The following is a 129,192-nucleotide window of genomic DNA, read 5'->3' on the forward strand; positions in this document are numbered from 1 at the left end:
TCTCTCTCTCACTCACACGTTCTCCCATCATTCGATTATTACCCTCCTCCTCCTCCTGTCTCTATCTGTCTCGCCCCCCCCCTCCACCACCACCTCCCCCTCCACCACCTCCTCCCCTCTCCCTCCACCTCCTCCCTCCACCGACAGGCTCCTCGTCGGTCATCAGCAACGACGACGACTCGGCCAGCCCTCTCCATCACGTCTCCAACGGCAACAACACGCCGTCGTCCTCGGAGATGGGCCCGGACGCGGTGGTCATCGGCATGACAAAGATCCCCGTCATCGAGAACCCGCAGTACTTCCGCAACTCGGGCGGCATGCTGAAATCCGACACGTGTAAGTTACCGCCGCGTGCTCCCACCCCCCGTCTCCGGGCGGCGCAGCGTCTTTGGGGCCCGGCATGGCGTGGGGGGGGGGGGCGGGGGTCATCCCAAGAGAGAGAGAGAGAGAGACAGAGGGAGGGAGAGGAGCTGGTAACCTGGTCTCTTTACGGATACAAATCCATGCAGGGAAGCAGAATCACAGTCAACAATAATCCCAGCTTACACCGCCGCTGGTTAACATGCTGCTGCATCCGGGTGGTGGTTGTGGTGGAGGAGACGGTGGCGTTGATGCTGGGGTTGGTAGTGGTGGTGATTGTTGTGGCGGTGTTTCTTTGGTAGTGTTGGTGATGGTGCCGGTGGAGGTGGAGGAAGCGGAGGTGGTGGGGTCGGTAGGGGTGGTGTTTGTGCTGGCGATTTTTGGTTGTGTTGGCGATGGTGGAGGAGATGGTGGCGGTGGAGGGGGTGGTGGTGGTGGTGGAGGTGGGGTTGGGGGTGATGGTGGTGTTGTTGGTGGTGGTGATGGTGGTGGTGGAGGGAGTAGTGGAGCAGGTGGTGGCGGTGGAGGTGGCGGCAGTGGAGGTGATGGTGAAGGAGGTGGTGGTGGAGGTGATGGTGGTGGTGGTTGGTGTGGTGGTGGTGGTGGAGGAGGTGGTGGTGGTGGTGGTTGAGGAGGTTGCCATTGTGGTGGAAGTGGAGGTGGTGGAGGTGAAGGTGGAGGTGGTGGTGGTGGTGTTGGTGGTGGTTGCGTTGGTGGGGTTGTGTGCTGTGTAATGCAATTGCCGATGACTTTGGCTTGACTTTCGATCCTGCGTTGCACCGTGACTGGTTATGTAGCGTGAGAGAGAGAGCGAGAGGGAGAGAGGGAGAGAGAGAGAGAGAGAGGGAGAGAGAGAGAGAGAGAGAGAGGGAGAGAGAGAGAGAGTGAGAGAGAGAGAGAGAGGGAGAGAGAGAGAGAGAGAGAGAGAGGGAGAGAGAGAGTGTGTGGTGTGATCTGTGTAGCAAACTCACGAGCAGAACCCCAATCTCAATATGTAGCCAATCTCTTCATATGCGAGCCGGGGCACCCGCCAAGCCATGCACACTCACAACCGAGCATGCCTTGAAACCCAGAGAGACAGCATGCATCACCGTGAACCGTCCTAACGGGATCTCTCTCTCTCTCTCTCTCTCTCTCTCTCTCTCTCTCTCTCTCTCTGTCTCTGTCTCTCTTCCAGTCGTCCAGCACATCAAGAGGCACAACATTGTGCTGAAGAGAGAGCTGGGGGAGGGGGCCTTCGGGAAGGTCTTCCTGGCTGAGTGCTACAACCTGACCACAGAGCAGGAGAAGATCCTGGTGGCGGTGAAGGTATGCACACACACACACACCGCAAGACAACATCCTCCCTCGCCGCCCGCTCCGCCCGCCCTCCTCGTCTTTCCGTTTCATCACCTCACCCTCACGGCCGCACGTCGTAAAGCCGCGCGCCGTAGAGTAGTAGCAGCAGAACAACGTTGACTCAGGTTTTTTTTGCTGTTTTTTTCCCACCTTTGACTTTCCGTACGTTTAAATCAGGGCTCTAAAACAATTCTCTCCATGCTGGTGTATATCTGCTTTTATTTGCTCTTTTAAACGCTGGTCTTTTATTGCCTTTTTAATAATTCATTAAAAACCACGGTGAACGGCTTGGTTGTGTTTTAATGGAGCTATGTGAATAAACCTGCCTGGTGTCGTCATAAACCCACGCTCTGTCCGTCCGTCCGTCCGTCCAGACGCTGAAGGAGGCCAGCGAGAGCGGCCGGGCCGACTTCTACCGGGAGGCGGAGCTTCTGACCAACCTGCAGCACGAGCACATCGTGACGTTCTACGGCGTGTGCGTGGAGAGCGACCCGCTCATCATGGTGTTTGAGTACATGAAGCACGGCGACCTCAACAAGTTCCTACGGTAGGAGAGCACCGACCGGAGACTGTTTGTCTCACTGTCTCGCTCTGTCTATCTATCTGTCTGTCTGACTCTCACTCTGTCTTTCCCTCAGTCTGTCTGTCAGTCTGTCTCTGTTAGTGTGTCTGTCTCTCTCTCTCTCTCTCTCTCTCTCTCTCTCTCTCTCTCTCTCTCTCTCTGTGTCAGTCTGTCTGTCTATCTATACCTCTGTCAGTCTATCTGTCTGTGTCTCTCTTGGGCATGCCAAAATAGTCCAAATTACCTATGATAATAGCTTACAACAATTCTGTTAACAATTTATTGAATAACAAATATGTGTGTGTCCATGTATGTCTGTGTGCTATTGTGAATGTGTGTGTGTGTGTGTGTGTGTGTGTGTGTGCACATGTGGGTATGTCTGTACATGTGTGTATGTATATTGGCATATGCGTGTGCATGTGCGTATGTGTGCGTGCGTGCATGAGCGTATGTGTGCGTGTGTTCGTGTGTGTGTGTGTGTGTGTGTGTGTGTGTGTGTGTGTGTGTGTGTGTGTGTGTGTGTGTGTGTGCAGGGCTCACGGCCCCGACGCCGTGCTGATGGCCGACGGCCAGCACAGCCTCATGGTGGAGCTCACCCAGTCCCAGATGCTCCACATCGCCCAGCAGATCGCCGCGGGCATGGGTCTACCTGGCCTCCCAGCATTTTGTGCACAGAGACCTGGCCACCAGGAACTGCCTGGTGGGGGAGAACCTGCTGGTGAAGATAGGGGACTTCGGCATGTCCCGGGACGTCTACAGCACAGACTATTACAGAGTAAGGCCGGCTTGGATTTTATTTTTTTGTTTTTTTTTTCGTTCTCCATTTTAATTGAGTTGAGAGTTCTCGCTCTCGTCTCCCTCGTCTCTCTCTCTCTCTCTCTCTCTCTCTCTCTCTCGCTCTCTCTCTCTCTCTCCTAGTTAGCGGCCAATTGCACTCACAGTACCATTTCACTCGGACTGAATATTTTTTTGTATTCAATGTTTTCTGTTTTCTTAAGGTCAATATCACAACTTCCAGCAATCAACAATGGTATTTCATTATATAAGTTAGCAGGTGTAATATCATAAAAAATTGCTTTGAGTGTATAATTATGAGCAAAAATCATGCCCATTGAGGTGTGTACAGCAGAATAGGATGATAGCACATGGCTAATATGTTGCGTCGCGAACTCTTGCTTGGGTCAACGGGTTGTTCCTGAATCATGGTCACATGGCGCCCTCTGCTGTCAGGACTTTGTAACAGCAGCACATAAAAAACGGAATCGGAAGCAACCAAGACACCGGTATCAAATCTGTTTAGAGCGGAAGCTTTTCTCTTACATGGTATCAGATGTTTCCATTAGATGGAAAACCCTACACATTAAAGCTGCACTGAGCATGAACACTCTCCATAGACACTGGTATCTCTTTCCTCAGACGGAAGAAAACAAACCAATAAATATATAGAGCAAACGTTTATGTTTAATTGACTATTTACCGTCTCTCTCGCTTTCTCTCTCCCTGTCTTTCTCTCTCTTTCTTTTTCTCTCTCTCCCTCTGTATGTGTGTGTGTGTCTCTCTCTCTCTCTATTTCTCTCTCTCTCCCCCTGGCTATGTCTCTTTCTCTCGCTCTCTCTATTTCTCTCTCTCTCTCCCCCTGGCTATGTCTCTCTCTCTCTCTCTCTCTCTCTCTCTCTCTCTCTCTCTCTCTCTCTCCCTCCCTCCCTCCCCCCCCCCCTCTCTCTCTCTCTCTCCCTCCCTCCCTCTCTCTCTCTGTCTCTGTCTCTCTCTCACTCTCCCTCCCTCCCCCCCTCCCTCCCTCTCCCTCTCTCTCTCTCTGTGTCTACATCTCTCTCCCCTGGTCACTGGTCCAGGTGGGCGGTCACACCATGCTGCCCATCCGCTGGATGCCCCCGGAGAGCATCATGTACCGGCGGTTCACCACCGAGAGTGACGTGTGGAGCCTGGGGGTGGTGCTCTGGGAGATCTTCACCTACGGCAAGCAGCCCTGGTACCAGCTCTCCAACAACGAGGTCAGTGCTGCTGGTTGGTGGGGGAAAAAAAAAATGCACGCTTTCCACACATGTCACCTCCCGGTGCAGCCTTGTTGCAATGGGCGGAGCCAAAGCGCAAATGGTCGTTTGGAGTGTGCTTGGCTCGATGCAGACTTTTGAATGGAACAGGACTGGGACTGATGACGTCTCACAAGTCCACAAGAACACCAGTACAGACACAGCGATCCCTCGTAACACTAACGATGGGTCTGCTTCTCTCGAGGTACCAGGGATAAAGGCAGGTGACTTAACCAGTGAACAAGTCTACCACCCCTGCCCTGGTAACCCAAAGGAGCAGACCTGTAATTAGTGTAATTAGCTGCGTTTGGGAGTCTACTATAAGCAGCGTCTTCTCACTATCAGTGATGTCACCCTCAAGCCGCGACGCATTTCCCTGTTGGATAGTAGTAGCTCTGGGAAATGTACACATGTATTAGGCTATAACATTATAACTACAGACTACTGTTTGTGGTCTCCGTTTACGGCCGCTAATACAAGCATGCGTACACTTTACATTTGTACACATAATTCTTAGTTTGTTGCGCATGAGCCTCACATTGAACCATCGGGACGCGGCGACGATGGCGCCGGTCACAGCAAGACGACAAACTGCTCTTCTTGGGTCCGTGAGGTTCAACGACAGGTCCAGATCATTTACTGTTTAATTAATATGTAATTCTTCAGAAGAGCGACTCCCGGTGAATTCAGATCACATGTACATCAGGTGGGGCTTGGGCGTCTTCCTCCGGGACTCCTATAGGCTAGAGCGGGGACTACAGGAACCACTCACAACCACTCCCCCATCGGCCGGGGCCCAACCCCCATCGCCACCGCTCTGATCAGATCAGAGTCAGCGACAGAACCGGCAGCCAACCCCCCCCCCCCCAGGCGACGACGGTACCCTACCCCAACCTGACTAACACAACCCTCTCCCTCCCCCCCCCCGCCCCCCCACTGCCTGGCTCCCAGGTGATCGAGTGCATCACCCAGGGCCGGGTGCTACAGCGGCCCCGCACCTGTCCCAAGGAGGTCTACGACCTGATGCTGGGCTGCTGGCAGCGGGAACCCTACATGAGGCTCAACATCAAGGAGATCCACAGCCTGCTGCAGAGCCTGGCCAAGGCCTCGCCCGTCTACCTGGACATCCTGGGCTGAGCGGCTGGGGGGGCTGGGGGGCTGGGGGGGCTGGGGGGGCTGGGGGGGCTGGGGGGGCTGGGGGGGCTGGAGCCTGGTGTGTGCTGTGAGAATGGGGCCAGGCGGTCTGGTTGGTTAGTTGGTGTGTTGGATGGCGTGACGGTGGGTTGGTGGGTAGGTTATGTGTTTGAGGTGATGGTGGTCTGAGATTGGAGTGGGTCTCTCTGTGCACGCCTGGTTTAGATGGCGATGACGTGAAAGTGTGTGTGTGTGTGAGAGAGAGAGAGAGAGAGAGAGAGAGAGAGAGAGAGAGAGAGAGAGAGAGAGAGAGCGCAAGAGAGAGAGTGTGTGTGTCTGTGTTTGTGTACATTATCAGAGTGTAAATGTTATTGTAAATGTTTGTTCGTTCATTTCTTCATCACGACAAAATCGACAAAAGCCTTAAAATTTGATTATTTTCTTTTTTTCCCCATTTCTTTTGAGTTTGTTCCTCCTATTCTACTCGTGGTGGGCGTGTTTCACAAACCTAAAACCAAAAGATTGAGACAGATCTATGATCCATGGTATCTGCAGTCATTTGTAGTCCTAAAAACGTGTTGAAATCAACACAAGCTCTAGATGTCACGTGAAACGAGAATAGGTCCAGACCACCAAGCGATTCTGTCCCACGTATGGCTTTGTGAATTTTTCTTTTACTTCCTAGATGTAAAACGTGATGCATTAAAACGATCAACGCTTTGGTAAACATGTATTTGCTGGGGATGAACAAAGGGAAAAACTTGATGTCTCGCTATTACGGACATTTTGCTGTTCAGTAACAGCTATATCTTCTCATTCAAGAGAAACGGCCCAAAGGCAATGCAGTCTGTGGAGACATTGAGAGAATTGTTTTTAAATTTGTTTATGGCGCGGGCCGTTATTTTTATTTGTTTTTTTGTCTCACCAAAATGTTTTTAATATTTTAGGAAATTTCTAATTGTCAACCAGGGGCTATTGACTTTTGTTTTCATATAAAGTTGATATCTATCATTTACATTATGGCTTTATGGGGTGGGTTTTCTGTCAAATATCGAAGGATCTCTCCTAATTATCTCAGTATTAGCTCTGTTCATCAGCTTGGGCTTTCATACGTAAAGATACATGCATATTATACACACACACATATAGAGTATATCAATGATTGAGGAAACTAAACCCAACGCAGTATATCCCACACACATTTCCAATATCGTGTTTATCCATATAACTAACTTCTGGTCGGAGTAAGTTGAGTGTTTTTAATGATATGGGTCTTTGTATGGCATATAATGCTCCCTATGCAGTTTTCTCCATTGTTTATATAGCGGTCAGCATCTGTGGATGTTTGTAGATATCTGGTTATATTTTCCTATAGTCTCTTATTCTCGACTAAGAAAACAGTGGTGTTTTAAGTATGCTTTGAGTGCACTATACATCTCCTTACATTTATTTTTATGTATCAAAAGCACAGTTAATGAGGGTTTCAAGCTGTGCACGTCTATAAAAAAAGATGAGCACAATGCTTTTTATTTTTGTGTTTCTTTTTTTTTAATCTAAGTTTTTGATTTTGGTTTTGTTTTATTTTGTAAATTCACCAGCAATGTCCCTGGCCATGTTGTTCACATTAGGTGGCCCATATATGTAAACTGTGGTTTGTATGTACACTAAGAGAAATATTTTAAATGTTTCCCAGTTGTTCATTAGAACAAGATTCCACATTCTGTTGTTAAAAAACGTTGAAAAACCCCTTTCAACTCATTGCAACGAAAGGGAAGGACAATGGCCAACAGGTGGCTGTTTCTGGTGGACATTTTGCGTTTAGGTTTTGTTAAACCTTTGGTTGACTTGTGAAAATACTTTGTTTCTTTTTCGTTTGTGAAAATCAATCCACTGCTGCCGCTTTTTTTTTTGCCATGAGCCGACCAACAGCAGAGTTACAGTATCCAGAGTTTGATGGCCACGAGGTGTTTTGAGTGTGTAGAGTTTGCCTCTCTGGACCGGTTCACCCGGGCATGTGATGACTGATACTTCTAACGCTGGACACGTTTATGCTTAGGGAAGGGGGGAGTCAGTCCTGTCCCCCCTGGACAAAAAAAAAGATGTGACCTTGCTTTTTTAATCTTTCTCAGTAGTTTTTCTCGAGACGTATCAAAATATAACTGCGACACAACTGGGACGGAAAAAAACAAACCCTGGGGTGTCTTCAGTCCACTACTGACCTTTCCAAAAAGATAAACGCTAAAAATGTTATTCCTGCTCCTACCAAAACATCTACAAATATATATATATATCTATATATATACATATATATATATGTTTATATATATATATGGATATAAAACATAGCGATCATTGAAACATAGGCAATGTTAAATGCACTTTGTACTTATCCAGACACACAAATGCACAACCTTCACCCCAACTCAGACCAATGCTTTACAAGGGAAGTTGTTCCAAACTACAACACTTATGACAGACTACAGGCAAAATGTCTCTTTGATTATACTATCTCAAATATATATATATATATATATATATATATATATATATATATACCTAACCCTAACCCTGTTCCATTCTGTACAGTTCTTATATTTGTCTATGAATATTAGGCTATCTTTAATAGTATATTCTGTTTGAAACAGGTATCATGTTAAAAACTGTGACATCAACTGAAGAAAATGTGTTATGGGCCACCGGCAATACATACTATATGTAAATACAGTTTTATTTGTGCGATATTGTATAATTTATTTGTGCTTGTTCATAACAACAGTGACAATACAATCCGTTTTCTTTCACAAAGGACTTTCTTTGAATCCTTTCTTCTTTCAGTTTTTTTTTCTCTACGAAAATAATTCGAGTTTTCCTCTCTTTTCTCCCGAACGTAACGAGGAGTTTATATGAAGATTTATTTTTGGACATACAGTCTATCTGCGTAAAAAAAAAAAATGACCCTAGGCTCCGGATCAATTTTGAAAAACAAAAAACGTCAGGATCTTCTCCTCTCGCCCTGACTGACGTCTCGAGAGACATGTGGTCACTGTCTGGAAGGTCAGGGGTCAGCCACCTCTGGCCTTTGTAGCCTAGCGTGATCCTCTTCAAGATGAATAACTGTGACTTTGCATCATGAATGGTAATATTATTTTGAATGTAATCTAGCAGGGTTGGGACCTTTTTTGAATGTAATTTATCTTTAAGGGGGCGGTTGGGGGACGATCACTTATTTCTTTGTAAATATTCAGAATAAGTTTTAATTTCTGTGCAGATTAAAGTTTTAATTACTATGTGAATAACAAAAAAAAAAAATCTACAATGTACGAATGGTTGCGAGTGTGTATGTATGTGTGTGCGTGTGTGCACACAAGTGCGCAAAAGTGTGTGTCTGTGTGTGCACTCTACTGGCAGATCTAACACTTCTGCTTTAATATCAACAAATTCTATCAATCAATTCTATGCTTTGTGCAACATGTGAGTAGCTTATCCGCAATTAATGGAAATGTTCCTTGTAATACTGTGCATTTAATAAAGGTGGTATGTCTTACAAAACGCTGTGCGCATCTACAATCACTTTACCTTATTACGTCCCCGTAATATTCTTCCATAGTGGATCGCCCGCAGGAACACTAAGTGCGGAAAGTGAGACAGCTGATCTAATAGATTGGGGCCTCTATGGAAACGGTCATAATCTGCACAAAAGAAGCCCTTACTAGGGTAGATAATTAAATGCTGTTGGAAAGTATCCGAGTATAGCCCTGATAACGGGCCTTTACGGATAATGAAACCATGCAAAACACTGAGGTGGTCTGAGAAGTCTGCAGTATCTTTTTAGAAGTCAAGCTAATGCTAGTGGTTGACGTAGGCCTATAGATGGCCCTCAACCTGGTCTGGTGGTCCGGTGTTGTGGTCGGAGAGGTGTGTGTTGACGTTTAAAAGGACTCCATTATATTTCAGGTCCACTGTTGATTGGCCATTAATCCAAAAGCACAACGATTTGGAACTTATTATTTGTAGCATGACCAAAAAAAAGAAACAGATCAGTCATATTTTAACGGAGTCGGAATGTAGCAGAGCAGCATTTTTCCACTCGTTTCACATAATCTATAACATTTAGTATTTTTCCCCACACAGCAGCTGTGCTTTGGGCTATATAAAGCAGTTCAACATTTACCGTAGTGACATCAAAAGTGCGAGAATCCTCTCGGATGTATGATGAATGGATCATCTACCTACCAGTTGGTACAGTCCACTTAATAGGCTGATATATCCATAGACATATATGGATATATCCGTCATACATGTATGGTTGGACGATCCCACTTATAACGTCACTACAAGATAATCACCAACACGCCTGGTTCAATGCTTCATATTTGGTACGGTTTAATGTCTAACAGCCAAACGCAACACAAACCAGTCAAATAAATAATAAAGGGGCAAAAACATAACGGGTTAATGTTTTCCTCAAAGGCTTTGTTTTCGGTTTTTATTGTATTCTAAATTTACAAGTTAGAAAAGTCCCCTCCCCTCCCTCCCTCCCCCATCTTAGAACTGTTATGAAAGTTAATGCACAGATGTATTATACAACTTAGTGTACTTGATTTTTTTGTCTTTTTTTCCATTTGAGGGTAATCGTATAGGCATGGAGGTGGCGTGGCTCGGGTCAAGGCTTCAACAGATTGAGACGACAAACTGAATAAATAGAAAGTGCCATCCTTAGCAAGTGGGAGTCAAACCTCTCCGTTCTACAAGTTAATAAAAAAAAATCGAATAAAAAACAAACAAAAAATTATCCTAAATATATGTGGATGGGGAAGGGGTGAGTGTGCGTGTGTGTGTGCGCGCGCACACCGTGCAGTGCCGCCGTGGAAGAGTGCATCGGAGCAAACGGACCGGAGATTGTGCGCTTGCTTTAGCGACGATACAAACCGCACGCGGACGTGTCCCGCCGTTTGTCTTTGAACCGTCAACACACAAAGAGTCACCGCTGAGAAGCGTCGCACACACACAGATACCAGAGGTCACCGCGGATGATCCACATTGTTGCGTTTCGTCGTGGATGATACAAAAATAACACCCCACACATGTTTCTCCACGAGTGCACTTTTCAGCTTGCGCATTTAGTAACAGCGTCTTATCCATAGCCATGGATAAAAACAGAAAAAGAGAACAAAAAAAGAAAAACAGTTGAAAGCTTCCGGTAATTTTTCCATTTCGATGACATCTAATGTCACCTGTAAGCTACGAATAACTGCATGCGGTGAAAAGGTAGACCCTCCGAGCACTTAGTAATTAGGAGTGATAAATACATAGAGCAGCTTCCGCCGAGGGAACCGTTCCCCTCCTCGCGTCGGGGATGCGCGAGCATTCCTGTTTTGCATTGTCACAGGAAGCGTAGGTCTGACAAGTCACCTGGCCTCCAAAATAAAAGCCCTGTGGCGATTGATTATCGTCTCCATTAGATTCGTACATTGGCCCAATTCTCCCCCCGCCCCCCAATTACACCCACTCTTTCACACGTTTCCTCTTTAAAAACTAAAAGTTTCTCGTTCTCACCGTCAAAAAACAACGCACCCCAACGCCCCCTCCTGGAGAAAGAAATAAATACAGAAAAACCTTCCAAGAAAAAAAAACAACCAACAACACAGAACCAAACGCAAACCCAACCGAAATAAAAAAATACAACAACAACCAAAACAGATAAAAACCAAAACTCAAACAATCTGCCACTTGCTCCTCACACTCCTCCTCCTCCCGTCACTGGCAGTGGCAACAGAGGGGACACAGTCTGCCCGCCACCGCACGGGCGTCATCAAAGAGGCCGTGGCGGAGGCTCCGCCCCCACGGAGGCGGAGCGCAGGCCGCGCTCCCGCAGCTCCAGGCGCTCCAGCGCCACGTCCAGCGGCATGACGTCCACACAGCCCATGGCGCCGAAGCCGGCAAAGTCTCTGCGGCCCCCGCCCCCCTCCTCCTCCCCCGAGGAGGAGGAGGCGGAGGAGGAGGAGGAGGAGGAGCCGTCGTGCATCAGCGTGGACAGCAGCAGCTCCTGGACGAAGAGGCTATGGTCGGCGCGCTCCGCCTCCACGCGCTGGCGCTCCGCCTCGCACTGCTTGGGCTCGCATAACCTGGAGGACGGGAGGCGCCCGCGTTACAGCCGCCGACGTGGCGTGTGTGTGTGTGTGTGTGTGTGTGCGCCAAGTGTGTGTGTGTGTGTGTGTGTGTGTGCTCAGTATGGGTGTGTGTGTGCTCAGTATGTGTGCTCAGTATGGGTGTGTGTGTGCTCAGTATGTGTGTGTGCCAAGTGTGTGTGTGTGTGTGTGTGTGTGCCAAGGTGTGTGTGCGCTTAGTGCGCTTATGCTGCTTTTCCACCGACAGTACCAGCTCGACTCGCCCTGCCTTTTTTTGCGTTTCCATTGGTAAAAAAAGTACCTGGTACCTGGTACTTTTTTTAGTACCACCTCAGTCGAGGTTCCAAGCGAGCGGAGTAGGTACTTTTGTGTGACGTAAACAGGCTGCTGGCCACTGATTGGCCAGCGGCTGCAAACGGGAATAATCACTCAAAGTTAAGTTGTGTCCGGCATGGCTGGAGTCCACGGACCCGCTCCCGAGGGGGACATGGGGATCGGCGTTTTGCCGTGTGTGTCGCTCCTTTCCGGGGCTAGAGTTAGGCTGCGCGTGGTTGTGTGTGTCCGGTGTGGTTGTGTGTGTCCGGCGTGGCTGGAGTCCACGGACCCGATCCCGAGGGAGACACGGATCAGCGTTTCACTGATTTGTTTTTGTGTTGTTCCTTTCCCAGGGCTCGAGTTTCGCCTCGATCAACGTTACCGTATGACAACAATAGACGCACAGTCATTGCACTTTTTATTTTATTTTATTTTATTTCCCATCATAACCTTTCCCGGGAATCAGGAAATAGTCTTGATCAGATTCAGATTTCCCGGGAATCCCGTCTCCCGGGATTAAAACCTAATGGCGACCCGCCCATGTTGGAGAGGTTCTTTTCTACGACCCGCCCACATTGAAGAGGTACTTTTTTAGATGGAAACGCATCGTGCCTGGAACCAAACCGAGTCGTGCCGCGCTAAGTTGTGGCGAGTTGAGCTGGTACTGTCGGTGGAAAAGCGGCATTAGTGCGCTTAGTGCGCGCGTGCGTGCGTGCCTTGGGAGGCGCCCCAACTCACCGTGCTAACAAGAACTGGGAGGCGCCGTGGCAGTTGGCGTTGTGATTGCCCTCGCTGGCGGCGTGGTCGTGGGTGAGGATGGCGGCGGCGGCGGTGGCGGCGGCCGGGTGGGGCGGGTTGGGCAGGGCGGTGGCGGCGGCAGAGCCGATGTTGCCCGGGTTGTGGTGGTGGCCGCCGCCGCCGTGGTGGTTGTTGTTGTTGTTGCCTCGGCGCGCGGCGTGGCGCCCGCCCGTCTCCAGCTGCTGCCGGGCCGCCTGCGCCTGCTGCCGCTCCAGCTGCAGCTGCATCTGGAGCTGCTGCAGCTGGGAGGCCGAGGGCCCCGCCGAGTTGATCTGGCCGCCGGCCGCCCGCCGCACCCCCGACAGCTGGGACAGCAGCTCTGTGGCGAGGGAGCGAGAGCGAGAGAGAGAGACTCGGATGTTCATTCAGGGGCCGCGAGGGGGAGCACGGTGACACAGGCCTCTGCATTGTCTGTGTTACGGAGCCCTCGTCACAAAACACAGACCGGTCCGCATACACAGGCAAACGCAACGGAGGGAATATTAAAAAGGATCCATCGCGGCCGACCGGACTGACGGGAGGTGACAGAGTCTCCGAGTGGGCTGGCGCCAACGCGACAAGTACACCGCCGGGATTAAATAGTATAAGTAGCTTTTTAGCTTATCTATCCATCCATCAAAAACACATAATGAAGCCTTGCTTATTAGAAATTATTCTCTGACTCTTTCATTTAGAGGCGGCCCCTATTTAGAGGCCATTTATGGGACTATATAATATATTTACTACTAGGGCTGTGTAATGGGACTATATAGACTGCATTTACTACTAATAGCACTGTGTAATAGACTATACTTATTGGGCAACTTAATAGGACTTTGTAAACTATATTAACAACTAATAAGGCTTTGTAATGACACTGTTTTAACTACTCACAAGGCTGTGTAACGACACTGTTTTAACTAATAACAGGGCTGTGTAATAACACTGTTTTAACTAATAACAGGGCTGTGTAACAACACTGTTTTAACTAATAACAGGGCTGTGTAATAACACTGTTTTAACTATGAACAGGGCTGTGTAATGACACTGTTTTAACTTCTAATAGAGCTGTGTAATAACACTGTTTTAACTAATAACTGTGCAGTGTAATGATGATGTTTTAACTGCCAAGTATGGACTGCATGAATAGTACCTGCGATGGGGTCCATGGCCTCCCTGTTGCTGGGGGTGTAGGTGGAGCTCTGTGAGGAGGTGGAGGAGGAGGAAAGGCCCCCCGTGGAGCCGCTGGTAAAGTGCATGTTGGTGCGGCGCGCCCGGGGCCCGCCCAGCCCGCGGCCTGGGTGGAACATCCTGCGCACGTGCCGCACGCTACTGGACTCGTCGTGGGAGGCGGTCGTTAAGGACTCAAGTCACAGACACCACGTCAACGATCAGCTGATTTAAAAGCCGATCCAAGTACGAGTTTGTTGTGTACAGAATGGCAGACGCACACACATTCGGTTTGCGTTTCACGTCTCGGGTTGTGATCGATAGAAAATGAATAATTTAGTTTTTATTGGCTGCTTGCTGGGCATGGCGAGCTAAATGAGCTCACTTTGGCTTGTGGTGCAATCGTTTATGCGATTTTGTAGACTAAAACATTAATCAAATAAATAATTGATGTATTAATGACTTGAATTGCTGCCCTAATACAGTGGCTGGCTATCGGAAAGAAAACTAAGTAAATGTATCCAGTGGGCTTGAGGCACATCAGCAGGCAGCACACAGAAAGGATATAACATCTCTGGGCGCCCTGTGTTCCAGCGTGAGATGGGCCGTGAAGTCATCGGTCACATGGTTGGGGTCTCCTCCTGGCAACGCTGCACATATGGGGCAGATCTAAAGAGAGAGAGAGAGAGAGAGAGAGAGAGAGAGAGAGAGAGAGAGAGAGAGAGAGAGAGAGAGAGAGAGAGAGAGAGAGAGAGAGAGAGAGAGAGTTAGTGTGGGAGAAAATGTTCCTTCAGATGCGGTGAGGCATGCTGAGGAGTTGATATGACGGACCAGGGAGGATCAGTGGGGTTGAGGAATCTAGGTCTGAGGCAAAAGGCGTATTTAATGTTGAAATATAGACTGGGCTCAGTTTATATGCACACAGAGTGTGTACTTAGAATAGAAGTGTAGAATAAGAAGTATTTTAAAATATGCTCACAGTTTAGCATATGTCAATTCACAGCCACAAGCCGTGCCACAAGCCATAAAACACAATTAACTAAATAATCCAAAAAGGAAACTAGGTACAAGGTACAAAATGAATCCAAACAGGGTGTATTTAAATATGGAGAACAATTTCATTGGGAGGAAAAAAGGGATTCAACGCATTGTGGTGTGAGAGTATGACAGTCCCGTGTCAGAGTCCTCACCACTTCGGTGGAGGTTTCTGCGTGCTCGGAGGAGACGTGCTCCTGCAGGGAGGTCTCGGTGTAGCCCATCCTCCCGCAGTAGGGGCAGGTGAACGACTGGGGCTGCTCCACCGAGAAGTTGTCCCCTCCGTAATACAGGTCTGGGACGGGAGAGGGACACAACCGCTTGGGTTTATCACCCCAGTCCAATTGGAAATATAGATGTATGTGAGACATCGGATGTTGGCACCCCATGGCAGAGATGTGGCACACATGGTCGTTGTTATTAGTTATATCTGTCGTGGTTTGGCACTTTGTGTGCGTGGCTTGGCAGAAGGTTAAACTGTCATTATTACGTTCTTGGGTGGAGAATTGGTTTTAGTCTTTTTCTTTCATTACCAAAATGCAAGAGTTAAGCCAAAATACACAGAGGACAAGTTCCATTCTTTTAATATTGTAGTTGATAAGACTATTTTAGTCTTTTATTGTCTTTTCTAATATTTATATGCTGTTGAAATTGTGCACATGTAATTAAATGTATGTGTAGAGTATGTAGTGTTTCTATGAAAGGCGTACAGCCGAATTGGGCTAAAATGCATCAAGGCAATGGCTAAGATATTGCAGAGGAAGAGCAGGGAAACGACTCAATGACATCAGTGACCATGTCAAATCCTGACCTGAGCCTTTTTAGTTTTATACAAAAAGTAAAGTTGAGCAAAACACTTACTGAAGCTTAAGGCATATCCAATAGTATGAGCACTCAGGGCTCCTATTTTACCACAGGATTGAGGTTGGTTAGCAATTACAAGCCATTTTAAAAATCAACTCTATAGTGACATCCCAAGTGGCCGTGTCCACCCAGTTGTTGGAGGACACTGCCACTTCTGATGTCACTCAGGGTGGCAGTTAAGGCCAGCAGCAGCCACAGTAAGAGAGTGTGGCCACTGCTGGTCCTGTGCTACTGCTAGCCAGGCTCTTACCGTAGTCTACCCTGGTTAGTATGCACTGCATGGGGTGCTCGGCGGTGTGCCTTGTGGTCGTAGCACCGCCCTCGTAGCAGGAAGCACACAGGTCGTAGTCGTAGCAGATCAGACACTTGAAGCGTCTCCCTCGGAAGTTCCCTTTCAAACACGCATCGCAGCTCACACCTGCGGAAGGACAGGCGACAAGGACATGTTCAGTGATCTAACACGAGGCTATACAAAACGTTGGCTGGTTAGTGTGTGCTGATACACAGCTATATGCTGTGTTTGAGAACATTTAAGAAGTGGCAGGGAATACAACTAAAGAGTGGGAGTTGGGTGTGTTGTTCAAGCTTGCGTATTGGACATTAATCAAGACTAGTAGAACTTTTAACAAACTATTTTAGCATTCACCTCGATTCTACTGAAAGTCTATCTATTGGTCCATCCAGCACTTAAACACAGCTATGGCGATCCAAGGAACACTGACAAGTTGTCCTATTAATCATTTGTTTATGCCTAATTGTTAACTAGCAATGCTTTTAGTGTGAACAGTATGGACTCATTTAGCTCAAATATGAAGTAATGGAAAACCTTCCTTGCCCCTGGTGTTAAATTGTTCACTGGTAGTTACCCTGTAAAGGCCTTGCACTTTGTGTCTTGAGGACAATCATTCTCTTACATATAGTAGTCATATAGGTAATGTACAAGTCTACCACACAAGAAAGGACCTAAGGACCTTGAACTAGGGGCATTAATAACTAATAATAATTAACTAACTAAGAATAACTAATAATTAACTGTCCTGGTACACGTCAGAGCCTACTGTCCTGGTAATGTAACACATCAGAACCTACTGTCAGTGTCATGTAATATTACACATCAGAGGGAGCCTACTGTCCTGGTACACATCAGAGCCTACTGTCCTGGTGCACATCAGAGCCTACTGTCCTGGTGCACATCAGAGCCTACTGTCCTGGTACACATCAGAGCCTACTGTCCTGGTGCACATCAGAGCCTACTGTCCTGGTACACATCAGAGCCTACTGTCCTGGTGCACATCAGAGCCTACTGTCCTGGTGCACATCAGAGCCTACTGTCCTGGTACACATCAGAGCCTACTGTCCTGGTAAGGTTACAGATCAGACCCTCCTGTCCTGGTACACATCAGAGCCTACTGTCCTGGTAAGGTTACAGATCAGACCCTCCTGTCCTGGTGCACATCAGAGCCTACTGTCCTGGTACACATCAGAGCCTACTGTCCTGGTGCACATCAGAGCCTACTGTCCTGGTGCACATCAGAGCCTACTGTCCTGGTAAGGTTACAGATCAGACCCTCCTGTCCTGGTACACATCAGAGCCTACTGTCCTGGTAAGCTTACAGATCAGACCCTCCTGTCCTGGTACACATCAGAGCCTACTGTCCTGGTACACATCAGAGCCTACCGTCCTGGTACACATCAGAACTTACTGTCCTGGCACACATCAGAGCCTACCGTCCTGGTACACATCAGAACTTACTGTCCTGGTAACGTTACAGATCAGAGCCTACTGTCCTGGTAACGTTACACATCAGAGCCTACTGTCTATGGAGAAATCAGTCCCTACAGTCCTGGTTCACATCAGAACCTAGTGACCTGGTATACAAGAGCCGAGCAGTCACTTTTAACTGCGGAACTACAGCGGACTTATTTGCGTTGTCATACGTTAGCTTGCCCGCTAGCCTCGGAAAGGTTCTTGGTGGTGGCTCAGGCTAAGTGCTAGAACCACCGTTAGCTCAAGCTAAGTGCTAACACCGTTTGCTTGGGCTAAAGTGCTAACACCGTTTGCTCGGGCTAAGTGCTAACAACGTTAGCGCAGGCTAAGTGCTAGCTCTGTTAGCTAATGATCCCGTAGAGAAGCTGGATGGAGTAGAGACTAGAGACTAGAGACACCGACCGGGGACAGCACCAGTTTCTAATGACCATGATCATGGTAACGACAACGACTTTGTAAATCATCATGATAAAGATAATGTCCACGGTAATAACACTTCTATCTGTTGCCAGACGGTTCGTTTTAGAACCAGCCTCGTATGACCGGTGGTCACAACTACGAGTCATGGACTAACGTTACAGCTAGTGAGTGCCGAGCAGCCACGTTACCAGGTTACATTCACCCCAGAGGTAGCATTTCACACTCACCCTCATGTCGGGACATCCTACAGCCGGAGACTCGGCGCCCCTCGGCTCCCCAGGATGAGAATGAGGAATACGAAGCTTTTTAGAGGTACAACTCAAAGGCGGGCTACCTCGCCTCCTGTCTAGCAAGATGGATCCCTTCGCTTCCCCTTGCCGTCTGTCATCTAAAGTACTGCGAAGCGACACTAGGGGGCGATGTTTACAGGACGCTGCTCAAGACCGAGTGTATTATGTCATTATTCTAACGTACTGCTATAGGTACAGCTGGGCTGATGTACACACACGCACGCACGCGCACGCACACGCACGCACACACACACACACACACACACACACACACACACACACACACACACACACACACACACACACACACACACACACACACACACACACACACACACACACAGGAGGACCCTTAGCAAAGACAATTAGGGCTATACACAATACTCGCAAAGAAACAAATAAACCAACAGACACAACTACATGCAGGAGATAGATACAAGGGAGTAGAATAACCAGAGTGAAAAGGAATGCTGGAAAGAGGGAAATAAATGAAAAAAAAGCAGACAAATGGTCCTCGATAACAACCCTTAATAACCCATAAATGCCCACGTTTTCCCAAATCGTAAAAATCACAACATACATAGTCATAAAAAAATCTTTATTTTTTTCTGCATCAGACTCAGTTCAGTTTTTTCATGCTGATGAGAAAGCATGACAAACCAGTGCATTACAATGATAACTTCACAGCAGTGTAGAGCATTGGGAATCTCAACAATAACATTGGGCTTCATTCTTAACCTGCTCTTCCTCAGCAAGACCTTTGCCTTGAGGCATCCTAGCCCAGTTTGGCCATACACCATTCCTAGAAACGCTACATATTCTACACGTACATTTAATAACATGTGCTTGATTTCAACAGTGGAAAGTTAAACTTGACTTGTCTTATAAAATTCAGTATTAAAATAATGGCCGTCTCCTTGCATTTTAGTTTTAACTGTTGAATATCGGTATTGAAGAATAAAACAAGAGAAGGGTTTAAAACCGAATCACCACCAAAGATCGTAAAAGGACTTCAAAGTTTCACTAACTGCAAAGCTGTGCAAACAAACAGACTGAGGGTTGTGTGCCAAATATATGGTGATTTGTGTCATTAAAATGCAAATCTCTGCTACGAGAAGATGTGGTTCATAAAACAACAGCTGGTGAACAGTGATAGATAATTATCAGAATGTACCTTACACATAATACAAATGTTTATATCCACCTTTATAGGTATAGGAATATTCTTTGGTAATTCATAACACAAATATGTTTTGCTCTTTTTGTTTCGGTCAATCAGACTTGGACATGATATTCATTGAAATTAACAAACGTCGCACATAACATACCGTAAATAATATAAGATGATGGGAAATAGTGGAATCACACCCTCTTTTTTCATTTATCTTTGACTACAGAATTAACAGAATCAGAATTTTTTATCTAAAATAAGAACGATATTTACATAGTTTTGTAGCACGTTAAATGCTTACATCTGCCTAGCAAGTCAAATAAAATATTCTTAATCATTCTCTTATCATTGTATCACCTGAGCAATATCTGTCCATTTTCAGGACCAAGTAAGTCGGTGAATATGTTGTAAAAAAAACCATTTTTGTCTTAAATAATGAGAGTTGTGGCAAACACACTTTGTACATTTAAAGCTTTACATATTTGAGCATCCATTTGCATTTACAGTACAATCAAAGATATATATATATATATATATTTTCAAAGGTGCAGTCTGTTGGCTATCTATATCCCAAGTAACCAAAACGATAATTACAGACAAAGTTAATACAAGATTATTAATATTTTATCCTGCTTTACAAATCAACTTAGTTAAAATGGTAGAAAAAATATAAGCATACATTCTGCACCTTTACTTTGTGAAAATAAAACGTTGTGAAAATCAGTGTAGAAAGCCAACATTAGGAATAAGAGGATGAGGGATTTTTCATATTTAAAATAGCTAAACTAAAGGAACAAAATATGTAACAGACTGAAATGAACAGTGTTTCAATTAAAATAACCAAGCAAACCTAATACCGGATTCTAGACAACCTCTGTTTAGTTTAGGACATTGGTATTCCTCATGTATAATGTCTAACTAGCCTTTACAAATCACCAAACAAATGTTTGATCCATTAAACCAACTTAGTTTACAGAATATTTTTTCAGAATAATCTCTTTGCTGTTCTTAAGATAGCAACATAATATACATATATAAATCATTTTGAAACAGGTTTTGAAGGTGGATGATCTAAAAACCTGAGTATATATTTTATTTCAATAGCAGTTTAGCTAATTAAATGTGTATGCAACTATTGGTGACATTAGTGCAACAGCTATATCTTTACGAGCGATTTGGTTTGTCAAAGTGGTTCTTGACACCTACCAACTACATCTCATCTCCCCCTGTATACTGTACCATTCTAATGTCTCGAACTGACCAGAGGTTGACAGTGAGAGTAAATGCTGACTAAGGTTCAAAAGCATCTTCAAATAATAGGACCGAAAAAACATGTATTTAGCCCGGTGACGTGAATCTGCGGGACACTACGACAAACATGAAATTGAACAATCAAGAAGATATTTCTTTCTTAATCTTACCTGACTATTGGGATTGTCTTTATATGGCTATTGTTGGAGGGACACCACTCCTTTGCCCATGCCGTGAAAGAGTGGAAGTAGTCAATCGCCTGTACAGTCTGTGTCTGTCTAAACACCAATGAGGCAGATGTGTGACTTAAAGCATGTTACGCAGTCCGTTCAGCTGCTGATTTTGCAGGCCTGCTTCCATTGTCTGTGTGGCCCCGGTAACATTGGCCCACCGAGCTGCCACCAGTGCTGGTGCTTAGTGCCGGCCTCTGGTCACCGCTCAGTCCATCATGTCCTTCCTGTCCTCCAGAGTTTTCCTCTTGAAGAAGTTCATCTGGAAAAAGCAGAAAAACCCAGGTATAGAACCATAGCCACAATATATTCTCATTGCATGTGATCAAGTATCCTTTCCAAGGTCTGGTTTCTAAAGTACTATCAGTATATTCTCATTTTAGTATTTCAATACTAAATTAAGAAGGATTATAGGTTTGTTGAAAATATCCTGGCATGCACTTTAACTTGTGTAGCTCAATTGGCAGACCATGCCATTGTCGGGGCTCAGAATATATGCACTCATGGTACTGAAAGGGGTATATATATATACACATTTATATTTACCTTCCAGAGTGCGAAGATGACCAGTGCTAGGATAAGCAGTCCTATCAGGATGCTGATCAGAATGATCCACCAAGGGATTCCTCCTACGGCCTCCTTGGACACCTGGATTTTCACCTGGAAACCAAGGTGAGCAGACACGCGAGAACACACACATTACACACACAAACAGTAATATATAATTATTTATTTATTCAAAAATCAATACTTATTTTTGAGATAACAAAGATAAAAAAAAGTTAAAAAAACATTACTTACATTCCGGGCATTGTGGTCACTGGTCAGCAAAAACAGAGGGTCCCGGGCTTTTAGGGTACCATTCACCATCATGTATAAGCTGGAAAACTCAGCCTTTGTAGCAAAATGTAAAAATTCCGACATCAATAACGCTTGACAACTCACTACAACATAATAAACAAAAAACAAGTAATATATGATAGCTATATATAAACTGTATATACATTTCCCATTGAAGATTTAAATAAATACGTGTATACATCTGCTTACCTTGATAAAAGTGGGTTTCCACACTCTAAACGTGACATTGACTTCACTGGTAATGGCCTCAGAGATCATGCAGTCAAAGGACCTACAAGGGATGGTCCCACAGCTCTGCAACAGCCAGGCACGTTGGTCAAAACAACATCACTAAGATGTGTACCTCATTCATATAACCGAACAAAGGACTCACCACGAGGTAAACGCTCAGTGATTCCTTTGCCGTTTTGGGCGTATGGGTCAACCCAGAGTCAAACCTTTCTGGGTTGATCTGATCGGCCGCATTACATGTGATCTGTGAGAGACAGAGACAGAGACAGAGAGAGAGAGAGAGAGAATGAGACAGAAAGAGAGGTAGAGAGAGAGGGCGAGACAGAGAGAGAGTGAGGGAGAGAAACAGAGAGAGAGAGGGCAAGACAGAAAGGGCGAGACACAGAGAGAAAGAGAGAGAGAGAGAGAGAGAGTGAGAGAGAGAGAGAGAGAAGAAAAAAGAGAGAGGCAAAGAGGGGGAGAGAGGGGGAGAAAGGGAGGGAAAGCCCTGATCAACACCCAAAACTGTTGACATGCGTATCATCATCATGTCAACAGAGACGTGTCGTGAGCACGGTGTATTACACGTGTGCGTGCGCATGCTACATACGTGGGGGCTGTGGGTGACGTGGGTGAGGTAGAGGAGGATGTTGTTCATGGGGGACCGGTAGGGGTAGGTGATGGTCAGCTTCAGGGGAGGCGTGGCCACCTTCAGCGCCTTCTCCACCTGTTGGAGACAGAGGAGGGATGCAGAAAACGTGGGAGATGAGAGGACAGACATGAGTGGACACAACGAGAGATATTGCAGATGTACAAATAGGTCACGTTCTCATTAGGATTCTCTGTCCACTGAACGATTACCTATTCATTAATTACCAATGGCTACTATTTACATCCAAATTGACAGGCCCTGTCCACACTAACCCGGGTAAATATAAAAACGCACATTCGCATTGAAAACGATCTCCGTCCACACTATCGTTTTCATATTGTTTACCGAATGTTTTGCATCCACATTCCACACTGAAATGATTTTGATAAACAGTTGTTGTCGTCATGGTAACGCGACTTCCGCCACGCCTCTCTGTTTAGATTACAGGCTCGCCATCAGCTGATAGTTGCAGTTGATCAGCTGGCTTATCATTTTCACTCACAAGCAAAAATATGTCTCAAACCAAAAGCATATTTTTATTTTTAGAAACACCGCTCCAAGTACGGTTTGAACTGGCGTCTTTGCCTTTTTTTCCCATCGCTTAAGCACAGCAAGTACAGCGCTCGCCTTCGGTGTTGGAGTAACGAATATGTATGAGACAGTATGCCCAGTTGTAACTGAAGATTCATAAGTACATTGCACAGAGAAATCATAATTTCCATTTCACCTGCCATTTTTGTTTAGATGAGCGTCTCTGTCTCGAGTGCAAGTGTGTGGCAGCATCATGGCAACCGAACATCATCGTCTCTGAAAGCCTTCGTCTACCCTGACCACACTACAACGCAAACCCAGAGTTTTCACATTTCTCCACCTGAGCGATCGTTTTTGAAAAGCATAGTTTTCAGTGTCGGAATTCGCCGTTCTAATGTGGACGGAAGGGCTAATCGGATAAATATTAATGCCTTTGTAGATTTACCCGGGTTAGTGTGGACAGGGCCTTAGAGGGATTTTCTTTAGGTATGTGACTGTGGAGTGTGTGTGGATGACGGCTGGTTTAAGCAGCCTCACCTGGCCCGAGTCAGACTCATGGGACTCTGGGGCTGGGTGGGGCTGCACACCTGTTGCACATGAAACAAACAATGTTGCAATCAATTGAGCAATGATTGTGCACTGGTTGAACCAGCCATCACCACACACACACGCAGGGAGCGATCTCCTGTATCTGAGCATGGAGCACCAGCGTCATGTGTTATCGTCTGCAAACCTTTCAATAAACCGTCTTTAGACACCACCACCCTGCGTACTTGTCTGGAGGAGCCCAGTAAAAGTCACCTCGGTGGCGTGCAGCATGGACATAGTTACAATGACATTTAGGAGGACATAGGGGTTCAGCATCACCTACAGGTAGACTGTGGGGCAACCTTTCGGCTGGGCCAGCGAGATCATAGTGAGTCTTAAAGGGGGGATATTATGCCACCAGGAGAGAGTGTGATCCACCTAGATGTATGATGGATAGATAAGAAACATTTGCTACAGTCCACTGGGTAGGCTGGTAGACTGATCTATCCAGCATACATCTAGGTACATCTGGTGCCACCAGACTCACTCCTGGGGGCATAATAATGTGTCGAGAGGGGGATCATCCTACCGTGTATGTGATGGTGAGCTCCTTCCCTATGGCGCTGGTGTGGTTGAAGACGGCCGGGTACTGCTCGCCCTCCTTCACTACGATGTGATCGTCCTTTGGCCTCCTAAACAACATTCAGAGGACTGGTGTTACCGTTTGGAAACAGTGTTTGTCGTCGCCGGTGTTACCCAGAACGAGTGGGACCGGGAATTCAGAAGTGATAGAGTTAGTTGTGAGGGTGCCAACAGATTAGGCTGTGGACAGCAGAATGGATTGTGTTTATTTTTCTCTGCTACTCACACTGAGAATATGAGGCCGGCTTCATACTTGACAGGGATTTTGATTTTCACCATGTTGTCGCCCAAGGTCGAAGGTGATTCGTCACTATCGCTGTGATGGGGGAAATTTGTAGTAGTAAAGTTTATACTAGTTTATACTACCTGTTATGTTTATCACATACTATGAATATTTTATACGATAAGACAAAAATAATTGTGTTTGCGCTTCATTGTTTTATTCAGTTATATTCCTGTATGATGTACAGAAAATTGAAAGCTCTCACCTTGTAGCCGTTACATTTATTTGAATCTCTGCTCCAATGTGCTCAGGGGTGACTTCAAACTTCAGTTTAAAATGCTCCTGTGAGATGTGGAAAAATACAAAGTTCTGTAAACAGAGTGCATTCTGGGTGGCGGTGGATGTAGTGCAGAAGGAGACTGCCAGACCTCTGCGTTGCTGGCCAGGAAGGGATATCCCACAGCACACTCTAACCGAGTGTGGTTCAGATTGCACTCCTTGATGTCAGGCTGACAAAACACAAAGTGAAACGCATCATGACATCATGATTTCAAAGAACATGCTTAAAGGCAGCTTATTTCAACCACCAGCTGACACTATAATTAACTACTGTATAATTACACTATAATTAGCGCAACGTGGGAGCTTTCAACTTGCTGGTAGAGGGAGGTTGATCTGGCCATAATATATATTTGCATGGACACTCTCATTTGTTAATTCACAAAGGGCCATATTTCAACGGGTTTCCAATTGGAAAATTGGAAACCCGTTGTAGAAATAGGAGGCCCTTTAAAACCATTTCTGCTTTAGAGATGATGCAGACAAGACAAATGAAGTCCTCACCTCTACTTTGACATAATTGATGTTCTGGCTGAAGTGCACTATAACCTTGGTGTTGTATGCATTGTCTTTGCTGTTTTTAACATCAACGGACACAGTAATCTTCTCCTTGTAAGCTTTAATCACCATTCTGCGAAGAAGCAAGAATGTTATATCGTCAAATTTTAAGTCATTATAATTCACACGTGATTCATATTTCCTCCACAAGGGGGCAGCCGTGAGCTATTTAAGTCAAGTAAGGCTCTCGATAATAAATAATTACCGTACTATAACAATGATCACGCATAGTTTTACATGTCCCTCATGTCTCGTAATTCAATAAGACTTTATATATCAATTTCATGACGATACAAATACCATTTAAAGACTATAAACCGTAACATTGAATTATGGCCCAGCCCTACATATCGGCAACTTTTTTTCATTATGTGGGAAAATCCATAGAGATAACACTCACTGATTGACACTTGGCTCTGCTTTAAGAGACAGGTCCGCAATGCACTTCCCATCTACTCCACAGTCCACTACAGGAATCTGAAACACATCAGTCAAGCAATATTTCCTATTTTAACAGAGTAAAAAAAATGTGTTGGTTGTTAACTGAATTTTTTTCACATAAAGGGTGCACCATTAGTCATAAATATGAACTATAAAACAATATATATTCATGATATACATATATTATATATTTCTTTCTCTCTCTGGGTGTGCGTACCGCTTTTTGTGCCCCTTCCAAAAGCTGTGGCGGTGCCGTTTAGTGGATCACATATAACTAACTCTTCACAACAATTATCTGGCAACACTTAATTTTCTTGTTGTCAAGGCTCACTATGCGTGTGGGAGTTTCCTCGTGTGGGAATGGAGCTGTAATGGTTAGACTCAGCACTGCAGGATGGCAACCAGCTGCTGTGGATTTCGGAACTCTAGGGGAAGTGTTTAGTGTGTTGGAATATTCCCATATTCCCAGCGTAGTTAAGATGCTTGGAACAAGAACTTTATGTTTGCACTCATGGGTTTGAAGAACAGTACATTAGCAGTTTGGGGAGGATGGTTGGATTGCTGTTTGTTTTGGAGTCAAATCGAGTGAGAGAGAGTGAGAGAGAGAGAGAGAGAGAGAGAGAGAGAGGGCCAGTGGGAGAGAGAGAGCGAGAGAGAGAGGGCCAGTGGGAGAGAGAGAGAGAGAGAGAGGGCCAGAGAGAGAGAGAGAGAGAGAGAGAGAGAGAGAGAGGGCCAGTGGGAGAGAGAGCGAGAGAGAGAGGGAGGGACCCAGAGAGAGACAGAGAGAGAGAGGGAGAGGGCCAGAGAGAGAGGGAGAGGGCCAGAGAGAGAGAGAGAGAAAGCTAGATAAAGGGCAGAGAGAGAGACCCAGAGAGAGAGAGAGAGAGAGAGAGAGAGAGAGAGAGAGAGAGAGAGAGAGAGAGAGGGGCCAGAGAGACAGCGAGAGAGAGAGAGAGAGCGCGATAGTTGTCTTACAGTCTTGTTGATGGAGGTAGGCAGGTTTGCATCCAGAACTGGGCCCTGGTCCTCATTGGCTAAGCCAAACACAAGGGACACCATGATAGGGTCCCGGAAGTCCGGCCTGGCCTATCAGTGAGAATGGAAGAGAAAGTGAAGCAGGAGGGGGTGGATAAAACAAAACATTTAAAAACAATGTTGTGTATACCTCTAAAATGTGCACTATATGTGACATTTTGATGTTAGTAATAGTATCCCATAAACACTTTTGAAAATACACCAGCCTTAAAGCAGTTCTTGAAGTGAAATAACGTGTTGTGTTGCCAATGTATAGACATGACACATCCTCTTGTGAAGGTGGTGCCGGGTGAGGGCAAAGACACTTGCCGACATTCTGAAGTGCTCCGTGACACACATCCTGTCCGTCATGGAGGCGTTCCTGGAGATCCTCCTCTTATCCTCCGTGCCCTGGAACGCCGCTCTGGCTTTGGCCCGCAGAGCGTCCACGGTCAGGTCGTAGCGTATGTCTACCATACACATGACAAATATCATAATTCATTCAAAGTCACTCAGGGTGACACAATATACCACCGGGTGTGAGTGTGATTAGCCGTTACAAGCCGTTTGGAAAATCGGCCTCTTCTGACATCACAAGTGGGCGTGTCCGCCCAGATGTATGACGGAGAGATGAGCAACGTTTGCTACAGTCCACTGGGTAGGCTGGTAGACTGATCTTCCCAGGGCACATCTAGCTGGACACGCCCACTTGTGATGTCAGAAGAGGCTGATTTTCAAAACGGCTTGTAACGGCTAATCACACTCACACCCGGTGGTATAATATGTCACCTTTAAACACTTTTTATTTTTCAACAACAGCTAGCTGAACTACAAAAATGGCGTCATGCCTACCTGTGGGCTCCTGGCTGGCGGACGCCCCTTTGTCGGACTTGATGCTGTAGGTGAAACACAGCTCCGTCTTGACGCACACACTCATGCGGCCCTGGTACTCACAGTTGGTCTGTTGGAGGTTGATCTTTGAGGGGTCAAAGGTCATGGTGGCACGGAGCTCCCCGACATCTCTTGACCTGTAGAGATGATGATGGCGATAACGATGATGAGGATGATGGCAAAATGATTATAATTAACCCTTAATACCAATGCTAAACCTACTTATAAACTACTGAATTGTATCTATAACCATTATCTTAATTAGCATTACTTTTAGACGATATGAAGAAGTACTTAATTAATCCCAGACGTGAGTGCAGCAGAAAGCACAGGACAGTAATAACAAGAATTTTAAATAGTGTATCAATCGTTGCTTAACAGGAATGTATTTAAATCATGACAGTCGGTTCACAGTTCAGCAGTTCAAATCCTATTTAAATCCTAAGCCTCCTGGGGGATGTAGTTTTTCACACAGCTCTGCTGAACCCCTGCCGGCAGGGCAGCCTGAGAACTTCTGTTACTGTTGACGGAGTTCGAAATGCGGCTTCAAGTAGGGCCAACGAGGGCACTGAAGTGGGCCGGTGTCCAACTTGTTAAAAGGCCTACAGCCCTGGGGGTTTTTTTAGGCGGAGAGTTCGTTAGAAGGGTTGCCGGTTTCAATCCCAGAGGAACCCGTGAGAGACACACAGCTGTATAAACGGCACCGAGACAGTGACAGATGAAATAGCGTAGTTGTGTGAGAAATCTGGGGGATGCGAAAAACCACTGCTACTAAGTTGTTTTATAGACATGTCGGTGTGAATGTCTCTCCCACCGAGAGAGAGAGAGAGAGAGAGCGAGAGAGAGAGAGAGAGAGAGAGGGGGGGGGGCCAGAGAGAGAGAGAGTTAGACCCAGAGAAAGAGGGCCAGAGAGAGAGAGAGAGAGAGAGAGAGAGAGAGAGAGAGAGAGAGAGAGAGAGATCAAGGGTTAAACAAAGAGAGATTGAGCGGGTGTAAGAGTTGGAGAGAAGAAGAGAGTTGGCGTGGGAGAGAGAGAGAGACAGTGATCGATGGAGAGAGACAGTGATCGACGGAGAGAGACAGTGAATAGAGAGACAGGGAAGGCATCCAGCGGCCGGCCGCACCAGAACAGCGAGGCGCCTCCCAGCCCTCCGATGGTGACGTCCGTGATCCCGTCTCCGTTCAGGTCCATGACCCCGTGGATGGACTGACCGAAGAACTTCACCTTCACACCGTCTCCTCCGGCCGGGATCCTCTGCAGACAGACAGACAGACAGACAGACAGACACATCAACACCCCTCAAAACACCCGACCACCTCCACACACTTATTTCGACGACTACAGTTATGGTTCCACGTCGACGCTGCAACGCAGTCGAAGGAACCTGTTTTGGTCCTGCGTCGGGTTTTAGCGAGCGGAACCAATCACAGCCCTCGCTGCGTCGCCTCGACGCAAAGGTTACAGTCAGGCCCCTTGCGGCGGACGCGAGGAGGGTCCGCGAGGACGTAACGGGGTCCGTTACGACCCCCTTCGCGTTGCGTCGACGTGGAACCATAACCGAGCCTTCACCCGCGCTCGTCGCCCTCACCTGCACGAAGGCCTCTTTCAGGGACTTCTCCGCCCCGTGGTAGACGTACACGGCCCCCCGGTGGTCGTTCTCCAGCGGCGCGCCGATGGCCACGTCGTTGAAGCCGTCCAGGTTGAGGTCGGACACGGCGGCGATGGCCGTGCCGAAGCGGGCGCCGCACGGCTCGTTCTTGTTGGTGCAGCTGGCGGTGCGGGCGTTGCAGCAGGACTGATTGACGGGCTTCAGGGTGAACTGGTGCTCAAACAGGCCCGCCTCCTGAGGGGAGGAGAGGGGAGGAGGTTTAGTATGGAAGCTATGAGACGTAAAGCAGCACATGCACACACACACACACACACACACACGACACATATATGAAGGCACACTCTCTCACACACACACACACACACACACACACACACACACACACACACACATATGAAGGCACACTCTCACACACACACACACACACACACACACACACACACGACACATATATGAAGGCACACACACACACACACACACACACACACTAAGGCACACACACAAACACCCTCACATAGTCACAAAAATGTACATATAATACACAACCACACACACACACACACGCACACAAACAAAGGCACACGCTCACAAACACACACACACACACACACACACACACTAAGGCACACACACAAACACCCTCACATACAGTCACAAAAATGCACATATAATACACAACCACACACACACACACACACAAACAAAGGCACAGTCACACACACCCACACACACACACACACACACCCACACACACACACACACACACACACACACACAATACTGTTTAATTATACAGCACCCTTTGACCATTCAGAGTACTTTACATAAGCAGGCCTCCTATTTTAAAAGCATTTAAAATTCATCATCATCATTAAAAGACAATGAAAGTCTTTTAATTCTTAATGCTCCATTGGGTTTCCACACACACACACACACACACACACACACGCCGGCACAGCGCCTGCACCTGGTTGTACTTGTAGACGTAGACCTGTCCCTGTTCGTCCCGCTCCTTGCCCATGTACATGGGGGAGCCCACCAGCAGCAGGTCGGTGTAGGAGTCCATGTCCACGTCCACCGTCTGCAGCACACTCCCAAAGTAGGAGCCGATCTGGGGGAGAACCCAAGACAGACGACCAGAGAACCACATCACAGGCAGCACTGAAGACAGATGGACGTTGGATTGTGCATCAGACTTCCGACGCGCGCGTCGCCATGTGAGCCGAATTAAGCGCAATAAAGACGGGCGCCTTCGACGCGCTCCAGATGTGCATCGCATTGCATGCCGTCATTCGGTCACGCGTTTGGATCTACTGAAACACTACCGACACGACATTCAGACGCCTGACACATCCCAGCGGCGCGAGTCCCGAAACAATGACGTTCCTACAGTTCCAGCTTTTGCTCACCTGCTCCCCCTTCAGTATCTGGGTGACCACTACTTTGTCCTTCTCGTCCAGGCGGTAGAGGACCACCCGGCCGGTATGGTTGTACCGGGGGGCTCCTGCGATGTACAGCGTCCCGTCGGGCGTGGACGCCGACTGGACGTCGTAACCTGCAGGGCGACGCACGAGTCGTGTCTTGTGTTAGCCGTTTGAGTCTTGTTGTTGTAGCCGCCGAAACGGTTTGTGCAGATGTTTTTTAGAGACGGATGAAATGCATGCAAATGCACATTAACTACAATATCAATGGGATGTGTCAGGAACAGGTGCACACACACACACAGACAGACAGACAGACAGTCACATCTACGCATAAGCACAGACACACAGAGGGGTGAGAGAGGTTGGAGAAAGAGAGAAAGAGAAAGGGAGAGCTAGAATAATCAATTCATCCCACTGTCTGGGAATCCCTCTTAGTCATCCTCCCATTAAGACATTAACACACAAACTCACGCACACACACGCACACAAACACACACGCACACCAGCACACAATCTTAAATGCACGCAAGCATTCACTCACGCACGTACACTCTCACACACACACACACACACACACACACACACACACACACACACATACACACACTCACACACACAAACGCATAAACGCAAGCACACACACACACACACGCGCACACCAGTGTATCTTGTGACGTTGGGAGATGGAACATGGAGCTTGTTATGGTGATGTTGGGTGAGGGAACACAGAGGTTGTCATGGTGATGTCGGTGGATGGAACAGCGAGGGTTACACCCTAACCCACCGAGGTAGCCGGCCAGCCCCTCGTACCCAGCCTCCGTCTCGGGGTCGAAGAACTGCAGGTTGTCGGGGGCCACGGAGCGTCCGGCAAAGTGCATCTCCACCGTCCCGTTCCAGTCGTACGCGCCCACGGCGCCTAGCAACACACCGCCCTGTCAGAAGGAGAGGCGTGGCCGGGGGGGGGACGCAGAAACAGAAGTGAGGTGAGAAAGAGAAGTTCAGCTGAAGATGGAAAAAAGAGAATTACAGAACCACCCGATGGCTCTATAAGGAACTGAGTCTAACGCCTAACAACAGAGGTCTGTATATGTGCCGGGTTTATATACAGTACACTGTGAAGAACACAATTTTGCTGCCTACGAAAGAGCGAAAAGAACACAGAAGGAAATAAATCATAGTGATTTGTCACAACGGACTCGAGCCAAGTCAAGCGTTTCTTCATTTAGCCGGGTGAGACAGTCCAGACATTTTGGGTCATGTTTAGTTTGGTTCACTTGACTGAGCCAATACAGTCACACATCACTTTGCCTGTGTTTATGGAAGCGCAGGCAAATAAGGAGGTGTTGAACAGAAAGTCAGCAGCAGCAGCACGATAGGCAAACAGGAGCTCACTCTGCATATTTCACCAAAGGCCAAAGGCACGCAGGATCTACCCAAAGACACAGTCACCCATATTTGTAAAAACTATTTGAAGTGTGCGTAGGGAGAGTCGTTGCGTAGCCTAATATGTATTAAAGGGAGTGTGCGATCAGGCTGGGATAAGCAACTAGAGGACTACCAGATATCCTGTGTTCCCTTTTAGTCCGGTCTGACTCACTGTAGAAGCATTGTGAATGCATCGTCGTCACTATTTACTTTATTCACTGGTTTCATTGTGTCATTGAGTTTTAAGTACACACACACGCATGGGGAACAACACATAAAGTTGACCGCCTGCAGATACATTTATTAGCTAATATTCGGCAGTTGATCTACTCATGGGTTGTTCTTTAGGACAATTATTTGTACAACGCATGAGAAACATTACAAAATATATTATATTTATAGATCACAAATATCACATTTGCATATTTCATTGCGATAATAAAGGTGCCACGTGTTATATTTGGCCAACTGTTGAATTAGTCCTCCACAAAATAGGGGGCGTCATATTACCCGAACATTTGCCCAATCACACGCAGCATAGCAAGCTAGGAGGACACCTATTGTACTCCAACCCCACCTAGATGTCAGTCCTCGCATGCTTCCCTCCTTGAAGGCTTTCGGGGGGTTTGTATCCCCCGAGGGGTTCTGGGTAGAGTATCCTCGGGCTGTTACGTGGGTTAGGTTACGGGCTGCTGTCACTCTCCATCTGAGCGTGGGCCGGATGAGGCCCCTACAGACCGTAACTGGGATAACGCTGTAAACACGCGGGGTTACTCACTTTATATGTGTGTGCGCTGAAGCCTGCCTGGGACATCTCCCTGGCAAACGACGAGGTGTGGTTGCCAGATGTTGCTGGGGATTGAGAAGTTGATCAGTAAATATGTTTAATACAAAATTGCACTCACCCAACACTCAACTAGCACTCACTTGCTATTAAAATGTGCTATATAAATAAAGATGATGATGATGAAGATGGTTATGATGAATATTATTATAGATGTATAAATACGTTTCATTAATTAAGTATAATATCCTATAAAATCCGGTTATATGAGTGGTAGAAGTGTTAAAGTTTAGGTAGGCCACTGTCCAAGGCAATGAGTTTCCATGTAGTGTTAAAGTATAGGTAGGCTCCTGTCCAAGGCAATGAGTTTCCATGTGAGTGTAGTGTTAAAGTATAGGTAGGCCACTGTTCTAGGCAATGAGTTTCCATGTGAGTGTAGTGTTAAACCAAATGTACCCTCCAAGGCGAAGATGCGGCTCCCCAGAGCATCTACGATGGTGAGCAGGGCCACCTCGTCGGACACGTTGAAGAAGTGATCTCCCAGTGGTTCGCTGGAAATGGATTTAATCTCGTTGATAAACTTATGGACTTCGGCAGCACTTTTGTTCTGACGGTTGTAGTCTCCCAAAACCTGGAAACACACAAATACAAAGATTAAGTACAGAGGCCGGTGTAGGGGAACCAGTGCATACAGAAACCAGTGTGTACAGAAACCATTACAGCAATCAGGGTGTACAGCAACCAGTGTGCACAGAAACCAGTATAGCAAACAGGGTGTACAGAAACCAGTGTTTACAGAAACCAGTACAGCAACCAGTGTGTACAGCAAACAGTACAGCAACCAGTGCGTACAGAAACCAGTACAGCAACCAGGGTGTACAAAAACCAGTATAGCAACCAGTGTGTACAGAAACCAGGGTGTACTGCAACCAGTACAGCAACCAGTGGGTACAAAAACCAGTACAGCAACCATGGTGTACAGCAACCAGTGTGTACAGAAACCAGCACATAAACCAGTGTGTACAGAAACCAGTACAGCAACCAGTGTGTACGGTAACCAGCGTGTACTCACGGCGATTCCGAAGCGCTCAATGCCGTCGTCTTGACACTCCTTGATGACTCTGTCCAGCTCATGGGAGTCATGTGACTCTCCGTCCGTCACGATCACCATCACCTTCTTCACCCCCGGCCGCGCCCCTCGCTCCTCCATGAAGGCCTCTTTCCTGATTGGTCAGAATGTGTTTATTATCGTTTATCATTTCTTCATGCATTTTACCCCTTTAAGTTCACACTGCCCCAACAAACACCAACACCCAACTCCGGGAAAGTTGGCTGAAGTGATTGGACAACAACAACACTTAATCTGACTTAGCAGCCAACAACCATAAACATACATGGCAAAATGTGTGTCGGGGTTCAAGGGTGTTTGTTGGGGCAGTGTGCAAAGGCAGTGAAGAGGCCTACTAGAACACGGAAAAAAACACTACATAGCATTACAAAAAAAAAGATCAACCTAACACAGATGGAGAATAAAGAGCACAATAATAAACAAACACAACACAAACCTAGAGGGGGTTTATAGCGAAGCATTCCCTGGAGGAGCGGTTTATTGCTTGGTTTATTCTTGAGAAACTTTCTAGCGCCGATTTTTTTCAATGGAGTACATAGCTGCAGTTAAAAGTTGAACGTTACATAGTGCAGGTTTGAACCAACTAAGTGCAGCCGACATGAGGAAAACAACTCTCCAATAACTGTCAACCTGGGATCTTGTGACTACTTCACCTCCTTAAGGCACGGGGTCAAGTGTGAGTTCATCTTCCTTGAGGTTAATGTAGCACGGCCTAACCCTAGCCCGCTCACAGACATGGAACCCGTAGGCCTACCAGCCCCTCAACAATGGGCGTTGTTGTGCTTGCGAATTACACTCCATCTTCACCAAGCAAACACAAGACATTACTCACTTAGGTCAAACACGCAGGAAATTTCAGAATTTATCTTCCTCACTTCGCTTTTGAATGGGATTGACGTTAGTTGATTTTAAATCTATTTAACGGAGGATTTCAATAGACTCCAACCTCCAGACCTGTGATCAATTCAGCCTTGCTTGTCTAGACATGCAGCATAAATCCTCCATCTACTTACACACACTGCCCACATCTGATGCTCTCAGTAGTAATGCTTGGGGTCTAACCCCGCCCTGGTGTGACAGAGTCCAATCAGAAGCGACGGGTTCTGGTCCAGTACCTGGCGGTCTCGATGCCCGAGGCGGTCATGGTCTTGATGCCCGTGTCCTGGGGTAAGTCCCGGACTTTCCTGAGCAGCGACTCCCTGTTGTCAAACTGACTCAGGTTGACGCGATGAGTCACATTCTCTCCGTACGATACGATGCCCACCTGGGATTTGAATCGACATACACACACACACACGCACGCACACAGACAAACACGCATATTTACGCACACTTGCAAATACACACATACGCAAACAGCGTTTGTGTTGTTCGTTGTTCCAAAAATGCTCTCGTGGAATCCTCTTGGCAAACATGTAGAATTCCTATATTTCCATAATGAAATCATTCTTTGTACGTATTAGAATATTATCACATATAACTGATTTATGATCCCTACAGCTATATCCTACACCCATCTGTTGGTCGGCCAATGAACTGCTGGAGAGGCTCCAATATTGACCGTATTGTGTTTGATTGTCCTTGGTCCCACTAATAACAAGTCATTTATGAAAGGGCCTGCAACGAATTGACTCCATATTAAATCATGAGCCTTAATATTTCCATCTTCTTCCTGTCTCTGTGATAGAATTGGTCTGCTGCTAGAGACGGGAGTCTGGTGAGGATGTGGTTTGGTTCTGGTGGTGCTGCTCCTATGACTCAACGCTCAGAATTCAGCGCAAACCAAAGACTTTAGCAGCCATGGAAGATGTGACTTACAAGCCATCGGGCTCCAGCGGGTACAAGAATAAAAGTCTCTTTCCAGTGTGTCTCTCTGGAAAACTGCACTAGCTCACCAACTAGAGTCACATTTAGAACCAAAAAACTATGAATAAAAATAACTAGGGGCCACCCAGGTTAAAATGGTAATAATTGTTCATTCCAGATTGTTTTGTGGAGAATAAACATTCAGACACAATAGCAACAGAGCTTGGGTGGGGGTGTTTGTTGGGGCAGTGTGCCTTTTAATGGTGTAAAACACATAAAGAAACGATAAATGATAAGAAACACGTTCTGACCATATATATAATAAATACACTCATCCGGTGCTTCTCCTAACCTGTGAGAGCTGAGGTCCTATCTCAATGTCGGCGAGGAACTTAAGCAGGAAGTCCAGGATGCTAGACCAGGGGTAGATACTGTTGGAGCCGTCCAGGACGATCACAATGTCCAACTCCTTGGCACAATCTGGAGAGCGGACAAACAAATGAAAATGGGTCAAAGAAAAGAAAACAACACCACGCAAACAAGCTTCCATTATTTTTTATCGATTTTTTATTTCAGTGTGTGATGATTTAAAGAAGAGAAAGAAGGATGTTGTGAAAAGAGAGCCAAAGTGAGGCTTCAATTGTGTCCTCTTCTTCAAAGCCATTGATATCATTGTACTCTATTGTAGCTCCAATGAGCTGGTGGATTGTCTCAGTGGAAGGGTGTTCAAGAAGAGAGTGATATACATATACTGTACTATACTATACCTTGTACTGCCGGTGCTATGGAGTTCAGGACCTCAAAGGAGGAGCTGACGTTGGCACAGACACCGGAGATGAACTGCTGCTGACCACACATATACCCATACTGAGGACCACAGGCCTGTATGGACGGACACACACACACACACACACACACGTAACAATGGTAAATGGAATGGTAAATGGACTGCATTTATATAGCGCTTTTTTGTAACCAGTGACCACCCAGAGCGCTTTACAATATTGCCTGACAATCACCCATTCATGCACACATTCACACACCGACGGCGGCGTCAGCCATGCAAGGCGACAGCCAGCTCGTCGGGAGCAGTGAGGGTGAGGTGCCTTGCTCAGGGACACCTCGACACTCAGCTAGGAGGAGCCGGGAGTCAATCAACCTTGCAGTTACCAGCCGACCCGCTCTACCTCCTGAGCTACTGCCGCCCAACAATGCTGATGACAACAGTCCTCTATGGACACCCCCCCACACACACACACACACACACACACACACACACACACACGTAACCATAATGATGACCACAGGCCTGTATTGACACACACGAACATGCATGCATACACACGCACGGATACAAGCACAGGATATCCTGATTCAGATGCAAGATGCGGCGATCCTAATCAATTCACTTTTAAGTGCATTGAGTGCATTGTGCGCATAGTTTATCAAGTCATATGTTAATGCGTGGATTTATCGACCATGTATGTATGTACATTCTTACTATGACAGCATCTAGGACACTTCCTCATTCAGAAGGCATCTCTTCGTGCCACAGAACACATTGGAATACTCTAGTGGCCCGGTGCTGAACGCAACGCACCCATGTGTAACCTCATAATCCACCGCGACAAATTGTGTTTCATGCCTGGAATACATGGCTGCCATTTTCATCCATCAACAGAGAACATCTTATATGACATATTACATTACATGTAATGTGTTATGTATGCTAAGATCATATTATCCAACACACATTAACGGCATACAAACAGCAGTGAACAGGTTATTGCCTGTTCACTGCCTGTTCATTGCCTACATAATAACATAGCACACAAACAGCAAACTAAGAACATATTAGCATTAGTTGAATAGTATGTTAACAGTGTAATAACAGTTATCGACATTATTAACACCTCTAACATATTGTCAGCCAGTTAACATAGTGACATAGCAATATCTCGTTAACAGCATGGCAACAGCATATTAACAGCCAATAAAAGGCAGAATGAAAGCATATTTATTAAAGAGGACTGGTTGGAGGCCTCTTGTGCTTCTGCAGGGAGCTCCTCTGAAGGAACAACGTACACAACAGTGTTGCAGTATTTATTGTTTCCTTACCAGAAACCCTCCGCTGGGATTGGTCACCAGCGTGGTTCCCATGGTCATGTTCTCCTTGACTTCACGCAAGTTGGGAACCGTTGTGTTTTCTGAGGAAAATATGGATGAACAAACAATGTGTGTGTGAGAGAGATAGAGTGAGGATGAGAGAGAGAGAGAGAGAGAGAGAGAGAGAGAGAGAGAGAGAGAGAGAGAGAGAGAGAAAGAAAGACAAAAAAGAGAGAGAGAGAGAGAGAGAGAGAGAGAGAGAGAGAGAGAGAGAGAGAGAGAGAAAGAAAGACAGAGAGCGAGAGGGAAAAGAGAGAGAGAGAGAGAGAGAGAGAGAGAGAGAGAGAGAGAGAGAGAGAGAGAGAGGGAGGCCATTTCTTCCTATGTGAACTTTTCAAACGGCTGGTGCTTCTCTTCTCTCTCTCCACGTCCCTCTTTCATGACTACTGACATGTAGCTATTTATAGAACTTTAAATTACTTTACCATACTTTCTATGACTGCTCAGACACAAGCATATAAGACACGTAGAGTGAAGAGAAGAGACAACCACTTGTGTTAATATCAAATATTAGGACAAGACAAGACAAATTATTGTATTTCATATATAGTGGTGAACTGTTCTTGACCTCAGATACTGGGAGCATGTGGATCTTCTCTGCCTTTCTGTAGCAGATGTTCACCAATTACTGGAATCAGCCAATCACCTTCTATTTTTCATTTAAGTTAATTGGATGGCATTTTATTCTCCAGAGTAATTAAGTGTCAACAGTTTATCATGGTGATAAGTGGTTAAGTGGGTAAGTATGGAGAAATCTGCTCTTGTCAAGCTCCATTTCATAAGAGCCCACTATTATGAAATCTCATACAAGGTCTCACTCATAACGAGGGGCGTTTGCTCAGTAGGCGATGATTTGAAGGAAATTATTGCGTATATTTTTGCATTGATTTCACACTTCAACTCATATTGCATATAACCTCAGTTCATGCTCTTTTGAGCAATGACTGTAATGGCCTGCACTCATTGTCGGTGTAAGGAGCATGGACTCACAGCTCAAAAACAGCAACACATGTTCATCTGAATGACACAAGGCTAGGTTTCACTGTTACCCAAGTGGAGGGGGCCCCATGGTCTAGGATATTAGCTTTTGTTGATGGAAGGATTAAAAGTCAAACCCATGTTTATTTGTCGTCTTCCCCTCTAATGAGTGTCTGTTCCTTCCAATTAGAACCAGATCTGACTTGACTTGAATACTTCCAACGTCTATAAACAATAATATTCATTCTTTGTTATCTCACACACACACACGCACGCACGCACACACACACACTCACCCTCACACACACGCACACAGATACGCACACAAGAACGCACACACACACACACACACACACACACACACACACACACACACACACATACACACGCAAGAACGCACGCACACACACACACACACACGCACACAGAGACACACACACACACACACACTCCTTACGGGGCAACTCCAGCTTGATACAGGTGTTGTCTCCTCTTCCCACAGGGCACTTGTAGACGTCTCCTGTCCTCTTCGATGGTTGGCCAGCATGTGGTGATCCAATGAGAACCCTGCAAAACACAGACAACAGCGTCACACATCACATATTCTAAAACTTTAAATGTATCTATTTTTTTTAATATTCGAAATATAGTTAAACATATACATGAATTATTGTTGTAACATGTTGACACATAGTTTGGTCCACAGAAAGACCAAAGACCAGCCATACAGATCACCAGACGGACAGATAAACAGATAGAAACAGTGCGTCATTCGGTGTGAGTAAATGGATGCTAAATCAGTCCCAGTTATCTGCCTTCGTCTAAACACCGTGGCCAACATTCCTTCGCTCTAATGGGGTCTAAGGAACACAAGGGTCTGGGACAGCACATGCTCCTCCTCACTACAAAACACACTTTACTCCCTTCACTCACCACCCACTGTCTGGACTGGACTATGGTGATCAATGGTGAGGCTATTTGTGGTAAAGCCTAACCATTGGTATCACATTGAAACATTGAAGAGTGTTTGACAATGGAGAGCTATCCTAGGTTGTACTGTTGTTGTTTTTTGGAAGCATGGTTTCACTTTCATTTTGAGAGGCTCCTAAATAAATGTAAAAATAAAAAAAATGTAAATGCGTATTTGCAATCAACCAAAAAGGTTAATAGTAACCCTATTAATCCCTGTAACGTGGTTAACACTACCGATAAGTATCTTGAAAACAAACACGGAGGTTCTGTGAGTAACAAAGTTATGAAGACCAGTCCCCTATGACCTGTAACTAACTTTGACAGCAGCATTCTCCCCTTTCACCAGGTCTGCTTCCCGCTGTGTTTCTCCTGATGCAGCCGCTCAGCTGCAGTTACAGCAGCTGAGACATTGTGTGGGGCGGACATCTGTGGCTCATAAGTCACTTCATGGTTGTGGCAAATTTGACATAGCCAATCCCCCCACCCTTTTTTCACTATTTTATTCACGCTCTAGTTTCTATTGTTGGGTCTTCATTTATTTTTCTGTGCTCTTCTATTTGCTTTTATCGTTTTTGGTCTTGCCTGTTGCCGCTTATCTCATGTTGGCTAGTTGTTAACTCAAATACTAGTTACACAAATACAAAATACTAGTTAGAGGCCTCTGGGCAGTATCTTTCACTTTCTTTCACTATCTCTCTTTCACTCTCTCTTTTAAAGTAAAAAATAAGCATAAGAGAGACCTAAGTCAGAAAGATAGAGAGCATGAGAGAGAGAGAAAGCGAGAGAGAGAGCGAGAGAGACCAGATTCCGAAAGAGGAAGAGAGAGAGAGGTTACAGCAACAGAGCGAGACAGTTTCTGTCACATCTGGTTCGACTGACTCCCAGTGAGTGAGTGACTGTAACCGATCTCATAGGAGCTTAATAAGACCATTTCCACACAGTAAGATAGCAAAACGTCTGTTTGGCAAAGAGAGAGCAAGAGGCACCTATAGTGTTGAAACAACCCAGGGAAGAGAGGTGAGGCACAGATTGAATCCTACCGAGTCATATTAAGTAAAGCACCAGAATGATGGATATCAAGCAAGAATGTTCAGCTCCGATAGTAGATAATGCATTGCGGATTAGCGTGTAAATGATGAAATGAATGCATACCCAGATTATCATAGGTGGAGAGACATAGAGGGGGCAGGGGGGGCGGGACTGAAACTTAAAACCCACACTGTAATATAATTTAAGAAGAGCTTTAAAAATGTGTTTCCAGCCAGCTTAGCACCACAGAGCCACACATACTTCTTCTTGAGTGAGTTTACAGGCGGGTCTGGTAGTGGTACTGGTGGGTACTCAACGATTCACAGCAGGAGGTTGGGGGGCGTACCCGGAGGGATCCTGTTCCATCATCAGTAAGCATGTGGCCAACATTACACTGTTTCACAGGGTCACTGTCCTGGCTGTTCGGTTGCTACTTGAGTGGTTGTGTTGCTATTGAGTTGACTTACTGTCTCTGTTTGACCTGTCTGTTTAACAACGGGTATTCATTTCAAAGCACATATTCAGTGTTTGAAAGTGATGATAAATGGTGGGAATCTTCATTTTTTTATATTGAGGTAGTTTTGATCCTTTGTGTTTTCATTGAATAGATTTGGAATAAAAATGTGAAACAAGGGTACAGGTTAGTATTGCTAACATTCGTCATAACAGTTAGAGGCATAATCAAATGAGATGCAATGAAACGCTCAGGTTACATACTTATGCCAAAAACAGGCTCAAGGAGACTTGATCACTAAGAAGAATTATCGATAAATGATATCAAATTAAAATGTTCTATTGTGTAAAATGTGATGTTTGGGGTGGGGGGGGGGTCAAGGTCAAACTGTATATCTGTACTGTTTTTATACAGATAAGCTCACACAATATATTACACAGATGCACTTCCTTGATAGCAGTACAGCGTAAGAGACACTCACCATTTCCCTTCAGCATTGACAAACTGCTGGACGGAGTAGCCAAACATGTCCTCCAGGGGCCCGCTGAAGGACAGGCCAGTCTTCTGGTCCACATTAAAGGACAACAAGCAGGGCAGCAACACTGTAATGGAAAGGAAAGGAGGAAAACCAGACAAATGGCCAATTGATGTTTTACCAAATGAACACATTGAAACAATGACTGTTTGGCTCTTGTCTGTGATGTATCGCTATAATACATGGACGAGTGGCCGATGTAACAGTGTAGACAAAACCAAATACAGTATAGCAATACATACTAGTATAATGAATAATATAAATATTATAAAAATACAGTGTATTTGAAGAAGAAGAAGAAGGCATGGGCTAGAATGGTCATGCAATACCCAGATAAAGGATATCATACATCATAGCCAAACACCCCTCCTACACACACCCACACACTAAAACGTACATGATAACACACACACACACACACACACACACAGAAAAATGTACACAATATCACACATGCACACGCACACACACACAGACACACACACGCTCTCCCACACAGAGAAACACACCAAATAACACACACATGTACACACACAAACACGCCCTCACACATGCACACACAACCGTGCAAACACACACAAAGTCATTTTGGAAGAAACCAGAGGAATTTGGAACATCAATGTGAAGGAGGTGGGTAAGTCGGAGGACTTGACCCGGGGACAATGGCTGATTCTCAGCGCCAGTGCCTACATGCGGTTCAGTCTGCCACGGAGCTGACTAAATCACAGAAGCTCTATATATATCTATCTGTGTCTCACTGTGCCCACTGTCACAATGAAGCCCTTTATATCTTACAGAGCATGGAAATTCCTCCCAGTGTAACAATTTCATTACTACGTCTGTGATACAGTGGAAAGAGAGCAGCAGACCTAATTAATAGACTGAAGGGGCGAAAAAGAGAGAAGAGACGTTGAGACACATGCATGTACGACATGCATGTACGACATTGGACGAGGGTGCTTGGCTTGGTTTATTCATGGTGATGGAGATAAGACAGGGTGGGTGTGTGTGTGGTGGGAAATGTAGTTCCTCTAGTTCACAGGTCACATGGGTCACTCACACGTACATAAAACATCCTTTCTACTGTGAGGTCCCCTGTGAATGTCGGTACAGTTTGTGTAATAATAAGCAAAACAGAAGGACACTTTGTGTGTATGTGTGTGTGTGTTTGTGTGTTTCCTTGAATTACGATTTTCCCTAAGATCTTCAGGGACTAGTAATTCATGGTGTTGAATTACTTTCACCACTAAACGGTTGGTGCTCTTTTCATACCACTTTCTATCACATTGATATGTTGTATTTGTACTGCATGTGTACACATAAGCCATGGCATGATTTAGTTATTTGAGAGAGAAGGAGCAGAAAAAAAGAGAGAGGGGTTGAGGGAGACAGGAGAGAAAGAGAGAGAGGGAAAGAGATTGAGATGGGTGCCAGAGAGAAAGAGATTGAGAGAGAGAGAGAGAGAGAGAGAGAGAGAGAGAGAAAGACTGAGCGAGAGTCAGAGAGAGAGAGAGAGAGAGAGAGTGAGAGAGAAAGCCAGAGAGAGGGAAAGAGATTGAGAGAGAGAGCCAGAGAGAGAGAGAAAGCACGCTCATTCCTCTCCATCTCTTGGGGAAGTTCCACTTCCTCTGCCTATTAACGTGATTACACACATTCCCTCTACCAAGGAATACACACACACACACACACACACACACACACACACACACATGCACACATACAGGCATACAGGCACGTACACACCCGTACACAAACATACCAACATGCACGCACACACAGAAACACACACCCTCTTCTCAAGCCCTGTTTATTTCACAGGGAGGGCAAATATTTGTTTGTGTAGTCTATGCTGTTTGTCACAACACAATAATAAGAATCTGAATATATACTAAGGCTGGCCGGAATAACGGAAAAAAATAAAGTTTACGATGAAATTACAACGGCTTCCATAGTATGAGAGTAGTCCTACTTCCCAATATCTCAATATCTGGTTTAAACATTGTGCAAAGGGGAATTCAATTGCACGGCAGGACTAACGCCACTCACCCGTAGAGAATTCACACAGGTGCTATTGTGGGTAATGGAGCACCATAGTAGTAGGTAGAGCTGTTCAGTTTATATTGGCTTTGTTTAAATATTGTTGTAAATGCTTAATATGTTCAATATGAAAAACATTTAAAAACCATTAACTCCCCCCCCCCCCCCCCCCACACACACACACACACACACACACACACACAAACCCCCATCTAGCCGCAACCTCTTCTCTTATTTCTATGGCCGCAACTGACCAATGGGATCGCCACAGTGGAAAACAAAATCCTGGGGAGAAGATTTAATAAATATTATCATTATTACAATTTACAACGTCACAACGTCATTTTAACGTTGCCGAACGTCTTGCCGATTTTAACACTGGACGGCAGGTGTGCTCAACATGCTACCGAAGTATTCAAATAATCTTATAATATCTGAATATAAAACTAAAGAAAAAGATTTTGTTCGACCCATGTTGGTCCATTCTGATGGTGGCTGTCGGTACCTCAATGAAACATGCCTCTCGCCAGTTAACCTCCACCCCCCCATCGTGAAGACTCCATTGAAAAGAATATTGCTACTAAGTTGCTTAATATTTCTCTCATAGTTTAAACTGAATATTTGTTAAGCTCCATCAAACGTTGAGTGTTTGTGAGTGTGTTTTATAACATTTACCACATTAAGTCATGTTTTGGCTCAGGATCCAGCATGTTTACGACATATCCCCACAATCTATCAGCTAACAATAATTAAACCCCTACTTAACCACCGGTCACCGGTACAAAAATGCACAAATAATCCAAAATAGCATGTACACAATAAATGCCCTATACTCCAAACCAATAACAACAACAATGTCAAACCAGCCAGCCATAAATGTCCACGCCTAAGCACTGAAGCCTTTAAGACACGACAACCAAAACCCACAAACACCCACACCTGGCAACCGCCAAACCATTCACCAACGACAACCTGCTATAAGTCTCAACACCTGCGAACAACCAAGTCATTAAAGTAAGCCTGCAGATTTTGCCACTGTGGTTAACGCTAAACACATGTCAGTTGTAAAGCTAACCCAAGCTATGTTGTTCATTATGCCTTTGCAGGGGTGGTAAAGTTAGAAAAACGCTGCGCTACGTTACTGCAAATTAACTAAATGCTTTGGAGATTCAAGGATCAAGTTTGACCTCATTTGGGACAATGGCCTGAAATTAGCTTTTTTAGCACTTTCCGATCCAACTCATTCTGTAATGTGTTGGCATTGTGGAACAATGGGTGCACCTAGTCTATCAAATGAAAGAATCCTTGATATTGTGTCCCAGTACAATGATGGATGATATATAACATAATGGATCATGTTCTTAACAATGGTTTTATTTTTGTATTACGATTGTTTCATCCACTCATTGACGTTTCTGCTCTGCATCCTTGGCATAGGATCTCTGTTCTGTCTCACATTGTAGATAAGACATTTTCAGAAGGGTATAACCAGTTTTAACTCAAAGTATCATTGATTTTGTATTGTTCTGGTTTGTGTAGGCAAAAGGGAGTGTGGGTGAGACAAGTTAATACAATATATTAGACATTTATGAGCGCAATGTCCTTCAAGGAACTAGAAACAAGAAACCAAAGGACAGCAGAAGGAAAAAATAATTTGAAGTTGTATTGTGGTCCATCCAAATTTCCTTTAGGTATAAAATGGATATGTGGCAGTTTGTCTATATGAAGTTATTTAATGGGCACATTTATCCTGACCTCGAACTTGACATTTTACCCTTATTCCAGAGTTAAGTTGTTTCGCTTTGTGTGCGCTACAAAAGAATGGGCCTTTTGCGTTGGGTTGATGACAAGGCAAAAGGTCATAAATGCTGTTTTATCTAACTTTGTGCATTAAATAAAAAATTTCCCCAGTGCAATTACTTTTTTTTTTACAGCATACGAATAGTTGCATTGGAAAAAATAATTATCCTACCCACTATCCGGGCATATCCAAACATTGGCTTTAGGAACTCCCCTATAAGATACACTGCTAAGTGAAAAATTTCTATGTAATAACAGCTTCAACAAAGCAGTGTAAGTCCACTTGAGCTCTCCACAGGCCAGTGAAACAAAGCCAGGACCCGTAAGTGAAGTTATGGCTTTAGGCCTTGGCTTGAGCTTGAGGTTAACTCAATCAAGCCCATTTATTGAAAAGAAAACAAAAGAGCTGACCCAGGATACGTATCCACATGATAAAGCAGGTCATAAATTCATTAAAAAAATTAACTTGGATCAAAAATAGAGTAACGCCCTATTGCCTTTGCACGGCAGAATAGAGCCATCGCATGCCATGAGCTACATCAACACAGACACAGCTTGATTAACAAACCTCCTATTTCCCCTGCCCTCCACACCCTGTCTCCTGCAATTCAACCTCTCCCCTCATCCTCGTCCACCCATTCATCAAGTCCTTCCTTCGTCTCTCCATCAACTCTGCATTGTCTTCCTTCCTCCATCCATCCATCTCCTTCTCTGGCTCTCTCTCCAGCCACCCCTCCCCCATCACTCCACCGCTGTCCCATCAGTGTACGCGTGAGGAGGGGTTCCGGTTCCCATGCCTCCTCATCACCGACTGGACTGTACGGACGTGAGGTCCGCTGTGCCGTGGTATCGGGTTCCACTATCTGGAAGTTCCAGATGTACTCTCATGAGAGCGGTCTTTTTCATTGGCTAAGAAAAAAAACCCTTAAAAGCCATGTAGATCGGGCCACGCAATGACATCACCCTTCCCCCCCGACGCTTGTCAAAACCTTCATCGCAGTTAGCTGGCCCTAATGAAAACCCTGTCATGTATGTTCAGCAGATAAACACACACCTACACACAGGGACACACCTACACACTCATACACACGCACAAGGTCGAAACTTACCAAACAGTTTATAGCACTGGACGGCTAGAGATTCTGCGCTAGATCAAGACTTCTCTGGAGAGGCTAAATATATACACACACACACCCAAAGGTTGAAGGGTAATCACCTTCATTACCTATGAGCACATAGAGTGTATGATTACTATTGTTTTTAGTAGGGTAGAGAAATTACTATAATGATGAGCTTGATCTTGAGCCCTAAATTGCAAGGAACACGGCACAATGGGGAACAGCTTTGAAAATAAGCTTAGGCCACAGCAGTGACGATCCGAGACACCACAAGACCTATGAATCAATCTGGTCCACACCAAGATGAGCTCTGGTAGGATTGGACCCACCGATACATCAAGACATGACCAATAAAAAAATAACTGTCAACACCAAGAAGAGACCCATAAATAATCCAGTCAACAGCGAGAAGAGACCCATAAATTACCCAGTCAACACCGAGACTCTAACCCATACCGAATCCCTCAAGACATGACCAATTAATAGCCCATTCAAGAGCAAGACAACCCTCACCAAATCCATCAAGACCTGACCAATAACTCACCCAACACAACACAACAATTCGGATGATCATAATCATTTGTTTCTCTAGATGCAGAGATCGATTTTATATATTTTTGTTCAATGGGGATTATGTGCCTTTATGGACATGACAGGACAGCAGGCTGCATAAGAGACTGAGTAACATGTATAATGTTGTATAGCATAAGACCACAGGTCAGGACAGCGGGTTGAAGAAGAGAGGTAATGAGGTGTAGCATAGAACCACAGGTCAGGAAGAGGGTGGAAGAAGAGAGGTAATGAGGTGTAGCATAAGATCGCAGGTCAGGACAGTGGGTTGAAGAGGAGAGGTAATGACCTGTAGCATAAGACCACAAGTCAGGACAGTGGGTGGAAGAGGAGAGGTAATGACGTGTAGCATAAGACCACAGGTCAGGGCAGTGGGTTGAACAAGAGAGGTAATGACCTGTAGCATAAGACCAGAGATCAGGACAGTGGGTTGAACAAGAAATCAGTACCAATAAACCCAGCCCTATATAGTATAAAGACCATGATAAAAATGTGACAAATGACAAAGGGACGAGACAAATTCAAGATCAAGAGATATTGGTCTGAAGACCAACTTTGAAACAACGTTCTTGATTGCTTTTCTCTTTTATTTAAATCTTTATTTGTTTATTTTTCATTTAAAAATTAGCAAAGTCAAAGCCATGTCAACAGAAACATAATTCCTAAATCTAATATGATTTGGTTCTTATTATTCTTTATAAACATTTCCCACACAAATGGTGATGTGTCAGCTGTTTCTCACAGATAAAAAATAACAAAATCTCCCATGTCAGTTTTACCCCTTGTCCAGGAAACCACGATTTCCCTTTGGCATCATTCCCCTCTCCTTCTTGATTCTGCTGTTGAACTTCGAGCCCGTCTGTCTGTCCGTTTGAGAGTCATTCTGGCTGTCTTCCACCACAGAGGACATTATCCAGCAGCCTTTCCCCTTCCTCCCCTCCCCCTAGATCCGCCGAGAACAAAAACGTATATTCTTCGGAGAGTTACGGTCCATGTTGTCAATTGAGAACAAGCCTGGGGGACTACAGCAGCATCTGAGATGATGCGTGACAGGCAGCACAGTGACATTTCCATCGACCGTAACATAAGGGCGGCACTCAAGACGATCAAGTGAAAATTACATTTCACTTGACGGCCACTTAAAGCTTCACACGTGAAGATGCATTCCCCGGCCAGAACATAAAGCATGGCATGAGTGCGACAACGGGTGCAGTATCAAAACGGTTTCAAGGTCTGCAGAGATCAGACACACAGAGCGATACAGAGAGAAGACGATGGACAGAGAAAACACAGAGACAGCAATCATGTGCTGCCAGGCCAGCTGCTGCACAGACGTGGCATCCTTTGTCCATATTGGCAATCGTTCGATATGAATATATAGATATTATACATGGATATGTTTATAATATATAGTTATATATTATAAAATATAATTGTTTTCCCACTGCAACCTATGCAACCCATGCACATCCAGGCAATAGCCAATGACGGTCAAAATATGTCACGAGACATTCTTTAAGTCACTCTCTGACCTTGTCGGAACAGAAATGCGGCTTGACCAATCAGAGATATGCGATGCTGAAACTTCCCATGCAAAACCGCGTAGCATTGCCCTCACTGCAGGATCTCATGTATGTTATGCAAGCAGTACTGTATACATACAAGGTCCAACACATACTTTTATGTACTGACAATGATGATACACATATACGCCTGAGATGCCTCCTAATGGGGGATAACTGCGGAGGAAAAACAAGGGTTGGAAGAGGAAGGGTCGTGTTCTTCTCTGCAGTTCCACCAGTCAGCCTTGAAAGCCCTGATAGGAGGGAGGGGCTGGTGGTGTTGGCCGGGGCATGGTTGGGCTGAGGTCTGGTGCCCAGATGTAGCGTATCTATGGAAACGACATGATGGATACACATGTCTACACACAGAAGTATGTGTCGGATACACGATTATCTGTTCTGAAGGGGCCAATAATGAGAGACCATTGTTCGTATGTTGGTGCGTGGAGGGCAGTGTGTGTGTGTGTGTGTGTGTGTGTGTGTGTGTACACGTACGCATGTGTGTATGTATAAGTGTGTTTGTAACTGTGGGTGCGTGCTCGTGTGTGTGTGTTAACTGGCAAAGATAAACAAGTAATTAGTACCTAACAAGCAATTCATTAAACACACACAACATGGTCAAAAATATACATAATATAGAGATTTCAGACACTGCCCAGCCACCTGACACATAACCCTATCCAAATACCATAACAATAACGCTGTCTATTGGTCGAAACTATGAAACAGAAGACACTGTGTGGGTGGCGGGCCTCTGGCCTCTTGTTATTATCCTTGCCGTGTCTTCTCCATGCTGTCATGTTAAACTGCTGATAAGCCTCTCTCCTCCCCCAGCATTCTCCTGCACCAGAGTAAACTCCCTCCTGGAAGCCAGCACCAGCTCTGTCCTCTCACACCTCCTAGACTACAGCTCTGTCCTCTCTAACCTAGACTACAGCCCTGTCCTCTCTAACCTAGACTACAGCTCTGTCCTCTCTAACCTAGACTACAGCTCTGTCCTCTCTAACCTAGACTACAGCTCTGTCTTCTCTAACCTCCTAGACTACAGCTCTGTCCTCTCTAACCTAGACTACAGCTCTGTCCTCTCTAACCTAGACTACAGCTCTGTCCTCTCTAACCTAGACTACAGCTCTGTCTTCTCTAACCTCCTAGACTACAGCTCTGTCCTCTCTAACCTAGACTACAGCTCTGTCCTCTCTAACCTAGACTACAGCTCTGTCTTCTCTAACCTCCTAGACTACAGCTATGGCCTCTCTAACCTAGACTTCAGCTCTGTCCTCTCTAACCTAGACTACAGCTCTGTCCTCTCTAACCTCCTAGACTACAGCTATGGCCTCTCTAACCTCCTAGACTACAGCTATGTCCTCTCACACCTCCTAGACTACAGTGCTGTCCTCTATAATCTAGACCACAGCTCTGTCCACTCAAACCTTCTAGACTACAGCTCTGTCCACTCAAACCTCCTAGACTACAGCTATGTCCTCTCTAACCTAGACTACAGCTCTGTCCACTCAAACCTCCTAGACTACAGCTATGTCCTCTCTAACCTAGACTACAGCTCTGTCCTCTCTAACCTAGACTACAGCTATGTCCTCTCACACCTACTAGACTACAGTTATGGCCTCTCTAACCTCCTAGACTACAGCTATGTCCTCTCACACCTCCTAGACTACAGCTATGGCCTCTCTAACCTCCTAGACTACAGCTATGTCCTCTCACACCTCCTAGACTACAGCGCTGTCCTCTATAATCTAGACCACAGCTCTGTCCACTCAAACCTTCTAGACTACAGCTCTGTCCACTCAAACCTCCTAGACTACAGCTATGTCCTCTCTAACCTCCTAGACTACAGCAATGTCCTCTCAATCAGTCCCCTGGACTAGCCTCAAAACAACTCTGAAATGCCAGAGGTTGCAGGACTGAGGAATACACATACATACACATATGCGCACAGACCCACACACACACACACACACACACACACACACACACACACACACACACATGCACACGTGCAAAACACATACACAGACACATTATGCCCACATGCAATCACACACACTCACAGACACATGCACACCGCCCCCCCACACACACACATGCAAGGGCACACACACACTCACACTCACACACACTCACACACTCACACACACACACACACACACACACAAAACACATATGCACTCACACTCGTCTGTAGATGGGATAGACTTTGTAGATGGGAGACTTTTCCCTCTTCTTTCCTTAAGTCAAGAATAGAGTGTGCTTCTTAAGCATGACAACTAGCGTGGCCCACAGGGGTTCTGAAGAATGCTTCTGGAAGCAAAACAAAGCTAAGACAAACAAAGAAAGGAAACGCGCAACACGTGCAAAGTGCACTTTGCTAAGCTTGGGTGTGTGCCTGTGTGTGTCTGACATTAACTAGCTACTTTCAATTTGTATTGGTAGTAATAGATTCAGTTTCAAAATGCATTATATTCTTATTTCTAGGACTAAGTCTAAGATCATTTGTTTTTAATAAGCCCATGAGATCTCAAATTGTAAGGGCACACCTGTTTACCAACAATGAGATGCAGTTCCATGTATTGTAATCAGATGATATTACATGGTAAATTAACCAATTGTGTATGGGCGCTTTTATAGTGTTTACCTTATTTTAGAAGGAAGGGGGATTTAAGGAAGTTTAGGTATGGACTAAGGGAATTAAGGGAGGGGTCTTCCAATTCACACTGATTTGAAATCATTGTTGACCCAGATGGTTTACATCAAAGAGAGCACTTAAGACACATCCCGTGGGAAATGGTAAACAGTTCACCTGTTTGCAAAGACAATGTATAGCCCATGTAAGTCAAATGAAAGGGATCTTTTTATTTTAAGTTTCAACCGTCAATCCATTTGTTTGATATATAGTTGGTAACAACCTGAATACTTTAAAAACAGAAATACTCATTGACCTTTTACAAAAAAACGGCCACTGGACCAAATTATGATCTGAAGTCAGTGTTGGGGAGGGGGAGGAGAACTGTGAGAATGTGAAAGTCATGTCCGAGACCATGACTTCATCTCAAAATGTGTCTGATGCTGAAGACGAGGCCGAAACGAATACAAGATCAAGAGATAATGGTCCCAAGAAATGTTATCTTTCGGTGAAGTTAAACAACATTCTCAAGTCATAAGTGATCAAATGGAAACTCCTGCCTTTGATAAAACAGGAAGCATGAGCAGTGGCCAATGCCGCAGAGAAAAACTAAACAAAAAAAAAACCCTCCTCCTTAGAAACCTTGCTTCCATTCCCAAAACATCCAGGTACTGGAGGGGATGTCATTTCCACTACCAGACGGGGGTTGCTACTCTGTTCAACGGGGTTTGGTGATGAACTTCCGACCCTATGGGGGTTCCCAGCCCTCCTTCAGATGGTGCTGAAATGTGGGGGTGGGGAGAACCGACTTGGATGTGGATGTATGGAGGTATCCTTGCAGGTCTGACATAAGAAACTCAAACATGGGAATTAAAGAGTTATTTTGAAAGCTGGCCAGAGGAAGGGTTTTAAGGGTGTTGGGGCATTTGGGACAGCTCAGGAAGATCACGCGAGTTTGGAGTTTAGGGGTTGGATGCCATTGGCTCCTGCAGGGGATAAGGCCTGTGGACCCCAGGGATTAGATGCAGAGCATAAAGCCAGACTACCATCTTCTGGTTCAGGAACCAGAGAAACAGTTGGGGAAAAAGTGAGACAATTGAGAGCAGAATAGATCAAAAACCGTATTGGAAGGGCATGCGGTGGCCATATGCAACGCTTTGTTCGTTCCAAAGGTTTGAGGAACGGTTAACCCCATCCAGGTTTGAATATTGTTTTAATTACTTCGTATAAAACTAAAGACAGATACAAAGAAGAAAGAAAGAGGGTATGAACAACGGGGATATGACAGTGCAGGAAGTACAAAACAGGATAACACACACCAGTACACTTGTAAATGGCTATGAGAAGGAATCCACTAGAAAGGTATGATTAAAAGGTGCATGTAAACGGTAAACAGTGCATGTGGTCAAAAACCTCATTTCTTCTCTCTGATAGACTGTGGCTATAGTACAATTGCAAAATACTCAAATGTTTTTAAATAATGTGCATACATTGCAAAATATCACATCAACAGTGTGATGACTTGTTCCCTGCATACATATCCGGTTATCATCTGTAGTGACATTATGTTTAGTAGTTAGACATAGATGTAGTATCGCAAAATTCAGCAATACCATTTTTCTCCCCATAGTCACTATCTACCATTTGGACATTTGACCATACACATGGTCTTTAAATGCATTTGCTGCACATCTAAGAAGACAAACGACTTGTCTAGTTAGTGGTTAGTAAAGGATTCCATTTCCGTCATGGTCATACGAGTAAATGTATCCCAGAACAACAAGGACAGAAATAACACCTATGGTTCCCCAGAGAATAAAGGAAAAAAAACATGAGAAAGACTTGCTAAAAACATTACAAAACTAAAGTCTACCAAGTGGTAGTGGTTTTCAGGAAGAAGAGTTAAAACAAGTGTGTAGTGTGTCTGTGTCTGTGTCTGTGTGTGTGCGTGTGTGTGTGTGTGTGTGTTCGTTTATATGTGTGGCATTCCACCACTGAACCTTCCTCTAGTCATAAGGTCTCTAGACACTTCCTCTAACCAGCACAGCAAGAGGCCCTTCCAGGAAACGTATATCTGTTTGTCTCAATGTCATCATCTCACCTAGTCTTCAATCATCACACCAACACTACCACCTCACCTCACCCCCCCCCCCCTCCTTCAGATTGCTTCCTGATAAATCTGCCGATAGCATGCATGCCGATAGCATGCAAGTACAAAAAAGATATGTACTGAATGCAGTCTTATCAGGGGTCGGATTACTAGGCAATGATGTTGGGTAATGAATGGTACCAACACTCAGCTGCTTTTTGCAAAATATATGCTTGTTTCAATATATATCAATATATCAAATAATGTGTATTTAAAACTAAATGTGATATCTCAAGTTTCATTTTCCAGACTAAACAAAAACAAATCTTGATCAAGTCGTAATAGGAATTGGAAAGAGACGATATGGTGTTAATAAGTCGTGTTTCTGTTTGTTAAGGCTATGGTGACAAGACAACAGGGAAAAGTTAGAGCCACTAAAACATTTTCTTGTTTACAGACTCGATGGACCTAGCTACCCTGACCAAATCAGATATGCTCCTCACTGTAAACCCCTAATTTAGACGTTTAAAGAAAAATGTCCCGAATAACATCTTGTGATGGCGATAACGCTCAGATGAGGGGAAAGTAGTCGAGCGTAAGCTTCACTTAAAAAGCTTTGAAGCATTTCAAGTAAATGTCACAACTTGTTTGACCTAAATGCTATTTTTCTCTGGCATCTATCTTTGCATAAACAAAGTGACACATTTCCCAAGCTTTCACATTTTTCAAGTAGCGTAGAGTTAAGTAGCTAAACTATGCATTTCCAACATGAGTAATGTTTATAATATGTGCTATGTTCTAAAAGGTCATAGGCCTAATAGCAGCATATCGCTGGGTCGTATGCATTATCCTAGATTTGTTGTTTGTTGATCATATTCCCCAATATGATTTGTCAATCTGTCTGATTACAACTGAAAAAATGTGAGACATCAAACCACACTACAAAACACTAATACAAACCAGAGCACATCACACTTCTCTACACAACACCGCCCTACACTACATTAGATCAAAATCAAATCCTGTATTGCTAATTTGTCAGGTCAATTCATAGGCATGCTAACCTTGAGGGTCTGGTAAGTGTTAGCCTCCTAGTTCCACATTGTGCCTGCAGCCTGTGCACTGGGCCGACTGTATTTCTTTCTACGAACGTTTACATACAGTGCACAGAAGAATTACAAGACAAACCTTTGATGGAATGCCTTTCTAAAGTCTCCAAAAAAGGAGGGAGCAAAGGAGGAGAGGAGAAACAGATCGGAGAAGAAAGATCAGAAGCATATGCTTTCTGGATTTATGAGGCAAAGTTTGAATATGGTGGGTGTGTGTGTGTGTGTGTGTGTGTGTGTGTGTGTGTGTGTGTGTGTGTGTGTGTGTGTGTGTGTGTACATATTCATGTGTGTGCATGTGTGCGTGACACATGTGTATATGTATAAGAAGAGGCAGAAAAATAATCTTCAGATCTTCCTCAAAAGATTAACGATTCATTGACTGTAAAATAGTGCAGAATTACATTCAATGCTTTCACACTATAAATATAGGCTGTATAGATGCTGACAATAAATAAAGAATGGACACTTGCAACCGAATATAATAAAGAACCTGTTAAACTGAAGGGTGTTTTGTGTGTTTGAAAGTGTGTTATCAAATCAGTGTTGATTCATTTTAATGGCGTAACCTAGGAGTGAGCATCTGAAAAAAAGAAAGGGGAGACATAAGACATTGTGAAATAACAACAAGTCATAATAAGTAATAATTCATTGCAACATTTTCTAAGGAACATCCTCCACAAATGTGAGTCAATGAATGAGTAAAATGTTTGCTCTGCTTAGGATTCAATGGGGAGACAGACACCCATTCAGTCTGCTGTCAGATGCTACAATGAAAGAAACTGGACCTCAAAAACGTAACACTGCAAGGGTTGATGGTACAACTACCTAACGACAAACATCATGTTTCCTTTTCAATTTGAGGAGGTATAAACTTTAAAACGTAACTAAAGCCTGAGTATCAAACCTAACCTAACTGGCCCATAATGTGACTGGTTTCCGATCACTGTTTGGTAATACATGTGTGTGTGTGTGTGTGTGTGTGTGTGTGTGTGTGTGTGTGTGTGTGTGTGTGTGTGTGTGTGTGTGTGTGTGTGTTTGTGTGTGTAGGGTGTGGATGAAAAAAGACACCTAGTGAATGGAGAGAGACCGTTACATGGTGTTCATGTGTCCAGTCACAGAGTCCGTTTTTTGTGACCCAAGTCTGATTCAATCCAGATGGCTGCCTACACTCTGCAGGAAGCAAAACCAAAACCACCTGTGCACCTCTCCCTCTTTCTCTCAGTGAGGAATTCTACAGAGCTCAAACACCGCCACCGCAATATCCACCCGCAATGTGAGCCTCAGAGCCAATAGCACCACACAAAATCACTTAGTTTGGTCCTAACACCAAACGTGTTACACACGTACATAGAACAGGGGTTCCCCTTAACGCACTTATATAGACCAGAGGTTCACCTTTACACACTTATATAGACCAGGGGTTCACCTTTACACAATTATATAGACCAGGGGTTCACCTTTACACACTTATATAGACCAGGGGTTCACCTTTACACACTTATATAGACCAGGGGTTCACCTTTACACACTTATAGACCAGGGGTTCACCTTTACACACTTATATAGACCAGGGGTTCACCTTTACACACTTATATAGACCAGGGGTTCACCTTTACACACTTATAGACCAGGGGTTCACCTTTACACACTTATAGACCAGGGGTTCACCTTACAAACATATATAAAACAGGGGTTCACCTTTACACATGTATATAAAACAGGGGTTCACCTTTACACATGTATATAAAACAGGGGTTCACCTTTACACATGTATATAAAACAGGGGTTCACCTTTACGCATGTATATAAAACAGGGGTCCACCTTACACACGTATATAAAACAGGGGTCCACCTTACACACGTATATAAAATAGGGGTCCACCTTACACACGTATAAAGAATAGGGGTTCATGTTTACAGACGTATATAGAACAGGGGTTAATGTTTGCACATTTATATAGAACCAGGGTTCACATAGAAACACTTATGAATAACAGAGTTCCAAAATGTCTTCATGCTTGAACCCCCTGGCGGAGGTAATTTTAGCCAGTGAAATATTGTACAGTAGAATCTGCCATTCATTCTCATAACCCTGTCCAGAAGGGGTTCCATACCATACTAATGAAATACAAATGACAAATAGACAAGGCAGACAATACTTGTCCCTTGTGACCCAGCGTTCGATAGCCACTGATATAGATTGTAGCACGAGAAAAGCATCGTTGTCCAAATTGACAGGACACAAATAACAGGACGTGAGCAGAGTGAGTAGAGAGAGCATTAAGCAATTCAGTAAAATAACATCAACCGGCCTGATTGAAAAAACAAAAAGCTTGCAGGCAGATGAGTAACCACGAGATGTGCACAGCTAAGTTCATTACTTATAGAACCAGTGAGTAGCAAGGGAACATTGACCTGTGATGTGATGTGTGGCTGTGGATGAGGGATCTTTTGCACCTCAAGGTTGCTTTCAGACTATGAGCTGGGTGAAGAAGGTAATGGACAATTGCTTAATTAATATGATTGAGCCTCATAAAAAATTCACTGGTGAATTTTGGTGTACTGGGAGCCAATGTGAGTGAGACGAGATATACTTAATTTGGATCTGAAGCTTTGTGAACCTGTATTGATTCTCTATCCCATCTTCTTGTTGTCCTATGTAATGAAAAACATGCGCACACACATGCCTACTACTCACGCGTGCTCTCACACATACACACACACACACACACACACACACACAAACACACATGGATACTGCTCACACACTCACACAGATGCTACATACTTTTGGTCACACTCACACACATGCTCACAGACATGCTACCACAGACATACACACACACACACACACACACACACACACACACACACACACACACACATGCTTTGGCACACACACACACACACACACACACACACACACACACACACACACACACACACACACACACACACACACACACACACACACGTATTGGCACACACACACACACACACACACACACACACACACACACACACACACACACACGTATTGGCACACACACGCACGCGCGCGCACACACACACACACACACACACACACACACACACACACACACACACACACACACACACACACACAATTTATCACCAGATGCTTCTTATCTGTAACCCAATTCTCTAAAGTCGGTCACAAGCCCGCATCACATGGAGGCATCGGAGTCTCAAAGGTACAGAAAGACACACACTGCTGACTTTGGTCGGTCTTGCACGAATGCTCTGGCTTTGGGAGCCGTCCAGATATAGATTAATCGGTAGGCCTATTTCCCCTCGAGATATAAACTCCATGAACCCTGAACCCACAATCAAGGAGTCAGCGAGGCTATCATCAGCCTTCACCATGATTATTTATTACCAACACTTAATTCATCCGTCTGTACTACTGAAAGCCTACTATGTGTTACGGTAATGCATCATTCCAATCATTTAAATAGTATTTTATTGTCTCTCCAACGCAGCTGGGAAGTTATGTTATCAGACTGTGTCTCCACGACAGTCGGCCCACTTCTTTATTGTTTCATAGCATCATACAATATATTTCTAACATAACCTCGGTCTGGCCGCTGAGACTGAAATAAATGCATTAGTAGTCCTATCGTCTACCGTCGTCGTTTTAAATCAAATGGGGCGCCTGGGTTGGCACTGACACTAGCGTCCTGAATGAACCTCTGGGTGCCAGACGAGCCTCTCTCAGGAGTTGCCAAAAACTTTTGATGGCCATTGAGACACGATAGCAAAGCCACTCAACTAATGGATACCCCTTAGCTGCTTCGTCGTGCTTGACATGAATAATGTAGGCCTTATGTGTAGTGTACATCATCCATAATGCAGACTCTGTGTACACATCACATCATGTGTATCATCATCCGTGATGCCGAGCGCGCGCGGTCCGCACACAGATGCGCTCGAGACACACGAGCAGTCGGTCACTACAAGTGGCGCGAAATGTCAGCGACTTAAAACGCTCAAAAAGGAGTAACGAACGTCATTCAAACAAAGCAAGTTCTTACCTGCTGTTGCTATTGTTGTCAAAACGAAATGTCCATTGCGCTGGTCCATCTTTGACACGACACCACGGGTCTCCGGCGACCGAGGGGGGCTTCGACTCTCCGTATGACGCAGGGTGTTCGACACCAGATGTAAGTCGAACGAGCTGAATGCGAGCGGTGTTGGACACTAGATTGAAGCCTTGTCGAGCCGAATGAGAGGGTGTTCAACACCAGACGCACGTCTTAAGTTAGCTGAATGAGAGGGTGTTCAACCCCAGACGCACGTCTTAACTTAGTTAGCTGAATGACAGGGTCTATTATAACGTCAGATACAAGCCGTCACGTCTGAATGATGACAGGACGAGCTCGAGGGCATTTCCTTCCCCTCTTCTTAGTGAGCGCCGACCGAGCCGTGAACGGTGTTAAATCCCTTTTTCCAAAGTCGAAGCTTGTGTGGTGTGCCTTATTCCATATGCCCGTTTAAATCCTGCGTGTAGGCTGCGGTGTGCTGTCCAGAGAGAGTTAGCCTACAGTGCGGACCAGAGGAGGATGGCCAGTGAGAGAGTCATGATGAGGAGCACTCTACTACTACAGAAGGGAGTGGAGGGCTTGGTCTCTGCCAACCCATGGGAAAATCTTACCAGTCACAAAAAAGCAGGGTGGACATATCTGGAAAGTCGAAAGTCACATATATGGAGGGGGGAATAAAACGTGGGCATGTGGTGTTTTATGAATAACCAGTCTCTGTCAGTTTTTCCTTAAAGAGAGCAATCAGCTCTTTGCCATCCAAAAATAACTTAGATCCACTGTAATGTCAAACATGTGCCTAATGTATTGTGTTATAGTGGCTCAGGCAGCAAGGCACAACTTTTCTCCCTGTAGAAATGTTTTACAAAGTCCTTCTTTTAGTAAATAGTAATAACAATCTGTCTAAAAGCTTTGTTCCATCTTGGCTGTCAGTATTTCTATTTTTGCTTTTTTATTGTCCTACTGTACCAACTGTACACACACGCACACACATCATTTACTTAAATGAGGTTGACAGATTCTGCCATACAACATTCTCTCTATGCCTCTCCATTTTTCTCTCTCTCTCTCTCTCTCCCTCACTCTCTTTTTCTCTCTGATTACAGGATGTGAATGTGTACACACACAGAGGACAATTTGGATGCCGCAAAGATGACTGGGTTGTGGCTATAAGGGCAATCAATCCCCAGTATGTTCTAATGTACTTAGTTACTGTAGTATGTGAGACAAGTTGTAGTTTTCTTATGGAGTACACCATACATAGCCTGGACCAAGCCAAGAGAGTAATCACCCATTGAGTCCTCTCTCCTCAGGCAACACGCAGCTTCTAAGGAATCTCTAATGTATACAAACTGAGTGCGTTTGTGCATGAACGTATGTTAGCTTACAGCTTTCAGTAAACAACTAGTATACCTGTCCAAAACAGAGTTTTCCTACCTTTTATTGAAAGAGTAACACACACTGTCTACACAGCCCATTTAAACATTGGTACTTTAAATTATTTTATCCTTTTAGTTTTTATATAATTGATAAATATGTCAACCAAATAAAATTGATGCTGTTCCCTTTTCCCTTGAAACAAATCAGTTCATATTTGAAGAATAACTGACTGTATAATCTTTATTTAGGTTTACATTTTGGACATAATTATAGTTAATCTTAGTCATATAGACAAAAAAGTATTTTGACAGTTCTAGTGATTGTTACAGTGAAGTTATTTTAAATTAATGTAATGTTTATACAGAGATATAACGTTAAAATTATATCTCAGTAAACAATCTACTTTTACGGAAGAGAAGTGCATCTTTTTTGACCCATAGAAAGCTGTGTTGCTTGCCATATAAGGACATGTTTACCATTGGCTTACAACTTCCTTCATGCATCCTTGTATCCTGAAACTGAAGTTGTGGACAAAATATATAGACTTCCCTTCACGTAAAAAACGGTACCGTAGCATCATGTGCTAAAGCCTTACAGTTGTGTGCCGTAGAATTGACCTTGTGTTGCCACTACACACTTCTGCTGCATTTGAGCTCTGCTGTCAAGTCTGAGGTAAAACAGATCCATCCCTGCTTATTCCTGTTTGAAGAGACCAGCTCCCGATTGGGGCCCACGCTCTAACATTAACCAGACTCTTAGGAAATATTCGGATCAAAAGTAAATAGCTAAGCCTTCTTTACTGTCTTGTTCTCTTTTATCTTTTTCGATCATCAGATCCACTTTTTGTAATCTAAAAATGGATACCATACCCTCAGCACAGAAGGGGTGAGAACACTTAGTTCTAGAGTTTCATCCATATAGCTGTCAATCTAAATAAGCCCTGAATCCTAACAACCACAACTAAAATCTCCATCAGCCCTTTGCTTTTCATATGTATATTCTGAACCAAATAAGTGGTCACGTGTTATAATATATCTTATTATACATATCAAGACCATTATAACAGTTTGAATAATGACCTGTAGGTTCGTAAATAGTAGACGGTTGTTTGACTCCGGCCTTTTAATTTATGGGGCTAGGCTCACATGCTAGAGTATTTACCAATTCACTTAATGCGAGACACATACACCAACACACACACACACACACATACGCACACATCAGTGTGTCCCCCCCCCCCCCTCCCCCACACTCTAATTCCAAATAAGGCAGCAGCGTTAGCATTTAGCTTGGCAGAGCCTGTTTTCAATATAACTCACATGCACATCCCCAAGACAGGGCAGCTAATCCGAAACATGGAGGACAATTAGAGACCTCTTTAGTGTCTTCAGCTCTGAAGCTTGACCTCACCACCATCACCACCACCACCACCAACATCCCCATCTCCAGTCTCCTGAGGTCTACCACAGAGGTCATGACCCCTGACTCTGTCAACACAGCCCCTCATGATGTTGGGGTTTGAACCCCCGACGACTGAGTTCTCCGTGTCCCCTAAAGGCAAGCTGGGGGGCCACCTCTGATGCCCTTTCTTTTTTTCTGCAAAAGTATGTGGGGGAAGAATCCTTAATACTGATGCAGTCATGTGGTCATGTCATTCCCATTCACCATAACAAGGGCCTGGGTTGATTTGTTTGGTTTCTCCCCTGTCATGCACGGTGATACACTTATGATCTCATGGTGTGTGTGTTAGGTTTATTTGATTTATTTGCTTTTGTTACAAAAAAAGTGCAATGGTGATTGGTGTATATCACACGCACCAGAGACAGTATGTTAAGGCAAGAGAATAGTGGGGATGTTCAAATATATGTTTATCTATTTCTGTCTCTCTGTTGTCCCCCAACTGTTGGCAAAATCCATAAAATACATGTATATCTTTCATTCAGTTTGGACAATTTGAGCTCTCCTGGAAAACTCCCATTTGCCTCCATTGATGATTATTTAGTATGGACAGTTTGAGTTCTAACTTCTCTAACCTGAAATGCTCAAAATTTACTCCCACTGATGATTACTAAGTATGGGGCATGGGCCATGATTGTACAACAACTTTATCAAATAACAGCAAAAAATATATATCTGCATAAAAAAATATGTATTCTGTACAATACATGAAATTATGTACACTACATTCTATTATGGTATAGTTCTCCTTTCGGGGCATTCACACAGCACAGTGGGACCATAAATACATAAGTGCATAAAAGCAAGCCTAAAAGGGAGCATTAAGGCGTGTGTGTGTGTGTGTGTGTGTGTGTGTGTGTGTGTGTGTGTGTGTGTGTGTGTGTGTGTGTGTGTGTGTGAATATGTGCGTTTACCGCCTTTCTTCATTCTGGAGAACATGGCGTGTCGATCAATGGCCATGACTTTGACCTCTTCTGACCCGAATCCAATGTTTCCAGTTAGCTTCGGTTAGCACCCCTGCTAGCCCCACCCACGCTGGTAAAGAAAATACACCACAACCAGAGGTCAATGCCCGGTGATCTGCTTGATCCTCACTGGCTTGGTGTTCAGAGACATTGCTGACCTCTCCGCTCAATTTGTTAATACGACTTCTGGTGGAGCAGTGAAAGAATCAGCGTGGGTCTCTACGACCCGTATAATATCGAGGTATGTTTTGTTTAGTTATTTTAGTCACTGAACTTTTGTCTTATCTTTATATATGTTGATATACTAGTGTACCATATGATTATTCATGATCCCTGTCCGACAATGTCTCTAAGACCAATCATTTGCTCTGAGGAATGTCCTTCATACCTTATTGACTGATCCCACAGTGGAACGTAGTGTTAGATTTTAAACATTGCACTTAACTTTTTTTTTGTGCTATGTGTGCGTGTCAGCTTGAACTTCAGAAGACTCTGGGGTTTTGGCTATGTGTGTGTGTGTGTGCGTGTGCGTGTGCGTGTGTGCGTGTGTGTGTGTGTGTGTGTGTGTGTGGTGAAGGGGTCTCATTGTTAAAAGCTTCCTGCAGCTATGGGCTGGGGGACAGAAGAGGAAAGGGAGGCTCTCTGTTTATATTCTTGTTTGCTTGAAAGTTACCATAAATTACAGTAAGTTTCAATAAGTTACCATAAATTACCAAAAGTAACAAAATGTTACAATAAGTTACAATATGCATTCTACATAACTACCCTAGCAAGTCAGGATTACTTGGAATGCTTAGAGTAATTGTTATGATATATCATTTGCTAAACATTTTTACTACTATTTTTACTACTTTTACTACATTTTACTACTTAAACATGCTCAGAGAGAAGCATTACCACTTTCAATTAGTATGAAACAGAACATGAAACAAGTGTAGAAATGAAAGACACATGTCATTCAAACGAATGCATTTTATGCACGTCTAACATTCATCTTGACAGGTTGTGACTTGTGGACAATGTGCCCTACACACAGTAGAGGGCGTTCAGTAAGTTTTCCCTACGTTCTCTCCATAATGTGTACGGTTCTATTACAGCCATGTGTGACCTCATTTTCTTTGGATATCATTTAGGCCACCATAGTGTGGGGGACAATGAAGTGGTACTTCCTCTGATTGTACAGCAGTAGAACAGTCTTGACATCACAGTCATTCTTTCATTCTTTCTTCACTCTTCAGCCAGGACACTTTTATCCAAAGTCTCTTACAGTTAATTCTCCAATATTCCGTTAAGGAGTTAGGTAAGAGGTTATGGCATCTTGGTCATGGATGCCTACAGGTTAGGAATGGATGCAGCAGGGAACGAACGAACAATCTTTAGATGGGAGAGAAATTGAACAGCAAAATCCTTTGTTTCAATGTTGCAATGCAGGAGCTCTATCCCCGAGTGTGTGTGGAGATGGCTGGTTTAACCTGTGCAACAGGTGTGCAGCCTCCCTCAGCCCCAGAGCCCAATTTGACCAGGTGAGGCTGCTTAAACCAGCCATTATCCACACATACTCCTCAGACAATATTGTTGACACACACACACACACACACACACACACACACACACACACACACACACACACACACACACACACACACACACACACACACACACACACTCCAAAACGTAGGTATTCATATTCAAGGTAAAGGACATGAAATGGATATCCTAATGCTCTCTCTTATCCTCAAATTCCAGAACCACACCATCTTTGCTTCCATGTCAACCGCTGAGTTCAGCTTCCATAACAGCTCTCTGAGGGGGCCGGATAGCCTGCAGAACACCCCAGATGTGGCCACTTATCTCCCTCATCATCACCATCCAACTCAGGCCCCCTTCCTTAGATTTCAGAGTTTAGACTTAATTTCCTTTCATTATTGGGAAAAGAAGCTGCTAAAACTGGGTCAGATACCGTGAATACGAATAAACCTGGAAATAAATTCAAACTACCAATTATTTTTTTCTGTAATCCTCCTGGAAAGACACAGGCTAAGGTAAATCACCGAAAGGATAGTTCCCATAACAAAAAGCTCTTTGAGTACATTTCTGTGTACATTTTGTGCTACCCCTGTGTGTGTTTATGTATATGTGTGTGTGTGTATGTTTCTGCATGTGTGTGTGTGCACGTACGTGTGTGTGTGTGTGTGTGTGCATGAGTGTGCGTGCGTGTGTGTGCTGAGGGTGTGCGTGCGTGCGTCTGTGTGTGTGTGTGTGTGTGTGTGTGTGTGTGAGTGCATGCGTGTGCATGTGTGTGCTTGTGTGTGCGTGTGTGTGTGTGAATGTGTGTGTGTGCGTGTGTTCCAGTCCTGAACATTTCCACCGGCAGAGGAGGACAGGCACTACGGGTCACCCCCGTGTCCACTCCAGAGACAGGAAATGGCTCCAACGTGGCTGTGAGTGAGGCCTTATTGAATCCCCCGGGGCTGATTCAGGCCTCCTCTCAGCGCTGGAACACCAGGTTCATTGAGCAGAAATGAAGTTAAGTGAAACACACCGACGAAGATGTATGGCTCTGGAGGGACTGTAGGAAGAGCCTGCGAGATCGCACAGATGTTGGAGTCTATTATTAGCGTCGCTAAATAATGCACTGACAGACTGTGTCAATATTTGATTTAGTCTGAGGTTTTTATTTTTTGGGCAACAGAAAGTAGCTTACTTATTGTTTTAGTTTTGGTAAACAATATGAACGTCATTCCGAGCGAAAGCCAAACAAACAGCATCGAAGGTGGAGGAAATCCATTGCACTAATCAAAATAAATAGGCTCACAGATTTGTCATTTTTACATCAGATTTTTCCACACAAAGGAATTGTAATCAACAAAAATATTAATATAATAAATCTTATATAACATATAAAATCAACAATTGCACTACAATTTTCCAAACATGTAGCCTAACTTCACAAAATCCAAACACAGAAGTCAGTAGGAAGATATTCGCTCATGGATTGTTTCCAGAGTCGTTTTGGAGGCACCTTGTGTATCTTGTCTCTCTCTTGGATGGCTTGCAAATATTCTACGTACAAGGTCTTAAAGTTGGTTTGTACCACTTGGCTCTGAGAGAGAGAGAGAGAGAGAGAGAGAGAGAGAGAGAGAGAGAGAGAGAGAGAGAGAGAGAGAGAGAGAGAGAGAGAGAGAGAGAGGGGGGGGGGGGTGGCCTTATTGAGGAAATTAAAGAGGAAATTAGCCAGAAGGAAGGTTAAATCGTGCAAATCGAGAAGCATCACCCATGTTTAAGGGGTAAAGGGCTTAAAGGCAAAGCATGCATGGATTTCCTGTCGCTCGCTCCCTATTTGCTAAAAACAAGGAAAGAAAGAAAGAAATTGGCAAAAGGCCATTTGTATCTTTGCCAAAATAATTTCCTGATCGAGCAAAGTTGCTGATGGAAACACCCTTGGTGAGACAGTAAAAAAACAATTAATGATAAGAGTCCATTGTAGCGCAAATGTAGGTTGAATGAGTTGCAGTCAAAGCAACAAAGCATGACTATATTGACCAAAATATGATGTTCATTCTTCACACATGGCCAAGAATGGTGTACATAGCTAAAAATCTGCACAGAAAACGGAATGGTACAATACCAGTCGGGTTTGTCAAGTCAATCAAACTCAAATAAACCTTAAGTTTAAACAGAATGTTACTTGCATAAAATTATGATTTTGAACCATCATTTCAAATATTTGGGGTTAACCCCAGCCTGACTTTTCAGAGCCATCCAAGCGCGTCATGGAAAGTGCAGGCGTGCATCTATCCCAGGACACAATATATATATTTTACTGATCTTCCAAACAGGACAGAATTAATGGACTCCTGTCCAACTACTGCTGTCATGCTCGGAATGAAACAGGACAATATGGCGTTGAAGAGTGATGTTCCTGCAGTGTAAACTAGATTAGGCCTATATCTTGTTGCCGAACCACTCTCTTTCTTTCTTTCTTTCTTCCTTTCTAACATGTCCCAACACTGTCTCTCTACCAGGCCCCTACGTCTGATATGTAATTAAATTAGATTAGATTAGATTGTTGATGTTGTTGTTATTGAAAACCCAATATTTCTTTAATTTGTTACCACATTATCGTCTTCAGCACTGTTATTTTCTGTATCATGAGCCATTTCATCAAACAATCTGTAGTCCTTGTCTCTCGCTTTAACCTTTAGCCCACATTCTTGAGAGGCTTTGTGAGACCATCCAGTGTTCGCTGCAATGAATGGTATCTGTAATCCTTATAACTATAATAATAATACTATGATCTGCAGAGAGAAACCGAACATGAACTCGAGATCGGGATGGTCTCATGATGACATTCGTATCGTGAGGAATATGGTTGGTGACGTTACTTAAGAGGGAACGGTCTTCTGTCGTCAGACTGCCACCGTGTGGTAAATAGTTAGAATTGCGTTTTCACGTCCCTGTTGTTATTATTTTTTACTGCATTTTTGCAGAATTTAATTATATTATTCGCAAACGGAATAGGAATAAAGTAATGATACAAACATAATATATGCATTAGGCCTTGTTATAATAGTAACGAGGAAACGGTATGGATAATTAACTTAAATGAGTCAAATGAAAAATACGGGCGTCCAAAAAATAATTGTGTGGAAATGCGAAATCAAAACGAGGAATGATAAGTGGACGATGCTGTAGAACACGATGGACGATATAGATGACGACGTGGTTTGACGTAGAACAAACAACTATTTTACGTCATCCGCTGCCTCCATGTTGTTCAGGAAGTGAAAAGGGATACTGTACAGAACTCTGACAGTAATCTCGCTGGCGCTTATCATAATTAAGCAGCTCTATCTCCGACCGATCTCACTCATTTCAACGTTTTTGTGACACAACACAACCAGCAGCCGGTTCCACTGCTTGCCGATTTCGTGGGGGGCTACTGATCGTTTGGGATCACAAGTTATGACTTCCCTCACAAAGAGAACTTCAGGCCTGGTGCAGCGGAAGACCGAGGCGCATCGTAATGCCGAGAAGGAGCGAGGGTCCGACGAAGAGGAGGACGAAGCTCGACGCGTGGACGACGAAGACGACGACAAGGGGGACGCGAAAGACACCCGACTCACACTAATGGAAGAAGTATTGCTCCTGGGCCTCAAAGACCGAGAGGTAGCTGTTCGTTTCCCACAGGTTATCGTAGCGTCCCTGCTGCAAGGTAGAAGGAGCTCCGCCAAAGTAAAACACATTGGCCGGGGGATTTCTTAAAAAGTTGTTTCGGTTTTTGTGGTGCATGATGTTATTCTACAGTCGATGACCAGGAATAATGCAGGGTGCGCTTACGTGAAGCGGATACTCTTGTCAACACGTCAGCTAACAATGTTGATTTTCCTCTCCCAAGGGTTACACGTCCTTCTGGAATGACTGCATCTCTTCGGGTCTGCGGGGCTGCATGCTGATAGAGCTGGCCTTGAGGGGACGACTGCAGCTAGAAGCGTGTGGAATGAGGAGAAAGAGTCTGCTTGCACGGAAGGCGAGTTATTTTGTTGTACACGGTTGTCATTAACATCGCTGCGTCCAAGAATCCTGGGGATTTATTTCCCCTGAATGTGACCAGAGCTGGTTATGGTGACCAGAGCTGGTTAGGGTCCTAATCCCGCCACTACTAGCACAGCACTTTGCCTGAGTTCCATGTAAGATGAGGAATATCCCGTTGCTGTCCTAAACATGCACTCACCACCAATCTAAATAAAACACTGTGCTGCATATGAAAATATCCCAAAATTTTAGTAAAAATGTAATCTGGCAGTTTTATTTCCAGGGAAGTAACTGGACTAAAAAACTGTTTCAGTTGAGTCAGTTGATGCATTTTTAATATCAAATTTAAACTTTGTGAGCAAGTTATGTCTACCTTTTCCAAAAAAAAAGATACGTCATTAAAATTGCCCGGGCTGAGGGTGAATGTGTGTGTTGAACTCCGTGGGTTGTCGTTTTTTGAGCAGGTAATCTGTAAATCCGACGCCCCGACCGGAGACATGTTACTGGATGAAGCCCTAAAACACATTAAAGACACGCAGCCTCCAGAGACTGTACAGAGCTGGATAGAGCTACTGAGTGGTAAGAGATATAAGCCTGAACACACAGCCATAAAGCCACATCTTATGTTATCTTATGTTGAACATCATGAGTAAACAATATTAAAGTTCTCTTTGTCATCCGATCTGAGTCAACTTCCCGTTGAAGTGACAAATATCAAAACAAATGTCTGTCCTGCTGCCGTAGGAGAGACATGGAATCCTCTGAAGCTGCACTACCAGCTGAGGAACGTGAGAGAACGGCTGGCCAAGAACCTGGTGGAGAAAGGGGTTCTCACCACTGAGAAACAGAACTTCCTGCTGTTCGACATGACGACGCATCCGCTCACAAATAACACACTCAAGCAGGTGAGACTGGAGAAGCACGTTGAGGTGTCATTCAAAAAGATGTGTGTTATAATGATGCCAAGGTATATTTCTATAGCACCTTTTTAAAACTAAGTGTACAAAGTGCACTTAACATGCTTAATTGTTTTAAAAGACAAATATTAACAGCTATCGATCAATGGAGAAGGGTACATGTAAACAAGAGCACTAGCGGGTCAAGGGAGGAGGGCAGCGATCAATTAATCAATGAACCTGATTGCCTGCATTTGCAGAAAATCGATTGACAAAAAAGTATTCTGTTCTGTGTTTCGCCCGCCTGGACTTTCCGTTCCGAAGCGACTGGTGAAGAAGGTTCAGGAATCGGTTCTGGAGAAGTGGGTGAACGACCCGCAGCGCATGGACCGAAGGGTGCTGGCCCTGATCCTCCTGGCCCACTCCTCGGACGTGCTGGAGAACGCCTTCGCCCCGCTGCCGGACGAGCAGTTTGACCTGGGCATGACGCGAGTGCGTGGCCTCCTGGAGCTGGAGCCCGAGACGGAAAGCGCCAAGCCCAACGCCAACGAGTTGATGTGGGCCGTGGTGGCGGCGTTTACAAAATGAAAAAAAAAACACCGTTTTTTTTTTCGAGATCGATCGCAGGATCTTGTGTATAATAATAATAACGATGATGATAATAATGTTGATAATACTATTCTATCGGTGGGCAGAGTTCACTAACTTGAGGACGATCGGTTGGGTTGGTTGGGCTGCTGTTTTGTAGAAGCCGTTGGCGATGCTAGAGACCTACTGTAGGATCTTTTGTTTGTTTCTTTTGGTGGCGGGAAAAACCGTGAGTGTTTTGGGGGCGGGGGGAGGGCGAGGAGGTGGCTGCTTCAGCACTGTGGGGTCTGAGGTCTGTGTTGGAGGACATTGGACATAATGAATGAATGAATGAATTCCGACATGTGTCTCTGAGCCCCACAGTAAGCTGGCTATGACCGTAGGAAGGGGGGGGGGGGATCGCAAACCACACACACACACATGAAGATTTTACAGAGAGGAAACGCCATATAATTTATATTTATATATAATTACAAAGTCCATAGTCCCTTTCATCATCTCTCTCTCTACTTGTATATTTTGTTATGATATACTTAAACGATGGTTATGGGTAACCTCACTTGGGAATTTTCACACGGAAGCCATCCTCAACTTGAGAATATGATATAGCTATATATGTGTAATTTGATAAGGGTACATCCTCTTTTCTACAAATTATGGGGAGTCTTCCATTTTTTTTGTTACTTTTGTTAAAATTGAGTCCCTTACCATTTATTTCCAGTCAGTAGCCACAAGGTTCGACACATTGAGCGCTTTGAACATTGTGTTGTATGGTCAGTTTTAGAAAATCACATCTAGACAAATGTAGATTGTGATTTTTGCCTGCATAATTGTCCTTGTAATTACTGTTAAGATGATACTCAAGATTCCCATGGAAATAAATTCAGCAAAAATAAGAAGACATGACGTATCCCAAAAAAGGAATCTCAAACAAGCATCCCGTTGATATCTTGGAGTATGGATCACAATAACTTTGATCACACAAGTGTATTGATAGTGGTTGTTAATCAATCAGACTGTTTCTTTGTTTTTCTTCAGTCTGGTTTTATGCTTTTTTTGTTTTTTTCCATATTGGGATGTTGGGATATTGGGTCTCTTTCCATATTGGGATTTTTTTGTTTTCATCTTTGATGCAGATTCGCCCATGTATTGATAATCACCGTAGTGTGCGGTTTTTCTTGCACATAACAAGAGGTCCAAAGAACGCCTGGTCATTGACTAAATATATATATATAAGTAAATATAAGTACAAAAGATCATGCATGCTCTTGGTGGACCTATTAGGGATCTGATTGTGGATGTAGCAACAGTGGAGGGAAGACTTGTATGAAGTAATTGTATGTGTACAACAAAATGACATTTAATGAAGAAATCGATGTTCTCTCCTATTCTGTCCTAATTTCTATGCTTTTCTACCACAGAGAATAAAATATGGATCCTTTAAGTGCCTGACTTTATAAACCGCTTGCTGTTGTCATTCTCTATCATGACTTGATGTTAGTAATCGGTTATTATATTGGTTAATATTTATGTACCTTCTTAACTACAGCTCACACTTTTGTTCAGACTAACTGCTGCCATCAGTTTTATTCAAAAGTATGTGAAATTAACAGTGATTCAAAATGTAAAAGATTGCAGAAGTGAAAATACCAAAAGCTATTGATTAAACATTTATTAGCAGCTAAAAGTGTAGAGTTGACAACAAATCAGCTTGCTCTTTAGTTTCATATAGATGAAAAGCAATTGTTCTGTTATGTCCAATTTCCAAGAAGAAATATTCTTGACAAAGCGTCCAATATCTTCTGCTTGGAAGATGTGTTTGTGTGACTTCAAACAACAGTCTTCATGTTGTTTTTCTTCTCCCTTCCACATGCTGGTACTTTCCACCAGGGACTCGTGGGTCTGAACTATCATCTCACACCTTAAGCCTTCCACTTCCCAGCCATTGCCTGTCGTGAGAGGGGGATCTAAACAAGGTGATGGAATCCAAATTCCCATTCTCCAAAGACATGGGGGGAGGGGTGTGTCCAGTTAATGGGGAACCCCCGCCTCTTCTTCCTCTTCTTCTAGAAAGAGCGATTATCATAACCGCATATTGCATCACTGACACTGACAAGTCGATGCTGGCATCTTCATTAGTATTTGGTGATGTTCTTGTAATGTAACAGCATTTCCAGCAGTTTGTATCTCCAATGAAGACGGTCGCCGAAATTACGTAGCTTGTACGCACATTCAACAACATGAGCGCTGTATTCTGGGAAAACAGAGAATGACGCAACATAAGTGACTATAATATATACATACATTCAGAAGATTAATAAGTAAACCATTCAAGAAAGACGGAGAAATATCAGAAGATACATACCTGGGCGTGCCATTGTCACTGCTTGCTTATCCGTCAAGTAGTAGTAGTGAAGTAGTGTGCTTTGAGGGCGACGAGTCGGTTTTCTATCCGCTGAGTTTGACAAGAAGGAACAGGTATAAACTATTGTTGGCCGGTGGAGATTATATAGACGAGAGACGTCACGTCAGACGCACGGGGAGGGTACCCCCGTGCGCTCGGGCCAAGTTCCTCCTACTTTACTTGACTTTTTATGTGAGCTGCAGTCACATGCTTTCTTGGTAGTTGGTATACGAGGTCAAAGCTCCTTGTGCAAGTTGTTTCACTTTAATGATACAACACGTTCAACTTCAGACATGCCGGTGTGATAGATTACGTAGTGTTAGTGTAGACATACTCCACTGTCTGTCACACAAACACATTGGTACATGCTGACTCGCATGCTTATTTGTCTTATACTGCAAACCCATGAAACAATTGATTCATGGGTCAATAATCAATATATTGTGAATATATTTAGTACGGTTTCATCCCAAGAAGGAAGACGTCATCTTTTAGACACACACACACACACACACACACACACACACACACACACACACACACACACACACACACACACACACACACACACACACACACACACACACACACACACACACACACACACACACACATCTTTTTTTATCTTCTCATTTATTACATGACATTGTTTTAAAGTCTAAAGTTTAAAGTTGTGATTGGTACGTTTGGTACGTTTTTTTTAAAAGAAATATCAGATCATTTATGGCTCAAGTTATTTTGATTTGATGTATCGAATTTTTGTTATTTGTTATGACATTTTCCGTGTCCTACTTTGGAGCAATAACATATTGACACGGCCCCATCACAAATAAGATGCACTGACACCCAGTAAAAGCTAATTATTGATGAGTATAGATAATTGTGGTTTTATGACTGCATGTTGTTCTTCCATACAATACAGAGCTTATCTGGCTCTGTGTTGCCATTGTATAGTTATAAAACGCCCAAACATAACAACATATTAGTTTTCTAAGCAACATGAATCCCAACATGGATATGTACAGAGATGTAACATTCACTTGTTATATTCACTTGATTTGTTATATTCATGTATGTTTACAACAGCTAAATATGTTTTTAGAAGGACTATCTTGTTACATGAAAGCATGATGTATTAAGTGTATTATTATGTATTGTATTAAATGGCATAAGACATGTTTGCCACAACTCAATGAAGCTATTTACCAACAATTAGGTGAAACATTTATTTTAAACCACAGTCAACCAGAACTTTACATTCTAGAATTGTATTATGACATCAAATAAAAACAAATTCCAAAATAAACTAGTTCAATAAATACTGTTTTTTTTCTTTATCTTTTTGACACAATTTGAACAGAAAATGTCCTATTCCTATTCATATCTGGGTTATAAAATCATCGTATCTCTGTCTAAGTTAATCAATTATCTCTCATATGATGTTGAGAATGTTTTCAATTCAACTTGTTATTACTCTGCTTCTGTAACATTCTGTTCTCTAAAAGCAATTATCTTATTGTCTTGATCTAACAGTCCTCTGTACGAAATCAAAGGTAATAAATCCTCCGTGTGTTTGTTATTGTGTTGTGTGGCGTGAATAGGATAGACAGGACAGATAAAAATAAAGGAAACAATAAAATAACAATAAACTGATAAACTAATAAAAACCAGCAGAGGGCAGCAAATCACCCACAACTCACAATGACCAGATTACACCGATGGCCAAAGTCTCATCATAGGATGTAAAACGGAGGGTGTGCCAACTGACAGGCTCAGTTGCCACAGGCGAGGAACATGGCATATACGCACTTTAAGGACAACTTTTGGGTATGTTTAATGTATTTATGTTTTGGCAGTAGGCCTAGTTGTCGCATCCTATATGAAATCACTGTGGCTATGCTGCTTTCTTATAGGCACAGGCTATAACTTTATACAAGTAATTTGCCAACAAGAATGTTGCTGAGAAGTTACCGATTTTTTTGTATTTCATTTTTTTTATTATAGTAGGTACTAGTCCAGATTGCAAGCTTATACAATTTAGCATATTCATTGAAACGATTTATGGCAACAACAAAATAAACAACAAAAATAGCACCAGTCAACGACGGTTGGTTTAAGTATTGGAGACTTGGACAATTTGGGGTTAACACCCTCAGCAGAGTAAAATTACAGGGATTTTGTCTTCAAAATAGCAATTTACCTTATTTTGTCGCTCTACCTGTGTTAGAGTTGCCTTGAGCGAGTAGGTAAAGTCTCCGACTATTCCCAAGGTAGTATGCGCTTCATATTATGACGATAGCATTTGATTATGACTTTAATTAGGTAACCTTTATGATTATATATGACCATCCTTTGCAACTGTTACAATGAACAATAATACCCAAACCCTAGACTAACAATATGTATCCACAATATGTATCCACTGTGATTAGCTAAAAAATTACATATAGGTTAAGAGATGGTGAATGTCAATCAAATTCCTAGAACTCGGACCCCACGGGCACAGTAGGTTATGACGTCATCATACAGCATCTTAATGACGGAAGGCGCACATGCAAGGAGGTGGAGGAGTTCTTGAAGGCGAGGTGGGTGACTCTATAATTGTCTATAATATGACCACCAGCACTGTCATTGGACCACATATTAGGTTTATTTAGAATTGTACACAGCATTCAACACACACATAGGCCTTTTATTAAATGCATGTTGTACAAGCATGTCATTTTTTTTTTTAATGTAATCCTAATTTCTAACTATCTGTCTCCTTTGCAAGCACGCACAGGCACACACACACAAAAGCTCCATTCATTACAGCAGATTATCTATCATGTCAAGTAAAGGTTTGCATGTCTCCTTCTTACCAACTGACGATGGTTCTTTGCATATCTGTTTGCTAGCGGAAAAGTTCCAGAGTTAATCTTCTCATCAAGCTGTCATTCATTGAGCTGAAAAGCCTTTTTGTTAAATCTCCATTAATATCAACAGTGATGTTGAGAGAGGGAACATGACAGAACTAGAGATGGGTTTGCAGGTTTCTTAAAAGGGGTAGTTGATTTAAAACCCTGCATAATGTGGTAATGTGCCCAATACAATAGGTACAATTGTTCATAACCATTTGCATTCCCGTGCAGTCAGTTTGTCCACTTCATTTCAGCAGCGCCACCAGGGTATTTATATAATGCAAAGCCGGGGTTATTTTAGTCTTGAGTTCAGGCAATATGTGTTCCTCAACAATAAGGTCTAATCTTTATAGACGATATAGCATATAGGACCTTAGGTTATTCAATGTTTGTAGTGCCATCCCCAGACACAGGTCTGCTTCCGACTATGTTGCACCTGCTTTATGGCTGTGGTTGTCTTTCAGGGCATCCATTGAAGATAAGTATGCTAAAGATCTTCTAGGTCTGTCCAGGAAGGTGTTCGGGCACAACGAAATGAAGTAAGGTTTTAAAGCACAGCACAACACAGACACAGAAATGTAATATTCTTAATGAAATAAAGTATAAACTATATAAAGTGTCTTCTGTATCTTGCTGTCTAAATACACGTTTACCAATACATGTCAAATGATTTATTGATCAAGTGGTTCATCATCAGTGGTTATATTTTATGGTTATATGTGTGAATATAAGTTGAAGTGACTCAGAATAACTACTGTTCACGTGATTAACCACATGGGAGTAGAAAGGGGAAGGACGATGTAGAGATGGCCATTGTTAGTGGCCACATTAAGACCATTTTATTGTGCGTTACCAGTACCACACTCTTATTAAACTGTAAATTAAAAACAGAGAACGAGAAAATATGCTAAAACGACTGTTATCAAATCATTAGCACTTAGGATTTGCGGGTATCTAACTTCTATCTTGTCACACTTGTGTTTGTGTGTGAATTTATATTGCATGCAACTTTTCATTTGCTTTACTGTATTTTTTCTAGCACATTGAAGAGATCCCTGGACATGTTCAAATTACGTAAGATCCTTCAGATAAAGTGCATTTGTTTGAATGAGAAGCCATCTTTCCTTGTGGTGACAACGATAACCCTGTCCTACAATGCAGAGATTGAACACGTTGGACAAACTCATCTGCAGTTGGCGCAGATTATGAGAGATGAGGCCAAAAAACTAGAAGACTTCAGAGAAAGACAAAAAGACACGAAGAAGAAGGTGAGCCAGCTTTGTGAACCAGAAGGAACATTCAGCCTTGTGGTGACCATGAGTTAGCTATTATAGCCCAAAGCACACAGAGTGGGAATTTTGGTTCATATTTGTATCGTGACCCAAACAGGCTGTTATATGATCATTTTAACACTCATATAAGACTCAAAGCTATTTTGGAAAAAATTGACAAAATTCAACATCATTATAAAGAGTCTGTCCAACAAAAAAATTGAATCAGGTCACGTGACAAAGCACAATGCTTTTAATTGCAGGTCGAATTCCAGATGGATTCTCTCCACAAACAGAAAGTCTTGCAATTCAGGAGAACCTTGGAGGTAGGAGTTGTTATTATGTTTCAACTATGTTACCTATACTTATTATTAAATGTTGCATCTATTCTCGTATACCAGCGTCACAGTATCAACATGGCCATCAATAATCTATTCAAAGCAGGGAAATTGGAAACTATTTGCATCATTCTCAATTCGTATCAAATTACCTGTTAGTGAAATCACAACTGCACAAATACACTATGTCGAAGTCTGTGACTAATGATGCCATAGAATACATCCAAGTTCTTTCAGTATTGTTGATAAAAAGTCATTCAAACGTTCTGTATTCCACTTGTGTCCTTCCTCTTTAAAGAGGGAAGTCCTGTCTAGTTGTTTAGATTTATTTAACAGTAGGGCCTACGTGCCACCAGTGTAACACAAATAGGAACTTCATATAGGACGTTTTTTAAAACAAACACCAGGCCATTTCTTCACAAAGGGCAAGTCAAGGGCTTTCCCCCACAACCGCATCATACAGCAGTGTGCATTACTCGAGTTTCTGCAGCAGGTTTCTGTTTGCACTGTTTTCACAGTCGGGGTTACATAAGTGGAATGACGTAATGAGGCAATACAACATGTTGATAAACTCAAACTCTGCTTATGTCCCCAGTCAAAAAAGGCCTATGAGCAAAAGTGTCGAGACAAAGAAGAGGCCGACCAGAATGTCAACCGAAACGCCAACAACACAAGGAACATCGAGAAGGTATACCGGTAAACCGGTAAACTTGGTGTTCCATTAGAGCCGAATGGAAGGTGCTAACTTGGTGTTATCTTTATTTAAATGATCTTTTCTTGCGTACTTGCAGCTGCACTCAAAGGCCCTGCAAGCAAAACAAAACGCAGAAGACGCAGGTGGGTTGTCAGCCACACGCAATTTCTTCATCTTATGGAGTACTAATGTCTGTTTGCCATCGAGTTTACCCACAACTGCTGGTTTCTTTTTTGTGACAAATAGAGAACAGGTTATCTACCCCTTTTTGTATGTGATAGTCAAGTCATGTGTATAATTATAGCCCTTTAAGACAGTTACAGTCTGAAGTTTGTAACTTTGTTGCCTGACTACTCAACTGTGTTCTATTTTACATTTTACTGGGTGTGTTTCTTTGTTTTTTTTCGGCAGACAGGGTATATTTGCAGAACGTGACGTCGCTGGCAAAGATAAGAAATGAGTGGCTGAATGAACACACCAACGCCTGTGAGGTGAGCTAAAGTCTAACTCCTACCTGATCCAATCTACAACCATGACAAGGAAGGCCATCATTTACAGTAGGCTAGCTAAAGGAGTGTTCTCTGCAGGTGTTTGAGACCCAGGCCAAGGAGAGGATCAACACTCTACGCAACACTGTCTGGACCCACGTCAACCAGCTGTCTCAGCAGTGTGTGACCAGCGACGAGGTATTCAACCAACACCACCTCCAGGCTCATCACCCTTCCACCCCTGCCTTACCCTTACTACTGTGTGTGTGTGTGTGTGTGTGTGTGTGTGTGTGCGTGCGCAGCTGTACGAGGAGGTGAGGAAGTCCTTGGAGCAGTGTGACATAAAAGAGGACATTGAATATTTTATACATCTCAGACGGACCGGAGATAAACCACCAGGTAGAGAGCGACACACCGCTGGCAAGGTGACATCATACGATTAACGTCATTATTCATTGCATCAATAAACGCATTCACGTTTTGCATGGTTCATGTCTTTTACTTTATCCAGCACCCGTTTTGTATGAGAACTTCTACAGCAGTGACAGAAATCCAAATGCTGCTCTTCCAATCAACAGGTGAGAAAAAAAACACACAGATATTTGAATCCATTCACTCATCCGTTCTGAAGCACTTACTTTTGATATACTCTGTTTGTTTTCGGAGATCCAGGCGGAGCACTTCACCTGATCCGGGAACAGGTATGTATTTTATACATTTAGATACTTATACTGATCTCTGGCAAACTAGAACATATCTAATTTTGTATAAACAGGTTCCTATTTAACTATCAGGTGTGATGTTGATGTAAGAAAGATCCACTTAAACCACAGATGGACTCTCTCACTTGTGATTATGCTGTGGGGAAGATTCTGAATTGGCTTATAATGGCTCATCAACATCACACCTGGTGGTAAATCTTAAATTTTCAACATTTGATTTCAATGTATTAACTTAAAATGGCAGATAATGACCAGTTTATATGGCATAACATTTGAATATTAGTTTTAAATTGAATATTCATTTTAAATTGGTTAATCATTACTAATTTGTTTGGATTGCAGAAGATGTGATCTACTCAACGTTGCAGGAACCGGGATACAGTTTTATCCAGTTCTAAGAAATTGCTTTTGTTAAGGTTGTGCTGTGTGGTGATCTAGAAGCCGCTATATAAAAAGCACAGAGATAGCTAAAATGCAGTGATATAATAGGTCTAGACTGAGCATATAGATACAAGTTGGTTGAAAGTTATTTAAATGTAATTTAAAACATGTTACTGAGAAACACATTGATTTATGTACATTGAGGAAAATCTTAAAAGGTCATCGATTGACATGCATGTGATCTAAATACATGTTTTTCTAACTGCATGTCTGTCTGCAATAAATCATATCAATAGAGGTCTTTTATAGTATATTTTGTATGCATACTAGACAAGCATACTTTCATATTTTGTATTGACTATATGTCCAATTATCTGTCCATTGTACAATATTAACCTTACACAATGAGCAAACTAGTCACATCCTGTTTTTATTTCCTTACGTACACATTTTGATAAACATTTATCAGCAGTAGCATGAGGTTGAGGCAAGAACTACTTTTCGTTTGTGACCCATGCACACGCACGCCAACACACACACACCGACCCACACTTTAGTTCAAGTCGTTTAAACAACCTATGTTTATGTTGTTTGTTTTGTTATTTCAACCTTTAGTTAGGTACATACTGACAGGAGAAGCCAGGGTTTGGTTCTTGAGTGAATTAAAAAGAGGAATATAGACTGAAACCCAGTAACTCGGCATGCCATTCTCACCAGGAGGAAAGGGAGAACTTCTTCATGTCATTCATTGTTTCTATTTTTAAAAAGTACTGTAAAACAATGGACTTCTTAAACCCCAAAAAATACTTCAAATGTTTTTTTAATTAATTGAGAATGGTTTTACAAACTTTTTCCTCAGTTACTAATGCTTTGAACCATGTGGCGACTCCCAGATCACTGGAAAAATAAGTCTTTAGAGAAAGGACAGTTCTGAAACCACACATTACAATAAAAATACATGGAAGTAGAAATTAAAATCAAACACAAAAAGGCCTTTTTTTTTTTTAAAACTAAAAACATATATTTACTCCTTTACATACTGTAAGAAATAAATCTCGCCATACGTTTGTTTATTTTTCCTCTGGAATTTATCAGGGACATTCCATATACAGTCTTGCTTAAGAAGCCTCACCTGCATCATACAAATCTATCCAAATTCATTTTTGGATAGATTACTTTTAATAATGTGATCCAAACACGAGGCAGAGGCAAGTTGTAGTGTTCATGAAGTATACATCACCGTTCATGGATTAATATTGCATGTTCTCCATCCTAATAACCTTCATGGATTAATTTTACATGTGCACCATCATAATAACTCCTGGATTTATATCACATGTTCTCCATCCTAATAAAGTTCATGGATTAACATTGTTCTCCGTCTTTATCAACTCTAAAATCAACTGGATCGTCTTCTCGTCTAAAAGAGAAAAAAAGAGGACAGGAACAAGTAATGAAATATATATCGTACCTCACAGAAAGACATAGTATGTTATGTTTGTTGTATATTTTGTAAAATTGTGTGTACCAGGGTTAGCCATACAAGTAAAAATAACAACTAGGATCAGATAATTAAAGTGAAGTTACATAAATTAAACTCCAACTGTAAGTGAAACCGTTGAGAAATGACTCCAAACAGGGCGAGGCGACAAAATCAAACCCTCGCTTTTAACGTCATTGTTGGATCTTGCATGACTTTCGCTGGGACCTGGGTGGGTCTCGGTGTCTCTATGATGTAAAACGTGTGTGCAACGCGCAGAGGACCTGGGAGATATAGGGCACGTGAAGAGGCTTACCTTCCAGGTTCATCTTGGGGTTGGCTAGCTTCTTTTCCAACAGCGAGTCCATCAGCTTCCTCAGGTGTTTGAAGATGACCCCGATCCTCACCGGAGCCTGGACACATGACGTTAGAGGAAATAGATACAAAACAAACCAGGGTTGGTATTAAACCTATGGTAAGATCAAGGTCTGGGGTGTGCAATGTGAAGGCAGAGCTTGCCGACAAACAATCTTGGTTGTTGCCTCACGATCCTTATCAGCTCGTACAGACTACGAAAACGGTCTATGGGAAGGTATCACTTCTGTTTTCATTTGGTTCAAGGGGTTTCACATCATTGTGTGTGCACACACACACACACACACAAACCACAGCCGTTAACGGTTGACCCGTTTGACAACGGATCAAAGCAGCACAGCAATGACCTCTGACCTGGAAGAGAATCCACCCGTCCACGGTGATGAGGCGTTCTCGGTGCTGGACGTCTATGTCCCCTCCGAACAGCAGCAGGGGGAAGGGCGAGATCAGGGTGGTGTCCCGCAGGTAGATCTTGGTGTACTTCACCTGGAGTCAGACACCCACACAGCACGTCAGTCCCACAGACTTTAACCACACAAACCGCATGAAGTAATGCGATAGTATAGTGTTAAGAAAAATAAAGAAGAGGAACAATATCTTGCAAATGCAAAACACACACACACACACTCGGCATGCCATTCTCACCAGGAGGAAACTTCTTCATGTCATTCATTGTGTTACTATTCTAAAAAAGTACTGTAAAACAATGGACTTCCTAAACCCCTCTTTAGTTCAAGTCATTTAAACAACCCATGTTTACGTCATTTCAACCTTTAGTCAGGTACATACTGACAGGAGAAGCCAGGGTTTGGTTCTTGAGTGAATTAAAAAGAGGAATATAGACTGAAACCCAGTAACTCGGCATGCCATTCTCACCAGGATGGTGAGAATGGATTCTTCATGTCATTCATTGTGTTTCCACACACACACACACACACACACACACACACACACACACACACACACACACACACACACACACACACACACACACACACACACACACACACACACACACACACACACACACACACACACACTAACTACAACAAAACTACGACCACATCCACACCACCACATTTCAGTTGTAAAAGTCCACGCGGATGGCGCCCCCACCTTCTCCTGGTAGAGCAGCCAGCCGTGGGTCTGCAGGTTGCGGTTGACAGAGGACGGGTGCACCTGGGCCTTGCCCTGGGGGGTCTCGGCCGTGCAGGCCACCCGCTCCAGCACGTCTACCGAGAGGGTGCAGAGGACGCGGGACACGTTGTCGTAGAGACCGGCCGTGAGCACCGCCTTCATCACCGAGATGGTGTGCTTGGACAGGGCCGCCGGGGGGCCTCTGGAGGAGGAGGAGGAGGAGCGCGGGGACCAGAACCCCGCCTGCTCCATCATCCTCATCAGCTCCTGTTTCACGTCCTGGGGAGAGGCGTTTTGGGGGAGGGATGTTAAATGGCATGAGAGAGAGAGGACCCTACAAGCATGGTGGTCGACCTGCTTTATCTTTTTTGTAAGACTCGGGACATTCATAGGGAAGGCTTGCGTGGCTACAGGAAGTGATGGCTAGGGCTGTTCGTGATGGAAAGAATATTTATTTTTTGGTTTATTTATGGGTTTTTTTCTCTATTTTTTTCTTTCCTGTGAGGAAATTAAATGAAGCCGTTTATGCTGATTTATGTACTTCTCTTTTTAACCAGTGTCGGCATTTGTAATTCAAAGCTGGCATGGAGTGAAAAATAGACACAAAAGGGAGTGTGAGAGTGTGTGTGTGTGTGTGTTACCTCTATAGTGATGAGGGCGGTTCGGTTCAGAAAGTTGTTCCGACAGAAGGACATTTCGTTCCGTGTTCCATCCATCCGTGAGTTCTTCCAACTACCAAATCCAATAATAAAAATATGTTACTTAATAATGCAGCTTTAAATGTGCATTCCTATATTTAAGACTATCCTCTAGATCAGGGGTTCCCAAATGTCCCAGCCTTAGGACCCTCATGTGTCACTAGTACTACAAAACAATACAAATTTAGAAAGTCAGCCATTGAAACACTCATGGGCTTCATTCCCATTACGGTTTGGCATTCTTCCTGCGACCCACGCAGAATGCCCTTACCGCCCACCCGTTGAGAATCACTGCTAGAGAAACTGTAGCCTTTACTGTTCATGTTGAGTCAGGTAAAGTGTAAACCGCATGAAAGGTGCAAAAATTAAATCCAACCGATGAATAGAACTGAAACGCTCACAGTCGGTACCCTGGTTAGTGTTGTATATGGTCAGGTGATCAGAGTCTCTCACTACAACGGTCCCTACCCCTGGTAAGCGTTGTATATGGTCAGGTGATCAGAGTTTCCGAACGCGAGGGCGGCTTTGGCCACGTTGGCTTCGTCCTTCCTGTGCATCGGCGTAGAGAAGGGAGACTTCTCCGTGATGGCTGCCACGATGGTGGCCTGCAACACACACACACACACACACACACACACACACACACACACACACACACACACACACACACACACACACACACACACACACACACACACACACACACACACACACACACACACACACACACACACAAAATGGTTAGAATGGTATTAAACAATATGGTTCAATTCAATATTAGCTGAATCCGGATGTATCCCCAGGCCCTGTTCGCAACAGAAACCTTTGCGATGGGGATCACAAAGCAAAAATAAAAAATACAAAACAGCAAAAAGAAAACGGGGCTGCATCCCCGGGTTACGTACGATGGGGTCCAGGCAGCCTAGGATGGCGCCGTAGATCAGCATCTTGCCGATCTTGACGTTGACGGGCAGGCCGGCCAGGTGGTGGCCCAGCGGCGTGAGGGTGTGGTCGGTGGCGTGGCAGGCCCCCATCTTCCTCAGCAGGCTGACGGCGTTGCTGACCGACTGCGGCTGCGGGGCGTCCAGCGAGCGCTTCAGGAAGTCCTCCGGCGAACCGTAGTCGCACTTCTGCGGGGGGGGGGGGGGGGTGGGGGGTGGGGGGGATTGTGGGTGAAATGTTTGCGATAGATGTTCTTTTACATTAAGTGGTGGACTGGAAATACATTTACATTAGGTGGTGTGTGTGTGTGTGTGTGTGTGTGTGTGTGTGTGTGTGTGTGTGTGTGTGTGTGTGTGTGTGTGTGTGTGTGTGTGTGTGTGTGTGTGTGTGTGTGTGTGTGTGTGTGTGTGCGTGCGTACCATAATATGGAGGCAGAGCTCTTCCAGAGGAACCCGTAGTATCTCTGGGACCGCGTAATCCATGAAGGCATCAAACCTGCGAGAACGGGAACATTGAGAACGCAAACGTTTATCTCCTCCTTCTGCCTAACGCTGGTTGTCGTTTTCTCAGCCCTTCCCCGGTGGCGCGTCATACCTGAACTTCGGGTAGAGTCTGAAGCAGAAGCCGTTCCGGACTCGCCCCGCCCGGCCCTGCCGCTGGAGCGCGCTGGCCTTGGAAACAAACGTCTCCACCAGGGAGCTCATTTGACTGCTTTCATGGTACCTGAACACAGAGATGAGAGAGATTCTGACGTGTTTGCGGATCACTGACTACTATTAAACAGTGAACACACAATTTGACATGGGCTGAATAATGATGTGGCGTTGGATAAGGTCAGCTCAACCTTCATGATTCAATCCGTTTCATTTATTCATTTAAAAAATGACAATTTATTAATATTACTGTATTCATTTTAGGAATGAATCTTAACCAATATCTTTTCTCACTTGTTTTCTTTGGTCTTCCCACTGTCGATGACAAACACCACATCGGGGATGGTCACACCCGTCTCTGCGATGTTAGTGGACAACACAATCTGAAATCAGGAGGCAGAGCAGGTTATGATTAACCGCTACGGTAATCCAAATAAACATGAAGGGGAGTGTAGTGTACAGTTTGGTGCTCCTTCCTCTTCTGCTATTTCTAAGTTCAAAAGATAGACGGGACAGGGGTTTATAACTAAGAAATGTTTCTGCTCTTGATTTCTATATTTTGCATCATCAGAATGTATAACCGCTCTTAAAAAAAAAGAAAGACATATTTAACTGTACAATTCCAGTCTTTTAAAGTGATGAATACAAACGGTAATACCTTCCTGATGCCTGCAGGGGGCACTGTGAAGGCAGACGCTTGGTCTTTAGAGGAGAGGGTGGAGTGAAGTGCCACCAGTACATACCTAAAACAAGGGATGTGGTGTAAAAAAAAAAATTCTTCTTCATTACTTTATTAAGTTCCTCAATGTTGGCGGAAGGTTCTTAGGGCATATTTAAGAGAGATAGTCACATGAATGAAAAGGCGTATTTACCGGTCCTTGAGCCTAAACCTCTTGTCGTTGGACAGTAGGTCGTACAGCTGCTGGATGTGAGCCAGGCCCGGCAGGAACACCAGGATGGCTCCGTCTATGCAGGAGAACTGAGGAGACTTGTCTGTGGAGGACATGTGATAACAACGTATGGAAAATGAGCACGTTATGAAAATACACAATCATCCAAACAGGAACGAGACCCGAACGATGACACCTGGTCAATCGATAACGAACCCTCACTTATCAATAAGACCTAAGGGCCTGACTTGGAGGAGGCTCAACAGCCTGCAATAAGATCATTAAAGGTGACCTATTATACCACCAGGTGTGCATGTGATTAGCCGTTTTGAAAATCTGCCTCTTTTGACATCACAAGTGGGCGTGTCCACCTAGATGTGTGCAGGATAGATCAGTCTACCAGCCTTCCCAGTGGACTGTAGCAAACGTTGCTCATCTATCCGTTATACATCTAGGTGCACACGGTGACTTGTGATGTCAGAAGAGGCAGATTTTCAAAAAGGCTTGTAACGGCTAATCACACTGACACCTGGTGGTATGATATGTCACCTTTAAACACCGTGATCAACCAACATGGTGCCTACCCAGGTAGTCTATGATGTCCAGCAGGAGCTCCACGTTGATCTTGTTGGGGTTCATGTACTGCAGGACGTGGCGTGTGCGGCTGCTGAAGTGGTCCAGGTCGGGGCCCAGGTCCCAGCCGGCGTTGGCGTCCTTCGTCACAAACTCCTGGGGTGGGGACAGCGGATCACCGCAATCGGGTCAGTAAGGGGACGTATGGGAGATGGATATTATCATCTTCAAATGAGAAACAGATTCAGATACAATTGCTCTGCTGAAGGTAGAGAAAATGGAAAATATATAGAACATTTTATAAATGTCAGTGAAAAATATCGAAACACAAATGTACACATGCATATCACAAAAAAAGAAAGAAAATATGCATAAAACATAAATAAAATATACAAACACATTCTTCCTAATCATTCAGAATCCTAAGAAACATGAAAGCACTAGAAGGATTTGTAGTCATGAGATTTTATTAACCAAGCTAAGAACTGATCTGGTATAAGGTAAATCAGCCTAGTCAGACTTGTTCAACTTAGGGTTAGGCTTCACCTGGTGCTGCATCATCTTGCCTCCTTTCTGGGTGACGGAGATGTTGACCTCCTCTTCGTCCTCCAGGATCCTCTGGCTGTACTCTGAGTCTTTCTCCAGCACGTAGCCCGTCTGCTCCACGATGTCCTCCAGGTGGAACACCTGGGAGAAGAACATGCTTAGTGACGCCCCATCGGCCACAACAAGACGGCCCAAGCACAGAGACGCAACCCCTATACCCTCCACCCTAACCCTTCTTACCAAGAGGTCCTGCAGTGGGTGAGGAGGATTATGTAGAGGCTAGGGTGCTGGACTCTCATGATGAAGGTGTTTCATCCTCGAGGTCTTTCTAAATGTCCCAAGCCAGTCATATGTACTCTGACGTTTTTTGTTTTGTTGAAATATAAAAATGTAAGTAAAAAGTTCAATGGAGGACTTGAGCCACATATTAATGCCGCAGCAGTAAATCATCAGTGTCTGCTGCGTTTTGAGCCATCGTTATCGTGTCATGTTGATATCTGACTCTTAAGGGGGTTAACGTTAACATGGGCTTGTGAATCCCCCACCGACAGCAGCTGTGACTAAGGTCTACAAGAAAAAAAAAAGAAAAATAAGAAAAAGGGAGAAAGAAAGCGAGAGAGAGCGAGAGAGCGAGAGAGCATGGAAGGGACCCTGACCTCCACGGGGAAGGTCCTCCCGGGGACGGAGACCACGGGGCAGTTGTTGAAGTATCTGGAGAACTTGGTGCAGTCCACCGTGGCGCTCATCAGGATGATGCGCAGGTCGGAGCGCCGCAGCACCATGTCCCTGAGGATGGTGAGCAGGAAGTCCGACTGCACACTGCGCTCATGCACCTGGGGGGAGGGGGGGGGGGACACACAGCACAGGACTGAGAGAACGTCTACTCATAGTCTCATTGGATGGATCCTATATACTGTAGTTGGTAGTGATGGGGAATAATGGAACAAAGAGCACTTCTGAGCTACATTTTTGAAGTCCTTAATAATAAGACTTTTTGATTCTTAGTTTCTCCTCTGTACGTCCACCCTGCTTAAATGTTTTTCAGTTCAGGTGGGCCAACATCAGCCATGAAAATAAACGTGTCTAGTGCTACCAAAGCCAACCGGTAGTGCTCCTGTTATACTTTTCTTTGGTAATCCCAAGGCGCTGCCAGGTAAGGCCGGTCTTAATTCACGTAACCCTTTCAAAAAAGGTGTCCCCTATAACTATTCCTCACAAGGTACCACAGTGTCAAAAGCTGGCAAATGAGCCCCAGCATTGAATGCGAGTCCGCTTTCATGTAGGGACCCGAGCTCCCTACCTCGTCCACGATGATGTGTGTGAGTGAGTCGAGGTGGCGCTCCTGCTGGAGCTTCCTGAGCAGGACCCCCGTGGTGCAGTACAGCAGGCGGGTGGCCTCCCCTGACCGGTTCTCCATCCGGATCTGGTAGCCACAAATAGACATCTGGAAAGACACAAACACAGACAAACATTGGGGTTTTATAGTATGTATAAAAACGGTACATGGACCACGCTGGAAATAAGTATTTTACTTTTGCATGTCATCCTTTGGATTACTGTTTTAGTGTCTTGATCCAGAAATAAATCAAATCAAGATGTAATAATTGTATTTATTTTAGGTTATTAACAATGAGCAGTGCTACCTGGTGCTTATATAAGAATGTATACCCAAAGGGGAAAGCTTTGTTACTCAAACACCCACCTTGGATCCGGGCGCGTCCTCACAGCCCAGCTCCTGGTTCACCCGGGTGGCTAGGCTCATGGCCGAGATCCTGCGGGGCTGGGTCACCACCACGTTGCAGGGCCGCGCCCCATCCGCCCCCAGCAGCAGCTCCTCCAGGAGGAACTGGGGCACCTGGGTGCTCTTGCCGCTGCCCGTCTCCCCGGCCACCACCACCACGCGGTGCCGCTGCAGGGCCTCCATCACCCGGTGGCGGTGCAGGAAGACCGGCAGCTGCTCCCGCTCCGCCTGCGAAGGGGGAGGTGGAGGTTTAAAAGTGAGTGAGGGGGGGTGTGTGGTTAGCCATTCTAACATTCACTATGCCATTTACAGACACTTTTATCCAAAGTGACTGAGAGTGAAGGCTCAGTTATGGTTCCACGTTGACACAACGCAATGACCACGCAGACGCTTCGACGCGGTCGTGATCCTGTTTTGGTTCTGCGTCGGGTTTTAGTGAGCGGAAAAATCACAGCCTTTGCTGCTGCGTCGCTTCTTAGGTTACAATTTTTCGGTCTGGGAGTCGAACCAGCTCCTACCTTGAGTTTGCGAGCCAGCGGGGACTTCCTCATCCTGATCATCAGCTCCCTGGACGCCTCGCACGCCCCGCCCTTCTCCTTCCTCCCCCGGCCGGCCTCTGCCTTGTCGCTCGTCTCCCCGCCGTCCTCCATCTCCAGGCCCGCCAGGTTCTCCCAGGACTCCTCCGGCTCGTCCTCCCCGCCGGCGGGCTGCGTCGCCTGGGACCCGAACCTGGGACGGGGCTCGTGGGAGCTGAAGCCGGGGCTGTGCTGCTGCTGCTGCTTGAGCCGGGTGAGCAGGCGCGCGATGAACTGGTCCCGCGGCTTGTTGGCGGCGGTACGGCTCTCCTCCTGCTTCTGCTGGTCCCGGTCCCGCCACTCCAGCCACACGTCCCGATAGGTGGAGGGCAGCAGCTGGTGCACCGACTGGGAGGAGAAGAGAAGGGGGGTGGGGGGGGGGGTGAGGAGGGGAGAGGAAGAGCGGGAGGAGAAGGGATGAGTCAGACAGAGGATTAAAAGAAGAGTAGAGAAGGAGAAGAGAGAAACGAAGGAGGGATGAGTCAAACAACAGAGGAGTAAAAGAAGCGTAGAGAGACGAGGAGCGAAACGAAGGAGGGATGAGTCAAACAGAGGATTAAAAGAAGGGGGATGAAAAATAAATATGGAGGAGAATAAGAAGGAAGAAGGAACGAGCCAACGCATGTGTGTATGTTTAGTGTAAAGGCTGAGGGGAACCTCTGTACAGTGAATGTAAGGTGGCTTGACGGCCCCGGCCGTTACCTGTCCTTTGACCATGGTGTACAGAGCCAGGACGGCCCCGAGGTGTTGGGCCTGCATGCCGTCCTCGGTCAGGATGGTGGGACAGACCTCCAGCACGTCGTCTAGCCTCTGGACACGCACCCTAAAGAGAGACGAGGTGACGGAATCATCAGAGGGGGGGCGATGGTCATTTCGTTCTGTTCATTTTCATTTTGTCACACAAACATGACGGCCATATGCTAGATTGTGGCAAGACATAGCATGGTCTAAATATACTGCATGTATTGTAGCTACAGGAAGTATTTTGCAGTTTTCAAATGCATATACATTATAATGATTTAATAGACAGTGATAGTCATTGCTTTCATTTGTTGCCTTGGAATCAAAATATATGCTATACACAACATACTCTGACTGCAGAGAGATTTAACTGAGTTATCTACCGCCACGTGAACATAATAACCTTTGGGCTGGGGTACCATGGAGACAAACATCTGTAGACACAAACACAGGTAAACACACACACACACACACTTACTTGCACTTCCAGTACTTCCCGACTTGGACCTTGTGGAAGGCCGGCGCGGGGCTCTTGGGCAGGTTCTTGCGGACCCAGTCGATCAGGAACTGTTTGGGAGACTTGCCCGTCCAACTGCGGGATGTGTAGTCAAAGTCACGAATGTCCTTTGGCTCGTTCTTCTTGGACTCTGCAAAGAAACGTGTAGTTGTGAGGTGGCAAAGGTTTTGAAAAGATGATTGAACATCTCAGACCTTGTTTGACCAATTGTTGTTAGTGTACCTTTAACTGCCGGGGGCGGTACTGGAACTTGATCAAACAGGTTGAGCCCCTCCTCCACGGCAACAGGAAGTGTTTTGTTCTCCTTGGGCGGCGCGTCCACTACCTTTATAGCGGGGTTGAACATTGGATGTGACTCCAGAGGTTTCATTTCTAGGAAAGAAAAAAAAAAATTATATATATATAGTCCAATGGGCCAAACATTCTTGGTAAAGATGTCGCTCGTCATCATGTGATTGGTGGAAATGTCCAGACCTTGCTGTATGATGCGTATCCTGTCCTGGGCCATCCTTTGGGATGCTTTGTCTTTTTTTAACTTGGCGGTGGCTGCCATGTCCTTGGCGTCGTACAGCTGGGCAGTTAACACCAGGTACCTGTCGTTCTGGTGAAACAGAGTCACACAACACAGATGTTGAAACACAAACATGCATCTCAGTACGTTGTACCAAATGGAGGTTTTAAGCCCTTCCACTTACTGGGTCAAACTTGCCCTCCTGCTCCATGCGGCTGGCAAGATTGTTCCCTCCCCCCTTTTCTTTCTCCTCCTCCTCCTCCTCCTCCTCTTCGCTGCTCTGCTCGGCGTACCTCAGGATCCAGTCCTTCACGGCAGCCTCATCCTTCACCGGGACCTTCGGAGTAGAAAACAAGCTTGTGTGAGCCTCAGCATGACGACAATGGTTGTGAATCTCTCCACCAGTGTCCACAGACACACTCACCTTAGCGGCCTCCTTGGGAGAGTCATCACGTGATGCTTTGGGGCTGGGTGGGGCGGGCTTCTGGGGGACTACAGGCTGGTACTTGGGCCTGCTCTTCTGGTTCTCCTCCTGCATCTGCTGCCGGAAACCATCCGGAAGCTCCTCTGGTGAATTGAATGAAGCACGACTTAGCATTAGGCCCAGATCATACACTGAATGCGTTTTTACAGCTGGGGCATCTACGGGGCTTCTATAACCACATTTTAAAATATCATGCAAACGGAGAGAGATAAGTCATCTCACCATCTTTGAGATTCAGACAAAGCCAGTCGAGAGCAGAGTGGAGATCGCCTCCATACAACACACTGCTTTTCATGGCCTCTTCAATGTGCTCCGTCTTGAATTTGAACTTCTGCAGAGCGGTGTAAAGGTCCTGCGATCAGAAGAAAACAAAGACAAACCTGTTAGACAAAAAAAAGAGTGACTATACCAACCTGTAGTAGTTCTATAGTCACTGAATTCGATTTTTTATGTACCAGCAATTTCTTATTGGTGAGTCTCCCTGATATTGGCCCCTTGTCTCCATTCTCCTGTCTGAAGTCATTGATCAGCTTGATGATCTTCTTCTCCAGGTCCACTTGAATGACCACCTACAGTGGGGTGAGGTTAGGTCAAATCCCATTGAACAGTCGGTCAATTGGTTGATTAGAATGTCTTGGGTTTATTAATGTGACGTCTTAGACAACATCAGTTATAAACAGGTTAAGCATTACATAAATGCTAGTGAGAGTAAAGCAACGTGACTATAAAGAGCGTGAGGTAACGTAAATACTTTACTTTGAGAATCGACTTGTCAGCGACGCCACCGGTGTCCACCTGGGCCGTGTTGGCAAGGCTGTAGGTCCTAGGAGCTAACGAGAGACACAATACCTAGTGTTAAAGATTATACAATACAATTTATTGGAGTTACATGTTGGCTTGAGCCCCACATGAAAACTTCAAAACCTGCACTGTGTGTCACTTACTTTTGCAACTTTACCCTATGAATCGTGCATGAACTCATATAGTAATTTAAATCTATCTATGTATTTGTATCTATCTATTGTATCTATATCTATTTTTTCACCAACACTCACATTCAGTCACACAAGTGTCATTTACTATAGTGTGCCTAGGCCCTAGGCCTAGGGTAAGTAACGATGCAGGAATGATCTCCCACTGTACAATGAACAGAGCCCCAGCAGAGAGCTGTACCAGAGCAGGTGAAAGAAAAAGAGCCCCAATAGTTACCAGAGCAAAATGTGAGCGAGACAGTGCCCCAGCAGAGAGGAGACAGAGCCTCAGCAGAGAAATACAAGAGCGGGGAGACAAACAGAGACCCAGCAGAGAGGAGACAGAGCCTCAGCAGAGAGGGCCAGAGCGGGGAGAGAAAGAGACCCAGCAGTCACCACAGCAGGGGTTTTATAGTTGAAGTTCACAATGCTGTTTAACTTGTATCGTGTTATTTTTTATCTGAAATAGGGTATCTGAAGATGTTCAATACGTTATTTGATTTATATGTCTTTGTCTTGTCATTTTAACAGCAAGTGTTCCACACTTTCAAGTGCTAGCTTCCAGGATGTGTTATGTTTGGTAACATTTAAAAAATACAAGCGTATCAGACAGGTATTCTGAAAAACCTGAATGCCATTCAAACCACATTAAAACCATCACCAATCCGGACCAATCCGTTTAACGTTACCAACTCAAAGCTGTCAGTTTTGACGTAGCAACATGCGATAATACAAGGATACCTCATGCTACTTTTACATGACGTGTTCATCAAAGAAGTGGAGAGTTGTTTGTCAACAGTCACCTTTGGGTTTGTTGTCCTTTACTGGTTTCACTGGCTTGTTCGGTGGTGGTTTCTTGCCAGCAGAGGGGTCTTCTGCCACGATGTTGGCCGCTGCAGGAGCCCCTCTAGCCGCGGCTACAGGCACCGCTGCCGCACACGCTTTTTTCTTCTTTCCACCCATTAGGTCGTATATATACTGCTGATGGTCAACTCGAAAACTATCTCTGTGCTGCCATTCAGGTGTTAAGTCATTCAAACGTGACAATCTATTATCTGTCCATCCCAAGCATCCAGTTGTGTTAGATATTCGTTAGAGGAGCACAATTTGGACGCACACGGCTCGGGGCTTCCGTAGCGGAAGTGTTACCGTAGAGTCGCGTTGCATTGTGGGAATCGTGTCACTGCCCCTTGGAAACATGGCGGACGCTTTTGGAGACGCGCTGTTCAGCGTGTTTGATGATGATAACGCTGCGTCTAGCAAAACGACACCCACTCCCCCCACAACAAATGCTGGGTAAACATTCGTTTCATTTAATTGAATTGTGTTTATTTGTATTAAGTTGAACTGGTTGTATTTTTGTAAGTTTCACTGGTCTTATTATTGCACGTTGAACCAGACTCCCAGAAGCCCAACCGGGGCATCATGCTTTGTACAACTTGACCAAGTAAACACCGCTAGAGACCGGAGACTGCCTGTTGATTAACAGGCCGATTTCCAACAACATTGATAGCGTTAGTGTTTTTTACGATCAAAACATTATCCTTTACAACCACTTTGATGAGTGGATGAACCACGTTGTGTCTCCAAACGCAACCAGTCCCACATGGTTCATTCAGTCCCACAGTTTGGAGAAACGACATTTACATGTTGATTATTAAATTGTAATCGTGCTGCCCTTCCATATCCACTTTTAGGCACATCTATGCCGTGTAGCTTCATATTTGTTTTCTCATCCTACAGTTCACACATAGATGGGGATGATGCCCCTCACGGCCGGGGCAAGAGGGAGGCGGACCAAGACGTCACGGAGGAGGTGGTCTACAGTAAAAAGTCTCGACATGATACTGCTGACGACAAGTGAGTTACATTTTGTGGAAAGCCTCAGATTTTGTGTGTGTGGAGGTGTGGCTGTGTGTATGTTATGTGGCAATTCATTTGGAAAAAAATGATGAACTGATAACGTTTTTTTTTTGTTTACCTCAGTATGACAGACTTTATGCCCCAGGTGAAGGTGGAGCAAGTTGATACTGTTGAAGGATGCAACCATGAGGTACAGAACCGTAATCAAACTGATATACCTTTTTTATAGCAAAAATTGATTTCATAATTCATACTCCATTCAATAAATGTTTTGCTTACAGGTGGCGCTCCAGGCCAGTGAAGAATACACACCCCTGAAACCTCGAGTTGGAAAAGCAGCAAAGGTATGCTGTCCTGAATGGAGTCGTCCTACTGGATGACATACTCTCCCGAATGCTGTCATCCGATTGGATGACAGACACACTCCTGAATGCTGTCATCTGATTGGATGACAGACATACTCCCGAATGCTGTCATATGATTGGATGACACAATATTCTGAACTTGGTCATCTGATTGGATATGGAGGAGACTTCCGCATTGTTGTGATCTTCTATTCTGTCTCTTGCAGGAATACCCTTTTATTCTGGATCCTTTCCAGCGCGAGGCCATCTTGTGCATTGACAACAATCAGTCTGTACTGGTTTCTGCTCACACCTCTGCTGGCAAGACCGTCTGTGCCGAGTGAGTGTTTCCTTAAATGTAACTTAATCAAAGTACAGATCAAATATTATAGTTGAGCTGAGGAGAGGCTCTAAACTGATCACCTGTTTGTATTGCTGGTGTCGCTCTTTTAATTGGCTTGGATTGGAACTCTGCACATATCTTTGGTTTAATAGTCAGAAATGAACGCTGGGTACGGTTTTATGACGGAGACAGAATTGCCACTGCCTAATCAGGTGGCGCAAAGAAACAAACATGAAACCTGCCTTCTCTACACATGAAGACTGCTGTCTCCAAACATGAAGCCTGCTGTCTCTAAACGTGAAGCCTGCTGTCTCCAAACATGAAGCCTGCCGTCTCCAAACATGTAACCTCCTGTGTCCCCGTCCTGCAGGTACGCTATAGCGTTGGCATTGAGGGAGAAGCAGAGGGTGATCTTCACCAGCCCCATCAAGGCCCTGTCCAACCAGAAGTACCGAGAGATGTACGAAGAGTTCCAGGACGTCGGTCTGATGACTGGTGACGTCACCATCAACCCCACTGCATCCTGCCTCGTCATGACGACAGAGGTATAGGACCCAACTTCCCACAACAGGAGTAAAGCTGAAATTATACTGCTTCAAATTGCCGACATGGTGCGCCACAGGTCTCTTTGCCAGTGCTATCATTTCTAATTCTGTGCGAGATATGAAGCTAATATGTGAAGCTACATCTTTGGGAAGTTGCACCTAACAGAGGGACACCACTTCTGTGTGCTACCCCAGTTGCAAAGAGACTGTCTAAGGATAAGTATAATTTGACCTTAAACGCAAATCCAACCCCCCCTGGTTGAGCTAGTCCCCGCCCCATAATGTGTTCTGCCAACGTTTTAATTTCCGGATGGGGCTATATTGCCTTTCAGGCTTTCATTGGCCAGACTGTTTCATTCAAAACGGCCAATAACAGGTAATTCATGCAATAGCATGTATGTACCCAAAGAGGGCAATTTGAGTCCATAAAAACATCTTATCCTACAACAACAATGACTGAAGAGCTGCTGTGTTTGGTCAGAAAAAAGCCGGGAGCGATCTAAAATCTACAGGGTCTTATAAAGAGGCAGGATAGAATCAGATATTCTTGGAGCATTCAATCACTATTAGCTGATGGATGACTAGGCCATCTAACCAAGTACAAATCCAATCAAATATAGCTCTTAAACTGACAACTTGTAACTGGAAATTTTGACCAGGATCAATCCATATCACTAATATGTAAGCCACTACTATCCCTTTAAATTGGAACTCAATTGTTTGTGTTTTAGAGTTAGAGTTTTCCTTTAAGGGAGCGAGCCAGTGGTGACATTGTCTTTTCTCCTCAGATCCTGAGGAGCATGCTGTACCGAGGCTCTGAGATCATGAGAGAGGTGGCCTGGGTGGTCTTTGACGAGATCCATTACATGAGAGACGCAGGTATGTATGTACTAAAACAAGATCAAGTCGGCTAGCAGTTCTGTGTAAACTGCAGCAGAGCTAAACGATATATGCATTTTTTTTGTGTTGCCTATGTAACCATCAGGCCTTTTTTGACGACCATCCCTTTTCTGTTTTTGTCAGAGCGCGGTGTGGTTTGGGAGGAGACCATCATCCTACTTCCTGACAATGTACATTACGTCTTCCTGTCCGCCACCATCCCCAACGCCAAGCAGTTTGCAGAGTGGATCTGCCACCTTCACAAGCAGGTCAGCTGGAAGGAGCCTCGCGAAGGATCACTCTTTCGCTGTGTGCGCCTTTTGGTAAATTGTGCATTCACAAATCAATGAATTGCATCATTCATTGAATCGTTCCTTTCCCATGTCTTATTTCGTAGCCTTGCCATGTGGTGTACACAGACTACCGCCCCACTCCCCTGCAGCACTACATCTTCCCAGCAGGGGGCGACGGACTCCATCTGGTGGTCGACGAGAACGTAAGCTCCTTTTGAAACCTGTGTGGCCTTAAGCTGGGGGATGTAAATATTTGTAATCAGGGGAAGAACCCATTGAAACCAAGTGTGCTACATATGTGTGTCATATGGTTCTAATCATATCCATTCACAATAAGCAGAAACTTTTTTATCAAAGTAGACCACCTATTGTGTTTGTCCTGCGACTATACTAGTGTGAAAGGGGGCTATTGTGGTCAATGTAACATTTTTAATGTCGATGACAGGATGACTGCGATTCTAAGTCAGGTGCGTTCCATGTGCTGTCCTCCAGGGGGACTTCAGAGAGGAGAACTTCAACACCGCCATGCAGGTGCTGAGAGACGCCGGAGACGCGGGAGGAGGCTCCGGAGGGGCCAAGTGGGACCCCAAGGGCCGCAAAGGCGGAACCAGAGGTGGGTCTGGCTAACCTCGCACCTGGGTTTCTGTGTTCCTCACATATATCCTGCATTCGGGTTGATAACCGCAAAGACAGGCAGATAGAAGTAGATCGCCTACTGGTAATGGACACCATTAGCCGCTGATCCGGTTGCCTGGCAGGCGTCAGGGACCTGAACATTTAATCGAGTTTCATGTTTCATGAGCAGCGAGGGAATGTTTAGGGTTCTTAGTGTGATGACTGAAATGTTACCTTTACGATGGGATGCCTCTTTCACGAGAGCAGTGTGTTAAAATGTTGACAGAATGACAAAGGAATTTTGATGCTTTTCTTAATATATTATTTTCCATTATCGTGATACACTTTCACCAGTTGAACCCCCCCCCCCCCCCCTAAGAAAATGTATGTGTGTTGTCTCTTGTTCCCCAGGTCCCTCCAATGTATTCAAAATAGTGAAGATGATCATGGAGAGGAACTTCCAGCCCGTTATCATCTTCAGCTTCAGCAAGAAGGAGTGCGAGGCCTACGCCCTGCAAGTGTCCAAGCTGGACTTCAACGGCGGTGAGAGAGCCGCGAGTCTTCAGTGTGGTTCTAGACCCGTTGGGTTCCTAAACCGCTGTTACGCTTTGGACACGGCACCACCCACCACGTCCTTTGGGCTGTAAAATAAGAAATCGTTCTCTATTGGTCATCAATATCGTATCCTCGTTGTCTTTAGATGGACCTAGATGGGATGAAAATTAATTAATCGCCAAGAAGTTAAATCGGCTGTTACAGCAGCTAAAATTGATAGTACATTGCAGATAAAGTAATAACAAGCTAAAATAAATAATTAAGAAATCAATGATCAAATGAACCGGAAAAGGCAAGCCACTCAGGAAGGGCGAGGTCTGTCTTAATTCTGTCTCAACAGTAATTGGCTAAGTGTGATGTTTTGGCGGAAGAGAATGAGCAGGATGTTTTCTGAAAGGTTAACACTTTTAGCAATGATAAGCGAGACCGATAGGAGAGGTTTCCTGGACTTCGGCATAATTAAGGACTTAATTTCTTTAAATTTTTCTTTCTCTCTCTCTTGAACGCACGCACAGAAATCAAATCACGGCAGTGCTCTACTCCTTATGAACCTTCATTGAACTGCTGTGTACAGAGCTTGTCAGCAATCATATAATTGCGTCATATATTGCGTATATTTGTAAGTACACAGTTGGTCGGACGGGAAGGCAGTTTTAACGCCAACTACCGCAGGTTTAACCGCCGTAGTGTAATACAGTGTATAACCTTTTAATACCGTATGTTTATACCAAGTCCCGGTTCCCTGTGTATTCCAAGGGCAGGGTGCTGTTGCTGCGTTTACAGACTCCCTCTCCTGTAATTTTGCCACACAGGAACCCCACTTATCTTCTGTTTCCTCCCCTCTACCTCTTTTTCCCCTCGTCTCTTCCTCTTTGCCCTTTTTATCTACGACTTTAACTGGATGACACACACAACCCCACCTCCCCCCGTCCCCGTCCCCCATCCCCTCACTTCCTGCCCAGCCCTGTGTAACACATCAGTTCTGGGCAGTGTCTGCAGGCCAGCCCTGCTCTGCTCTGCTTGGATTCAAGGGAGCGGCTGGTGCCACACTGACCCTGAGTGTCTGACACAGACAGACAGACAGACAGACAGACAGACAGACAGGTCAATGATGCACCAATGGGAAATGTTCGGCATTTCTGGGACACGTTTACACTTATTATTTTTGGCTTGCAATGCTTTGATGGCAATCAATGTCGTGAAGTCTCACAATGTCACATTCCGTACCTGCCTTGGGGCTACCATAATGTTTATCACTGAATCTGTAAGATAAAAGGCTTTTCTGTTTAGTATTTATGTGTTTTGAAACGCTTGTCTCAAAGCCAATTTGGATGTTTCCATTCCTGGGCTGCTGTGACAGTATCTAGTTAAGAAACGCATTGATTTGGTCCTCATCAAATACGCTTTAAAGGGCACACCATTCGGACCAGGTAGGGGTCAGAGGTCAGGTTGCTGGAACCCAACCCCAGTACATACGCTAGCCTCTACACCATCCTGGCCCTTGTGTAATCCTATGTCTGCTTGTTCTGTGTTGCAGAGGAGGAGAAGAAGCTGGTGGAGGAGGTGTTCAACAACGCCATCGACTGTCTGTCGGACGAGGACAAGAAACTACCGCAGGTCAGACCCCAGCCGCATGCCTCCGTTTTTACGGTTTCCTCTTTTTACTGGAGTCCACACCACCACACTGTTTAGCTTGAGCTGCCTATGGCGCTTCAGTGAGACGCTTGATTTCCACCATTTTTTGGTATTTTTTAAGACAAACACGTAATGGAAGTCAGAGCATAGAGGTTCAACATTGAACTATATATACACTTTAATGTTTAAATTCAAGGCGTGGTTCCAGACACTGTTTAGGCTACCCAGTCACGCTCCTTTTGAATTAACCTACACTATTGAAATGATGGCTGCCTCCCGTCAGACCTCACCCAAAAACGGATCCCCCCTTTTGACGGTTAAACCAGACGCCTTTGTTGCATTGTGTGTGCATTGTCCAGGTGGAACACGTGCTGCCTCTGCTGAAGCGGGGAATCGGCATTCACCACGGCGGCCTGCTGCCCATCCTGAAGGAGACCATCGAGATCCTGTTCGGAGAAGGCCTGCTTAAGGTGAGCATGACACCCCCTGATGAGGAGGAGGAGGGGGAAGCTGATGGGGTTGGCTCTAAAACAATCGGCACTACTTGGGCATTCCGGGGAAGGATACCTAGGACTTGGGGTGTACCGTGTTCTAGGTTTGAACCACAATGTCCAGTCATTTTCTTCTATTCTTTCAGGAGTGGTTTTGATAATAATAATAGACAAGTTAGAAAGAGTTAAAAATAAGGGTACATTCATTAAACATTCATTACCATTAGTTAATGCAGTGAAAAGCATTGACAAACATTTAGCTAATAGTATTCATGTTTTCTAATGCTGATCATGTTAAAGCTAATGGTGTTCATGTTTACCAAAGTATTATTTTAAACATGATTGAATAGGGTAAGGGTAATCTTAACCCTAACCCTAATGGTAACCCCAAGCCCTATCCTAATTCAATATGATAATGCTTATAACAGCATTAACTAATGTTCCTTCATGGTTAATAAATGTACCCTTATTATAAGGTGCAACATGGTTTCAGTTTAATGTCAATCTTTTACCATTCGGGAGTCCTTTCATGTGGTAAGGAATGCAGTACATTGTTCAGTGGCTGCATATGTTGCTGTGTGCTTCAGAATCAGGCCGCCACCAGAGTACAAATGTATAGTAAGGACTAAAGGATGGGATGGGGCGTGTCTAAATCCTGGTGTGTTCTTCCAATGTATCCCCAGGCCCTGTTCGCAACAGAAACCTTTGCAATGGGGATCAACATGCCGGCCCGCACTGTGCTTTTCACCAGCGCACGCAAGTTCGACGGAAAGAATCATCGCTTTGTACGTACGCATGCTTTCTCTCTCACACACACACACACACACACACACACACACACACACACACACACACACACACACACACACACACACACACACACACACACCATGAAACAGTAATTTCATTTTAGCAATTCCTCTTCTCTTACTCTTCACACATTGTTTATAAAAGGGCCTCTGAACAGTTCTCTGAGAGGAAGTCCACTGCCTGCCCCGCTGTCATAGCTTTATATGGCTACAGAGCCGGTGAGCTTACACAGCCACATAAACTGTATACATAAACAGCCACGTAGTGTTGATAAGTGCCAGGAGCACAGTGCAAGCTGCCATTGCTTAAAGAGACCCTTCATCTTTTGACGCATGCAACTTGCTGCAGCTTTTGCGCGCGCGCACATGCACACCGTTTGCCATAAAAGATGAAGGCGCAACAGCTGACGTGTCGCCCTGTGGGGAGAGAATGGAAGAGGGGAGAATAGAGAGAGGTTCATCAGGAACATCTGTTGCCCTTCACAGAGCCAAGCTCCACGCAGGCATTCCTCTCACACACACTCTCGCTCCTGCTTCCCACACACACTCGTGCTCTCTCTCTCTCTCTCTCTCTCTCTCTCTCTCGCTCTCGCTCTCTCTGGCTTCTTGCTCACTTCCAACACACAACTCCTAATTCCAAAACATCTCATTCCAGTGTGTATTCAACCTTTTAATAAATGGTTGGAAAATTTCAATACTATCAATGACATCATCAGTATTGTAATGTATTTACTGGTTAAAGATGTGGAATGAGGCTACAGAGAATACTGGCAGAACATCCCATATATTTTCTAATGTAATCAACATATTTTGAGAGCCTACGTAAAGAAAACGTACGTCAAAACGCAAAGAGCTGACGTAAAAGCAACACTCGTTAATCCTCCATTGTGAACCATCCAGATCACGTCCGGGGAGTACATCCAGATGTCCGGGAGGGCCGGCAGGAGAGGAATGGACGAGAGGGGGATCGTGATCTTCATGGTGGACGAGAAGATGAGCCCTGCCATTGGCAAACAGTTGCTCAAGGTACCGCGTCTACACCCCCCCCCCCCCCCCCTTTGCTGGCCATTGAGAGGACACTGGTGAAGTCACTGACAGAGAGCAGAATTTACATGTAAATAAATTGACAATTTATATGATGTAGGCCGAAAATGAGCTTCCCCTCTTTGAAAGACCAGCAGCCGCCACTGATCAAGTAATTTAAGGGACACTTTCATCCAAAGCAAGACTGAAACTAGCCACAACATGCAATGAGTATTCTTTCAGTCTTAAGTGAGTTTTAAGTGCTACAGAATCTATCCACTGCTTTGGATCTCTTATCAACACGATCAAGTCAATCGCATGCCCCACCCATCATGTCTCCGGTGTTCCTCTGTGCCACAGGGCTCGGCGGACCCCCTGAACAGCGCCTTCCACCTCACCTACAACATGGTGCTGAACCTGCTGCGCGTGGAGGAGATCAACCCCGAGTACATGCTGGAGAAGTCCTTCTACCAGTTCCAGCACTACAGGGCCCTGCCCGGCGTCCTGGAAAGTGAGTCTCTCCTCCTCCTCCTCCTCAGTGTAGTGGTTGGACTCCCCGGTCCACGGACCACCCTGTAGGCAACCCTGTAGGGATTTCTCCAACCCAGTGTTTTCAAAACTTGGAAGTTAAAGTCGCAAATGTGTGACACTTCAACCAGCTCGTAGCTTAAAATAACCCGGACGTCGCAGATGTTAATAATCAAAGGAAGGTATCATTACGTTCCTGCACATACAAACAGTTACTGTTTGAGCAAGTTACTTCTTATCATCTAGTGTGGTGCAATACGTGGACTGGGACTTTGTTTTTCCAGACCGTTGATTGAGTTAAAATTAGGTATGTCGAAACGGTTGTGATAAAAATGGAAGAGGTTGCAAAAAAGTTCCAGAACTATAAATGGGGTCACAGGTCATCAAAATGTTTTGCAACCCTGCTCCTACCCCTACCTGCTGCTTTATTGGCATGTGTATTTTATAATATATTTTAATTCACTGCCGGTCACTTTGGTTAGTTCTGCTCAATTTCTATGAAGAGCACAATCGTTGTGGTTTTGTCCCCGGCACAAGACTATAGATGGATCTTGACGCACTTATTCTCTGCATTGGTTGAGTTTCATGGATCAGTAGATTGTCATTTGATCCAGTACATTTAAATAATTCAGTTAGACAGTGGAAGTCCTTTCTCTCTCCCTCTGTTTAGGTTATCTGAGGTCAGCCAGCGTACCTCTGCCAATAGGGGTTGAGTAAAGGCCATATTCGTCTAACAGAACATGCTTTTTAGAAATTCAAAATATTTATCCAATCATCAATTGTACCATTATTTATAGTAATTCAAAATAATATAACAATTTTTAATAACATTTTTTGTCAACCAATCCATTTGAGAAGTCAAGAACCGTTTTGAGAACTTGACAAATCATCCATTCAGACAAAACATTGTGAGCCCTTGTGAAGTGAGTGCGGGCCAGCAGAATGAACTCCCCTTCACGTGCCCCCCCCCCCCCCCCCCCATGCAGAGGTGAAGATGCTGGAGGCGCAGTACCACGCCATCGACATCCCCAACGAGGAGAGCGTGGTCACCTACTTCAAGATCCGGCAGCAGCTGGCCAAGCTGGCCAAGGAGATCCAGGAGTTCGTCCACAAGCCCAAGTACTGCCTGCCCTTCTTGCAGCCGGGCCGACTCGTCAAGGTAGGCCTGACCTGGTGTGCAGCGCTCCCCCCCCTTACACACCGAGTGTGGGACGTTTGAAGTAGTGTCTGCACGCGTTGAATGACGTTTGGTTTGGAATATGTTGTTTGTTTCTATTGGGGTCGGCTTAGCTCAGGAGGTAGAGCGGGTAAACTGGAAGGTTGCTAGTCTGATCCCTGGCTTCTCCTAGCTGAGTGTCAACATGTCCCTGAGCAAGACTCCTGACGTGCTGGCTGCCGCCCTGCATGGTTAACTCCACTGTCAGTGTGTGAATGTGTGTATGAACCGTTGGAAGTGGCTTTGGATCAAAGCATCTGCTAAGTGCCCTAAAATGTAAATGTAAAAATTGTAAATATTGGATGGTTCTGTTTTGACGTTGATCAGGTGAAAAGCACCAAGGCTGACTTTGGTTGGGGCGTGGTAGTGAACTTCAACAAGAAGACAAACGTCAAGGTGAGCTGGTTTCTCTTGAGTGTTCCTGTTTGGCAAGCAGTGTGGAGAGCCAGTTGTTTGCCTTGGCACTTGCATTGGAAAAAGGAAGCAAACTCAACAATATGGAAATGAACAAACATTGCATTAACACGAGATGTATTTTAATTCTGTGACACGGTTACATTGTTTTCTGTTCTGTGACGCTAACGTTGTGGTCCTTCTCTCCATGCAGGCGGTTGCGGACGCTGACCCCCTGATCGTGGTGGAGGTCCTGCTCCACTGCAGTAAGGACAGCGTGAAGGACGCTGCCACAGAGGCTGCCACGCCCGCCGGCCCGGGGGAGACCGGGGAGATGCAGGTGGGCTCCCCATGCAACACACACACACACACAGTACACATTATAGACACGACTGTATCGGGAAGTTCATGGGAAGTCAATGGATATACAGACGGAAGGCTCTGGGTTCAAACCCTAACATTCAATGGATATACAGCCAGAAGGCTCTGGGTTCAAACCCTTCAATTCAATGGATGTACAGCCAGAAGGTTCTTGGTTCTAACCCTTACACTCAATGGATATACAGCCAGAAGGTTCTGGGTTCTAACCCTTACAGTCCATCTGTGGTGTTCTTTAGCAAGATGCCCCAACCCCTACCTGCTATTTTAAGTGTTGAATCCAGTCTCTCCACCATGTCTACGCAACCCCCCCGCCCCCCACCCACCCCATATCTGCTATCTATTTCACCACCTGCCCTCTTATCCATGTCCCCAACTCCCCTTTCATATCTACATCCCCACCTCTCTATCTATGTCACCACAACCCCTGCCGTTCACAGTGCTTAAACTAAACCCATCATCACAAGCTGAACTCCACCAGCTGCACTCGTCTATTCACAACAACGTTTTCCCTCTGATAAACACTTTCTAAACCACTCCACTTTATTTTTGAGCTCAACACAGTATTTACATGGCATAAGTGCTGATGGTCAAGTACCATTGATACAGGTCACGCTATCCTCTGGCTGGGGCTTGCAGGTCTCTCTTCGCCTCCCGCTTGACTACTCAATGGGGGACCGAGACCTGGACGGGTTTATATGACACCCCACAGACGACCTTGTGTTACACCAGGCATCCATCATGCCACAAAAGCCCCCTCCCTGACTTGAGGTGTTACCCAAAGCGCCGTTATGGATCCTCTATTATTCACCCGTTTACACGCCCTGATTGGATTCCTAGTAGTCACAAGCTTCTGCTGTTACACTGCCAACATTTAATATGAATGCGCTTTCCAAGTACACCTCCTGTCTGGAGATGACCTTCTGTCTCTTAAGGTCGAACCTGACACTCATTTCCCTGCTGGATTCAATCCCCGCCGTTCCTCAGCCCTATCTTTTTATAAGCATCCTTGTGCTCAAGTCCCGGTCCCTTCTTTCCTCTTGACTGAACTGTAGGCCCTGTTAGCTAAAAGCTAAACGACTGTGTTTGTTATGTGATTGTTCCAGGTGGTGCCAGTGCTGCTGCACCTCCTGACCTCCATCAGCTCAGTGCGTCTCTACATCCCCAAAGACCTGAGGCCCTATGACAACCGACAGCTCATGCTCAAGTCCATACAGGTACCAGCAAAGAAACCTTTATCACAAGAGACAGATGTAAAGAAAATGTGTATTGTGTGTTGGCTGTATTGGCTTGGCTGCTCTCTAAATTGGTGCATCTGCTAATCATTCTTTTCATTTCTTATTTCTTTCTTTCTTCCTACCCCTGCTCCCGCTTAGGAAGTGAAGAAGCGCTTCCCGGACGGCGTTCCCGTGCTGGACCCCGTGGACGACATGGGTATCAAAGACCCGGGGCTGAAGAAGGTGATCCAGAAGGTGGAGGCCTTCGAGCACCGCATGTACTCCCACCCGCTCCACAGCGACCCCAACCTGGAGTCGGCCTACTCGCTGTGTGAGAGGAAAGCCTTGGTGAGCCACCATTCCCAACGTCCTATAATAATAATATTAATCATAATATCCTGTGCCTAGCTTAACATCTTGCCAAAGGACTACAGTTGAAAATGAACCTGTTGGCTAACACTGGCACATTTACAGGAATGTAGATTAATGTTCACTGTCCTTTTTAAATAAATTAATTAAATGAAATGCATTTAATTCGAAGGCGCCTTTCTCGGCACTCAAGGACACCGTACAAAGGTGCACAAGAGTCATTAAAAAGAAACGACAATAAGATAAAGAAAAAATAATAACAATAGTAAGAGACAGAGCAATTGGCATCAGGTGGAACAGGCTGTTTTAAACAGATGTGTTTTGAGTTGTGATTTGAAATGGGGGAATGAATCGATGTTTCTGAGTCAGGGGTGGTAATGAATTCCAGAGACATGGAGCAGAGTGGCTGAATGCTCTGTACCCCATGGTGGTGAGACGGGCAGAGGGGACAGACAGGTGTACGGAGGGAGTGGGAACATGGAGGTGGTCGGACAGATATGGGGGGGGGCCCTTACGTAGGCCCTTCTGACACCCTGGTCAGCGTTATCGTTTACTGCGGTTCACATGGGTGTTGTCATGGCAATGTGTCGGCCCCCACACTCGCAGGTAGAGGGTGCTGTGTCCAGGTACGCCATGTGTAAAGAATAAACGTGGCAGGTGGACTTCAGCAACTCCGTATCGAAGGTCACGGATATGAACAATTATAAAGGGGAACCAAGTGTGAATGTATAAAGATCATAATCGCAAAACAGTTACCCGGTCAACGGTAATCTCCAACAGCTAACTGCAGCTGTATAACTTGTCCATCAAATACCTAGTATATGGAGTGGGATATTAGCGAGGACAACTCAGTGTTGTAGTGATTAGAGGTGAAGGTTTAAACAGATAATGTGCTTAGTTGCGGTCAGATCAGTGTTCTCTTCTTGTTTTTACGGGAGGCAATTGAAGGATCAGGGCAGTGACCTAGATGGGAATGATCTATTCAAGAGGGCTTTGTTGGCGTGGACTAAAAACATTGCCAAAGCAAGTGAAGGGAACAGTTGATCGATTAATTTTAAATCCATTAAATACATAATCCTTCAGATAGATCATGCATTGTAAGAAAAAGGTAATCCTCTTTATATAGCCTTAAGTTGGGCAATTTATTTTTAGAAGCATTTTGTTCACTCTTTTAAATCCCAACAGCAATCAAAAAATCTAATGTTCTGACAAAAGAAAAGAGGGTATCTGTGGCTGTCCCAGGCCTGTAATAAGCCCCTTGCAATAAGCCCCTTGCCCCTTGCTAGTCACATGTTTTGGGGTCGGGGCTTAGGAACAATGCCTAAAGGGAGGGCTAGGATTTTTAACAGTTGGATGCTTAATAAATCTGACTTACTCTCCCTCATTTTCTTTTGTTGCCTTCCCTCCATTTAATAATACAACTTGGGTTGCATTCTCCATTGTCACATATCCCGATTACATTCACCTTCTCATTAAGCCGCCGCTTTTAGCACAAGCGCTTTACAAGGGAGGCTAAGAACAGTGAGAAGCCTTCAATCAACAGTGGAAAGAAGTTAGTGCTGCACAACCTAGTCGAAGAAAACTGTAGCAGGTGCAGAAGGGCCAAAGGACATTATCTAGTTGAATGAATGTTCATGGTGACGGTGTAAGTGCACATCATGACGAGTGCCTTCTAAACGTCCCACTCCTTGTCATGTTGAAACCGGTCAGATCGCGGCGGACGTGCGCACGGCCAAGCAGGAGCTGAAGAAGGCGCGCACGGTGCTGCAGATGGACAAGCTCAAGTGCCGAAAGCGCGTGCTGCGGCGGCTGGGCTTCGCCGGGCCCTCGGACGTCATCGAGATGAAGGGCCGCGTGGCCTGTGAGATCAGCAGGTAGGAGGAGGCGGCCAGACGCCCGTCCATTATTCAGGCTGGATGGCCTGAGGGGTTGGAGGTGTTGAACAGGCATCTCTGCCTCGTAAAGGAAGACACCTGATTATTTAGTTAGTTTTAGCTTTGACAGGTGATATTCAAACTTTTGCACAAATCAGTTTATAGTTTATACACTGACTTCCTTACACTAGACAATAATAATAACCTCCATAAACTAGACAATAACTTCCTTAATTTAGACAATAACTTCCTTAAACTAGACAATAACTTGCATATAAGAGTTCTTGATCAGTCCATTGGGGCGTAGAACCAAGTGTTACACTGTGTCAAGTTGAGGGCTGCGTTTGTATTTATATGGCTTTAAAAAGTCACCTGTGTGTGTGTGTGTGTGTGTGTGTGTGTGTTCGTTCCAGTGCTGACGAGCTGCTCCTCACAGAGATGATCTTCAATGGCCTGTTCAACGACCTGACGGCCGAGCAGGCCACCTCTCTGCTGTCCTGCTTCGTCTTCCAGGAGAACGTACGCACACGTCACACTCCCTCTCCCACACACATGGATAGATGTACATATAGAGATAGATGGATATAAAACCCTCTTTTCCTATTTTCACACAGTTGGGCTCTAAATTGCATGTTTTTTTCTGCTTAACAAAATCAGAATCTTTGTCTCGCATAATGAAGGGGTCCTGGTTAAAGGCCTTTTGGCTCCATGTCTGTCCATCTGTCTCTTGTATAGCTGAGATCACCAGCTCGTACCGTCCAACTTTCACTTTTTCTCTTCCCCTAATTGTAAACCTTCTCTCTCTGTTGGTTCACCTGTCTCATATTTCATCAGCAAAAAGAACCCATGCAGCTGTCAGGTGTGTGTGTGTGTGTGTGTGTGTGTGTGTGTGTGTGTGTGTGTGTGTGTGTGTGTGTGTGTGTGTGTGTGTGTGTGTGTGTGTGTGTGTGTGTGTGTGTGTGTGTGTGTGTGTGTGTGTGAGCTGTCACTGGAAATACATTGGCAACTGCTCTTTGTGAAGCAGTAAACCAAACACTGTCTCACTCTTGAAAAATAAGCTATAATAAACTAACTCTACCAAGATCCCCCCCCCAATCTCCCACGGGACTTGTACACACAGCTTGTACATTACAGCATGTTGGGCCTGTTTCAGCCACATCCAACATCCACTTTGCTAAGAAAGTTTGCATCACTGACGAAGTATTTGGCGTTAATTTATGGCATCAAAGTAGTAACTGGTGCATACTGTAATGCAGTGTCCTGTTCTGGTCAGGCCGGAGGACAATGTGGGTATGTAGACAGATGGCTAGGTTATCGGATGTACAGAGAATTCTTAACAAATACATCAAAAATGCTTCTTAAATATATTGCCCTTAAAAGGTAAGCCTATCAGACATGTCTCATGGAAAGGGATTATATGATTCCAACAAAGATGTCAATCTTTTTATTTTCCCCTCACTATTTCAGGCTAGTGAGATGCCAAAACTGACTGAACAGCTGGCTGGGCCCCTGAGACAGATGCAGGTAAGACTGGAAAACACATTCAAACACACTCTGGACTCTATTGCTTAGCACTTCATTAATCATTAAATAATCAAACCAAGAGTGTTACTATCAAATGTGGTGCATAACAAGTCATTCTGTGCAGTGAAATTGTTTGGACAAGGTCAGATGACAGTTTGTCTGTACTGAACGTCTGTCAGGACTGATTGTCTGTACCGTGTATTGATCAGGACTGATTGTCTGTACTGTGCGTTGGTCAGTGCTGATTGTCTGTACTGTGTGTTGGTCAGTACTATATATTGGTCTGTACTGTGTATTGGTCAGTGCTGACTGTCTGTACAGTGCGTTGGTCTGTACTGTGTATTGGTCAGTGCTGACTGTCTGTCCTGTGCGTTGGTCAGGAGTGTGCGAAGCGCATCGCCAAGGTGTCTGCGGACGCCAAGCTGGAGGTGGACGAGGAGACGTACCTGAACCAGTTCAAGCCCCACCTGATGGACGTGGTGTACACCTGGGCCAACGGCGCCTCCTTCGCCCAGATCTGCAAGATGACCGACGTGTTCGAGGGTTCGTCGTCCTTTGCCAAACTGTTGTCGTGCCACCAGTGGCTGCCGTGTAGCGGAGCTCATGTCATGAAGCTAAAAGAAATGTCTATACCAATAGTGTGGTTCTGGCTGTAAGGCCCTGCGAGGCATATGAGAAGGGACGTTCGACGTCATTCCTTTCTATTGTATCCAGTCATCCATCCAGTGATGGTAGTCGTAATGCATGCAGGGGTTATGTATGAAATAACTTAATTAAGGAGTTCTGCATGAGTGAGTACTGTGTTTTGGAGTAATGCATGAAGGCCAAGCAATATTGGTCTAAACATGATAATGAGTAATAATGTATGAGGGAGTACTGTATGAAACTGAATTAAGGAGTAATATATGAAGGAGTAAGGTATGAAGGAGTAACGCCTGACCCCCTCCCACCCCTGCAGGCAGCATCATCCGTTGCATGCGGCGCCTGGAGGAGGTGCTGAGACAGATGTGCTCCGCAGCCAAGGCCATCGGCAACACAGAGCTGGAGAACAAGTTCGCAGAAGGTAGGACGTGTGTGTGTGTGAGTGAGAGAGACGGTTCAGTGGTTTAGCAGATGCTCCTCTCCATCGAGGGGGTCCTGTACGGGGAGACTGAGGACGTTGGACTCGATCGACCCCAATATTAATTTATACTATACTAAATGGATAAAGAACATGTTTTTTAATCTTATTTTTTTATATTGAATGTTTTTTCAGTGATCTTTCATAGTGGTTCCTCTTTAGAGTAGAGTACTTGAGTGTTTTAGAGGAAGCGCTCAACATATGTTGTCTCAAATGTTGTGTTATGTTACACACCGCAGTAAAACCGTCCCGCTTGTGTGTTTGCAGGAATAACAAAGATCAAACGGGACATTGTGTTCGCTGCCAGTCTCTACCTGTGATCACCTGACGTCTCCCAGACACTGAGGAGTTCACCCAAACCGACGGGATCCGTTTTGTATTGTCTGTCCCGTTTTTTGTGGTTTTTTTTACCTTTCCAAAGCGTAAGAGGAGGCTAAACATGAGCCCCAGTGACCGCCTCTCGCCTCGTCTCCATTTGGTTACGACAGAGGATCATCTCACTGAGTGGAGCTCGTTAACGGGAACCACTTCCCCTCTGAAACGCAGCCCTGCGGTGGAAGACGTTGCATTGATTCCCATTTTAATTTCACCAAAACGTACCGAGTTCCCCCTAGGTGTTATTCAAAAAACATGACATGCAGTTTTTTCTGTTCCTTTTTTTTGTTTAATTTTATTTGTCTTCATGTTAATAAGCAAAATGTCTGGGTTGTTTTTTTTTGGTTGTTCAACATGCAGAACATCAATATTTGTACATATTTGTAACGCCTCTTCATTAAAAACAAAAGAATCAGTTGACATACAAAAGTGGATGTATTTTTCTTTGTCTTTTGCTCTGCACATTACATCTACACAAGTTTAAACATGACATTTCTATATAGTACTGAGATCCAGAGTTCTGCACTAGCAGCAGTAGCAGCATTCCAGCTAAGGCAACACGGAACACAAAAACCACAACATCCTTCCTCCTTACTTTGTCCAAAGGGGGAATTTTTTTTTCCTTAAACGTTTTAAGGCAGCAGAACAAAAACAAATTACAAAATTAAACCGCTATCATTTTACCGTGATCTGTCCTAAAAATGCTTTGTCAATCGTTGATAGCGAGATGAGAGGCCAGCCTCGCGTGGTCAACAGCGATCGGCTTCAGCGAGGAAACTAGGGAGTGTGTGATGCTGAATGATTTCCGTACTTTCTTTAAATATAAATCAGTGTCGCACAACATCTGGTTTGAAGGGGGGGAAAGCATGAAGTAGTGTTACATTCAATGACACGCCCTCTCCCAGCAGTGGTCAAACCCTTTAGTGGACACATGCAGGACCTCTACATGCAATAATGGCTCCCAACTGAAGACCAAAAGCCAATGAAGCAACTTAAATAAAAAAGATAAAACTGATCTTAAGGGGGGCCACGATTCGGTGTAGGATTATATAATTCCTCTCCCTCTTGCGCGATCATCTCCACGTGGTGAACCACCACGTCCCATCTCGTCCATGATTACGGTTATATGGCTTTTGAGACAAGTGAACGGCACACAAATGCAGTAATACTCTTGTGTATGTCCCCGCCAAGGGGGCGGATACTGGATGAAAAGAAGGCGCATCAGGTACAAGCGCTAGTGAGCGTATATGCAACGTGTTCCCATCCCCTCGTTGGCTCGTAGCTTTTAGTTGGGGCTTTCAAAGTTCCCGTTGGTAGGGGACTCCACAAAGCTTGCATGGGCAATCTCCTCTGGTTTTACCGCCTCCTCCTTCTTCTTGAAAAAATCAGACACGAAAAACACCTGGAGAGAGAGAGAGAGAGAAAAAAAAACAGTTTGTTTCTGCGTAGTGCGTACCCTGCTTAATGCTTGCAGTCCTGTTTGGGTCCATTGGTGGATCATGGCATTCAATTGATCGGGCGTTCGATTCCCACCCTGGGTTCCTCATGCTGTCAAGCTCACTGTTCGGGACAATGATTGAATGAAGTTGCCCATCCGACGCCATTTTTTAACAATGATTACCATTTAGTCATAATTGATTGAAACAAACAGTGTTTATGCTTTTAGATACTGTTGATCCATACTGTTGGATCCATGTCGTCAATGAGCACATAACGGTCAGTCACCTCGCTCGAGGACGCAACAGGTTAGGCTACGTAATGGGTCCGTAAACCCCCTTTGCGTTGCGTCGACGTGGAACCACAACTAAAAGCTCTAATCATGGTTCCACATCCACCGCAAGGGCCTGACGCGCGCCCTCCCCAAAAAATTCAGGTTCACGACTGCGTCGAAGCGTCTGCGTGTTCCTTGCGGTGCGTTCGACGTGGGCCCATAACTGAGCCTCGGGCATTGATCCTGACCCCGCCGCGTTCCTTTTTGTGAAGTGGAACCAAGTGCAGTGTTTCCGCTCACCACCAGGACGGCCATGAGGGCTCCCTGCAGCAGGCCCACGAGCACGTCGCTCCAGTGGTGCTTGTAGTCGGACACCCGGGACAGCCCCGTGTACACGGACGCCGCGATCAGGAAGAACTGCAGGGTGGGCCGCAGGAGCCGGGCCCAGCTGGCCTGGAGCCTCGCCTGGAGGTAAAGCTACATAGGAGGGAGGGAGGGAGAGGGAGGGGGAGAGAGAGAGATAAGTATGACAGGTGTGCTATTATGTCGTTAGCCTCGTAGCATAATTGCCTGAGTTATATTGTACGGTTCATGTTGTATTTATCCTAACCCTTAGTCAAATAGATGACTTAGATAGTGATTATGGAATGTAAAAAAGCACTCTGATTGGCTTAGGATACAGACAATGAGGCAGAGTGAATCAGCAGCATTAGGAGAGTACAGTTAGGTTAGATATCAAAATTTGGCTTAGGCAATTGCAATTATGCTATGAGGCTAACTATATTGAACAAGTCAAGGTCACTGGTAAGAAGGTGAGAGCAGTTGGCTAACGCTACTATGCTACACTGTGTGTTGCAGTATGCTAATGCTGACATTCATTCTGGAGTTCTCCTTGTGACTCACATGTAGGTTAATTACCTCAGGATATCCAAATGACTGACACAGGAGAACTGAACAGTTTGACTCTACCCACGCATCGAGTTTCTGCCTATGTTTCAGCTGTATATACCTGTCACAAACAATCTTTTTAATCTAGACGAGGTGAAAAACAGGTCTTTCCCTCCACTCTCTACTAGTCTTCTATTCTATGAAAAAAAACAAGGCTTTTGTTATGGCACCAAGAGCCGTTGGTTATTTTGTTAATTAATTATCAAATATATTTAAACTAAATTACTTTTTTTTTTATTGGTTGGCATACTGTGAATGCGTAAGTCCTTTGAGCTTTGCATAGGCAGTTCCGGACCAATAAAACAGGTCACATTCTGCCTCTCGAGTGATTAACGACGATACATCCCATAATAAAGATAACATTATGGAACTCACAGCCAGGAACAGCATGCAGTACATGGAAAACGAGGAGTGGCCCGAATAGAAGGACAGCCTGAAACAGAGAGAGAAGGGGAAATAACAAATAAATGACACGTTAACTGTGTGTGTGCTCTCCTATGAGACAGTGGAAAAGGTAGCCATCTAATCTTTCCTACTTAGGATGAAACCAGCATTTGAAGGAGTGTCTTTGATACACCCATAGTGGAATGCTTTGTCTTGATCAGGAAGAACCACACAGACAATTCTCTCTCTCTCTCTCTCTCTCTCTCTCTCTCTCTCTCTCTCTCTCTCTCTCTCTCTCTCTCTCTCTCTCTCTCTCTCTCTCTCTCTCTCTCTCTCTCTCTCTCTCTTCTCTCTCTCTCTCTCTCTCTCTCTCTCTCTCTCTCTCTCTCTCTCTCTCTCTCTCTCTCTCTCTCTCTCTCTCTCTCTCTCCTCTCTCTCTCTCTCTCTCTCTCTCTCTCTCTCTCTCTCGTCCTGTCTGTTAGGAAACAAAGCAAGCCTGTAGGAATACATAGGAAGAGCGGCATTCCTTGACACAGTGGTCGTTAGGTTTGGGGCCAGCCCATAATTATCCCCTGAGCCTGTGTCATTTACCTGTTTACCAAAAAACACACACACAGAAATCACATTAAGTACTGGGCTGCAGCTGCATTTTTTTTTGCATCGCTGTTGTAGCCTGAATATTTCTTTCTGCCTAACAACAAATATACACACACACACACACACACACACACACACACACACACACACACACACACACACACACACACACACACACACACACACACACACACACACACACACACACACACACACACACCGCTGTTTGAAAGGTCAGTGGTTTCTATTAAGACATATTTATTTTGGGACCCTCACACACATTTTCCTACCACAGACCCGACAATCAGCCAAAGTCATTCTTAGTATTGTGAGAGCTTTATTATTGGTGGAACAATCAATTATTAATTGATTAGGAATAGGAAAACAATAGCCTTCACTGTAGCACTGCATGTTTATTGCCCGTGTTCCTCTCTCTTATCATGTGCTGCAGTAGCAACACCATAAGTCTATCCCAGGGACAGCTCTATCACTGATGAAACACAGGTCATACTAGTAACAGCCGTTTTCTGCTCAACAGAATCCCAAGTCCGGTTACTTTGTGCTTCGGTCTTCCCTGGCTTGATATCAGTGTTGGGATAATTTACCCTTCGTTTTCCTAGTAGATGAGGCTAGCCTTGAGTAGATACTATTTCCTAATTAGCATGGAGCCAATATCCCAGCGCTGGTTAGCTATAGCTAGCTCGACAACCATCCACTCATAGTGTGTTAGCTCTGTGAATGGACTGCACAGCGAAGTAATACAATCACACCCCTTGTCCTATTTCACATTACATGGGAAATATTAAAGGTGTAGTATGTGATTGATTGATGTCCTTTAGAAGCATTTTGTCCATTCTGGGCTGCCGCACACACACACACACACACACACACACACACACACACACACACACACACACACACACACACACACACACACACACACACACACACACACACACACACACACACACACACACACACACACACACACACACACACACACACACACCGACAGGTGTTTGTTCCCAATCCAAGGGACTCGTGTTTCAGTAAAATGCCTTCATGTCTCAAGAAGCACTGCTCTAACAGTTCTGTAGACTGCAGACACACATGCTATGCTGCATGTTATTCATGGGCCCTGACTGACCCATGAACGTGATAATAACATGATCTGGACAGGTCATATAGACATGTTATGCTGCATACACTGACTGACCCGTGAATGAATAGCCTGTTAGCCTTGTATCATGGCTCATGTGTCCGTATGTGTGACAATAATCCTATGGTGTCTCATACAAAGCGACCAGGGCACGGCCACCGATATCATCAGACAAGGGCCAAAAAACAACACGTTTGGGGGGATCGTCTAGCAGTTAGGGTGCCTGACTCCCAGCTGAAAGGCTCTGGGTTCGATTCCTCCATGTCTGCAGTGCAGACACACTCTGCCTGTGGGCGTCCTACAGCAGGATCCCCCCCAACTGCTACCTGCTCATTAGCGTAATCACATTCACGGTGAGTGGCTTTGGATAAAAGCCTCTGCTCAATGACTGAATGGTAGTAAATAACAGGTTGACTTGGATACGGCTCGGTCACCATGGGGATAATGGAATGATTGTGTTAAATTGGGAGGACTAAACAGCGGAGGGCGGGAAGAGACCAGAGGAGCTGGCCGACGGAGGGGGCGTGCTCTGCCGGGACGTATGAAACCCATTTGGCATACTCTCATCTCACTCATTACTAGCTATGAGATTTGCCGCTATTTTCGTCCATGTCTATTACAGAGTGGGCCAAGGGAAAACAACAGATGTAATTGTCGAATGGCCTATAATAGATGGATGAACCACAACCGTTCTAATTTAATAACAAATTTGTTTTTGTGGTTACATCTGCTTTTAAAAGTCTACAAAGTGTAATTGCAGACACCAATGTCATGGCCATCTTTTAAATGTATATTAAGTTGAACAATGGATTGTAGAGTTTCTGGGAGGTGGTTCCGCCGCCGTGTCTCTATGCATGTTTGTGCTTAAGGTCTTTGTTTAAATATTAATGGCGGAATATGAATAGGAGGGGATATCCTCTTCACCCGTTCTGCTCTGGGCTGATAAAGAGTAGAGAATTAAAGGGGAAGCAGTGGAAAACTAGTCGTCTTTGTTTTTGGTCACTAGTTTTAGGTGACATTTAACTTAAACAGCACAGGAATAACGGTCTGTTTGACTTGTGTGACCCTGTCCATATTAAAGAATCTAGCAGATAAAAATGTACTGTTGGTTGGGTGTAGGCAAAGAATATGTGAAGCAAACACCAGAGGCGAAATTGAGCATCGACAGTTGGGGAGTGAAATGAGAGTTGCCAACTACTCCTCATGTACCAGCTACGTTCAACTATTTAGCGCTGCTGTCCAAACCTCTGATAACTTTCACAGCAAGAAATGTGGTTCCGCTTTATTCAAATGACTATTTCAAAGAAGGGTTAGACTAAATATGACAAAAAAATTATTCTCAAATAAATGGCCTAACCTAGCCTTAAAGGGCCTTGTTCCCCAACAGCCATCTTGGTTCCATATACTAGTGTTTAGAACCAAAATGGCCGATACGGGGGTAAGGCCAATAGCACTTTGATGAGTCCAGCAATATTTACCTGCCCTCGTTGCTCAGCCTGGTGTCTCCGCTGCAGCTGAAGTTCTCAATATAATCCCCCACTGTGCAGTTGATCTTGGTCCAATCGGGTTTGCACACATCCAGGAAGTGTGGCCTGAGGCGACCAATAGAATACTTGGCAATGTCCGTCAGCGATTGGCTCATCGCCGCGCCGAAGAGGAAGGTGCCGATAGCTTTGTAAACAGCGATTAGGAAGCTTTTGCTGAAGGGTGAACTGGGCTTGCTGCGGTTCAGGTGAACCGTGAGCCATTCTCCTAGGAGCATCTGGGAGGGATGGAAGGGGTAGGGTGAGATATGTTGGTATACAGGTTTTCAAGTTAATTCACAAGAAGTGTCATCACAGCATTGAAATGTATGTAATATATGGAAGTGGAGATTACTATCCTATAATATCAAATACATATTTCATATAATATTTTATTACTTTTTTATTTATATAAAAAAATGAGAATTGAAAAAATGAATTGAGGTGAGGGTTCCACTTTTGAGATTATAATTTGACACTGACAAAGCCAAATACAGAAAATTATAATTGGATAAAGACACAAATAAAGGCAAGAGAATAATGTCCACTTGAAAATATATCGGTCTTTTGCCTATTTTGAAAAATGAAATCTGCTTCAAGGAATTTTGGGCACGTGTATGGTCGAGTGACGGTGTCAATGTATGAAATCTAACTGTACTGTGATGACAGATACCGATAACAGGACTAACTCAATATACTTCTCAGTAGAAAACCGGTTGTTTTCGATTCCACTTGCATTTTTTTAAAGTATGTTGTATATCTTGACTTCATGGGTTTCAGTGCTTCATTAGACGTGACTCTTTTTCAGACCGAATTTACAATCAGTAAAATGTTGTGTACAATTAGAGGAATTAGTGTTGTAATTAGTAGTGTTATAATAATAATGAGTAGTCTGTCATCAAAAGGAAATGTTAAGGGTAAATTACTGATTATGGTTCCACATCAACGCAACGCAAGGGGGTTTATGGACCCATTACGTCCTTGTGGACCCTCCTTACGTCCACCGCAATGGCCTGACGTGCGCCTCCCAAAAATTGCAACCTTCTGTCGAGGGGGACGCAGCCATAAGGGCTGTGATTGGTCCGCTCACCAAAACCCGACGCAGAAGCAAAACAGGTTCACGACTGCGTCGAAAGCGTCACGCGTGGTCCTCGCGTTGCGTCGAGGTGAAACCATAATCAGCCCTTTAGGGTTATGTGCAGCACCATAAAGACAACCACAACATGCAACTGCACAGGTGTAAGCAGCCAGGACGAGCGATGCACTTACAGTGAGCACCAAGACGGGAATCATAACGCCCCCTAACAACTGATAGGTAATGGTGTCGTCTTTATAGGGGTACCTGATCGAATCATCGTTACAGAAAAAACCCCTGCGGAAAGGACTGTGCCGGATTGTGAGTATCGCAAATGGGAGTCCCGCTAGCAGGAGGAGCAACGAGAGATAGGGGGGAGGGGGGGGGTGGGGGGAGGGAAGAGGGAGAGAGAGAGGAAAGACAAGAAAAAACAAAACAGAACGGGTTATAAGAGTGACACAACACCCTTGCACACGTACCCCCCCCCCCCCCCAAAGGAGCCCCTACTCCGTTCAAACACACTGCAGAGGGCCGTAGAAGGGAGCGAAGCAGAGGCAGACGGAGATGCTGAGGCCCGGGCCGGAGGTGTGGTCGTGTCCAGTGGTCGTAGCTCTACTGTCTTGGCGAACGAGGCGGGGAATGGATCTATGTTTGCGTGAGGAGGCCGGTTTACGCGGCTTGCGGTGTTGTTTTTTTCCTCATTGTTTTGCTGGCACTCCACGCCCAACGTGGATATTTTGTATGGACATATGGTGTGACCAATGGCTCCATTTTGAGCGATGTGTTGATGGGAGGATAAGGAAACCAGAAAAACATAGATTCACCCCCAGCCTTGTCCTTTGGAAAAGGTTAACATTTGTAAGAATAATATAACTTTCAGCAGTACACGTTGTTTCAATGGAATATTTGTTACGGGTTATGGATTAGTTTGTTATGGCTTTGCTCAGGCCGACATGCCAGTGAAGGGAGAAGGTTAGAAGAATGAGAACATATTGTCAAAAATGGATCCCTCTTTCTTCACTACTCTTAAGGTTCTCCGAATTGTTCCTAAGTGTGGCTCTAAGGTCACGTACATAAAGTCATGCTACGCTACTCTTATGCTGTAAAAGAAGGATGGACAGAACACTCAGGTGACTTCGTCCAGTCCTCTGTCGCTCCGAGTCAGGGAGAAGGGCCGGCTGGCTCTTAAGATCCCAAAGGTCACTGTAAACGTCTATCGGAAGGGAGCCGATGACGGCGTGTTCCATTACCGATTAAATCACAGTCTCTCTCTCTCTCTCTCTCTCTCTCTCTCTCTCTCTCTCTCTCTCTCTCTCTCTCTCTCTCTCTCTCTCTCTCTCTCTCTCTCTCTCTCTCTCTCTCTCTCTCTCTCTCTCTCTCTCTCTCTCTCTCTCTCTCTCTCTCTCTCTCTCTCTCTCTCTCTCTCTCTCTCTCTCTCTCTCTCTCTCTCTCTCTCTCTCTCTCTGATGACCGGTGTTTGCTTTTGTCTAAATGATAGTTGATGTGATGTGTGATGTGAAAAAAAGGCCCAACGCAAAATCAGAAGGATCGTTTCTTAATGCAAAACACTTGCGACAAAATCTCACTTCGGTAAGTCAAGTTCCAACCCTAGGTTTCGACACAGAAGTCTTGCAACCTTTTTTTTGTTTTAAGTGGACATTGTTCTCAGCCCTATTGGTGTCATGTGGTTGTGAATAGGACCACAGGGCTCCTGAGTAGTGCCCTGAAAACCCCTAACCTGAGAAAGCAGAACTGAAGATGACTAGCACTGTTTAAAAGTCAAGTTCGACCTCCAGCGCAGTGCATTGTGGAAGTGGCACAGGCTTATCAGGAAGAACAAAAGAAACCTGGTCACTCTCAGATCCAGGTAGGCCTCCATTGGCTTTACCGAACCGTCAAAGGGAGTGTAGGAGGACAATTCTGTTTAAACTCTTCACGGGAGCTTTAAAGGTGACATATTATACCACCAGGTGTGAGTGTGATTAGCCATAAAAAGCCGTTTTGGAAAATCTGCCTCTTCTGACATCACAAGTGGGCGTGTTCCACCTAGATGTACCCTGGATGGATCAGTCTACCTGCCTACCCAGTGGCCTGTAGCAAACGTTGCTCGTCTATCCGTCATACATCTAGGTGGACACGCCCAATTGTGATGTCAGAAGAGACCGATTTTCAGAACGGCTTGTAATGGCTAATCACACTCACACCTGGTGGTATGATATGTCACCTTGAAGTCTCCTGCTGCACACTGTTTGACCGTGGGTATCGTTTTGGAGGTGAGTGGCTAGGGGTGGAGTGGTTCTTTACTTACAGAGCCAATGGGCAGGGTGAAGCCCACGGTGTACAGCACCGTGGAGGTGATGGTGCTGTCGTGGAAAGGGTAGCGGATGCTGTCGTCTTTACAGAAAAAGCCCCTCTGGTAGGGGCGGACCTTACCGAGTTTAAGGATGGCTAGGGGTAAGCCTCCTGCGTTGGGGTGGGGGAGTGGGGGAGTGGGGGAGTGGGAGAAAAGGAAAGGGGGAGCTCAGAGGTCAGGGGTCATCGTCAAGAGTATGTCATCAAACTCATAGAGGGGGGGGGAGAGAGTGGGATAGATGGATGGATGGATGGATGGATGGATGGATGGATGGTGGACGAATTAGAACGCTCAAATTGCAGCAGAAAACGAGTGAAAGGACTGATCCTTTTTAACAGTGATCCCAATGTGTTTTCGTACAAAAACACTCTTTGGTGGACAAAGCTATGGATAAGAAGGATATGAAGTTTGTAATAATCATATGAATACATATTTGATCAGACATTCCTCACAACATTTTCAAGAATGTGGATGAAACAACCCTGCCTATGAAGGCCCTGTCTAACCCTGTAAGAGCCTGCCTAACCCTGACCCTACAAACACCGTAAAGACGAGAGACAATGCTAATTGGGTCTGAAGGTTCAAAGTTTCAGCCGAGCATTGCCGCCTGTTCTCTGCTCTTGTTATGAGCTTAGAGAGAGAGCTAGATCCGCCATTTTTTAATTAGTTTTTATAAGCAAGCATTATACACTAAGAGCAGGGGGGTTCAGGGCCCTGGCAAGTTAGGGGCCTGGAAATGCTTTGCAATGCTGCATGTACGAGAATCTCAATTCCTCCACACAGCACGCATATACATGCCTGCTTGTACACACGCACGCGCGCACGCACACGCGCACGCACACACATGTGTCTCCCCGGCAGGCATACATCGCTGGACATACAGAAACGTTTCATATCACCAGGTGTCAAAAACTTGTTGTAAAACTTGTCAAACGCCTAGCCAGGCCCTAAACATTGGCAAATGAAACGACTTTATACAGATTCTCAATAACAACAATGACTGTGCAGCTGCGAGGGCTATCAACATAATTCAAAAATGTGTCTTTGTAAAATGGGCTATTGGGCTATAAGCTTCAGTAGGGGGGTACTAATCCAGCCTTGCACACGCACACACACACGCACGCAGACACACACACACACACACACAATGGCAGCAACCATGCTACTGCACACAGTCACCTGACATTCTGGAAATACTGCTTTCTGCAGACAAGGGCACACAGCCGCCATGCTGTGTCTCAGAATCGGAGAGAATCAATATCCATGGAAACACTGATTGAAAGTATTGATTTTCCATCACAAGACTATAGGCCCAGTCCCATTTCTCTCCCCTTAACAAGAACACTTGCTTTGCGTGCCCTTAGCTGCAAGTCGGCTCCCGAGCTGGCTAGCGTTTAAGGGTTGATTTGAAGAGAAAAACAGCACTCCGCCTTGCTCCCCTAAGTATTGGGACACCCTACCCCTTCGCAGGAACACGCAAAATCTAAGGTTAGGGCTCAAATCTAGGGGAAGGGGGAGAATTGGGACAGGGCCTATTGATTGTAAAGCCAGGAACTCCTCTTAGTTACTGGTAGTGACCTGGAAATTATGTGGAAATACTTCGGTCATTTATTTACTTTCTTATGGCTATGGCTAAATTAAGCTTTGCTGATATATATATATATATATATATATATATATATATATATATATAGAAGCTCCAGCTGAAAGCATTAAACCTGTTGTTCACTTATCAATGAGTGGAAGACAATGGGTCCCTCGTGGAGGATATTCAGTAAGTCTCTATGTGGGGGAAGCTGCCTGTGGATGAGTCAGTAAATATCACGGTATAATCATATAATCTGATTTCAATGGTCCTAAACTGCCCTGTGCCATTTAAGCCTGTGAGACACAACGGACTGTGCATCTGGTCAATGGACAACACATAGATATGATATGTAGGCCTAAGGATTTATATTTATTTTAAATACTGGGTGAAAATAACATCTCTTAGCTATATATTCAATATGCATAAATGATATAGGCCTATATAAAATTATACAGATCTAAGGTGAATTTTAGTAGGAAACAATGTTGTGATGACCTGTAACAATTAAGGTTAAGGCATTCCTTATGTTGTCAATGAAAGCATGCAGCATACGTCACTCCTATTATAACACTATTACCATGACTTGTGATTACTATGACTTATTATAATATGATCACGAATATGTCAGAACTGATCATATAGAAAGAAGACAATGTCTCCAAGCATTTCCTATTTGTCATTTGGGAGCTACACATTGATGACAATAAACCCTTCAGGAACATTGTTTGAGTAAACACACGCCATGCTTTAAGCTCGCACCACTCCCTTTGCGTCTAGGCGTCAAGAAATCAAAACAAAACACACACGCACACGCACACGCACACGCACACACACACACACACACACACACACACACACACACACACACACACACACACACACACACGTTATCAACGAAGGCACACAGTATCCAGTCGATGTTACTTGGTATACACACCTAGTATGAGACACGCGATGTCCAGCAGAATAAACGCGATTCCCTTGGCCTCGAACATGTTGTCTTTGGCTGATCTGTACACACTCCTCCTTGGTCCGTCGCTGTCCTGTCCGTCAGTGGGCGCGTTCAGCAACGATACGGACGAATAGTAATAAAGCCTAGGTTACAAAACCAGATATAACCACGCATTCCAGTTGCTCAAGTGTTGCTCCAACATGTAGATAGAAGGATTTGAATTTTAGTCACTGCTGATGCTGATAGGGCATATTATGCGGAAAAACTTGAAAATGTCGAATTAGGAGCCGCACAATAATTTGGAGCGACACCTGCCGTGTGCCAAAGGACGCATTGGATTTCAACCGGCGAGAAAGCAAGGATCTGAAGTCGTTAACGGCCGGACGGGACTGTGTCGTATGCCCGCATCTCTCCAGCCCGAGGTCCCGTATGCAAAAAAGGGCGGAGTTAGGGGTGCGGTCTGGGCGGAGTTATCCGGGCCAAGTCACCGGGGCAGTAGTATGTCCCCGTAGTCTCAGGACCTCACTCCTAGGACCGCACTTCTAGTAATCGTTATTTGGGGGTTTGGTTTGTTAGACGCCGGCAGGAAGAGTTTATTTTCATAGGATGGCGTTGTAAATTACGTGAAAGCAAATGTCTACATAAATAAATTTAAAAAATGAGCAGGTGAGATGGTTAAGTTTAGGGTTTTGGTTGCTATATGTTTATGCTTTATGTTGTGTTTAATAACGTTTTCCTGAATTATTCCTGAGTAACTCATTATAATCATCATTCATTCGCCGTCCAAGGAAAAAGTAATGCATGTCCCAAGGACAATCAGGAAGGACCAGGGTCCTGGAACTGCGGTCCTGAAACCGCAGCCTCCTCTCTAGCAGGGACATACCACCCTGCACGGGAGCTGAGGCCTGAAATACTTCAGTTGTTTAAATCCTCGAAAGATAACCCGCTAAGAGTTCTGCTTTACTTGAAATGCAAATGTTTCTGTAGCGGACGACTTTAGCAACCTATAATGAACAATTGCTTCGTTTAATTGTATTCGAATTTATCCCCATTATTAAACAGAATGGTTGTTCCATTCATGTGCAAAGAAGTTGTCTCAAATGCAAATACAGACCATTTGTATTTCATTGTCTGAAGTATTCTATGTGAAACCGTCCACCAGTCATAACAAACTAAAATACTAAACTGAACTGGAAGCTTTGTTCGGAAATACACCTCCCACGTTCATGACACAAATAGTCAGGGTTGTCGAGGAAGGTGAAGGTCAGAGATGCCCTACAGTAAACTGGTTATTGAGAGAAGGGAAGTTTGAGGGCCCTCTAAGTTTTCCATGACTGTATTGGTGATGTACATTTGTTTTGCATACTTCCTTTTTGTGTCACTGATGTTAGGCCTAGTCGTAGCATAATGAATTGAAGCTCGACATGTGAGTCACACATTATGAGCGAGTGAACAACTTATTTGATAGGCTGCATTACCCCAATTGCTGTGCTTTTCTGAACAATCTTAAAACTGAACACAGAGTTTCCTGAATTAGGAAAAAAATGAAGCGGCAAGGGACCACCTTTCTCTCATTTTCCGCACGATGCTGCCATCTACTGGCAAATCGATGTAGTACGTATCTTTATAAACAGAGGCCTATAATCTAGTAGCCTAGTCCTAACTAGACCTTTGTACTCACTTCATTCAAACCGATGGTGAGACAAACGATTTCTCACTTGAAGGCGGGTGCTGTTGAAGTTTAAAATCATATTGGCTCTGCCCAGTGCCACTCCGAATCTGCCTTAACCAATCACTAACGTTTGGTCGTGACGTATTTCATGCTTGCCAGCTGGAAAATTCAACTTTTCCGGAATCCCGTGGGAAGAAGCGCCACAACATCTTGACCACCATCTATATTATATAATTATATTATATATGATCTATATATTATCTATATTCGGCAGAGTTTCCACAACAGACCGAATAGCTTTCTCCATGGTCTTCCTGCTACTTCCTGGTATTCGTTTGACTACAACTGAAACTCGCGCACGACCTGTACGTCACTGTTCTCAGGCTGCGCCTCCTGTTCGCTGATTGGAGGGACAAACTTGAGGGAAAAGAAATCGTTCGAACGTACAGCACTCCCAGACCTAGTACTGAAGTGAAATGAAAATTGTACGGAGGCGGGCAGAACCAGGCTAATAATCTAGCTGACTATCTACTTTTATTATTTTCAGGATGTTGTCTGATGGATGTAATTAGAACATTAGTACAGTTAGATGAAAGTAATTATCACAGGCTAGGCCTACTATATTACATTCTATAATAATTACATGAAACTGGACTTCGTCCAGAACAGAAATCGTCCTTGTTTTCATTTCACTGCAACGCATTTATGCCTGACCTTGATAATAATTTGATACCTCTTTCCTAATAGAGAGAGAGAGAGAGAGAGAGAGAGAGAGAGAGAATGTGTGTGTGTGTGTGTGTGTGTGTGTGTGTGTGTGTGTGTGTGTGTGTGTGTGTGTGTGTGTGTGTGTGTGTGTGTGTGTGTGTGTGTGTGTGTGTGTGTGTGAATTATCTGTGAAAAAGAAAACATTTTACCAGGCTAACATTCAGGCTTGCATCGAATATATACTAATCTTTTTGTCTCCTAACTTATTTGCCGATATAAAAATATACATTTATTCAACCATGTTAAAGGGCACCTATATTTTACCCACCGGGTGGGAGTTTGTCTGTTTTTGACATCATAAGTGGAGTGGGAGGGTCCACCGAGATGTATGGTGAACCGATCAGGGGTTAGGGCTATATTTGGTCACCTTCCTAGTTAGATGTAGTAACTGGTAGGATAGAGTTGATGGCTCCGCCTCCGTCCAGCCGTTTCGGTCATACAACTGGCGGACACCCCTATTTGTGATGTCACAAATGGATTGTAAGGATAATTTGAATAAATAGGGGCCCATGAAATCCATGATTTGGAGTCATGAGTTAGTGGAATTTTTCTGTTCAAATAACGTATTTTATATTGAGAAGAAATGATACTTCAGACAATTTCAAATATTTTAAATAACATTCACGTTTTGTTTTGCTTACACTGCAATGTTCAATTATATGTGTGTACTGAGACCTGCAGTTTGCATGTCAAGAAAAACACACGTATAAATTAGAAGAAAAAGGGGAATGTAGGAATAAAAAGTAAAGAATTATGAATAAAATAAAAAATACGGAAGTTTTACAACGTCAGTCCACTAGATGGCACAATCGACCCACCCAATAAGAAGTAGACGAAAAATATCTGCATTTTCGTCATAGAAGGCACTTAACGACTCTGACTTCATTCTCTGTAAAACTTCCAGAGACAGTTTTTTCAGAATTTTTTTTTCCAAAGACCTCACTACAGGGAGGGTATTTGTCTGTCCTTCCTGCTCATTCATTGCCACGAGTATACAGTTACAGCCAATACGGCTTCTTCTATCCGCCCATTTCCATTCACCGATGGGACAGCAGTAAAACAGACCACGATCAAGTGTCGGTTGAACGAAACTCCCACGTTGTTCATTGCTCCAGTTGTCGAGATGAATGCAGATTTTTTTTGCCCAAAAGTTTCACACATAATATTAACACCTCACTGTTGTCTCTGGTATAACCGCGTTTCCAAGGCGTTCACGTCTCACGAAGTAACGTCTTGAGCGGGGTCCACCAAATGTGCGTTATTGGCGAGAGAGAGGGCAGGACTTCCCGGCATGCAACAGAGGAAGCAATATCTGTTCCAATTCCACGAGTTTAGCGGAGAACGGCGAGAGAGAGGGCGGGACTTCCTATAGAGGGATATCTGTCTCCGTAAAATATTTAGGTTATTGCTGTGTCAAATTCTTTGTAAAAAAAAAAAACAACAACTCTGTATTCATCCTCCTTGTCGTTGTTGTTGTTGTTCTTGTCATGTTATTATTCTTCTCGCTCCGGAGAATGTTAACTGGTGTACACAACTCTAAAGAGACTGAGAGACTGGTGGACTGTTAACTGGAGTCACCAGCTCCTAGGAAGTAGGATACCAGGGACTGCTCAACGGCGACAGATAGCTCACAGGAAGCAAGATGCACGGACACTGCGTGGCAGTAGACCAGGGATAACACTTCCCTTCATGGCCCTCTCTCAGTCTCTCAGCCTACCCGTGGCGTGTGCTTCAGAGTCCTCATGGCGGCGCAAAAGGGGCGCGTCCTCCATGTCGGATCCCCAGCGTTAGTCAGGCTTTGGTCTTCTTGGGGGGCCTGGCGGCGGGCTTCTGCTGGCGGAGGTGGGCCTGGATCTCGCTCCTGAAGAGCAGCATGCCCAGCTGGCCGTGCGAGGCTTCGTTCATGGCCTTGGTCTGCATGCACATGCGGTACTGGTCGGGGCGCAGCTCGTCCGCACAGTGCTTCTCGTGCCACAGGTGGAACAGGCCCCTGGAGGGCGCGCGCACCACCAGCAGGTTGCTATGGAGATACTTCCTGTAGAGGTGGACGTCCTCGCCGCCCCAGCCTTTGATGTCCACGTCAAAGCCCCCTGGAGGAGGGGAAGGAAAGGGAGGGGGGGGGGGAGGAGAGGAAGTTGGGGGGGGGGGGGGGAACCGTTGTCAAGGTCAACGCTAAGTAAGAGCGTAGTTGCTTTTATTCGTATTATTATTATTATTAACTCACTGACTTTATAACAATAATCAAAATCATCGTCTTCATCATCATCACCATCATCGTCATCATTATCATTATTATTAACTAATCCACCTTATTATAAAATCTATATAAACTATTGTAATACCTTTTTGACCTTTTACAACAAGGGTACGATGGTTACCCATTCAATCTCATCGATGAATTCAGTAATAAGCCTTATTATAAGCATTAGCATTATTACACAGCATTAGCATAGGGCTGAGTAATAACTGGGTAACAACTGACTATGTCCGTTGTGTCGCTGCTACAACAAAAACGAATTGTGATTGATTTCGCTCGTCATGATTAAAATATATGATATCCGTCCCAATCTTTTCTCAAACTGTTGTGGATCAATACCATCATGGTCTACAGGTGTGCGAAACAGTTATCCCACAGTAAGGCGCGATGGTGGGAAGGTATGTTTATGAGCAGGGAACAGGGTGATTATTATTGTACACGTTTAAACGTGCCACTTTACAGTGAAGCATTCTTTCCCTCCTTTAATTTTTGTTTCTTTGTTCCTGTTGTCCTGCGTGTCAGCGACCGGCTGAATACGTTATATGTTTTGAACCTGGTTTTGGTAAAGAGAAAGGTTATAAAATATCTCTCTTTCTCCTCCATCGCTCTCCCTCTGTTTCTGCTCTCTTTAAGAATGGCATACATATAACTATCTTGAGATTTAAAAATATATATATATATTTTTATATTTGTGTGTCGTTTATTTATCCAACCAGAAAAGTTGTTTCGTAAAGTTTAAAAAAATAATAATAATCTCGGGCAAGGATTAAGTTGGCATAAATACCATCATTAGATCCACCATGATGAAAGCACACAACTTTCTGACCCAGTTGAACTCATTTGTTATTTTCTGCAGCTAAATAAAGCTAAGCGGGCCTTTTTGTTAAAACACTGAACAATTATCCTAATAAAGCAAAAGAACATGTTGTTTTGCATTGATATAAAACCCATGATAGCCGTCCAATGAGTGTGTTTGTGTGTGGCCTGTACCTACCTATGTTTACAAAGTCCGATCTGTATTGGCAGGTCATGCCGTAACCAAAATCCCTCCAAAACCCGGTGTCCTTCTTAATCACCTACGAAAGGAAAAGGAGTCGGTGGTAAAATTCACAAACATTTGCTAGCAAACATACACAGGCCCACGATCTACTCAACAGAAGCAGATTTCTGGGTATTTTTCTCCTTTGCCACTGAAAAGGAAACAGGGCACAATAAATATTTATATCCCACCCAGAATTGAAAGCAACAACACTCTGCCCAGGGTTTTTCCATTAGCGGTTGGCAGTTGTCGGCCCTTGTTTAATGTAAAGAGAAACATGAAATAGTTTGTGTTAAACTGCATTACCAGCTGTTGCTGCACAGGTGGGATGTGGTCGGGACCTCCGTAGATAAGTGTGGGGTTGTACTGGCTGAAGAGCACCGGGTAGAACACCTTTTTACCTGGAAGAGAATAAAGAAAATATGTGTTAGACATCTGAACATGGCTGTGGTATGTGTGCTGTGGGGTTTGGCTGGCTGTGTGTCCCACTGTGACCCGTATCTGCTTGTGTGTGTTTGTTTTTCATTTTTTTGTCCAATGCAGACTATATGCATACTACTTGGAATCGTTCATGGTTTCGTTTCTTTTTTTATTGTTGGTAGCGGGTTGGTAGAGTGTTGGTAGAGTGTTGGTAGAGTGTTGTTATAGTGTTGAAAGAGTGTGGTTAGAGTGTTGTTAGAGTGTCGGTTGATTTTTCGGTAGCGTGTTACTATAATGTTTGTTCATCTTGGTAGAGTGTTGTTAGCATGTTGGTAGAGTGCTGTAGCATGTTGGTACAGTGTTGGTAGAGTGTTGTTTGGTAGAATGTTGGTAGTATGTTTTAGTAGCATTCATAGTGTGTCGGTTGAGCGTTGGAACAGTGTTGTGTGTGTCGGT

At 44.6% G+C, this 129,192-nt stretch overlaps 9 protein-coding genes across 10 annotated transcripts in view; 4 read left to right on the forward strand and 5 right to left on the reverse strand.

Annotated features, from left to right (window-relative positions):
• LOC311367717 (BDNF/NT-3 growth factors receptor-like) overlaps window positions 1-5,448 on the forward strand; it is a gene marked incomplete at both ends in the record, with an annotated part of 15,248 nt that extends 9,800 nt beyond the window's left edge. Inside the window, 7 exon segments of the mRNA XM_084486531.1 lie at window positions 148-336; window positions 1,538-1,668; window positions 2,073-2,245; window positions 2,794-2,902; window positions 2,904-3,035; window positions 4,114-4,272; window positions 5,263-5,448. Coding sequence (XP_084342657.1) covers window positions 148-336; window positions 1,538-1,668; window positions 2,073-2,245; window positions 2,794-2,902; window positions 2,904-3,035; window positions 4,114-4,272; window positions 5,263-5,448 — 1,079 coding nt within the window.
• A 5,718-nt stretch (window positions 5,449-11,166) lies between these two features.
• Window positions 11,167-18,289, reverse strand: LOC311367327 (E3 ubiquitin-protein ligase KCMF1-like). Its single transcript, XM_084486151.1, has 7 exons — window positions 18,150-18,289; window positions 15,985-16,152; window positions 15,026-15,165; window positions 14,403-14,504; window positions 13,819-14,008; window positions 12,627-13,005; window positions 11,167-11,570 (listed from the first exon to the last, which is right to left on the reverse strand). Exons 1-7 carry the CDS (start codon window positions 18,163-18,165, stop codon window positions 11,258-11,260), a joined length of 1,308 nt encoding a protein of 435 aa, XP_084342277.1. The 5' UTR covers window positions 18,166-18,289; the 3' UTR covers window positions 11,167-11,257.
• A 504-nt stretch (window positions 18,290-18,793) lies between these two features.
• LOC311367326 (integrin alpha-1-like) lies at window positions 18,794-59,537 on the reverse strand. Its single transcript, XM_084486150.1, has 30 exons — window positions 59,045-59,537; window positions 42,013-42,133; window positions 39,534-39,643; window positions 38,051-38,139; window positions 36,700-36,814; window positions 36,285-36,412; window positions 35,242-35,390; window positions 34,070-34,220; window positions 33,454-33,628; window positions 32,992-33,065; window positions 31,573-31,720; window positions 30,774-30,919; window positions 30,332-30,475; window positions 29,344-29,598; window positions 28,879-29,009; window positions 27,716-27,891; window positions 27,194-27,333; window positions 26,825-26,935; window positions 25,809-25,885; window positions 25,355-25,481; window positions 24,940-25,020; window positions 24,777-24,853; window positions 24,515-24,604; window positions 24,236-24,338; window positions 22,546-22,662; window positions 22,099-22,200; window positions 21,915-22,019; window positions 21,666-21,758; window positions 21,411-21,524; window positions 18,794-21,126 (listed from the first exon to the last, which is right to left on the reverse strand). The coding sequence occupies exons 1-30, from the start codon at window positions 59,091-59,093 to the stop codon at window positions 21,073-21,075; spliced, it is 3,552 nt and encodes a 1,183-aa protein (XP_084342276.1). The 5' UTR covers window positions 59,094-59,537; the 3' UTR covers window positions 18,794-21,072.
• Window positions 59,538-67,646: 8,109 nt separating this feature from the next.
• On the forward strand, window positions 67,647-71,326 carry LOC311367396 (Golgi phosphoprotein 3-like). Its single transcript, XM_084486231.1, has 5 exons — window positions 67,647-68,022; window positions 68,252-68,383; window positions 68,853-68,967; window positions 69,133-69,293; window positions 69,609-71,326. The coding sequence occupies exons 1-5, from the start codon at window positions 67,819-67,821 to the stop codon at window positions 69,870-69,872; spliced, it is 876 nt and encodes a 291-aa protein (XP_084342357.1). The 5' UTR covers window positions 67,647-67,818; the 3' UTR covers window positions 69,873-71,326.
• A 2,744-nt stretch (window positions 71,327-74,070) lies between these two features.
• pstpip2 (proline-serine-threonine phosphatase interacting protein 2) lies at window positions 74,071-79,087 on the forward strand (the record flags this gene model as incomplete). The annotated part of the gene is made up of 14 exons (XM_084486543.1): window positions 74,071-74,103; window positions 74,761-74,861; window positions 75,641-75,715; window positions 76,216-76,250; window positions 76,338-76,444; window positions 76,711-76,773; window positions 77,381-77,473; window positions 77,577-77,622; window positions 77,891-77,970; window positions 78,067-78,165; window positions 78,270-78,366; window positions 78,479-78,545; window positions 78,640-78,668; window positions 79,032-79,087. 14 exons carry the CDS (start codon window positions 74,071-74,073, stop codon window positions 79,085-79,087), a joined length of 981 nt encoding a protein of 326 aa, XP_084342669.1.
• Window positions 79,088-80,123: 1,036 nt separating this feature from the next.
• dhx29 (DEAH (Asp-Glu-Ala-His) box polypeptide 29) lies at window positions 80,124-93,026 on the reverse strand. Its single transcript, XM_084486762.1, has 28 exons — window positions 92,708-93,026; window positions 91,690-91,763; window positions 91,389-91,502; window positions 91,156-91,285; window positions 90,874-91,016; window positions 90,634-90,786; window positions 90,413-90,539; window positions 90,161-90,310; window positions 89,900-90,068; window positions 89,383-89,503; window positions 88,624-89,028; window positions 88,067-88,333; window positions 87,665-87,808; window positions 87,021-87,197; window positions 86,365-86,505; window positions 85,830-85,974; window positions 85,228-85,348; window positions 85,014-85,098; window positions 84,650-84,738; window positions 84,297-84,425; window positions 84,122-84,197; window positions 83,666-83,890; window positions 83,229-83,365; window positions 82,704-82,794; window positions 82,042-82,341; window positions 81,280-81,411; window positions 80,867-80,963; window positions 80,124-80,490 (listed from the first exon to the last, which is right to left on the reverse strand). Exons 1-28 carry the CDS (start codon window positions 92,865-92,867, stop codon window positions 80,429-80,431), a joined length of 4,164 nt encoding a protein of 1,387 aa, XP_084342888.1. The 5' UTR covers window positions 92,868-93,026; the 3' UTR covers window positions 80,124-80,428.
• Window positions 93,027-93,089: 63 nt separating this feature from the next.
• mtrex (Mtr4 exosome RNA helicase) lies at window positions 93,090-110,323 on the forward strand. The gene is made up of 27 exons (XM_084486763.1): window positions 93,090-93,200; window positions 93,648-93,764; window positions 93,891-93,957; window positions 94,049-94,111; window positions 94,339-94,451; window positions 94,825-94,999; window positions 95,788-95,878; window positions 96,023-96,147; window positions 96,276-96,374; window positions 96,664-96,784; window positions 97,198-97,329; window positions 98,879-98,958; window positions 99,336-99,446; window positions 100,151-100,252; window positions 101,177-101,302; window positions 101,660-101,810; window positions 102,814-102,986; window positions 103,371-103,439; window positions 103,651-103,776; window positions 104,921-105,031; window positions 105,191-105,379; window positions 107,111-107,274; window positions 107,688-107,793; window positions 108,742-108,798; window positions 109,179-109,341; window positions 109,757-109,861; window positions 110,186-110,323. Exons 1-27 carry the CDS (start codon window positions 93,103-93,105, stop codon window positions 110,236-110,238), a joined length of 3,087 nt encoding a protein of 1,028 aa, XP_084342889.1. The 5' UTR covers window positions 93,090-93,102; the 3' UTR covers window positions 110,239-110,323.
• A 1,235-nt stretch (window positions 110,324-111,558) lies between these two features.
• On the reverse strand, window positions 111,559-123,009 carry plpp1a (phospholipid phosphatase 1a). 2 transcript variants are annotated; one of them, XM_084486765.1, is made up of 6 exons: window positions 122,569-123,009; window positions 117,885-118,036; window positions 116,571-116,854; window positions 113,328-113,385; window positions 112,305-112,481; window positions 111,559-111,695 (listed from the first exon to the last, which is right to left on the reverse strand). In XM_084486765.1, exons 1-6 carry the CDS (start codon window positions 122,624-122,626, stop codon window positions 111,579-111,581), a joined length of 846 nt encoding a protein of 281 aa, XP_084342891.1. In that variant the 5' UTR covers window positions 122,627-123,009; the 3' UTR covers window positions 111,559-111,578. The 2 variants fall into 2 exon arrangements, with proteins under 2 accessions (XP_084342891.1, XP_084342890.1); XM_084486764.1 differs by lacking the exon at window positions 117,885-118,036 and adding an exon at window positions 119,999-120,153 and having other exon boundaries at window positions 122,569-123,008.
• A 2,607-nt stretch (window positions 123,010-125,616) lies between these two features.
• csgalnact1a (chondroitin sulfate N-acetylgalactosaminyltransferase 1a) lies at window positions 125,617-128,751 on the reverse strand (the record flags this gene model as incomplete). The annotated part of the gene is made up of 3 exons (XM_084486355.1): window positions 125,617-127,110; window positions 128,272-128,353; window positions 128,623-128,751. 3 exons carry the CDS (start codon window positions 128,749-128,751, stop codon window positions 126,812-126,814), a joined length of 510 nt encoding a protein of 169 aa, XP_084342481.1. The 3' UTR covers window positions 125,617-126,811.
• Window positions 128,752-129,192: the final 441 nt, after the last annotated feature.

Source organism: Micromesistius poutassou (genome assembly GCF_964030765.1).
Source record: "Micromesistius poutassou genome assembly, chromosome: 22".
NCBI classification, from domain to species: domain Eukaryota; kingdom Metazoa; phylum Chordata; class Actinopteri; order Gadiformes; family Gadidae; genus Micromesistius; species Micromesistius poutassou.

What these genes read in the sequence shown, in the direction of transcription:
- LOC311367327 (XM_084486151.1), bottom strand. An exon ending in ACAGGGCGCCCAGAGATGTT is followed by an intron (nt 14,009 to 14,402) that starts ATATCCTTTCTG and finishes ACCGCCTCCCAC; the next exon opens with GACGAGTCCAGTAGCGTGCG. An exon ending in TCCCAGTTCTTGTTAGCACG is followed by an intron (nt 11,571 to 12,626) that starts GTGAGTTGGGGC and finishes CCCGTCCTCCAG; the next exon opens with GTTATGCGAGCCCAAGCAGT.
- plpp1a (XM_084486764.1), bottom strand. Translation starts at nt 122,626, where the DNA reads ATGTTCGAGGCCAAGGGAATCGCGTTTATTCTGCTGGACATCGCGTGT. An exon ending in AGGCTGAGCAACGAGGGCAG is followed by an intron (nt 113,386 to 116,570) that starts GTAAATATTGCT and finishes TCTCTGTTTCAG; the next exon opens with GCTGTCCTTCTATTCGGGCC. An exon ending in ACTGCATGCTGTTCCTGGCT is followed by an intron (nt 112,482 to 113,327) that starts GTGAGTTCCATA and finishes CCTCCTATGTAG; the next exon opens with CTTTACCTCCAGGCGAGGCT.
- LOC311367396 (XM_084486231.1), top strand. Translation starts at nt 67,819, where the DNA reads ATGACTTCCCTCACAAAGAGAACTTCAGGCCTGGTGCAGCGGAAGACC. An exon ending in TGGGCCTCAAAGACCGAGAG is followed by an intron (nt 68,023 to 68,251) that starts GTAGCTGTTCGT and finishes TCCTCTCCCAAG; the next exon opens with GGTTACACGTCCTTCTGGAA. An exon ending in CTGGATAGAGCTACTGAGTG is followed by an intron (nt 68,968 to 69,132) that starts GTAAGAGATATA and finishes CTGCTGCCGTAG; the next exon opens with GAGAGACATGGAATCCTCTG.
- mtrex (XM_084486763.1), top strand. Translation starts at nt 93,103, where the DNA reads ATGGCGGACGCTTTTGGAGACGCGCTGTTCAGCGTGTTTGATGATGAT. An exon ending in CCTGCCCGGCGTCCTGGAAA is followed by an intron (nt 101,811 to 102,813) that starts GTGAGTCTCTCC and finishes CCCCCCATGCAG; the next exon opens with AGGTGAAGATGCTGGAGGCG. An exon ending in TGTGTGAGAGGAAAGCCTTG is followed by an intron (nt 105,380 to 107,110) that starts GTGAGCCACCAT and finishes GAAACCGGTCAG; the next exon opens with ATCGCGGCGGACGTGCGCAC.
- LOC311367326 (XM_084486150.1), bottom strand. Translation starts at nt 59,093, where the DNA reads ATGGACCAGCGCAATGGACATTTCGTTTTGACAACAATAGCAACAGCA. An exon ending in GTCAATGCTGAAGGGAAATG is followed by an intron (nt 39,644 to 42,012) that starts GTGAGTGTCTCT and finishes TGTGTTTTGCAG; the next exon opens with GGTTCTCATTGGATCACCAC. An exon ending in TCAATTATGTCAAAGTAGAG is followed by an intron (nt 25,021 to 25,354) that starts GTGAGGACTTCA and finishes GTGTTTTGTCAG; the next exon opens with CCTGACATCAAGGAGTGCAA.
- dhx29 (XM_084486762.1), bottom strand. Translation starts at nt 92,867, where the DNA reads ATGGGTGGAAAGAAGAAAAAAGCGTGTGCGGCAGCGGTGCCTGTAGCC. An exon ending in AGGAGGGCAAGTTTGACCCA is followed by an intron (nt 90,540 to 90,633) that starts GTAAGTGGAAGG and finishes CTGTTTCACCAG; the next exon opens with AACGACAGGTACCTGGTGTT. An exon ending in AGACTCTACCCGAAGTTCAG is followed by an intron (nt 84,198 to 84,296) that starts GTATGACGCGCC and finishes CCGTTCTCGCAG; the next exon opens with GTTTGATGCCTTCATGGATT.